The following is a 144179-nucleotide window of genomic DNA, read 5'->3' as shown; positions in this document are numbered from 1 at the left end:
CAATAGGAATCAAAGAGCTATATCCTAATTTTTAAGCTAGGGTTCACTATGAAAAAGAAGCTAAGAGAATCACAATCAAAACCAATTGATAATTGCAATTCCTAAATCAATTGTTCATGTCATTAACAATTACAATGCTATCTAGCATAATTCTCAAGGCCTAATTGAATTACACACATGCAAACCTTCATTAATCACTTTAATCTCAAAAATTAATCAACACAATTCCCAAATTAATCACAATTAATCGATCATACAAGTTTCACCCAATTCCTAGCCAAACAACTATTCAAGAATCATCATCTATCAACTAACAACTATGGAAATCAAGAATCAACAAAATATCAAGAACAATTACACTAATCAAGCATCAAACATCAAAATTAAACCAAACAAACATGAAATTAAACAAAGCAATAAGGTGAGATAGATTTAATAATGCTCATTGATAATAGAGAAGATCTTGAACACAATTGTCACCCTTGTATCTTCAATCTCTCAATCACCATTGAAATCCTTCAATTTCTCTTTCTAAAACTACTCCTAATCTAGCCTAATATAGAGAGTTAAGCTCTCAACCTAAGAGAGAAAACTATTCTAAGAGTAAGAATTATGTGAATGAATGATAATGAAAACCCCCAAAAACAATATATAAACAAAAGGAGAAAAGAAACTTAAAATCGTAAAAGACCCAGAAGTCCGCGCCCTCGGAGAAATCGGCCGCACCCGCGGACACCCTGGAAGCCACGCCCGTGGGGCCAAGGCCCGCGCCCGCGGGGAGCCCGCGGCCAGCCCGTGGAGAGTTACTGCCCATAATCGGCAGAAATGGGTTGCGGCAGATTTACAGGGAAAAATTTGGAAGGCTGTAACTTACGATCTAAGAATCGATTGAAGGCGTGCGACCTATCATTGGAATGCTCCTCAAGTCTAGTATCTAACCCAACTTGAAGCACCTCAATCCAATCTGTAGAACACGAGATATGGCCGAAACAATGCACAAAGGTCCTTTTTGATACTTTGTAAGCCTTCATTTTCCTTTGTTTCTTGGATTGGCTTGACTTGCGTGCTTGGCTTCCCTAACTTGGCTCCGTTAAATTCCTTGAATGCACTTGAGCTCCCTCCTTGATGATTAAATCCTGGGAAGCTCGACACGCCTACAAAACAAGTCAAACAAACGGAGAAGCGAGGGAAAAAGCCGAGTAATGAATAAAATAATAAGAAAACCACTAAAAGCACGCATTTCTCTAAACTAACACACAAACAAGCAAATCAGCATTATTCCCTAAAAACACGACATAAAAGACTAAATACGAGCATAGAAATATAAATAAAACATAGCCTAAAGGTGCCATAAATGACACGTATCAAATTCTTGTAGATGATTTTAAAACAGGGAGATACGACCCCTAGTTATAGAAAAAATAGCATGGGATCGACGAAAAATCATATTTGGAATAAAATACGTCCTGTCTCAAACGATAGGAGTCAGCGCCAGAAGACAGGCTCGTCGCCACGCGACGAAGGTCGGTGCCTGGTGACAACTCTATCATCTCCCGTTGGTCCAAAAATCAACGCGCTATTCCACGCGTAATTACCTTTAACACCTGTTGCAGGTAATTATGCATTCGAGAAGTTTTTAAACTCAGATTTGATATATTTTATTCTAAATAAAACATCCATTAAAATATAATTAATAGGCCCTCCTCTTGATCATTAGGCTACCTTAAAAATCATTTGGCCTAATTTAATTTAATCCATAACTTCCACATAATTCATCTGAATTGTGTTATAATATATCATCGGAAAGCTATTTTCGAGCCCAATCCAACTACACTATTATTGGACCCTTGTTATGGACCAAACCAAATTGGAGTGGCTTTTTTCATAAATTGGAGTAAAAAAAGAAATATTTTTGAAAACAGAAAGAGAAATATTGTTATAAAAACATCATTATCATTAGAGTTTTAACACTTTCACTTTGTTCGATAATCAAGCGACTTGAAAGGTATTCATCATTTGGTTTGGTTTTAGGGAGAAACATTTGGGTGTCTACAAAAGCCCCCACTTTGACTAAGTTTGGAGAAACTTATGTTTCGAAAACAAAATTCAAAGTAACGATAGGAACGGAGAATATTTCAGAACGTTATGTGATCCCAAATCATTCTAGCAACCCGATTCCTACAAACTAGCGTTAGTTAAAAATCATAAAAGAGTTAAGAAAAGTGTATCTAGCACCGTCGAGCACACGTCTTTGGAGTAACTGACGTGTTTGACAATTTCCTCAAGCTAGGGGATACCGCATGATGACCGCTACGTCTTGTAACTGCCTCCAATTTCCGCAGTGATAATCCTCCGCAAGCTAGGGAACACAATCAAAGATTGCTTCGCATGAAACTACCTTCTACTTCCTTGTGACCATCTTCCGGAAGCTAGGGAACACGGTCGAAGATAACTTCGCTTGAAATCACCTTCTGCTTTTGACAACCTTCAACATCCTGTTGGGGTTTGGTGAATCCGACTCACCGCGGAAACAAACCTAAAAATAAAACGATTACCTTTGGAGCTTGCTTCGCCCGACTGCTTGGGCTCTTACTTGAAAGATAGCTTCCAAATTACGAAGCCTCCGACGTTGATCCACCCACAGTCAACAAATACAGACAAGGTCCAATATTTTAGGGTTAGCAAGACACGACCATTAAAACCAGAGAAACTGAGTTCAAAGGCTTTTACTAAATGTGATACCATTTCCAACTCTTGAGTTTAAGGGTTTTCACTTATGATCCCCTTTCCAACTCTTACTAAAGCATCATTTCCAATGCCCTTACATGGGAATTTATTGGAAATGATGAGAGTGTGATTGTCTCTCCCACCAATGTGGGATAGTGAGATTTTCACATTTTATTTTAAAGGTAAAATAAAATTATTTAAGTAAGCTAGTAAGAAATCAACAAGTGTCAACTATTCATGAGAGAGAAAGTCAGGACCACTTGGAGGGGGGGGGGGGAACTTTCTCCCCACTCTATTCCTCTTCATGTGCACCTGTCCTCCCTTTCACTAATCTCCCACTTACTCCTCCCTTGAACACGACTTAGCTACCCGCCCCATGGCCTAGGTACCCACGCCACGCCCTAGCTACCTGCCCCATGGCCTAGATACCAACGCCATGCCCCAACCACCTGCACCATGGACATGCGGGCTGGTGCTGCTTGCGGCTAGCAAGCCACGCACTCCGAGTGCAGGCTGATGCTTCTCGCTGCTAGCATGTCGTGCACTCCGAGTGCGGGCTGTTGTAGCTTAATGCCCTTATATGCCAAGGATGGTCCTTGGCTAATAGCAATGGTACGCTAGCACACACCAGCCAGTGTAGGCTCGGATTTGTGCGCATACTAGCCACCATGTTATGCATTATGCCCCTATCACTGGGATTGCTCGGGGCACTCTGGTGCTAGGGGTATTTTGGGAATTATGTTGATTTATTAATATTTGCACGTCTCGTCTTTCATTATTTTCAAATCAACTTCGGACGCTAGGTTTCGACGCTCTAAGCTAGAATTTTCGACGTCTAAATAAATATTACTCGATGTGGGCGTTGTTTAAAGTGCGCCTACGTTAAAGCATGTGTGGATATGCTTGGCACTCATAGGAAGTGAGAATTGACATAATACGATTAGGGACATGGAAAGTAGGGAGCCGCTAACAAGTTTTTAAGGAACTTGTAAACCGTTGACGGATCATAAAAGGGAACCATGATAAAGGGACAACGAAGGCAAAAACGATTGACCCGTGAAGGTTACACCCCATTCATAATCCATGATATTACTAACTCCATATGGTTCGGAATCACGAAAGGAGGATCGGGGATGTTGGTACGAAGTGATTCATGGAGTCACATTCGCCCGTATTGGCCTCTACTCAATTCTTAGAGTGAAAAGTGATTCATGCGATCTCAAAGGCATACAAATAAAATATTCAATTTGCTCCAAACTATTATAAGGCTAAATTGGTTTAATATTAATGCAACACATTATTCTAAAATATTCGTGATCACTTGAATTAAGCAACAAGATTAAAAAGGAACCTAAACCGGTCGTCCAAATTATCTTATTAGGCTTGATTTTCAATTACATATTCCCTATAAACATGCAATATAGTGATCATAATAACAATAGAACAAACATTAATATTGGAAGCAATTTAACAATCATTCCAACAATATAAAATCGTTAGAAAAATAATAGAAATAAAAGGAACATAATTCTTACTTTGATTCTATTTGCTTGCAACTACAAAATAATAAACGAGTTAGTAACTTCAAGGAAATAATAATAAAACAATAACTAAATTAAATTAAATAAAGTAGAGTTTATTTAGGGCCAAACCCTCAAAAAGTTATACCTTTCACGCCTTGGCTTAAGTGCAGAACCACGAGTAAAGTACGGACTCCTTGGAGTGCTTGAAGAAGGAATTTTGAAAGAATAAGGGTAGGCTAGTGTTTAGGCTAGAGCATAGAAGAAAGAAAAATAGAGAATTAATTGATGCCTTGTACATCAGAAATAAGGGGGGTATTTATAGAAAAAATGTGCTGAGGGAACACACAGAACCCTAAAATGATAAAAACCCTAAAAAAGTATCCCGCGACACGGCACTGTTTACCGTGACACGGGAATTTCCACCGTTAGATGGGAAAAATTTCCGTGACGCGGTGAACAGTTGTGTGACGCGGGAAATATTTTAGGGTACAGGAAATAAAATGCGTGAAGGGTTTACGCGGAACGGATACAGAAACTCCCGTGTCACAGCAGGTTTCCCGTGTCACGGGACATCCCACCGTTAGATGGGACTGTTTCCCGTGACACGGTGGACTATTGCCGTGACACGTGAATATTTAGTCCTTTTTTCCGTCTAAATGCATTTTTAACCCTTATTTCGTTCAGTATTTTAAGTGTCGATTGATAATTTCAGGCCATTTCTATTTTTATTATTATTTGGGCTAAAATAAGAAAATAAGTAAATAAAATAAATAAAATGTTTGGTCCAAAATAAATAATAAAATAATAAAACAAAAAAGGTTTGGGCTAAAATTAAATAATAATATAGTAAGATAAGTTTGGGATGAAATTAAAACTATGCTTTGACCAAACATTAAGACTGATCCATGGACTATTCAAAAATACGATTTTAATTAAATACGATTTTAAGCACTCTCGGGATTAAATACTGAACCCGACCAATAGTGGCGGTGAAAGGTTGTTCATCATCGGGTTTGGTTTTGGGGAGACATTTTTAGGTGTCTACACTCGGTCAACTCATTAATTTTCCGAATTAATTCGTCTCTTCGGCTCGTTGATTGCTTTGGTGTGACCCGAAGGGATCAATTAAGATTAAGCTGTAATATTAATAATCCATTAATATTACTTATCGGAAGCGGCCTCCACCCAGGCATTCCGATCACTTGACCTTACTGAATATATAAGCTTTCTAATAATTCTGAACCTACTATCAGAATAATACACTTCTTTGAAGGACACTATTCCTTTCAATCTCCCACTTGTCCTTCCGGACAAGTGTGCTTTTAGTATATTGCCCTTTTCCTATGTCTCTTAATGCCTCTTCATGAACTATAAGGTAAGATTCTTTTGTCATCCTTATTTCGTCCAGAAGTGTTTCTCGATTCTGAATCCGACTGTCAATAAAAAATTGATTTCTAAAATCTATCCGAGCATGGCCATGCATTTTTACAATCTCTCTCTACAAGAGGCCTTGTAAACAACAAAGACATTTTCCCTACTTTTAGTAGGGGGACCTTTCCAGTCTTGTAATGTAGCTTCTCTTACTAAGAGGACCTAGCCGCCCGAGTGATGCCGTTATAATCCCCTATTACGGCAAACGTTTGACAATCATCAAAGAGAACTATTTCTCAAACAAGAAAGCTCACGATCACTACAAGAAAATAACCTTTTTGTAGCGATTATTTTAACCTTTAATATCGATTGTAATTGCAACAAAAAGCTTTCCCAACGAATGGTCATTCGATACACTATCCGCTGTTGCCTTAGCCTTTTGTAGTGGTTTTCAATATCGCTGGGGTTGGCCTCAGTAATCGATACGAAAAACTACATCAAATCGTGGTAATTATTGTAGCCATAACAATCGATATAAATGTTTAACTCATTTTCTTCAAAAAAAAAACATGCATATGATCTTTAAAAGATTCGAACCTGCAACCTCAAACTCTTATATCAAATGTTTCACCAATAAAGTATGGCATAGTTTATGTATTCTTTGTCAAACAATATTTATATATCTAGTGTTGAAAATGCTTTTCGTATCAATTTTAGGATTTAGTGGCGATTGTAAATGATAAGATTTCTCAAAATTATATAAATGTGTAAAAATAGCGTGGATATGTATTATTATGTTTTCTATATCTATTTTATATGGGAAAACCATGGCGATTGTAAAATAATACGACTTCCTTAATTATTTCACAAACATACTTGCATATTGTAGTGAATGTACAATTGCTACGAAATAATCACTACAAAAAGACATTTTTCTTGTAGTGGATACTCATGGTCGAGGAAAAAGGTTTCGATTACAATAATGAGAAGTATACTTATGAAAATTTTTGATCTCTTAAAGTATTCTCATAGGTCGGTCCGGTATGGTTCTAAACCAATATCTGTGCAAATGATTCATGATAATCATGTCCTTATAGCAAAAGAAACAGTGTTATATATCAAAATACACACTAATCACAATTGGTCATTAATCGTCCATCTTTTAAATGACCTCTATTAGGGATTATTGTTAGATTATAATTTTCAACATTCACTTAATAGGTGTTTCCTTACCAAGACTGGTCTTGATACCCTATTTTGAATATTCCAAAAATCGAATGGACTCATTATTTGATTCTAAACCACAATTAAATAGTCAACAGAGGGATTTAAATTGCATGAAAAATATTAATTACTCCAAAAACTAAATGGTTCATCATAGTGATTTACATTAAAATTGTCCACGATTAATTAAAACACTAAAATAAGGAAATTAAAGCCAATCTCCAATGAGCCTGATTCCCATTGCCTCAACGTGCTTGTTGTGCTTCACTTAAGGCAAAGGTTTAGTTAGTGGATCGACTACATTGTCATCCGTTCCAACTTTACAAATTCTGATATCACCTTCTGATTTCCATTCTCGAATCATGTGGCTTTACATGTTTCATCTTTTGATGTTCCCTTGGCTCTCTGGCCTGAGCAATAGCTCCATTGTTATCACAATAGAGGTTTATTGCTCCCTCGATGGAGGGTACAATACCAAGTTCACCAATGAACTTGCGAATCCAAACTGCCTCCTTAGCTGCTTTAGATGCTGCCAAGTATTCGGCTTCAGTTGTAGAATCCGCAGTTGTGATTTGCTTAGTATTCTTCCAACTAAACGCTCCTCCGTTGAGACAAAATATATACCCAGCTTGTGACTTGAATCGTCTTTGTCTGGATGGAAGCTTCCGACGGTATAACCATCAACCACTAATTCATCTCTGCCACCATAGACTAGGAATTTACACTTGTTCCTTTTCAGGTACTCTAGGATATTGTTGGCCACAATCCAATGCGTCTCTCATGGATCTGATTGGTATCGGCTCGTAGCACTCAAGGCATACGACACATCTAGCCTAGTACATAATCTGGCATACATGATTGATCCAATAAGCGAAGCGTAAGGAATCTGATTCATCCCTTCTTGCTTATAATGTGTCTTTGGACACTACTTCTTGCTTAGGGTTATGCCATGCAACATGGGTAGGTGGCCTCTCTTGGCTCCTCTATGCCGAATCGAGTTAGTACCTTATAAATATAAGTACTTTGACTCAATCTTATCATCCTTTTTGATCTATCCCTATTGATCTTGATGCCTAGTATGTAGTGAGCCTCTCCCAAGTCTTTCATTGAAAAATATTTTCCAAGCCAAGCCTTTAAAGACTCTAACAATAGAATGTTGTTTCCAATGAGCAAAATTTCATCGACATATAAGACTATGAAGGCGATGTCATTCCAACTGACCTTCATGTAAACCAAACTCACTAACGGCTTCATCAAATCTCATATTCCAACTTCTGCTTGCTTGCTTTAATCCATAAATGGATTTTGAAAGCTTGCATACCTATCCTGCATTGTTTTAGTCGACAAAACCTTCAAGCTATGTCATATACACAGTTCCTTCAAAAATACCATTTAGGAAGACAGTTTTAACGTCCACATGCCCTATTTCATAATTGTAATACGCAACAATCGCTAAGAGGATCCGAGCGGATTTAAGCATTGTGACTGGAGAAAAGGTTTCATCGTAATCAATACCATGAACTTGTCTATAACCCTTTTCTACCAATCTAGCTTTGTAAATGAATACATTTCTATCTTTGTTGGTTTTCAACTTGAAAATCCACTTACATTCGATAGGTGTGTATCCTTCTGGTACGTCAACCACGTCCTAGACTTGATTTTCAAACATGGAATCCATTTCAGATCTCATGGCCTCTTGCCATTTAGAAGAGTCGGCGCTTGCCATCTCTTGCTTGTAGGTTGTTGGTTCATCTCCATCCATGATTAGGATGTCTTGATTCTCTGTTAAAAACAATCTGTAAGGAAGGGGTTCCCATCGTAAGGGGTCCTCTCCTTAAATGCCCATGACCCTTTAAAAGCCTAGGACTTTACACTTATTAAGGTGTTGTAGGATTTGAATTCCTGACTGTTTAAGGGACCTTGAATTAGGATTGATTCTATCATTACGGTTTTTTGTAAGAAACAAGTAGGGAGTCGCCAATATGTTTTAGGAAAATTCATAAACCTCGTTCATGCCTTTCTTCCATGTGGAGTTCATGGAATAGTTGGCACAAATCATAAGTTTACCCATGCCCAATTTGGTCTATAAACCATAAATGAGTTTGGGAGCGAGGGTACTAAAATAACGTTCCCTTTAGAGGGGAATCGTTATCCTAGCCCTAGTGCGACATCTACTAGCTCTTCCTTTTTTTACAATTTCATCACTAAACAATATATGCAACGCGATACCTAAAACTATGTTAGTTGATTTTATTTACACATACCAATTCACGTAGGAATTACATCGTAATTTCGTTATTCTTTATTTAATCAAATTTGTTAAAAGGACAAGAAAATAAACAATATTTGCATTGGCTTAAGTGATCAACCAACAATTATTTAATTCAATTATAATTTTTATTTAATGCAAGATACTATGTGGAATTGATTAATTTATTATTATTTTATAGGTTATCTAACAACACTAATTAATTAATTAATTAGGGTTCTTTTAAACAAGAAAATAAATCTGATTTAACTAAGTGCTCGGGAATTTACCACTTCTCTTTGCTAGATCTCCATTTAGAATACTTACGGACTCCTTCTTTTTGGGGAACCTCCACCGTGGTAGAAAAATATCAAAAGGGGTGAGAGTTTAGGACATGAGGGGCTAGGTTGCACAAGTTCACAAGTATTTCACCATAGTTGTAGGTTATTTTTTTGTCTGTTTAAGCTCTTATTTATAGGGAATGATTATGTTTAGGGTTACGAGTATTCTGCCGCAGCAAGTGTACGCGCACAACAGGATGACTAGCGTGCAGCATCCCAGCGCAAGTGATTAGGTTGCGCTGCTCTGGGCAGCGCAACTAATTGTCTTGCGCGCGGCTTTAGGGTAAGATTTAATTTAATATTTTTCGTATAATTCTGAATATTCCGCGGCGCAACTCTGGAAGTTGCCCTAGGTGTCGCGTGCAATTGAATTAGTTGCGCGCAGCAGATAAGCGTGATTGTTTAAGATGCGCGCGGATTTTTCTGCGGCATCATTAAAATTTAACCTAGGCGCTCCTAAATCCGTCATTATTGGGTTTTAAGCACGATCTTAGCCGAATTATGATTGGGTTTAGTTAGTTGGTCCTTTGTTTTGGCTTTTATCTTTAACTCAGGCCAGTCTTCTGTGTTTTGTGGCTTAACCATTTCTCCATAAGTATTCTTCACTTTGATCCGACACGAAGATTGTTTTATTTATCGTCATTGCACTTCCTGCCGGGACAGGATGCCAAAAGTAGATGTCCATAGTTTTGATCGAGTCTAGAATAGACGATGATCAAAATAGTCAAGGAAATAAATCCGATACTCATTTTGTGAAGTTCTCTAAGGATAGGGAATCTTTAAGTTTTGTTTAAGGATGTCGAAAAAATCCTTGGTTCGCTAAGTGTTTAAAACAGGTAGCTATTAAGGCTAGAAAAAGTTTTTCCTAGTCTTAACACGCTAAAGAATCTCAATTGATCCTTAGCAATTGTTGAACTCTTTTACAAGTAAAGGTGTTCTAGGTGATGTCAAGTCATGAAAAGAGATCGGTTTTAAAAGGATAAAAGGGGAAGATTTCCTCTCAATCGTGTCGTTGTTGGTCTAAAGTCTCTCGATAAGTCATTGAAACTTTAGCCTGACTTTAACAAAGTGAAAAGGATGAAAAGGGATTTTCGGTATTCGAGCCAAAATGGTCCGCTATTCGAGCCAGATGTCCACAAGATAGAAATACATGTCTTAGGGCTGAAGGCATATATCCAAATCCAGTGAGAGGGAAGAAAGTCAATAAGTCTCTCAGCAGTTTTGTCCAAAAGATGAGTACACGTGTCTTAGGGCAGGGGGCACCTGACTACATAGGCGCGACATCGTCTCATTGCTTCTTTATACAGGGGGTGGTCGGACACCCTAAGTGTCCGGTAAGTTAGTAAGCGCACTAACTACCGTATTTACTCCCATTTAAGAAGTGCCTATTCTTGATGGTTCGGCGCGCTTGTCGACTAGTGAGCTAACGCCTATAGTAATTCTCTACCTTTTAGTTCCGAGAGGTAGATCTCGCAAAGCTTGGGCTGAAGTGAAATTTTACGCAACACCTACGCCGTACGATACACCATTTGCATTTTTACGCTGCATGAAAACACCTTCGTTTTGCCTTCGGACGTGAAAAAAGAAGAAAACCGGACATTTGTAACGTCAGTATAGTAAAATGACAAACCTGTCTATGGGTGCTTTTACGTAAAGCACCACCACGGAACCTCTTAAGGCACTCTTACGAAAAACGTTCAAAACGTATGTTTAGGGAAGGCACAAAGCACGGTGTGCATGCAAGAATGATACAAAAAACTAATAAAGAAGAAAACAAACTACAATATGCAAAGCAATTTAAAAAGATTTTGCGAGCCATAACGTCTAATAACGAGCAAAAACCACTAAAAAAAGATTAAACGGATCAAAATCAAGATTCCGATCATTTTAGTGACAAGTATCCGCGCGCAACTCAGTAAGTCGTGCTGCCCAGGCGCGCACATCTTTCTGAGTTGCGTTGGTCTGTCACGCGCAACTGATTCAATTGCGCGCGACACTTAGTTCAGTAAAAAGAAAATCACAAAACGCGATTTTTTATTTTGCTCTCTCTCTCCTTTCTTAATCTATTTTCGCCTCTTTCTCTCTCTAAAGAGCTCGATTTCTTGCAATTTTCGAAGCTAAAGGAAGAAAATTTTGTACATAATTTATATTTTCCGTAATCCAATGTAAGTTTTTTGCTAAAATGGTTCTTTTCCGGCTGAATTTAAACGGTTTTTTGAATCGTTAAACCCCAAATTTTGAATTTGGGGGTTTTTGATTCAATCATCATTTTTGAAATTGTTTGCTCTATATTGTTATGCTATGTTTAAGGAGTGTTTTGCAACAAATTTCACAAAAAATGGTTATGTATGGAACCTTATATGAGCATTTCTTTGTTCAAGTTCGTTCTTGCTCTTTTCCTTTCGAATTTTGCTTGATTTTATTTCTTTTTTCTTGCTCATTTTGGTTATAATTGCTAATTTTGAAGTAGATTATAGCGATGGAACCAATATTTCTTTCATAATTCATTTTCGTGAATTTTGAATTGTTGAAAAATGGCGCGAAACATACTCTTAGCTTATTTTTTCCATGTTCAAAGTTCAAAATTGTTTTGGTAGACGATAATCATGTTTATATTACTGTTATTCATCTAGAAGTAGTTGCTTTTTTGAGATTTTGAAGTACAATCCCTTGAATACTTAGTTGAAGCTGGTATGGGATAGATTTTGTGGGTGTTAGAAGCCCCCATTTACTAAGTTTAACTGCAGGTATCGTAGCCCCCAAGTATGGGTGGCATTCGATTTTCGTGTTTGCCCTATCGGCAGCTATTATGGTGCTGAAATGGGTCTAGAATATGTATATTAGTTTAGTTTAGGAAATAAAGTAAACTTATTAAAGAAACTTTATCCATCATAGCATGGACTCGCCTCCATTTATCGATGCTGAGGAGATTCTAGGTGGTCCTGACGAGGCGGTTCGCCCTCGAAAGAGGGTGACCCATTCTTGAGAGGAGGTTCGAGAGCGACACGTCGCAGTCGATCGACGTCACCAGGAGGATGTTGTTTGGGGGGCTCCTCCCAAGTGGGACACTAAGGTCCTTAAGTGGGACCCAGACCATCTTATCTCGATCAGAGGGTGGCGCGACATCGTGAGTTCTTTGCGCTTTTGTCTCGTTCTTTTTTCCTTTATTCTTTCTCCTTTATAAACCATAACCTTTTTTTTATTCTTTTATTTTCCTTAGAGTGAGCCTAGCATGCGTTTATACGGCTTTGGTGACCTACAAGCCCGTTTTAAGAGTTTGTCCGAGGTGGCAAAGGAGATTGTGGCACTTTTCGGGATTGACTCCTAGCTGGCGGCTCTTCGGGATTTACCGAGTCAGCCAGCATTGTCAGCTTTCCTCCGTGGATTGCTGGAGTTTTGGTGGGATTCCACCAACACTTTCCACTTTCCATGGGGAGAGATGAGGGTTAGCCTTTTCGATTTCTCTATGATTACGGGTTTTCCTTTTGGAGGCGACCCCGTATTCATAGAGTTCGGTAAGGGGTCAGATGAGAGACTACACGACCTTGTGGGGGATCGTCTTGCGTCGGCCCTTCACGTGTACGCGCAGTCTTGTCCGTACTCGGTTCTTGGCGACCAGTTGTCGGCTGACGAGCTTGATCGGCTATGTACACCTGAGCAGCTGGCTCGGATATACATTGCTCACGTTCTTTCCGTCACTACCTTGAGTGATCGAGGAGAGCGTTTTCCCATTAGGTTACTTATTTGCCTCAGTGATTTAGGGCAAGTTGGTTACTAGAGTTTGGCGGAGGTGTCGTATGCCCGTATGGTTAGAGCTATGAGAAAGGCGACCCGGGTGATGGATTCCGCGGCAGCTACTGAGGTGCCTTGGATCTCCCTTACGTGGCATGGTCGTATTTTAAGCTTCTTTCTGTTATTACTTTTGCGTTTCTCCTTTAGGCTTATCTTTTCTCGATTTCAGGCTTTGGGATACTCGTACCTGCATGTCTTAGCCCCCAGGATGCTTGGGACTGCTCGTTTTCCTATCGGCCATCGATTGGTCATGATTAAGAAGAGACGAGCCACTTCTGCTGGCGACTTTCACTAGAGGATCCTTTCAGCGACTCGTGCATCGGTGAGTATTCCAACTACATGTGCATTTTTTTATTTTATTTATTTTCTGACGATTTTTCATGTGGTTGTGTTTTATAGATCGATCTCCGTCCTTGGAGTTTGATTGTCGGAGTCCAAAAGGTTATCCAGTCTGGCATGGTTCGTTTTCGTTTCCAGGCCCTCTATCCGGGACTCTCGGTAGTCCATAATACATACGCTTGGTTTTTAAGCGATTGTGTTCTCTTGCATCTTTCGTTCGAGGAGCCTTTGGTTCTGGCGGATCCTCCGATCCGGATGTTACGTCTGGACTTTCTGTCTACCGAGGATTAAGCTCTGGCGATCCTTGGTTATCCAGCGGAGCAGCTGGTGCTGCCAGAGGTTTCTTATCCGGCTTTTATTGCATCCAGGCTGACTCATTTTCCAGCTTTTGTTCCGGTTAGTACTCTAACTCTTTATTTTCCTTGTTTCTATTTATTTTTCGAAACTTTGACCATTTTATCATTTTTCGTCATATATATATATATATATATATATATATATATATATATATATATATATATATATATATATATATATATGCATACATATACATACACATATATATATACATACACATATATATACACATACACATATATATATACACATACATATATTTATATACATACATATATATATATACATATATATATATATACATGTTTTAGCGAGTTGAGCTAGGTGGTTTGGTGCCTCCTACATAAAAGATCACGTATACCGATGCTGCTGGATCTATAATTTGTGAGACCCTTCCAGCATCGAAGGAAGATGAGGGGATACCGTTTGTACCTGAATCGGTATGTCTTTTGTATATATGTACTTAAACATTTCTATTTTTTTTTTATTTTATATATATATGTTTACTAACTGTCCTTGTATTCTTGGAACAGGTTTCGCGGGAAACCGTGAACGACATGGTGAGGACTTTACGTGCTTTCTGAGCTTCTTATCGGAGAATCCTCGTGACTTTATCATGTCGTGATCATCAGATTATCGCGGCAAGTTTTATTTCTTTTCATTTCAACGAAGTTATTACATTTCATGTATTAATCTTCGTTTTGTATTTTGTAGGAAATGCAGCACCAGCCTTGTAGTCGCTCAGCACCCTGATTCTTTTTGTACACATAATATTATTTATTTTAGAAAAAAGTTATATATATATATATATATATTTCATTGTTGTACATATGACACTTTTGTATATATGTCATCATTATTATTTATTTTTTTTGTTTACATGTGTATATTATTATTATTTTTATTTTTTTTTAAAGCAAAAAAATTTCGAGGGAGGGAAAGGGTTCCCGACTTACCTCCCCCGAAAAAATAACAAAAACTCGAAAAGGGAAGGCGAAAAGAAAGCATAAAAGAAGAAAAAAGAGAGAAAAAAAAACAGAAAATAAGGAAGTAGGAAAATAATAAAAAAGAAAATAAGAAAGTAGGAAAATAAAAAAAAATAAGAAAGTTCGAATGAAAAGGGACACAAACGGTTAAAAGACAAGCTAAGCGTATGATTTGTCTTAATATTTCATAAAGATTCCGTCACTATGTTAACCAAGATACAGAATTGAATCTTATTCTCATGCCGCGGTCAACCATTGGGACTCTAACCACTATCTTTTCTTGTTTAAAGGGTACGAAATTGTCCCCTACCCGGTGAGTTTGAGGCCTTGCTAGGTTTCCCTAAAAATACTCTGTCTGTGACTTATTCGCCTACCTTGTCAGATCCCAAACCTATATTCCAAAGATTTTTCGGCTTGTCCGACAATGATATGACCAATATTGGAACTAAAGAAGTCGTGAACTTGATTCAATTTATTGAACATTTCGTCGACCCTCCCGACAACATGACTAAACAACGCTTTAAAATTCGTGCGTTATGTTATTGTCTTGTTGTTAATTGTTTACTTAGGACAGGCAAAGAATACAGATATTATTCCATGGTGTCCATAGTAGGGCAAATAGAGGGATGTCATTCACCCGCTCCATTGGCTTTGGCGGAAATTGTTCTATGTTTGAATCGCCTTAGAGGAGACCTTAACGAAAACGGTTTCACGGGAAGTCCACTCCTATTACACGTACGTTTTTTTTTATTTTTTTTCGTCGTTTATCAGCGCAAGTTACGAAGTTGCGCTAGCATGACCAGCACAATCTTCTGCGCTGCGCGCGATTGGCGGGCGCAACTAGTTTTGATGCGCGCGCAAAAATTGCATACTGATGTTTTTTTCTCTGTTTTTTTTATTTTTTTGTGTAGATTTGGCTTATGGAGCGTTTGCGAATTGGATCAGCCACAAAACCTTGAGGCTAATGGAGTAAGGACATCCCTTGGATGTCGAATCCTTTATAAACATATGAATGAAGAGGAATGGACGTCGTTTTTCGGTCATGGGGTTCCTAACATAAATTTTGTGATTCCTTGGTGGAACATAAATATTATGGTTGGGAATAGCCTCAATTGCCGTTACATTAGGCTTTTAGGCCTATTTAGTACTACTTATATTTTTCCATGCAGGGTAATGAGACGATACGGGATGAAACAAATTATTCCCCCGCAAGATTGTGATGCCCCTAAAGATGTGATTTTTAAACCCTGGCGAATTTTTCGTTGGATGGAGTATTGGTCAAATCTTCCTAGATGGGTAGTACAAAATCCTACTGCGAGTATTGCATTATCTTCCTTTTACAATTCTTGGATGAATGCGGCGGATAAGGGCGAATTAAACAAGGCTCGATCTCAGTATCAAGCCATCACGGCTTGCAATCAACCTAAGCCCTTGATGCATTCGGCCACCACTACTTCTCCTAGTGGCCAAAACAAATGGGTGAGAAGAAAATTAGACTTCTCATCTCCTAAGGCGCGTTTGAAGGAAATAAAAAGGAAATCTCCCTCCAAATCCGCACAACCAAGTGTGATAATCAAGGAACCTTCGCAACAAACTTGAAAAAAGGCTCTAATGAAAGCTTCAGAAAAGGGAAAAAAAGTTGAAAAAACCCCAATTCCCAAATTGTAGAACAATGTATGGGTTAAGAAGAAGAGCGTAGGAGAAAGATCTAAGGCTTCTAAAAATACTGCGATGGAAACTACTCCTCCATTGTCCGTGACAATTGAGGACATAGTAAAACCTTAGAGTATTACACAGTTTCTCCATTAGCTTTAAATAGAATAAAGTGTAATCACTACTATGTTTGTTTTTTTTTGTTTACAATCTAGTTCAAGAATGTCTCTCTTTTCTTTGAAATTTGAATGAAATAAAATGAGCTTTATATTTTTATATTTTGATTGCCTACGTATTCGCATTACAAAATCAGGTCTTTGCGTAGTTCTAATGTTTTTTTATTATGTATTTTTTATTTTTCTTTAATCTCTTAGGTAGATTTTAAATGAAAAATTGATCAAACCTTGTTTAAAAAGAATTAAATCAAAGTTTAATTTTAATATCCGAGTATATGTTATATTTAAGAAACACCCTCTTTTTGCCACAAGTAGAAGTCGCAACTTCATTCAAACGTAAATATTTGGATTCGTAGTTCGTCATCAGGTGGCACGCATAACATCTGTAGTTGCGCGAGCCTATCGCGCGCAACGAAATCTGTTGCGCGTGACATTGGCGCGCAACTATTCCAGTTGCGCGCGACACTTGTGCAACGAATGTCTCAATTTTTTTTTTTAAATTCTGTATAATTACCCCACCAAGTGTGAAGATATTTTCTTGATGTTTGAAAAAATCTGAACAGTTAGAACGGTTTATTATTTCTAAATTACCCGCCCAAGTGTTACGTATTTTACCGTGTTATTCGATAAAATGCATAACACTTAGAATCTTTTAATTAAATGCTAATTAAAATTGGTTGTATGAGTGAACGAGTTTATCCGGATTTCATATGTAATATTTCTTAAGTCGATCAATGTTTATTAATTGGCGAATTTGATCTCCTCCAATATCCATTAATTTGAAGGCTCCTCCTGATAGGATTTCAATTACGCGGTAGGGACCTATCCAATTAGGTTTTAATTTCCCTCTTGAATCGGTTGGTGGACCCCTAACCTCCTTTAGTACAAAGTCACCTTCTTTTATATTTCTATGTTTGAATCTTTTATTGAAATGACGCGGAATGCGCCTTTGGTAGACTTGTACATGATGTAAAGATCTTAATCGTCGTTCATCGAGGAATAAAAGCACTTCATACCTCGCTCTTACCCATTCAGCTTTCGGTAGCTTACTTTCAAGTACGATGCGTAGGGATGGTATTTCTAGTTCGACTGGTTGAACTGCATCCATTTCGAAAACTAAGGAGTATGGTGTTACTCCTATTGATGTTTGTATAGACGTTCTATAACCCCATGATACGAAGTGAAGTTTATTCGGCCAGTCTTTACAATTTTCTGCCATTCTCTTAATGATGACTGTTATATTTTTATTTGCCGACTCTATAGCTCCATTCATTTGAGGTATGTATGGGGATGAGTGATGATGTTTTACTTTATAATGAGTTAAGAGGGTCTCGACTGCAGCTTTAAATTGAGATCCCTGATCACTAATAAGTTCATGTGGAACTTTATATCTACAAAATATGTTTTGTTCGAGAAACTTTACGACATGTTTAGAAGTGATATTCACGTAAGAAATAGCCTCAATTTACTTAGTGAAGTAGTCGATGGCTACTAATACGTACTCGTACCCTCCTGCTCCTGTTGGAGAGATTTTTCCAATTATGTCAATTACCCAAGTTGAAAAAGGCTAAGGGGAAGCGAGATTGTATAGTTGTGATGGTGGAAGGTGTTGTAAATTAGCGAACATTTGGCACTCTGGACATTTTTTAACATATTGTATGAAATCATGTTCCGTAGTGGACCAATAGTACCCTTGTCATGAAATTATTTTTGAAAGCATTTTACCATTCATGTGTGGTCCAAAGACACCTTAGTGAGTATTTTCCATAAGGCGTGTGGCTTCAGGTTAGTCTATACACAGTAAACTTTGACCATTAGGTCCTTTTTTGCATAATTAACCATTTAATAGACCATATTGGGCCGCAAGTGTTCGTAAGGCTCGTTGGCCTTTCGATGAAGTATTTTTCGGGATATGTGTCATGGTAATATATTGGAGGATATGATCATACCAATGACTGTGTCCTTCGATGTCATGTATTTCCTCTATTGTGTTGCACTATGCTGGTTCTTCTCTTCCATCAACGTATAATTGATTGAAGTGATCTAGAACGTTGATCTTTGAGGCTAATTTTGCTAGCGCATCGACAAATTGATTGCCATCCCTTAGGAGATATTTAAAATCAATATGTTCAAAATGCTCGACAAGTTGCTCTAGGTGTGCTTGGTATAATATCATTGTGGAGTTCTTTATTTTCCATTTTTTTAGTATATGATATATAATCAAACTAGAATCCCCATATACCTCTAATTTTTGCACACCTATGCTAGCTTAATATTATGCGGCATTATTCTGCGGCATTATTGGTAACCTCAAAGTCTAGTTTAATAGAGATTAGACTTATGAGTATGTGCTCCCTCTAGACTTAATGAAGTATGTGCTCCCTCTAGACTTATGAGTAACACTCTTACGCCACATTATTTCTGATTGGATGAACCATCGAAGTACATTACCCATTTGTCATCTTATGTCATGAGAATATCTTCATCCGGAAGATGAGTAATTTCTGCACGACTTGTTTGAATTGGATATTGTGCCAGAAAGTTGGAAATTACTTTTCCTTTCACTGATTTTTCAGGAATATATTTTAATTCAAATTTGGCCAACATCACCAACCACTTAGATATCCTTCCTTGTATAGGTGGTTGTTCAAACAAATACTTTATCGGGTTTTGTTGAGAAATCACATTAGTAGTGTGTGGTAGCATATAATGTCATAATTTTTAGTTGCCCACACTTATGCTAGGCTTGTCTTTTCCAAGGTGCTATATTACGTTTCATATTGAATGAATTTTTTACTTATGTAATATATTGCACGCTCGAATTTTTCTACCTCTTGTGCTAACATGGCACCTGTGGTCGTGTCTGTAACTGTAATGTATAGTCAAAGAGGTAGTTTGGGTATTGGTGGTGCTAAAATTAATGGACTTTTGAGATAATCTTTGATTTTCTCAAAGGCCTTTTGGCATTGGTCGTCCCATTCATGTTTCTCCTCTTTTTTCAAATTTTTAAATATTGGCTCACAAGTCATAGTCAATTTGTTGATAAATCAACTAATGTATTGTAGTTTGCAAATGAATCCCCTAATTTCTTTTTCTGCTTGAGGGGGAGCCATGTAAACAATTTCCTTTATTTTAGAGGGATCGATCTTGATGCCACTTATGCTTACTACGTATCCGAGTAACTTGCCAGAAGTTACTCCGTAGGCGCAATTTTGTGGACTCAATCACATTTTGTATTCTTTTATGTGAGTGAAAAATTTGCGTAAATCTTTTATATGTCCCATTCTATCATTGGACTTCACGATCATATCATCCACATACACTTCTATTTCTTTATGCATCATATCATGCAAGAGAGTCGTATCCGTTCTTTGGTACGTAGCTCTTGCATTTTTTAAACCAAATGGCATGACTGTGTAGCAATACGTACCCGAAGGGGTAATAAATCATGTCTTTTCTTCATCTTCTTTTGCCATTAAAATTTGGTTGTAACTTGCATATCCATCCATATTGGATAACATCGCATGTTCAGCCGTGTTATCTACTAATATATCAATATGTGGTAGAGGAAAATCGTCTTTAGGGCTAGCTTTATTAAGGTCCCTAAAGTCGACACACATGCAAACTCGTCCATCCTTTTTAGGGACTAGGACGATCTTCGCTACCCATTCTAGGTAATTACATACGCGAATAAATCCTGCGTCCAACTAATTTTGTACTTCTTTTATTTTTAATGCGACATCAGGTTTCATTTGTCGAAGTTTTTATTTTACAAATTCAGAGGTAGGGTTCAAGGGAATGGTATGTTCCGCAATTTCCCTATCTATTTCGGGCTTGTCCTTGTATGACCAAGAAAACACGTCTTCGAATACTTTGAGCGTCGATATGAGGGTCGATCGCTCTTTCGGATTTAGAGTTAAGCCAATTTTGACATCTCTTCTAATTTCGTTAGTTCCTATATTAACTATTTCAGTTTCTTCAACGATAGGGTTCTTTTGTTCTCGCTAATTCATAAGTTCAAACAATTTATTAATGTAATCATCATCATTAGATTGATTGTTATAGCATTCGAAAGATTCAAGATAAGGCATATACTCGGAAATAGAGCTCATATTATTCAAATCAAAAGATAATACATCAAGAGAAGAATCCTTTTTGGAATCTTCGTCCTTAGAACTAGAAAATAAAGCTTCCCTAGAGTCTATAATAGATTCATCATCCGATTCTTCAAACATCTTCCCTTCGTCTATGACGATTTCCAGATTATCGCATTTGTGATTGGTCCATTTGAAAGATTTCCTCCATCCACGCTCAAAAGTTTCATTTGAAGGGGTGATCAACGTGGTAGGGTCAAAAGCTTCATCGTGAATGGCGTTTTGATTGGTCATTGTAGCGGCATGATTTTACTCTAGTCCAAATAGCATGTTAAATGCTTGCCCATCATAGCACCCTGGAGTTGGGTGTTTTGATTTAACAATACTAAGATCGTCATCCAAAAAGTAGCAATCATGAAATATTTCAAATCCAGGCTTCTTGATTCCTTCCAGAACTAAGGGTTATGGAAAGTCGTAGCATGGGTAATTTTTTCCTTCCCTAATGAATTACCCATTAAGGGTTTGTTGATAGGAGGGGAGTCAAGAGATTATCCCTTTCTTATTATTGTCTCTACGTGCTTTGTTTTTTGCATTGTGAGACTGAAATTTTTATTTGGTTGGTTTATATCTTAATCCAAAGGAGAAGCTTTTCTTTGGGATAGGATGTAAGAGATATTTCTTCATTCCTATTCCTAAAGGCATCCTAGGAAAGTAACTACTCTTGAAGAAGAAGTTTATTTACATCTGTAGACACCCATTTGTGTCTCCAAAAATCAAACCCAGTGATGAGTATCTTTCGCATCGAATCATAATCAAATGAAGTGAAAGTGTAGAAAATCTAGTGTTGTGGATAGTTTTAATTTCTTTTTTCTTCTCTCTGTTTTTGAAAACTTGTTTTAAGAAAATAGCCAATTTAATTTGGTTGGTCCATGATATGGGTCCAATTTAGTGTAGTTCGATGGGGCTTGACAAGAGCTTTCCAACGATATATTATAAGCCCAATTCCGATGAATATTGAGGAAGTTATGGCCAATTTACTGAATTGGGCCCGGTTTGAGGCTTATATGCAGCCCAATGATCTAGAGGAGGGCCCAATATGGATTTATCATTCCTAATGCAATTAGGAAAGGTTTTAGTCTTCTAGATTCTTCTAGAAGGTTCTTTTCATTCCTAATTTAATTAACATTGATAAATTGACTTTTGTTGACTTTTTAGAGTTTTAATTAGAATCAAAGAAAACTTTTGAGGAAAATACGATTTTATCCTCTTGTACGGAAATTTCTATCTGATTTTATGAAAACGCGTGAATTTTTGTATCAGCGCCAAATGCCAGCTGTAGCGCATGATGCTACGCGTGGCGCCTGGCGCTAGTATTGGCGCCTGACGCTAATGTAGGCGTCTGGCGCCAATAGCCAGCGTTGGCGCTAATCCAATTTTATTTGCGTCAGAACTCTGTTTTGATATTTGATCTTTTTGGCTGATTTTCTTTATAAATTATCTCGTAAAAACTCTGTTTTGATTCATCAATTTTCACCCAATTCTCACCAACTCTAATCAAGATTTTCTAGATTATTCTCTCGCTCTCTTTTCTAAACTATCCTTCTGTCAAATACAAAATTCCGCATTCGTATGACTTAGAAACACCTAGCCATATTCGAAGTTGCCTTCGCCCTGGACGTGAAAGGTTTAATTTCTGAGGGTTTGGTCCCAAATCTCTCTTTCAATTATTTAATTTAATTGTTTTGTTTATTATTTTTTTTTAAGTTACTAATGTGTGTATTTTGTTATTAGAAAGAGGTACGAGGCATCCAAGTAGGTACTTTAATGGTTTAATTGATATTATGATATAGAAATCATGCTTAGATTGTTATTTTGATTCCTAGTATCATGTTATAATGTTTTTCTTAATTTGATGTTTAGGGTGACAACAATAAATTCCTAGTATCATGTCTAGGGTAACTTTAATATCAAGTATGATTAAAATTATGATGCCTTTTATGTTCTTCCTAATATTTATGATTTTTAGTTGATAGAGGAATAAACTAGTCGTTTATAGCATATCCCAAAATCAAACACTGTTTATAAAATCCTAAACAAACCTAAAACAAGTATAGGTAAGTACAAGGTCGAACAAAAGGAGTTAGTTGGTGTTATCTTTAGCCTAAATCAAGCTATTTCGGAGATTGAAGAGAGAAAATGACTGGTGTTATGATAGCAAAATTAGACTAATCAAGTAATTTAAAAAGCTAAATGCTATGGATATTGGATCCACATGTTAATTCAATAATCATGCTAATCGACAATTTCTTCGATTGATTCAAGCATTGCAAAGGACAAACAATAGTAGCAATCAAGAGAGTTCATGAGCTATCTCCTAGAGGCTAAACTAGGGGTCACTATGAATGGCTAATCAAGGAAATTTACAATCAAACTCAATCAATTAAAGCAATTCTCAAATTGATTGGTCATGTCATTAAGAAATGCAATGCAATCTAGATTAATCTTATAGGTTGATCATTCGTAATCTAATTAATCACATGCAAAACTATGTCAACCAATTTAATTGCAACAATTTAATCAATCAAAGATCATCAACTAGCACAAATTATCAATCAAGCATGCTTCCCCTTCTCCCTAATAACTAATCTACTCACTTATCATGTTGTAACTCAAGAACAAATCACTAGACTTAGCATTGATCATCATTCTATATCAAAATCAAGAGAAAGCAATATCAACTATAATATCCAATCCAAATCCAAGCAATACAAAGAATCAAAGATGAAACTAAATCAATCAAGCAAGAGATGAACTAGATGGAGAAAATCTTACTAACATTAATAATTGAAAATGAAGAAATCCAAGCATAAATTATCCAATGTTGAAATACAAATCTATTACCAAGAACTTCTCTCTAATTTCACTATAACTTCTCGCTCTAAAATTAAGCTAATGAAAATTATCTAAAAGTTGTCTTCAAAAAAGGAATTACAAGTGTATTTATAGGCAAAGAAGAAAAACGGGATTCCCGCGCCCACTCCAATAAACCCCGCGCCCGCGGAAAAATTTGTACAGAACCCATTAAAAATTCCGCGGGCTTCCAAGGCAACACCCACGCCCGCAGCAAAAGCACCTGCGCCTGCGGCATAATCGCGGCCAATCCCCTGCTCCCAAAGGATGATAAAAGGGCCGCGGTCTCTCTGGTACGAGCGGGCTCTCCACCCTACCACGCCCGCGGCAAGCCCATGGCCAGACCGCGGAGAGTTCCTGGTCGAAATCTGCCACTTTTGTGTATATGAGCACGCGCCCCCGGCCTTAAGCACCCGCGCCCGCGTCAGACTGGCAGGGCTTGATGCCCTCTCCATGCCCTCTCTGACCCCTCTCCAAGGCGATTATTTCCTCCTTTCTTAGTCAATATAGCCCATCTTGATTCCCTTGCAAAGACAAATCCTAGGAACCTACAAAAACAAACAAAGAAAAGGAATAAAAGGGAAAAAGAACATAATAAAAGGAAATCACGAGGAAAACACGAAAAACACAAGGAAAGAAAGAAAGAAAGGGATTGAAGAGAAAAATGACCAAAAATAGGATAAGAAAGCATAAAAAAGAAGATGAAATCATCCTAAAAGACTACCCTATGAGTGCCATAAATGACACTCATCAAATTCCCTCAAGCTAAACTTTATGCTAAGCATAGGAACTAGTTGTCACACTCCACTTTCATCCCAAACGATCTTACCGCGTTCCTCATATCTCCCCTTAGTGAGCGTCTCATAGATTCCACGAAGGAACCGGAAAATGATCGAATTTTTGGCTTGCTCGACATCTTGACTTCGCATCCTCTTTCCTTAGGCTATAACCCATGATTCCCTCCACCGATGAATGACTCAACCCCCTGGTCAAAAGGTCTTCCCAAAGGTTGTAACGTAAGGCAAAAAGGGTTAAGGTAGGCTAAATTTAAAAATTAGAGGTTAACCTAAATTGTGAAGCAAAGATTGCGCATTTCTTTACACCATAACCAAGAAATCACCAAACAAAAATACCAACACCCCCAAGCTTTTTCAAAGCTAAGATCACAAACATATACACAAAAAGCGTGAGAACTCTTCCCCCCCAAGCTTAAATGAAGCATTGTCCTCAATGCTCAAAAAGGAAGAATACTCACATAAAAATATTTTTGCAATTTGCACTTTTATTTTTTTTTTTTCATATTTCATTATTAGTGCTTTGTCCTCGACTCTTTTAAATTTGGACGGCTTTTTCAAATTTGCACTTGCCTTGTCCATACTTTTTTTTTTTACTTTGGACGGCCTTTTCATTTATTCACTTTCCATTATTCACAAAATACACACAACACGAACTTGCTTTCAAGAGAACCAAATATCCAAACTCCTCCACCACAAATTCCAACAATAATGAACAATTGCTTCACAAAAACCAAGAATGGAAACGAAAATGAAACAAAAAGCTCAAGATCTAGAGATGTGGCTTGAAAAGAAGGGAAAAAGGCTCAAAGGGTTAGCAAGTAGGAAAATGTATCCCTAAACCCAAAAGTAAAAATAAGGAAACTATCCTAGAAAAAGGAAAAATAGCTCCCCGAAAAGATGCCTTTGTCTTCCCTAGGTGGTTCGGTCTCGGCCTCAGGAATCATACGTTAAGATTCAAGATTAAGTTTGCGAAAGTCAAGGATCCATGCCGCTCATGCAAGAATATGTTAAAAGCTTGAAAAAGTATGAATCTCACATGGTTGTAGCAAAAACTCACTAAAGTTGTCAAATCGAAGATAGGGAGCAACTACCAACATGCCACAAACAAGTAGAATTCAGCTTCATGATCCCCCTAGTTCTAGACAACTACCCTAGCATGCTTTATCCTAGAATCAACCAAACATATTCTCAAACCGTGCATACCATGACCACCTAGTAAGGTTATTATTCAAAAGCAAGAGTCCAATGTTTACAAGTCCAAGTCAAAAAAGAATGAAAGAGGGAAAAATAAAGCCTCAAAAAGCTAAGTACAAAACTAAGAACAAAAACAAGAGAAAAGAAAAGAAAAGAAAATAAAATATGGAAAAACAAGATAAAGGAAAAGTAGGAGAACAAAGAAAAGGAAAAAGATGCAATCATAACACGTATTTCCTAATCGACAAACAAGCGGTCAAATGGCCACATCGCCAAAGACCCCAAACACACTAGGTGTTATAATCATACATCCTCGAACCGTTCAACTGTCCTAAAACTAATCCTAATCTAAGCAACCAAGAAAAGTAAAAGAAGAAGAGTATAGAGATAAAACAAGAAAGACCTCACCAAGAGTCCAAGCTATGCTGCAATAATAAAGGAGCAAGAACGACCTCCTCTATGAAGCTCCGAAGACCAAAGCAGTGGCTATGAGCAAGGTGAGCAAAAGAAAAGAAAAGGACTATACACAAAATGAAATTGTTAGTAACTCCAAACAAAAGCAAACAAAAGTTAACTTACGTGAAAACTATGTATAAAGAACAGAAAAACCATCATCATCATCATCATCATCAATAGAAGGGACCACAGAACATCATCATAAAAACCAAAACAACAATATAGACAACATACCAACGAGAGTAAAGAGAGCGAAGCAAAGGAAATCCATTAAAGCCCTTTCAAACAAATCCCCAAGAGTCCAAGGCGCCTTCCCAAAAACCTACCCTAAAACATCCTATTTGATTCCCCCGTACAAAATAAAGGCATCGACCGCGATGCTTAAAAACATGCAAAGCTAAAAGGGGGAAACAAAAAGGGAATCAGACAACCTAGGGGGAAACTATTGGCAACTAGGGCCGGCACCACCATCACCCACATCCCAACCACTGGTATAACCGGGAGGGAACCCATAACGACCCTTAAAAAGGTCAAGTTGAGATGTGGATAATTGGTCAAAAGGCTCCGGTTGCATACAAAGCTCGGGGTGAGTGGGGTGAACATAGTAGTAGTCGGCGTCACCCCGATAATCACTCCCACCCCCGAGACCCGGTAGTCATAGTAACCGGAGTCTTCTGGGAATTAACGCCTTGGCTCATCAGGGTTCTCAACCCCGGGCCAATATGGGTACGTGGGGAGGTTGTCACCACCCCTAGATGGCACCGGCCCTTGTTGGGGCGGCACATAATGGTAGTTTACCGGTTGGGTGTCCTCCCCCCTACGCACATTAGGGCCGTATAGGGCGCTAGTTTGAAAAGACAAAGTTTGATGTTTCGAATACATACCTTGCATGCTGAATTGCATGCGCTCCATATGCTCACGCATAGCCTCCATCTCACGGAGATATGCATCTCCTTGGTAGTTTTGTTGGTGATGTTGTTGTCTTCTTCTTCCTCTTTGTTGCGGCTGTTGTTGTTGTTGTTTCTCTTCTTCATCTTCTTCATCTTCACCACCTTCTCCTTCTCCACCCTCACCATCATGCTCATCATCATCATCATCGTCCTCATCACCATCATCCTCCTCCATAACATTCTCAACCCTCCCATTATCCTCGGGAATCCACCAAACAATCCTAGCCTCTCGAGTGATTGAGGTGGCAGCTGGGTTTGGAAGCATATAATGGTGCACATTTCGCACTAGCCAAGAGTACCCACCGTTTCCCTTAGTCTTAGAAATGAAGCGCAAGGTGTTAAGTTGCTTCATATCTAAATACATGTCTTCACTCCTTCCTATCGGAGTGCAAGACCTCAAGAAACGCTCTTGCTTAAAATAATACACCAATCTAATAACCATACCACCACAATGAATCTCACCCATCTTCTTCCCAGTGGCGATCAACTTACAACAATTCATGAAAAGGTACCAAAAATTCAACCTTGGCCCCAAATCCGGCCTTGTAGCCATCCAAAGCACCAAGATCTCCTCCCTCAAAAGCATCCCGGATCCGGCCTTGTAGCCATCCAAAGCACCAAGATCTCTTCCCTCAAAAGCTTCCCAAGATCTTGCTTACTAAACACTGTATACCCAAGAATCCGATGGAGAATACGAAGAGTCGGGTGAATGATCTCGCTAGCAAGCGATTCCTTAGAGTCAAACGACCTCATCCTAGATATGGCTCTCCACCAAGCAACCTCATTGTATTCGGTCCTTTGAAGGGCAACCAAGGGCTCAAAGATGTTGGTATTTGGGTTGAAACCAAGGGGTTTTTTAAATTCCGCAAGGTTCACGGTATGCTTGGAATTGAAAAGTTGAAAAGAGATGATAAAGTCGGTATCCCTTGTCATATTAAACTCAAAGGTGGAGAAAAATTCAATGCATGGTTCCAAATAAGTTCGGGGGGACGACTTTACAAACTCATCCAAACCAAGATTACGAAGCAAAATGTTAAGATCGGCATCAATACCCAATTTTACCATATCCTCGGGAAAATAGTTGCGGGACGGTCTAAATTTCTGGGATTTCATTTTATTATAGATAGGGGCGTATTTATCCCGGTTATGAAATTTCAGAGCGGGTAAAGGAGGAGGTGGGGCATTATCTTGAGTAGTTTGGTTTTGAGGGGGTTCGGTGTTTGAAGGTTGGCCACGAGAGGATTCCCGGGGGGATTGGTTTGAACTTCTCTTGGTACTCTTAACTCTCCTCAACATATCCATAGTTCACAAGTCCAACCCACACAATGTTCAACACTACCACCAACGTGAACAAACCTCCGTTCACAAGACCACCCAAAACCACCACAAACTACAAAGTACCTGTTACAAGCAACAAATGACCAAAAATCCAACAACAACCAACAATATCAACAATCTATCACAAAAAGAAGCACAAAAACATCAAAAATAATCCCAAAACCACCATACAAACAACCAAAAACAACATTCTCGAGCTTAATCAAGGCCACTCACAACTAATGCATAAAAATCAATTGAAATTGAAAAAAATAAAACAAAGGTGAGAAGTATACCAAGATTGAAGACTTAAAGCAAGCACAAAATCGAGTAGACTCGAAATTCCCGAAGAAAACCACGAGAAAGAAGAGCAAACTTGATGAAAATGGAGTATGAAGGAAGTTTGGATGGAAATTGAAGAGAAAATAAGGGTGAATTTGAGTAGAATTGAGTGAAAGAGATGATTTGAGGGTTAGGGTTTGAGAGGAGGAAGAGAAAGAATGGGGAAAATTAAGTGTGAAAGGGAAAATAAGAGAGGAGAGAAAAAGAGAGAGGAACCGGGTTAATGAAAACCCAAATCCCCGCGCCCTCTCTCAACAAAGCCGCGCCCGCTCCAAACCTTCCGCGCCAGCGGAGAGACCGCAGAAAGTTTCAGGAAAAATTGAAGAAATCTTACCTGACCTTGGGCCGCGCCCTCTCTAAATCGCCCGCGGCCGCTCCAAAATTACCGTGCCCGGGGAGAGGGTGCGGAATGTTCCATATCCAATTTTTAGAAATTGAGCCGCGCCCTCTCAAATTTGCCCGCGGACGCTCCAAAATTGCCGCGCCCGCGGAGAGGCCGCGGAGAGTTCCTGATCCGTTTCCCACAATTGAAAGCAAGGGCACCCAAGGCCTCTCCAAGCCCGTGGGGTGCCCTCTCCCCTGCACTCTAAAACCTCTTATCACCCTCACAAATACATTTAGTCCATAAATGATTAATGAAGGCTCCCTACAAAACAAACCAAAAACACAAGAAAGGGGTAAGAGCAAAAATTAACAAAAAACCAAAAATAAAAGAAAGAATGGAAAAGAGAGTAAAGGTGAGAATCCGGGTTGCCTCCCATAAGCGCTTTTGTTTAACGTCGTTAGCTCGACGTTACCACCCCACTCAAGGTGGTTTGAAAAGAAACATTTTATGAATAAGGCCAACAAAGACTCCATCAAAATATTTCTTAAGCCGATGACCGTTAACCTTGAAAGAAGATGAGGAATCCAAAGGAGAAATCTCCACGGTGCCATTAGCAAAAACATCTATCACCAAGAAAGGACCACTCCATTTTGACATGAGCTTTCCGGGAAATAACTTCATTCTCGAGTGGTAGAAGAGGACTTTATCACCCACACAAACCTCCTTCTTTTCAATAAGCTTATCATGAGCTTCTTTTGAACGAGCTTTGTAGGTGCTTGCACAGTCATAAGCATCAAGTCTAAGCTCCTCTAGCTCATGAAGGTCCAACCATCTTTTCTCCCCCGCACTTTCTAAATCAAAGTTTATCTTTTAGATTGCCAATAAAGCACGGTGTTCAAGCTCTACCGGGAGATGGAAAGACTTGCCATAGATAAGACGATATGGAGTGGTACCAATAGGCGTCTTGAAAGCCGTCCTATAAGCCCAAAGAGCATCATCTAACTTGTCCGACCAATCCTTTCTATTCCTTGCAACCGTCTTCTCAAGAATGAGCTTTATTTGACGATTGGAGACCTCGACTTGGCTACTCGATTGAGGATGATATGGAAGGCCAAACCGTTGATGCACTCCATGTTTCCTCAACATCTTTTGGAAGGCGTTGTGAACAAAACGAGATCCGTTATCGCTTATCACAGCCTTAGGTACGCCAAACCTTGGGAAGATGATTTTGTTGATCAACTTCAACACTACTTTGTGGTCATTAGTAGGGGAGGCAATGGCCTCAACCCATTTAGATACATAGTCCACAACCACAACTATGAATTGATTACCATATGAAGATGGGAATGGTCCCACGAAGTCAATCCCCCAAACATCGAACACCTTAACTCAAGAATGGGCTATTGAGGCATCTCATTCCTCTTGGAGATATTCCCAACCCTTTGACATCGGTCGCATGACTTCACAAAGCCCAATGAATCTTTGAAGAGATGAGGCCACCACAAACCACATTGAAGAACCTTAGTGGAGGTTTTTGAAATGCCCATATGACCCCCAATTGGATCCAAATGGCACATCTTTAGAACACTTGGCACCCCTTCATTCGGGACACAACGCCGAAGCAAGCCATCCACCCCGCGTTTATACAAGATTGGTTCATCCCACAAGTAATGTCTTGCCTCCCTCTTGAGCTTCTTCTTTTGGTTCTTAGAGAAAGAAGGTGGAAACTCCCCACATGCTAGAAAGTTCACCAAGTCGGCATACCATGGGAGATTTTTAACCTTAATGGAATACAAGACATCATCAAGCATTCTATCTTCAATTGGTAGACCATCATCATGAATTTGATCACCCTCAAGGCGAGAAAGATTGTCCGCCACAACATTTTCCGCACCTTTCTTATCCCTAATCTCTATTTCAAAAGTTTATAATTCAAGCACCCAACGAATCAACCTTGGATTGCACTCTTTCTTGGCAAAGAGATACTTGAGAGCCGCATGATCCGTGAAGACAATGGTCTTGGAACCCAACAAATAACACCGGAATTTCTCGAAAGAGTGAACAATGGCCAAGAATTCTTTTTCCGTTGTTGTGTAATTATTTTGAGCCCCATTTAGTGTCTTGGACATATATTAAATGACATAAAGCTTCTTGTCCACACGTTGTCCCAAAACACCTCCAATCGCCCATTCACTAGCATCACACATCGATTCAAAGGGTAGATCCCATCTTGGGGCTTGAACAATGGGGGTAGAGATTAGGGCCTTCTTCAATCTATTAAATGCTTCCAAGCATTTATCATCAAAAACGAACTCAACATCTTTTTGAAGAAGATCATTAAGGGGCTTGGCAATGAGTGAGAAATCCTTGATGAATCTTCTATAAAAACCCGCATGACCTAAAAATGATCTCACCCCCTTGACATTCACCGGAGGTGGGAGCTTCTCAATAACCTCAATTTGGGTCTTATCCACCTCTATTCCTTTATGAGAGATCTTATCCCCAAGCAATATCCCTTCCTCCACCATGAAATGGCATTTATCCCAATTCAAGACAAAATTAACCTTTACACACCGAGCTAAACATTTCTCAAGATTAACTAGGCACTCTTCAAATGAAACCCCACCTACGGAGAAATCATCCATAAACACCTCCATTTCTTCCTCCAACATGTCTTCAAAAATGCTCATCATGCATCTTTAGAAAGTTGTCGGGGCATTACAAAGCCCAAAGGGCATTCTCCTATAGGCAAAAGTCCCATAGGGGCATGTAAATGTTGTCTTCTCTTGATCTTCGGGGTGGATTGGAATTTGGAAAAATCCCAAATAGCCATCAAGGAAGCAATAGAACTTGTGTCTTGTTAGTCATTCTAACATTTGATCAATGAATGGAAGGGGAAAGTGATCCTTTTTGGTGGATGTATTTAGACGTCTATAGCCTATACCCATCCTCTAACCGGTGATCGTCCTAGTTGGAATGAGCTCACCACTCTCATTCTTGACTACGGTCATACCCCCTTTCTTAGGAACGACATGAACGGGAGAAACCCACCTAGAGCTTGAGATGGGGAATATGATTCCCGCATCCAAGAGCTTAGTGATCTCTTTTTTCACCACCTCTCCCATTTGAGGGTGTATCTTTCTTTGTCGTTCAATAGAACGAAGGGTGCCTTCCTCAATCATTATGTGGTGCGTACACAAAGCGGGGCTTATACCTTTAAGATCATCGATAGTATAGCCCAAAGCACCTTGGTGCTTTCTCAAGACACAACATAACGCTTGAGCTTGGCTCTCGCTCAAGGATGCACTAACAATTACGGGGTAAGTGGAATTCGGGCCTAAGAATTCATATCTAAGGTGTGATGGTAGAGGTTTGAACTCTACCATAGGCACACCTTTACCTTCTTTTGTTGAAGCCTCTTGCAAAGCTTCATGGCTTGAGATCTTTAAGCACAATTGTTCATCCACTTCCTCCACCCTTCCATTAAGCAATTCCTCATACAATGCTACTGACGAGCGCTAAATCGGTCGCACAATTCAGGCTCATTCAAACACATTTATAACAAACACCTCACTCAAACAAGTACAATGGCAAGAAAAGGTTCGGTCCACGGAGAACGGGAATCAAATGCTAAATAATCTTAATGCTCAAGCTAAATCAAAATCAAGGTATAAGTGGTGATTAACTAACAAACTAGAACTAAAGGTTGAATTCAAGGGATTAAAACACTAGGGGAATGGGATTCACTCAACCAATAGCAATTAGGCAAATAGAGAGGAATGAGGGTAATGGAATAGCAAAGACCACATGTAAGATAAACATCAAACGATATGAAAACAACTCAGATTACTAAGCTTAGATCCCTCATTAACTTAGCAACAAAAGATACATAATCATATTGCAATAGGGAATGAAACATTCAACTCACATTTCCATGTCGAACCAAACATTTCATGCCATCAAGTTCAATAATCTAGGTTAATTACTCCTATCATGAAGAACTAACAAGCAATCCCATATAATCAAGTTTAGTCGCAATCCATCATCAAAATCACTCCCAAACTCACATAATCACCAATAGGTTGAGTTTCACCCAACCCCTAGCCAAGAGGACTACTCACAATTCATTGTGAGTACATGCAAATTCCAAGTTTGGATTATAAGCGATTCTAAGATTTGGAAAAACAAGTGATTATTTATGGACAAAGCTAACATGCAACAACAATATATCAAGATTGAGAGAAAATCAAGTGGCTTACAAAACAAAAAATAAAATCAGAAAATAATGAAGGACAAATGAAAGAAGTTACTATTGAAGCTTCAAAAATGTTGGATAATTGCTGAAATTCTTGAGATAAATCTTGAAATTTGCTTTTACAATGATTAGATTTGAGAGTTTCTAAAACTAAATCAACTAATTTAATGAAGTTGCTAACTAAGAGAGAGTATCTTTTTTGCTGAAAACTATTCTACTGTTTTTTTCTTCTCAGAGGCTTTCTCTTCTTCATGCTCAAAATCACTCTCAAGGGGAGGCTCACTCATGTTCACTTTCTCATTGTTTTCCTTAGGGACACTCTTTTCCAACACTTTCCCACTCCTAGTTGATATAGCATTCACCGGTTTCTTGGGGTCAAGTCCTTGGGGTGGAAGTTTAGAAGTGCTAGCTCCCTCTTTTAAAGCATTGGCCAATTGAGAAATTTGTGTTTCAAGCATTTTGTTATGGGTCATTATTTCATTAAACTTCTTATCACTAGTGGCCATGAAAGTGTTGAACAATTTGGCTTGGCTTTCCATCATCTCTTCTAGGCTAGACTTTTGTGGAGGTGGTTGAGTGTAACAATTGTCTTGTTGTGCTCTAGGACCTCTCACATTGGAATTAGCATTTTGGTTGTTAAAGCCTCTATTACCATTATTATTCCAATTGTTCCGGTTATTAGAACTCCCCCCTTGGTGGTATTGGCCTTGATTTCCATAGTTTCCTTGATTGTTATGATTATGGTTACCATAACCACTTTGTTGGTTGTAATTACCTTGGGGATTTTGGTCCCTTTGGTTTCTACCACCCCATTGGTTGTGGTTGTGGTAATCATAATCATTTCCTCTTTGATTGAAATTATTCCCTTGCCCTCTTTGATTGGGTGGTAAGTATCGTTGGTTGTCATTCCTAGGTCTATTATCATAAGACAAGGCATTGACATGTTAATTTTCATACTCATTACCATCATCATTAAGGGGTTGGGATTGGGAATCAAAATTACAAGAAGATGTATCATGGTCATAAGACCCACAATTATCACAAAATAAGCATCCACTGGGCATGTTATTAGATGTAGAAGTAGAAGGGTTAGAACTCATACCTCTCCCCTTAGATTGGGAGGAAAAGTCTTGGCGCGAAGTGGAGGACTCAAGCTTAGCTTTGATCGATGTCATCTCCTTTCCAAGATTTGTAATTTGGGATGTCAAGTTGTTTATAGCATTGAGGTGATCTACCGAAAAAGCCGCCCCCCCACTCTTGCTTGTGGATTCTCTTTCATTTTCTTGCCAATCCATGTGGTGCCTTACCACATCTTCAATGATCTCAATCACTTGATCTTCGGTTTTATTCATGATTGGCCCACCGGCTCCCGCATCCAAGCTTGTTTTGCCTTGAGAACTCAAGCCTCCATAGAAGATTTGTAAAACTTGGTATGTTGGGATTCCATGGTGAGGGCACTCTCTTTGGTACTCCTTGTACCTCTCCCAAGCTTCATAGATAGTCTCACTACCCCTTTGCCGAAAGCCTTGAATTAGAGCTCTTGCCTCGACCGTCTTCTTTTGAGAGTAGAATCTCCCTAAGAAAGCCGTGGTGACCTCATCCCAAGTCCTCAAAGAATTGGGTCTCACCTCCTTCTCAAGCCATTCGAGAGCCCTTCCTATTAAGGAGAAAGGAAATAGTTTTAGTCTCACAAACTCTTGAGTGACCCCATTCACCTTGATCGTGTTGCAATATTTCTCAAACTCGTTCAAATGTGCAAGAGGGCTCTCGTGTTTTGCTCCACTAAATTGTCTCCTCTCAATCAAATTTATCGTTGCGGGCCTAATCTCGAAGTCATTGGCCGGGGTGTTTGGGGGAGCAATCCCACTTGAAGCTCTATAAGCTCCCGGAGTTCCTATCTCCTTCAAAGGTCTTGGAGGTGGTGGTGGTGGGTTGTCACCCATTGGATTTCTTTGTGGTTCCGGGTTGGATTCTCTTCTTGGGGAAGTGGAGGACCGCGAACGAGATCTCCTTCTTCTTCTAAGGGTTTGCTCAATCTCGGGATCGTAAGGCACCAACTCACGATGTTGAGTCCTACGCATACGCACTCAACAAACACAATTAGTAGCAAGGCTACAAGCGTAGCCAAAAAGGAAAACAACTCTTTTTGTGTGTTTTTTTTAAAGGTGAATTAGACTCAAGCAATTAAATAGCAATAAAAAACACCGCTCCCCGGCAACGGCGCCATTTTGACGAGCGCTAAATCGGTCGCACAATTTAGGCTCATTCAAACACATTTATAACAAACACCTCACTCAAACAAGTACAATGGCAAGCAAAGGTTCGGTCCACGGAGAACGAGAATAAAATTCTAAATAATCTTAATGCTCAAGCTAAATCGAAATCAAGGTATAAGTGGTGATTAACAAACAAACTACAACTAAAGGTTGAATTCAAGGGATTAAAACACTAGGGGAATGGGATTCACTCAACCAATAGCAATTAGGCAAATAGGGAAGAATGAGGGTAATGGAATAGCAAAGACCACATGTAAGATCAACATCAAACGATATGAAAACAACTCAGATTACTAAGCTTAGATCCCTCATTAACTTAGCAACAAAAGATACATAATCATATTGCAATAGGTAATGAAACATTCAACTCACATTTCCATGTCGAACCAAACATTTCATGCCATCAAGTTCAATAATCTAGGTTAATTACTCCTATCATGAAGAACTAACAAGCAATCCCATATAATCAAGTTTAGTCGCAATCCATCATCAAAATCACTCCCAAACTCACATAATCACCAATAGGTTGAGTTTCACCCAACCCCTAGCCAAGAGGACTACTCACAATTCATTGTGAGTACATGAAAATTCCAAGTTTAGATTATAAGAGATTCTAAGATTTGGAAAAACAAGTGATTATCTATGGACAAAGCTAACATGCAACAACAATATATCAAGATTGAGAGAAAATCAAGTGGCTTACAAAACAAAAAATAAAATCAGAAAATAATGAAGGACAAATGAAAGAAGTTACTATTGAAGCTTCAAAAATGTTGGATAATTGCTGAAATTCTTGAGATAAATCTTGAAATTTGCTTCTACAATGATTAGATTTGAGAGTTTCTAAAACTAAATCAACTAATTTAATGAAGTTGCTAACTAAGAGAGAGAATCTTTTTTGCTGAAAACTATTTTTCGATGTTTTTTTCTTCTCTCCCCCCGAAAAACGATCTCAAAAGGACCTTAAATATTCCGTACAAAATTGGAAGAGATCGGGAAAAGGTCCGACCGAACTCTGGGTAGGTTCGGTCGGACTCAGGGTAGGTTCGGTCGAACTCTGTGTAGGTTCGGTCGAACCTCCCTGATCCTTGTTTGGTCGAACTTTTGAGGTTCGACCTCTCCTGCAAAATTGCTGAAAACTGGTTTGACACTGCCTTCACTGCACCCAGGAGGTTCGATCAAACTTTTCAAAAGTTTGACCACACCTAGGTTCGACCGGACCTTTCAGAGGTTCGGCCACACCTCCTCTTGCACTTCCTTTTCTTGCTTCCTCTCCTTCCCTTTTGCTCCTCTTGCCTTTGTCCATGGCTTCCATACTTGGCCAAGGGGCCTCCCACCGTGCATAGGACCGTCATGGAACCTGCAGAAGATACCAAAGTTCACGAGAGCATGGGGATGATAAAATAATGCATAAAGATTATCAAAATAAGCGCAAATAAGCATTACTTTTCATCAATACATAAAGAAGCCATAAGAGGATAAATGAGGTGGAAAAAAAACTAAGAAAAATAAGAGGAAAAAGACCTAAATGCTACCCCGAAGAGTGACATAAATGTCACTCATCAGCTACCTCCTTGCATGGTACACCTAGCTTGTCTTTGTTCAACAAAACATTCTCAAGAGCATCGTTAGAGGTGAGCAAGTGCTCATGCATGGAAGACACAACATGATCAAGAGAGTCAATCATCATGCAATTTTTAAGAGAAGAACTTGGATATTTCATGCTTTCATTCAAATCGAATTCTATGACCTCATTTCCTACCTTAAGGGAAATCTTTGCACACTTTACATCTATCATAGCACCCGAGGTAGCAAGAAAGGGTCTACCTAGAATAGTTGGAATGGTAGCATCTTCATCCATTTCTAAAACAACAAAATCCACCGGGAAAACAAACTTCCCAACCCTCAATGGAACATCTTCCACTTTACCTTTTGGAAAATTGATTGACCTATCGGCTAGTTGTAAGGTAATGTTAGAAGGTAAGAGTTCCCCTAGATCAAGTCTTTGATAAACCGAATATGGAATTAAGCTTACACTAGCTCCTAAGTCACATAAGGCATTATCAAATTGCATCTTGTTAATAGCACAAGGGATAGAAAAGTTTCCGGGGTCTTTCAACTTGGGTGGCATTTTGTTCATGATGATCGCACTACAATTTTCAGTCAAATTGATTGTCTCCACAACATCACAAGTCTTCTTTCCGCTAAAAATATCTTTGAGGAATTCGGCATAAATAGGCATTTGGTTGATCACATCGGTGAAAGGTAGAGAAAGGTGAAGTTGTTTGAGCATATTAATAAACCTCCCAAATTGCTCACCCAATTTGTGTCTAATGAATTTTTGGGTATAAGGGAGCTTGGGTTTCACAATCTCTTTCTCTACTCTCACCTCTCTTGGTGTCTCAACCACAACCTCATCTAAAGATGCTCTACTTCCATCATTCTCAACCAAAACTTCCTTGAGGACCTCCTTGTTATCACTCCTCCTAGGCATTTTCTCCTCACGAACCTTACCACTCCTTGTAACAATAGCATTCGCGGGTTTCTTGGGATCTAGGCCTTGGGAGGGTAAAGAAGAAGGGCTTGCTTGGTATTTCAAAGCACTAGCAAGTTGAGAAATTTGGTTTTCAAGCATTTTGTTGTGGGTCATCATTTTATTGAACTTTTTGTCACTAACGACCATATATGTGTTCAACAACTTGGTTTGATTTTCAAATATTTCCTCCAAATTGGTCCTAGAAGAAGATTGTGAATAGGAATTTTCACTTTGAGTCTTTGGAAAAAATCCGGGTTGGGGATCCCTTTGAGAATTATTTTGGAAATTGCCCATACCTTGATTGTTCCAATTACCCCTATTTTGATTTGGACCATAACCTTGATTATGGTTTCCACTACCTTGATTATGATTTCCATAACTTTGGTTTTGATTACCATAATTTTGGTATTGATTTTGACTACTATAACCTTGATTGTTATAGTTGCCACGAGAACTTTGGTTCCCTTGGTTCCTATAACCACCACCTTGGTTATAGTTGTAAAAATTACCTTGATTTTGGTAATTCCTATTCCATGGACCTCTTTGATTATCAAACCTTTGCACATTATTAGTTGACACATAATTCACATGCTCATTCTCACTATTATCAAAATCATCACCACATTCCGGAGAAGCATGAGGGCTATTACAAGAGTCATGATCATAAGATCCACATGCATTACAAAACAAGCAACCACTAGGCATATTATTTGAAGAGGGAGGGGGTTGAGAGTTAGAAAAGGTACCTCTCCCCTTAAATTGGGATGGAGAATTTGAAGCTTGAGAAGAAAAGGAACTTTCCAACTTGGCCTTGATTGCGGTCATTTCATTCCCCAAGTCTGTCATTTGTGAGGATAAATTGTTGATCGCATTTAGATGGTCTATAGAGTACACCGAAGAACCACTCTTGGTAGTTGAATCCCTCTCACCATCTTGCCAATCTCTATAGTACTTAACCACGTCCACTATAATGTCCACCACTTCCTCTTCTGTCCAATTCATTATGGGACCTCCGGCACCCCCATCAAGGCATGATTTGCCTTGAGGACTTAGGCCACCATAGAAAATTTGAATGACTTGATAGGTAGGAATTCCGTGGTTTTCTTTTGTGGGTAGAATCGGGACAATAATTCCTTGGTGACTTCGTCCCATGTTCGAAGGGAATTTGGCTTTACCTCCTTATCCAACCACTCCAAGGCTCGGCCTATGAGAGAAATTGGAAACAACTTTAGCCGGATGAAATCTTGAGAAACTCCGTTCACTTTGATAGTGTTGCAATACTTTTCGAACTCCTTGAGATGGTTCAACGGACTCTCATTCTTAGCTCCGTTATATTGTCTCCTTTCAATCAAAGCGATCATAGTCGGCCTAATTTCGAAGTCATTCGCCGGTGTTGTAGGTGGAGCAATTCCAATCTCAAACTTGTACGCACCGGGAATTCCCAATTCTTTCAAAGCAACTCTTGGTTGATCTCCCATGCTTAGTTCCTCTTCAAATCCTTCTTCGCTTGAAGAAATTAATTCAAAGGATCGACTAGCAACTCTTGTCCTCGAAAGAGTCCTTTTGATTTTCGGGTCAAATGGCACAATGGATCAATTACGAGCTATAAGCATGCAAAACTCAATGAAAATGTTAGTAGCACGGCTACAAATGTAGCCTTAAGACACAAAATCTTTTTGTATTTTTTTTCAATTAAAATGAAATAGACTCAACAACTAAAGCTAAGCACCAATTTCACTCCCCGGCAACGGCGCCATTTTGATAGAGGAATAAACTAGTCGTTAATAGCCTATCCTAAAATAAAACACTATTTATAAAATCCTAAACAAACCTAAAACAAGTAGAGGTAAGTATAGGGTCGAACCCAAAGGAGTTAGTTGGTGTTATCTTTAGCCTAAATCAAGCTATTTCGGAGATTGAAGAGAGAAAATTATTGGTGTTATGATAGCAAAATTAGACTAATCAAGTAATTCAAAAAGCTAAATGCTAGGGATATTGGTTCCACATGCTAATTCAATAATCATGCTAATCGACAATTTCTTCGATTGATTCAAGCATTGCAAAGGACAAACAATAGTAGCAAGAGAGCTATCTCCTAGAGTCCAAACTAGGGGTCACTGTGACTGGCTAATCAAGGAAATTTACAATTAACCTCAATCAATTAAAGCAATTCTCAAATTGATTGGTCATGTCATTAAGCAATGCAATGCAATCTAGATTAATCTTATAGGTTGATCATTCCTAATCTAATTAATCACATGCAAAACTATGTCAACCAATTTAATTGCACCAATTTAATCAATAAAAGATCATCAACTAGCACAAATTATCAATCAAGCATGCTTCCCCTTCTCCCTAACAACTAATCTACTCACTAATAATGGTGAAACTCAAGAACAAATAACTAGACTTAGCATTGATCATCATTCTAAATCAAAATCAAGAGAAAGAAATATCACTACAGTATCCAATCCAAATCCAAGCAATACAAACAAACAAAGATGAAACTAAATCAATCAAGCAAGAGATTAACTAGAAGGAGAAAATCTTACTAACATTAATGATTGAAAATGAAGAAATCCAAGCACAAATGATCCAATGTTGAAATACAAATCCAATACCAAGAACTTCTTTCTCTAACATTAAGCTTAAGAAAATTATCTAAAAGTTGTCTTCAAAAAAGGAATTACAAGTGTATTTATAGGCAAAGAAGAAAAATGGGATTCCCGCGCCCTCTTCAATAAACCCCGCGCCCGTGGAAAAATGGGTACGGAACCCATTAAAAATTTCGTGGGCTTCCAGGGCAACACCCGCGCCTGCGGGTCTTCTAGCCCGCACCCGCGCCCGCGGCATAAGTGCGGTGAATCCCCTGCTCCCAAAGGATGATTAGAGGGTCGCGGTCTCTCTGGTACGAGCGGGCTCTCCAATCTACCCGCGCCTACGGCAAGCCCGCGGCCAGACCACGGAGAGTTCCTGGTGTATATGAGCCACTTTTGTGTATATGAGCCCGCACCCGCGGCAGACTGGTAGGGCTTGATGCCCTCTCCATGCCCTCTCTAAGCCCTCTCCAAGCCGATTATTTCCTCCTTGCTTAGTCAATATAGCCCATCTTGATTCTCTTGCAAAGACAAGTCCTAGGAACCTACAAAAACAAACAACGAAAAGGAATAAAAGGAAAACACGAAAAACACAAGGAAAGAAATAAAGAAAGGGATTAAAGGGAAAAATGACCAAAAATAGGATAAGAAAGCATAAAAGAAGGAAGATGAAATCATCCTAAAAGACTATTCTATAAGTGCCATAAATGACACTCATCATTAGTATCATGTAAGGGTTAAAGCTTTGATCTTTATTGTTTAGTGACATGCTAGGGTTTGTTATTAATCTTGTTAGTATCATGCCTAGGATCTTGCTATTATTATGCTTTAACATTAGTATGATTATTTTTATTATTATGATTATTATTATGTTGCTTGATTTTTATTATTTATTGCTTGATCACGCCTTTTATGCATGTTTAAAGGGAAATGGTACTTGTAATCACGCTTAATAAGATAATTAAAAATCTTGTCTAGGGTTAATTTGATTATAATTCAAGTGATCGCCAATAATAGTTTATTCGTGCATTAAATTCAACCAACATATATAAACAGGTTTAGGGTAAACCTATTGATTGCATGTTATTAGGGCAGGTTCAATCTCTTTTAGGTTAGATTTGTACCTTCATCCCCGAACCCTATTTGGTTCAAGACCTTATGGAGTTGACGATCTCTTGGATCGTTAAGGGGTGTAACCTTCACCTCGTGAACGGTTTACAAGTTCCTAAAAACCTTCTTTGCGACTCTTTTGCTCTATAATCTTTCCCTTTGGACGCCACCGTACTTTAGTGTATGATTGCAGTGGGGTTCAAGCTAGGGATTAACGCTTGAAATATTCCCTACAGTTTTTTGGCGACTCCACTGGGGAGGATTTCTATTTTAATTTCTGAATTTGTTTCGGCAATGATTTAGAATGAGTGGATGAGACTCGAAAAGTTCTAAGTATTTCATGTTCGTAATTTTGATTAATATTATTGTCATATGCATAAAAAAAGATCTCATTGGAAAGACCATCCGTAATGAGTTAAAAACATAAGATTTTACACGTAGGAAATTTGAGAAATATCTTTCACAACTAGGACCGAAATAACACTACACGAAACCGGGAAATTTTATCGAGCACAGAAAGCTGCTGAGGCATGTAGGAATTAGCGTCAGCGAACTGAAGCTGGCGCTAGACATTTAACTGTAGCGCCAGACGACAGCTCTGTCGTCAGGCGCTATAGCTAAATCCTAGCGCCAACCTCTATTTGCTGGCGCCAAATTCTTCCAATATCGAGCCATAAATATGCATTCTAATTTCGACCAGTTTTTCGCATTGTTTGCTCGATCCTACTTCCTGATTGAGTTTTCCTCACTTTTCTGAAACCCATATGTGTTCTACATATGGACATAACCCTCTGGGAATTCATGCTCCATCTACCTGATTGCACGCTCTAAGAAACAAAGGGTACATCCGAGAATATTGAATTCACCAAACCATGGAAGCGAGTTCTTCTAAACTTGCGGTGTCCCATCCACTCGCGCCAACCCTCCACGGTAAGGCTTCCGCGCGGTGCATCTGGACAATTAACCATGGACCCTCTATTTACTAAACCATATCCCGAACTTTAGAGAACTAGAGCCATGGTTAGGTTGCAAACTCATTGTATCATGTTGTGCCTACTTGACTAATTGTGCATTATTTGTTGTGCATATATATGATTTCTTAACCGTTTCTTTGACTTGTGTCAAAATTTAATAAATTAATGACTGAAAGAACTTTTCCTAATTAATTAATTAATTTGAGTAAATAAAGTCTAATATTTTAATCGGAATTGACCTAGTACGACTTTAGGCATACCCCTGTTGATTAATACCACCGAAAAAAGTCTCATATTGAAGTTCTAGAATTGGCGCCAAAATATGAGCTGTTTCTGTAGAGTGTGGCACCTGGCGACAGTTCTGTCGTCTGGCGCTACACTACACAGTGTGACACTAGTCCTGTTGTTTTGCCAACAGTTCGGATTATTGATTGAATCATCACCTAGTGTCTAATTAACCAGTTTGCTAATAAAGTCAGTTAAACTTCGCTGTCAATAACACTTTGTTAAGTCATTAATTGAGTCTAGTCACATATTCTAGCCACATGGTCATGACACGAGTCTTAACATATCACCTACACTCACTAGTCTTAGCACACACTTTGAGTATATGTCACCATGACCTTGTCTTAGGTTCATGCATGAGTCGGTTTTTTCCGTCATTTAAGTTGGGGGTTCATCCTATTCCTAATTCTTCATATCCCTCCACCTCCATCATTTTTCTTCACATTCTATTCCAATCTTTCTTCACTTCCTCCATCCATTACATGTTGAATAAAGTTTGAGTCAAATTAATTAACGATAAATATCCCCAAATTCCTTTTCCACAGTACTTGGTCGAGGAGAGAAGGGCGATTAATCAAGGACAACCTCTTTATTCAAGTTTCACTTTTTGATAAACCAATTCATCAAAAGAGGAACGCTAAAAAGATAATGGCAAGACAAGAAGAGGTCAATGAACTTAGGATTCAATTGAATGACGTGACTAAGGTGTTAAAGGCTTTAACCCTCAAAATTGATGACCCTGCGAAGCAACAACAAATGAACCTCATACAAGAAAGCTTGAGCAAGCTATCTAGTGACTGTAAATTTCAGGGCATTAGTTCACAAGGGGTCTCGCTGGACAAGGAAATTCTTCCACATAAGTTCAACGCCACTGACATCCCTAAATTCAAGGCAACAGATAACCCTTACTTTCATCTAAGAGCTTTTGAAACCATAATGAGTATTAAGGGTATTGATGAGAAAGTGTCCCCCTCTATATTTTCTCTATCTCTTGAGACCGTTTGCCAGCAATGGCTCTTTTCCCTTGACAAAGAGAAAACCTCTTCTTGGGAGTCGATAACAAACGCTTTTATAGATAGATATAAGTGAAACATCCAAGATGAGACGGACCATAGACAACTTGAGATGTTAAAACAAAAAGAAAAAACAAAGTGTTCACATCTTTCTTCAATAAATGGAGGGAAACTTCTGCTAACATGGTCAAGGCTCCTACCGAAAAAGAATCTGTGAGGATGTTTATCAAGAATCTCCAAGGGAAGTATTCAAGACACTTAAAGTACTAACACAACTTGAATACTTTCAAGGATGTCTATAATATAGGCATTGACATTGAAGATAACCTTATGAAAGATAATAGTGCGAGAGGAAAGAAGAACGACCATCCTTCTTCTTCCTCTCCCATTAATGAGGTAAATGCCACGAACGCCTCTAAATCACGAATCCAAAGGTCAAAAAGAGTGTTCACTCCACTTGGTAAAAGTTATGAAGTAGCTTTCGAGAAGCTGCACCATAAAGGACTAGTCATGTCCATAGGGCTTATCAAAGATCCAGTTCCAGAAGCCAGGCCACCTAAGTGAAACTCTAATAATCACTGCAAATATCACCAAGGAAAGGGTCACGACACTGAGGAGTGTTTTGGAAACTCAAAGAAGCTACTCAAGATCTGATCGATAACAATGAAACTTCCGAAATTGTAGCCGTTGAAGAAGATCAAACACCCTTCAACCCATCACTTCTTATCACACCTGTAGGATAGCCTATGATCGAGACAGCTTATATAACCTCTCTCGATGAAGTGGCCATGATTGAGGAGGATGAAAGTCTTTTCTTAGATAATACCAGGGAAGACTCGTCGAGTCTAAAAGAGGACGTTCGAAAACTGCAAGATGTCGTTGCCATGCTCTTGAATGTGGTGGAAGGAATAGCAAATCGTGTGATGGTCATCGAACAAAATTCTCGCCAAGGGTTTAATGAAGAACTCAATGCTCCTAAGCCACGGGAAAAACGGACCATTGAAGAACACACACCAATAGGAATGAATTACAATGAAGCTTTTGACTGTCTTCATGATCAAGGTCATATTCACTCCATTGGTCCCAGTCAAGACCCTCCATCTGAAAAACGCTTTCCCCATTGGGATCCAAATTCCTATTGTCGATACCATAAAGGTCGCGGTCACACTACTGAAAAGTTTCTCGCCCTCAAGGATCGTATTCAAGACTTCATTAATTCAAATCTCCTTCATGTTCCTCCGCGCGACAATAAGGCCAAGATTAGTAACGATAGTAATAGTGGCTGTAAAGGGAAGAAGAACGACTATCCTTCTTCTTCCAAAAACACCTACTCTAGCAATAGTGTTGGTACTTTCGACCTTAGTGAGATCCTAGCCATGGATAATCAAGGATTTAGAAAGCAACTGAAAAGGGATTTTACCCTTATTGGAATTAGCTACGATGACGCTTTCGATCGACTCCATGCCAAGGGACTCATTACTCCTATTGGACCTGTTCAAGATCCCCGGCTTGAGAAGAGGTTGCCTAGTTGGAATCCAAATATGCGCTGCAAGTACCATCAAGGTAGGGGTCATGCCACTAAGATCTTTTGGAAGCTAAAGATGTCTATCCAACATTTGATTGATAAAAACAAGCTTCCCATGCCTCCAGTTAACAAGAAGAAAGAGTGATTATAAAGAAAACAACACAAGACAAGAGGCGAGCTTCAACGACGAGATTTCATGACATCTTTTTTCTTTTCCTTTATTTACCCTTTCCCCAATAATTCTATTATAGGCACCTTTCTTTTCCCTTAGATTAATTTTGTAGATTCTTTCTTTTCCCCTTTTTAATAAAATGAGCATTTATACTCTTACATATGATCATTTTATTATATTGCATTAAAAAAAATATAAAAAAAAAAAACCGTCGAGTTAAGCATAAGGTATATTAATGATTTAAGGCACCCCTTGTAACCACATCATATTGTCTTTCACCCTTCTAATTTATAATCATTTTTTCATAAACCACTTTGAGCCTCGTCTAACGATAGACCCTTCATTTTTTCAACCCATATCTACCTAACTTTGGGATGGGATTGTGTGCAACTTATGCAATTTAAAAAAAAAAAAATAAAGCTTGAGTGACTTCAAAAGATTAAAATAGCAAAAAATAAATAAAATAAGAAAAAAATAAATAAAAAGTGTACAAAAAGGGCAAGTGTTCCAATGTCTTTGACATGAACATGTCTTTGATATGAACACATCTCAGATTGCGTCTCTTATCGAGTGCTCGGTACCGTGCTTGAGAAACATGAATGCCAAGTGAGTGATAGACCGCATGATAGAGATTGCCCAAACTTATAAAAATAAAATAATTATAACAAAAAGAGAGCTAAAAAAAGAGAAGCAAGCCTCACGCATAAAAATATAAAGATCCAAAAGCAAAGTTGTTCATCTTGGAGGCTTATCTAGGGTCTTGAGCCTTTATCCCCTTCTTCTTCAAACCTTTAGCCTAACCACGTTACAACCCATCAAAAGACCTTTTTGAGGTATACACACACTTGTGCGAGGTTCGGCTATAGCTACGTTCGACCTGAATCCTAACGGATACGTAGACAACCTCACATCGAGGTGCGGTCGTAATAAAAATGCATTCACAATCACACACTTACATCATGATCATATCAAGGGATCTCCTATGCTTATCCCTATTCATGTAGAGCTAGACTTGGGGGCTTGATCCCTACATCATTAGCTTACTTAGCCTAAGAGTCACCATTATTTGACTCTTTTCAATATATCTTTTTTCACACACTTAGCCCTTACGTCCTAACTTTAGAATCACTTTCACACATATCACAGATACATGACAAAATATACCTTCCCATAGGAACCCTTGTTCATGGGATCTTAACACAACGCTGAAGCATTCCTTGTAATGTCAAAATTCCCAACATCACTCATAATCATCATTGCATATCGAAGTATGAAGTGCTTAGCCTCTATGCATAAGTTACCTAAATACTTTCATTATTGAGTCAACTAGGATAGTCTAAGATGTTATAATCCTTGTACTGTGAAAAACAACATTTGACTAAGCTCATTCAACATGCACCTTCAAAACCTTCGATTCTTATTTTTCGCGTCTTTCTTTTTCGGGAGAAAGTCGGTACCCTCCACAAAAATGACGGAAAAATTTTGTTTTTTTGTATTTTTGAGTCACATTGAATCAACACTATGCACACACGGGTAATGAGTCACATGTGTCATTTCACTTCGAGTTAACCTCGAGTCAATCACAGCGAGTCAAGTTTATACCTTGAGTCGTGTCAAGTCAATGTCAAGCGACGTTAAACCTTAGGTCAACCCTAAGATAATTAAAGAGATTATCAAAGTTCTATAGTAAAAAATAAATACAGGTGCAGCAGAATAGGAAAGACCCTACTCTAGCGCCAGATGACAACATCTAGCGTCTGGCAGCAGGTTTTAGCGCTTGGCGCTAGATCTCAGCGTCTGGCGATAGAGTCAATTCTTGGCGCCAGAGATATTTCAGCAGCGACAGACCTTGAAGCCTCTCAGAAAGGTGATTTTGACCTCATACAGCAATTTCGGGTTCCTTGGTGCGCTAGTTAGCCCCTATAAGCAATTTGATATGATTAAGTAGTTGGTTTGATTACAATCGCAATAGGTGATCGACCTGACGAAAGATCGCCTCACTTAGCTTAAAGCGCCTAAGCGTTGGCTTATCACAGACATAATGGTTCACAAGCAGCAAACCGCCGACGTACTGGCATAACAGAAGCAAAGTTCAAGCAAGCTTTAGAGATCGGCCAGTGTTGGTCTTCGGAAATTTTTCTTCGGAATATTATTCAAAATCTCTTTTGTTTAGAGACACGTGGACATTTCTTTCAAGCTCTTTTTCTCAGAGACGCGTGGGCATCCTATTTTCAAGCTCTTTTGTTCAGAGACGCGTGGACATTTCATTCAAATCTCCTTTGTCCAAAGACGCATGGACATATCATTCAATGCTCGTTTGTTCAGAGACGCGTGGACATATCATTCAAAGCTCGTTTGTTCAGAGATGCGTGGACATATCATTCAAGCTCTTTTGTTCAGAGACGCGTGAAAATTTCCATCAAGCTCTTTTGCTCTAGAGACGCGTGGGCATATCATCAAAGCTCTTTTGTTCAAAGACGAGTGGACATTCCTTTCAAGCTCTTTGCTCAGAGACGCGTGGGCATCCTATTATCAAGCTCTTTGTTCAGAGGCGCGTGAACATATCCAAAAAAAAGAAGCTCTTTGTTCAGAGACGAGTGAACATCGAAATAGCAAGATGGCATTCCCTAGATTATGGAGAGTTGTCAAAAAGCAACTAAGGATAATTTCAAGCGATGTGGTCTTCTATCATATTCCCTTAGACGTGGAAGATGGTCACAAAGCGGAATAGGATTGTTTCAAGCGGAGCAATCTTCGATAGTGTTCCCTTGGAGGTGGAGTATTATCAAAGCGAAAGAAGGTCGTTTCAAGCGAAGCAATCTTCAATATTGGAGGCAATTACAAGCGTAGCGGTTTTCAAGCGGGATGGCATTCTCTTGGCAGAAGGTCATCACAATAGTAAAGCGGCAACGAATTGGTTACTTTCAGAGACGTGTGCTCGACGGTGCAAGATACGCGTTTCTTAACTCTTTTTTCTGTTTGGCTAACGCTAGTTTGCAGGTATCGGCGTTACAAGAATTATTTAGGATAGCAGAACATTCTGAATCATTCTCCGTCCCAATCGATAATATGACTTTCGTTTTCAAAACTTATGTTTCTCCAAACTCAGTCAAAGTGGGGGCTTCTGTAGACACCCATTTGTGTCTCCCCAAAACCAAACCCAGTGATAAGTACCTTTCGCGTCAAATCATAAACGAATGAAGTGAAAGTGTGGAAAGTCTAGTGTTGCGGATAGTTATAATTTCTTTTTTCTTCTCTCTGATTTTGAAAACTTATTTTAAGAAAACAGCCAATCTATTCTGGTTGGTCCATGATATGGGTCCAATTGTAGTGTAGTTGGATGGGGCTTGACAAGAGCTTTCCAACGATATATTATAAGCCTAATTCCGATGAATATTGAGGAAGTTATGGCCAATTTCCTGAACTGGGCCTGGTTTAAGCCTTATTTGCGGCCCAATGATCTAGAGGAGGGTCCAATATGGATTTATCATTCCTAATGCAATTGGAAATTGTTTTAGTCTTCTAGATTCTTCTAGAAGGTTCTTTTCAATCCTAATTCAATTAGCATTGATAAATTGACTTTTGTTGACTTTTTAGAGTTTTAATTAGAATTAAAGAACATTTTTTGAGGAAAATACGATTCTATCCTCCTGTACGGCAATTTCTATCTGATTTTAAGAAAACGCATGAATTTCTAAATCAGCGCCAAATGCCAACTGTAGCACCTGGCGCTACGCTTGGCGCCTGGCGCTAGCATTTTATTTGCGTCAGAACTCTGTTTTGATATTTTCCCTTTTTGGTTGATTTTCTTTATAAATAGTCTCGTAAAAACTCCGTTTGAATTCATCAATTTTCACCCAATTCTCACCAACTCTCATAAAGATTTTCTTGATTATTCTCTCTCTCTCTTTTCTAAACTATCCTTCTCTCAAATACGAAATTCCGTATTCGCAAGACTTAGAAACACCTAGCCATATTCGAAGTTGCCTTCGCCCTAGACGTGAAAGGTTTAATTTCTGAGGGTTTGGTCCCAAATCTCTCTTTCAATTATTTAATTTAATTTTTTTGTTTATTATTTTCCTTGAAGTTACTAATGTGTGTATTTTGTTATTAGAAAGAGGTACGAGGCATCCAAGTAGGTACTTTTATGGTTTAATTGATATTATGATATAGAAATCATGCTTAGATTGTTATTTTGATTCCTAGTATCATGTTATAATGTTTTTCTTAATTTGATGTTTAGGGTGACAACAATAAATTCCTAGTATCATGTCTAGGGTAACTTTAATATCAAGTATGATTAAAATTATGATGCCTTTTATGTTCTTCCTAATATTTATGATTGTTAGTTGATAGAGGAATAAACTAATCGTTTATAGCCTATCCCAAAATCAAACACTATTTATAAAAAATCATAAACAAACCTAAAACAAGTATAGGTAAATATAGGGTCGAACCCAAAGGAGTTAGTTGGTGGTATCATTAGCCTAAATCAAGCTATTTTAGAGATTGAAGAGAGAAAATGATTGGTGTTATGATAGCAAAATTAGACTAATCAAGTAATTAAAAAAGCTAAATGCTAGGGATATTGGTTCCACATGCTAATTCAATAATCATGCTAATCGACAATTTCTTCGATTGATTCAAGCATTGTAGAGGACAAACAATAGTAGCAATCAAGAGAGTTCAAGAGCTATCTCCTGGAGGCCAAACTAGGGGTCACTATGAATGGCTAATCAAGGAAATTTACAATCAAACTCAATCAATTAAAGCGATTCTCAAATTGATTGGTCATGTCATTAAGAAAGTCAATGCAATCTAGATTAATCTAATAGGTTGATCATTCCTAATCTAATTAATCACATGCAAAACTATGTCAACCAATTTAATTGCAACAATTTAATCAATAAAAGATCATCAACTAGCACAAATTATCAATCAAGCGTGCTTCCCCTTCTTCCTAACAACTAATCTACTCACTAATCATGGTGTAACTCAAGAACAAATCACTAGACTTAGCATTGATCATGTCTAGGGTATCTTTAATATCAAATATGATTACAAGTATGATGCCTTTGATGTTCTTCCTAATATTTATGATTGTTAGTATCATGTTAGGGTTAAAGCTTTGATCTTAATTGTTTAAAGACATGCCAGGGTTTGTTATTAATCTTCTTAGTATCATGCCTAGGATCTTGCTATTATTATGCTTTAACATTATTATGATTATTTTTATGATTATTTTTATTATTATGATTATTATTATGTTGCTTGATTTTTATTATTTATTGCTTGATCACGTCTTTTATGCATGTTTAAAGGGAATTGTTACTTGTAATCATGCTTAATAAAATAATTAATAATCTTGTTTAGGGTTAATTTGATTATAATTCAAGTGATCGCTAATAATAGTTTATTTGTGCATTAAATTCAACCAACAGAGAAAAACAGGTTTAGGGTAAACCTATTGATTGCATGTTAGTCAGAAAGCGCAAATGAATACGATCAGAATAAAGTAGAGGCCTATTATTAGGGCAGGTTCAATCTCTTTTAGGTTGGATTTGTGCCTTCATCCCCGAACCCTATTTGGTTCCAGACTTTATGGAGTTGACGATCTCTTGGATCGTTAAGGGGTGTAACCTTCACCTCGTGAATGGTTTACAAGTTCCTATGAAACCTGTTGGCGACTCTTTTGCTGTATCTTCTTTCCCTTTGGACGCCACCGTAATTTAGTGTATGATCACAGTGGGGTTCAAGCTAGGGGTTAACGCTTGAAATATTCCCTACACTATCCGAGTGGAATATAGATCAAGCTTGAATGGTCCTTCAAAGTCTTCTTCCATTTCAATTGTGCAGATTTGCTCTGCGGCGAATCCCCTCATGCCCTCTTGATCAATATCATGGTTTATTTCTAAGAGTGATTGATCATTTACTTCTTATTTGAGTGGCGATGCATGTATAGTCATAGGAAGTCGTTGATAGTAAAACCTAATCATTTAAAGAAGTAAGGATGGTATTGCACCAAGCTCAGACGTCAAAGTAAAAGGTTGAATGTAGGTTTTATTTCCATAACATGGAATTCAACCATCTTTTGAATTAGGCATGTGGTAATTGGTAGCTTAACAGTTCCACACACTGATCTTCTCGAATTGTCATAGGCCCTCCTTTGTGTTGTTGATTGCAAATCTTTTTCTGCATTAAGGCCTAAGTATTTTGCAGTTCGCCATGGGCATACGTTTACAGCTGACCCATTGTCTACCGAAGTTAGAGGGATATTGTACCCTTTCACCCCACGGTTAAGTATAATGCATTGTTTTGGGTAGTGACTTTTGAAGGTAAATCATCATTAGTGAAAATGATTGATTTGTCGGATTTCTAACGAGATCCTGAGGGGTTGTGTCTGCGCTTACAGACAAAGTCGTTAGAGCGTTCATGAGAGAATTCCTATGTTCTTCAAAAGTACTAGGAGTTCCCAAATTCTAACATTCGTCTTGGATTGGAAAAGTTGTTTGACCAATGGATCTTCCACCTCAAGTGGAGGTGGTGTTGGATTTTGTAACTAACCTTGAGTTTGATTTTGTATGGTCGAAGATCCATTTGGTTGTGGTGCTTGGTAGACTCGCCTAGAACGAGTTAAATGATCTATCTCGTTTGGGTTAGTTGTGGGACTCACAAACCAACTTTCTTCTAGAGGCTTTGGATGTGGCTTCATTTCAAGATGTTCCATGTGTTGTGCTTGATGCCATTGTTCATCTAAGGAGAGATTCAAAAAATCTTGCAACTTCCCCAAGAAATGATCCCAATCAAGTGCTCCATTTGTTTCATCTTGTAAACAAGATGGAGGTGGGACGGCGGCATACTTAGAGACATATAAGTCTTGAAAGTCGTCGTCCCATAGTCCACATACTTCATTAGTTTCCCCTATGAGTATTGTGGATAGAGGTTCTCCTTTAGGTGTGATATAGTCCAAAGGATTGAACATATCACTTCCCATATGTTCCTCATCGATGTGAAACACCCCTAAGGGGGATACATTATTGTTAGGTTTAGGCCTGGGAATTCTCCCATCGTCTACTAAATCTTGTATTTTGCGTTTTAAGACATAACAATGTTCAATATCATGTCCAACACCTCTATGATAAGCACAATAATCATTACTATCCCATTGAGGAAATCTTCTTTCTGATAGAGTGGGTGGTGTCGGCCCTGTTGGCGCAAGTAAGCCGTTTTCATTAAATTTTTCTTACAATTCTTTATAGCTTAAAGAAAATGGAGTAAATTTTCTTTATTTTGTCCATCTTTTTCTAGGTCATCATATCGGTTTGTGTTATTGTATTGCGTGGTGGTCGCAAATACGTCAATAAAGGATGATGCATTATCATTCCCTTTCTTGTAGTTATTTTTAGGTTGATGAAGATGGTGAGGTTTGTTTGCTTTTTCTTTAGGAAGATCATCTTCAATCCTAGTAGCCACAGAATAGACCTTTTGAAAAGTGTCTAAACCAAGGTAACATAGTGTTTGTTGTACTTTTCATGACAGTTGTCAATAAAATTTTGTACTAACTCGAGTTCAGGCGGCCTTTGGGCAAGGTGGGCCTCCTTTGCTCGCCATCTACCATAGAAAGCAAGGAAATTTTCATTGTTGCCTTGCTTAAGCATCACAAGTTCACGTAAAGTTGACTTAAACTCTACGTTACTATCATATTGGGTAATGAAAGCTGAAACTACATCTTCCTATGTTGCCTTGAATTTTTTATCTAGCCCATAGTATTACTCTCTCGCGGTTGGGTCTAGGGATAAAGGGAAAGTCAAAGCATAAAGCTTAGGATCAACTCCCTTTAATGTCATAGTGCCTGTAAATCACATTAAATGATTTTGTGGATTATTGGTCACCTTAAAAATTGGAAAGTCCGTAGCTATGAACTTTTCCGGTAAAGCAATTCATGTGGGAGGAGCAAACTTTTCTGCGTCAAAGTACTTGTTCCCCACTGTAAAACGAAGAACTAGCTTCTTCAACGACTTTTCTTTAATTGATAATTGTTCCACCTTTTCTTGCAAGACTAAGGTTTTAACATTTTTTTTTCATCCTTTCCCATTTTATTAAATTTTCTCTCCTCGGCCTCTTAAGCCTTATCCTCTCTCGAACGAAGAATCTCTTTTTAAATTTCTTTGATGGTTGGCATTGTTGTTGGACTAGGATTAGTTGTCGAAGAAAAGTGGTTTGAAAGGGGTTGATCTTTGGGTGGTAAACGTAGAATGCGAGTGCCCGGGAGTCTTCTTTCCCAAGCTTGGAAACCGGCCCTAAAAGAGTACGAAAGGATAAGTAAATCGATACACTTGTTGAAAAAGGGAGGAAAAAAAAAAGAAAAGCCGCAAAATATATTCAAATAGATAACATTACCCTTAACAATTCTTCAATGAAGATATTGTTCAGACGAGTCAATTTGTTTTTTGAGAAATCAAAATTGACTCGTTCAGTGGGCGCGCGCAAGTGACTCAGTTAAGCGCGGATATCTCGTGCAACGAAATCTCTTGCGCTGGGAGGGGTCGTGCAACTCACTGAGTATGACTCAAAATCTCAATTTTTTTTTTTTTTTTTTTTTTGCTATCCTTTGAATATGACTCAAAATCACGAAGAGACAACTTCTTTATTGGGAACCTAGACCAAACTAAAAACAAAAAAAAGAAAACTATCCTAACACGTTGCATATAGTCACATAATCACATAAGCATGCCATAAGTCAAGATTCACACAGTGCCATTCTAATGTCAAAAAAGGCTTGGGTGTCCAAAGGTACCATTTCTTAAGAAACGACGCACAAATCAATCACTCAACGTGTTGATTCATGGCATCGCCCTTCCAACATTTTGTTGGCGATATGGGTGGGATGATTGTTGTTGATTTCGAGATAGAAGCCTAGTGTTGGCGACTCCCAGTCAATGAGCCAATCCCCAATTGTTTAAGTGTGCTATGCTTATTCATGATGCAATGTTGCTTGTTTGGTTTTTACTTTTGTGCAAAAGAAAGATATTATGCGTGAAAGTCTCTCTCTCTAACTAGAGATTATCCAAGTTAATTCTCGTTACAACCCATAGGCAACCTAGAATTGGAAACCTTGGATCATAACTACGAACTAATCATGTAACCTCTAAGTTCCCAGTGGAGTCACAACTGTAAGGAGGGGGTTCCCATCGTAAGGGGTCCTCTCCTTAAATACACATGGCCTTTTAAAAGCCTAGGACTTTACACTTGTTAAGGTGTAGTAGGATTTGAATTCATGACTGTTTCGGGGACCTTGAATTAGAATTGATTATATCATTACTTTTTTATGTAAGAAACAAATAGGGTGTCGCCAATGAGTTTTAGAAAAACTCATAAACCTCGTTCATACCTTTCATACATGTGGAGTTCATGGATTAATTGGCACAAATCATAAGTTTACCCATGCCCAAATTTGTCTATAAACCAGAAATGAGTTCGGGAGCAAGGGTACTAACATAACGTTCCCTTTAGAGGGGAATCGTTATCCTAGCCCTAATGCGACCTCTACTAGCTCTTCCTTTTTTACAATTTCATCACCAAACAATATATGCAACGCGATACCTAAAACTATGTTAGTTGATTTTATTTACACATATAAATTCACGTAGGAATTACATCGTAATTTTGTTATTCTTTATTTAATCAAATTCGTGAAAAGGACAAGAAAATAATTAATATTTGCCTTGGCCTAAGTGATCAACCAACAATTATTAAATTCAATTCAAATCATTATTTAACGCAAGATACTATGTGGAATTGATTAATTAATTATTTTAAAGGTGATCAAACAACACTAATTAATTAATTAGGGTTCTTTTAAACATGAAAATAAATGTGATTTAACTAAGTTCTCGGGAATATACCACTTCTCTTTGCTAGATCTCCATTTAGAATACTTATGGACTCCTTCTTGTTGGGAGACCTCCACCGTAGTAACAAAATATCAAAAGCGGTGAGTGTTTAGGACAAGAAGGGCTAGGTGGCACCAGTTCACAAGTCTTTCGCAAGAGTTTTAAGTTATTTTTTTGTCTTTCACAAGCAGGTGTCGCGCGCAACAGGATAAGTTGCGCGCGGCATCCCAGCGCAAGTGGTTAGGTTGTGCTGCTATGGGCAGCGCAACTAATTGTCTTGCGCGCGGCTTTATGGTAAGATTTGATTATATATTTTTGGTATAATTCTAAATCTTTCATAGCGCAACTATTGAGGTTGCGCTCAGTGTCGCGCGAAAAAGAATTAGTTGCGCGCGGTAGCCCAGCGCGACTGTTTGAGATGCGCGCCACTTTTTTTGCGGCGGCATTAAAATTTAACCTAGGCGTTCTAAATCCGTCATTATTGGGTTTTAAGTACGGGCTTAAGCCTAATTATGATCGGGTTTAGTTAATTGGATCTTTGTTTTGGCTTTTATCTTTAATTCGGGCTAGTCTTTTGTGTTTTGTGGCTTAACCAGTTCTCCATAAGTATTCTTCACTTTGATCCAACACGAAGATGGTTTTATTTATCGTCATTGCACTTCCTCTCAGGACCAGAGGCCAAAAGTAGATGTCTACACAATCCGAGATATATATCAGGTTGAGAACTCGGCCTCTGAGAACTAGGTAGGGTAATGGTCTAAGCATTTGCATTGTCGATTTGACTTTGCAAATTTTGACCTTCGTCAACAGATGCTGCTTGAGTACTTTGACTGTCAGTTTGATTTTGTTGCTCATCCTCACAAATTTCGTCGAGTTCGATTTTCCTCCCACTTGTCATTTTGGAAAGGTGCTCCTTCTCTACAAAGACACCATCTCGAGCAACAAATACTTTTTTCTCCGATTTGTTGTAGAAGTAATACCCTTTGGTTTCTTTTGGGTTCCCCACAGTGTAAACCTTATAAGATTTGGGATGAAGTTTATCCGAAATCAATTTTTTTGACATATGTTTCACATCCTCATATCTTTAGAAAAGTCAACCTAGGAGGTTTGTTCGTCCATAACTCGTATGAAGTCTTGTCTACAGCTTTCGATGGAGCACGGTTAAGAGTTAGTGTTGTAGTTAAAAGTGCATGTCCCTAGAAAGTGATAGGTTGATCACTAAGACCTTTGGTTGATCGTACCATGTCTAACAAGGTTCGATTTCTCCGTTCGGATACTCCGTTCCATTATGGAGATCCTGGAGGTGACAGTTCTGAAAGTATACCATGATCTTTCAGATGGTCATCGAATTCATGGCTCAAGTATTCACCACCTCGATCCTATCGAAGGGCTTTGATTTTCTGGCCAAGCTGATTTTCCACTTCACTCTAAAATTCTTTGAACTTTTAAAACGATTCATATTTGTGCAACATTAGGTAGACATAGCCATATCTAATATAGTCGTATGTGAAAGTGATAAAATATCGATGTCCGTTTCTTGTGGTGGAGCTCATTAGTCCACATACATCGGTATGTATTAGACCTTATAATTCACCTACTCTTTCTCCCAACTTGGAGAATGGCTGCTTTATCATCTTTTCTAATAAACATCCTTCGCAATTCTTAAAAGATTCTAAATTGAAAGAGTTAAGAACGCCTTCGTGAAGAAGCTTCTTGATGTGTTTGATGTTAATGTGGCCAAGACGACAATGCCATAAGTAAGTTTGATTTGACTCCATGGTCTTAGCTCTTTTAGTAGTATTATTCACATTATAAACTTGTTTATCTGAAGAAAGCACATAAAGACCATTTTCAGAATGTGAGCTACCATTTAAAAAATTATCAAGATAAAATGAACATTCATTGTCTTTTACTCGAAATTCAAAACCTTTGGCGTCCAACGCCAAAATTGAAATGATGTTTTTGGTAATGTTGGGAACATAGTAACAACTATCAAGTTCCAAAACAAGCCTAGAGGAAAAAAACAAATTGAGAGTTCCAACGGATACAACCGTAATTCTGGCTCCATTGCCGATCCGGAGTTCAACCTCTCCCTTCTCTAGCTTCCTAACGTTCCTTAGTCCTTGAGAATTGGAACAAAGGTGTGTGCCACATCCGGTATCTAATACCTATGATGTTCAGCTAGTGAAGTTTATGTCTATAACGAATATACATGATTCAGAAGCGACGGTTTCGTTCTTCAAATCTTCCTTGAATTTGAGGCAATATCTCTTCTAATGTCCCTTATTCTTACAATAGAAGCATCCGGAAAAAGATTTAGAAGATGCTACCTTCTTCTCCTTGTTTTCCTTGATAGCTTTTGTCTTAGGCGGAAAGTTCTTCTTACCTTTCCCCTTAAAGCCTTTCTTCTACTTGCCCATGCGCTTGAATGGATTTCCCTTTTTCACCATGAGCATATAATGTTTTCCCTCATCCTTGAGCGTTTGCTCGGCTTGCTTCAACATACCATGAAGCTTAGTGAGGGGTTTCTCCATGTTGTGCATATTATAATTCATCTTAAACTGATCATAGCCTTTGTGCAGCGAGTGGAGAATGATGTCAATTTCCATCTCGGTTAAATACCCCGCATCAAGCCTTCCCATGTTCTCAAATAATCCTATCATTTTGAGTAAATGTGGGCTGACTAACTCTCCTTTCTTAAGCTTTCTCTCAAGGATCTGTATGTGGGTTTCAAATCTTTCCATTTAAGCCTGCTCTTAGAACATATTCTCCAGTTCAGAAATGATCTCAAAAGTTGTCTTCTTTTCAAAGAAAGTCTTTTGAAGCTTAGGAGACATTGTATCCAACATGATGCATTTGACATCCCGATTGGAAATTTGCTATCAGTTTAGGGCAGCTTGAGTCACTTCCTCATTAGGAGCATCAGGCATTTCCTCATCAAGGACATATTCCTTTTTCTCTTGCATGAGAACAATTCGCAAATTTCTTTGTCAATCAAGAAAATTTGGCCCACTCAGCTTCGCCTTGTCGAGAATTAGGCGTAATGAAAACTGGTTTTTTAAGTTACTTGAGGACATGATTCTACAATTGAAAGAACCTTAATGAAAAACCATTCATAATACCCAATTAAATAAGATTGAGTTTAATTCATGCATATTTCAAACTTATTTAGCGTCTTATTCACACTTAAAATTATCCCCTTTTGGTGAAAATAAGTCGATTCCAAGAACCAAGGAAACAAAGAGTGGCTAAGCATACTTTGGCTTGTCTTAGCACTCTATCTCCCAAGGTAAGAAACGCTTTGCTAATGGCTCCAAGCAACTCTTGGTTGAATAAATCGCCGCATCTAATGCTCTCTCAACAATTTATCCACTTTTCCACGACATGTTAGGACTCCATCACTCATATAATTGAGTACAACCAAAACAAACTTGCATACCTGGTATGTCTTATGAGTCCAGGGTGTAGTAGTGATGTCTCGCTTTGGCGTAGCCCATCACTGCTCTCAATAGGTCGATAAGTGTTGCTTTGGAATGGAAATTTTACTCAATATTTAGGGACTTATGGTTTCTATGTTGGTTGATTTAAGTGAACTTAATTAATCATCACCACATTCGAAATCCTAAATGTGCATCTAACATATAAATCATATATAAATAATCATGAATATTGGCAACTAGCATGACCCCTTGAATTCTTAAATCTTCAAAATGTCTTCTTTTGCAACTTCATGGCTTTGTCTTCCAAGAACCTCCATCGTCATGACTTGACCAAAATTATGCAATACTAGTATCTACGATTCGGACTAATCTAAATATAAAGGTACAAAAATAATCAACGGTACGCAAACCGTATTTAGATTTACAAAAATACATCATGGATCGCAGTCCATATTTTCTATCCTAATCGGGCCCCATTAGTTGCCATTTTTATAAAACCTGTGAGAGAATATACATTCCATTCATCCATTCACTATTTGTGAATGACCCATGCATTTTAAAACGATAAACAAGTAACAATGCATAAAATCGCAATAACTAGTAACTAATCCAGGTGGTTAATCCAATTAACACGCCTAATTAAAATTAGCCAAAGTTGTTTTAACCGATTATGTTAATAAGCGCAATAAATATTTGAAGTTCCCGCAAAATTCCGTATCCATCTTAATTAATCCAATTAATTAAGCCGGAAAAACCCAATTATTTGCCAAAATAAAATTTTGTATATGGTGCACTTTAAAACCGAGGCCTAGCCTAAAAAATTTATTAAAGTAATTAAAACAAAATTAGGTTAACAAAATAATTAAACGGAAAAATAAGCAAACACGAAGCCAACCGTACTCAAGTGGTTCACCCACTACATAAGTGTCATATGAAAGTCAAGGTTGTCTAACAACTCCTCACTATATAGCTTGGCGCACGTGCCTTCACCACCCCACGTAGCACTCGCTAGGTATACCCTAGTAACGTTTTCTACGGGTTACAAGGTGCTAGACACAAGGCCACGGTTGCTTGCCCTTTTACACCAAAAAACCAAGCACATACACGCACTAAAATGCTCGCACACCAGCGCACCATAGCAGCCATGGGCTGTGCTACGGCAGCAGCACGCATGCCACACACATGGCTGGTGCTGGTGCGTTGCTGTTGTGGCTGGGCGGGCATTCCACGCACATGGCCGCACACATCGAGCAACCCCTTTCTTGCAACATGCATGCTGCTATGCAGCCTGGCTCGCAAAGGGAGGCTTTGCCTTGATTTGCGTACCATACCCTCGGGATTTGAATCCTAAATTTGCGTGACAATTTATTATTTCTAAATTAAATTTAGAACTAATTTTCATGAGAAAAATTGAAAATTTAAACAAGTCTAACTTAAATATAAAGTCATCCAAGTGCATGTAACCAAAATTATTTCCTAGAACCATTCTTTAATAAAATTGGTTTAACTTGGTGCAACAAAAAATGAATGGGAAATTACTCACTATCAATTTAATTAATTTAAATTAATCTTGAATTTTTGACAAAATAAAAAGGAGTTGGAAAAATGAACATAAGTTCAATAAAGATTCCAACTTTAATACTTGTGAATCCTTGAAAAATTATATCTTCCAATATGAAGATAAACAAATTTCTATCACAAGTTACAAACTTCATGATTCCAATCAACTAAAAAATGATTAAATCAACAAAGTTTAACAAAAATTCATGGAATTTAGTAACTCAAAGTTTCAATCACTTAACATAATTAAAGATTAAATATTTAGTACTTAGAAGCCTCAAAGAAAAACAATTTCACCCTTTTGCAATTAATTTGCAATTATGTGAAAAATAAAACCAAGCTTTCAAACACAAATTACCACCAAGTGATCATGCCTAATAAGGTTTAAAATTTCATATAAAATATGTATCGAACCAATTACATAACCACCATAAATATACAATTAATTTTCAAGGATAGAAAGACATAAAAATTTTCTTAAAAACGAAAAACCCCTCAATTAGTGCATTTCTGGTCGTTTTTTGGCTAAAAAACCGAGTTTACTATGGTAAAACCATCTCCAGAACGCCTTTTCCACCAAAATTCACTATTTATGGGTCGCAATCTGGGTTCGGGAGCTTAATTCAGCTCTAAAACAAGGTTAAAATAGATAAAACGGGCTACCAATCTAATTAGCAGCTTAAATCCTGAAAAATTATGCCATAAAAGCACTTTGAAAAATATTAGGGAAATTCTCTCTGGTAATCATGTATTTTTTTTTTTGATTGATGTTTGTAAAGTGTGAATTTTTTTATTATCAATGGTAATCACGAATTTATATTACTAAGCAAATGGTAAAATTAATAATAAAAAAATATTTTTAAATGATTAACCAAGGTTAATCTTGGTTAATTAACAATAAATTTACATTAGTACCCTTCAAATTATTTAAAAACAAAAAAAATCCAAACCCCTCCCCAACCACACAGCCAAAGCCAACCGCCAGCCCTTTCCCCGTCCCGGAGATGGCGTCTCAGCCACATCCCCCGCCGGAGACATCCACCTCCAACCACCGTAGCCTTGTGCTGTTGCACACCGAAGAAATAAGGGGGAGAGAAAGAGGGGAAATAGGGGAACCTAATTCCCAATTACGGCCACACCAATACGAGTAATTAGAAAACCTCCATTAACGTAATTATTGAATTTAAATTAATTACACAATTTTTTAACATTATTCAATTTCGGCCACCACTCATCACCAATTCGCAAACAATCAAGCAACCCCGATTCCGCAATTTCGATCCTTTTTGGATCAATGTCGTCGCCTGCTCGAGAATGGAAGGATAAGATTTGCAGAGATCAAAGAATTACTTTAGTTGCTGAACTTTCGTATCATCCAGTGTTATCTTTTCGAGTTTTAAGATTAAGATCTCAATAAATTAATAAATCAAACAAAAATTTGGGTTTTGCAGAAAAATGAACAGGAAGGTTGAAGATGATTTCGTCCTACTATTCTCCTTGTTGATCAAATTTTCCGGTCAAAGTCATCGTCGTGTTCAGCGGCGGTTTCCTTTGGTTAGCCTTAGGTGTGAGGGTTCCTCCGATCTTGCGTTTACTTCTGTTGATTATGGTCGGTCTTCTGTTGATTGATGTTGGAAGGAGGAAAGAGAAAGGAAGAAAATTTCGGGAAGGAAGATGTGGTTGTTTTTGGGGATAGTTGTGTCTTTGTGCAATCTTGTAGCTAAACCATGGTTAAAGAATTAATAAATATTTAACTTAAGTTACCATTTGCTTAATAATATTAAATCGTGATTACCATTGATAAATAAAAGTTTCAGACTTTACCACTAAGAAAAGATAAAAATTCGTGGTTACCAAAGAGAATTTCCCAAAATATTATGATTTTAAAAATAAACGAGCGAGGGTCCGATACCGCTCTTGGGGTTTGGTGAGTCCGACTCACCGCGAAAACAAACCCAAAAAAATACCGAACTCGGAATAAATAAAACCATAAACATAATTAAATAATTCACAAAATTGAGATAAAACGATAACCTTTGGAGCGTGCTTCGCCCGACCGCTTAGGCTCTTAGCTTCAAAATTACAAAGCCTCCGACTTTAAGCCACCCACAATCAATGAATACCGATAAGGTCCAATGTCTTGGGGTTAGCAAGACCCGACCGGTAAAACCCGAGTAATTGAGTTCAAAAGCTTTCACTAAATGTGATACCTTTTCCAACTCTTGAGTTCAAGGGTTTTTACTTACTTAAGATCCCCTTTCCAACTCTTACTCAAGCATCATTTCCAATGTACTTGGGTATTTATAGGAAATGATGAGAGTATGATTGTCTCTCCCTCCAATGTGGGATAGTGAGATTTTCATATTTTATTTTAAAGGTAAAATAAAATTATTTAAGCAAGCTAGTAATAAATCAACAAGTGTCCACTATTCATGAGAGAGCAAGTGAGGACCAAGAGGGGGGACCAAACTTGCTCCCCACTCTCTTCCTCTCCATGTGCCACATGTCCTCCCTTTCATAAAGCTCCCACTTACTCCTCCCTTGCACACGGCCAAGCTACTTGCCCCACGGCCCAGGTACCCGCGCCATGCCCCAAGTACCCGCACCACGGAGATGCGGGCTACTACTGCTTGCGGCTAGCAAGCCGCGCACTCCAACTGTGGGCTACTGCTGCCCGCTGCTACCATGTGGTGCACTCTAAGTGCGAGCTGCTATAGCTTACTGCACTTATATGCCGAGGCTGGTCCTTGGCTTCTAGCAATAGTGTGCTAGCACGCACCAGCTATCCTATGCTCAGCTTGGTGCGCATGCTAGCCACCATGTGATGCATTATGCCCCTATCACTCAGGGATCTCTGGTGCTAGGGGTATATTTGAAGTTATGTTGATTTATTATTATTTGCACGTCTCGTCTTTCATTATTTTTGACTTGACTTCCGACGCTCGGTTTCGACGCTCTAAGCTCGAATTTTCGACGTCTAAATAAATATTACTCGGTATACTCATTAATTCCTTCCGGATTAATTCATCGCTTCAGCTCGTTGATTCCTTTGGTGTGACCCGAAGGGTTCAGTGAAGATTAAGCTGTAATAATTATAATGCATTAATATTACTGATCGGATGCGGCCTTGACCTTATTGAATATATTAGCTTTTAATAATTTTGGACCACTATAAGAATAATGCACTTGTTCGAAAGACATTATTCCTTTCATTTCCTACGGAATGTCGTCGAAGATCACATCGCTTGAAGTCATCTGCCGCTATTGACAACCTTCCACATCCCAGGGAACGTCGTCGGAGATCACTTCGCTTGAAGTCATCTCCAGCTTTTGACAACCTTCCACATCCTAGGGAACGCCGTCGGAGATCACTTCGCTTGAAGCCATCTTCACTTTTATGATAATATTCCGAAGAAAATTACCGAAGACAAACGCTTGTCGATCCTCAAAGCTCCCTTGAAATTTGCTGCCGTGATATTCGCTGAAATTTCCGCGATGTCAGTATGTTAGCTCTTTTTCTACTTGTTAATCATTATGTCGGTGCCTTCTGCTGCTTGTAAAACATTATGTCAGTGCCTTTGCGATAAGCCAATGTTTTGGCACTTTAAGCTAAGTGAGACGATCTTTTATCAGGTCGATCACCTAATGCGATCTTAATCAAGCCAATTACTTAATCATGTAAAATTTTGTATAGGGGCTAACTGGCGCACCAAGGAGCCCAAAATTGCTGCATAAGGTCCACATAATCATTTATTACGACCACGTATTCTGTTGCCACACTATCGCACGCTGGAAAGCATTGACGTCGCTTCTTCGCTTTGTCACCTGGTGTAGGCGTCGTTCGAAGTGCGCCTACGTTAAAAGCATGTTGTGAATATGCTTGGCACTCTTAGGAAGTGGGAATTGACATATACGATTAGGGACAACGATTAGGGACAAATAAAGTAGGGAGCCGCCAACAAGTTTTTAAGGAACTTGTAAACCGTTCACGGATCATAAAAGGCAACCACGATTAAGGGACAACGAAGGAAACAACGATTGACCCGTGAAGGTCACACCCCATTCTTAATCCATGAGATTACTAACTCCATATGGTTTGGAACCACAAAAGGAGGATCGGGGATGATGGTACGAAGTGAGTCATGGAGTCACATTTGCCCGTATTGGCCTCTACTCGATTCTTATAGTGAAAAATGATTCTTGCGATCTCAAAGGCATACAAACAAAATATTTAATTTTCTCCAAACTATTATTATGCTAAATTTGTTTAATATTAATGCAACGTATAATTCTAAAATATTGTGATCACTAGATTACACAACAAGATTGAAAAGGAGCCTAAACCAGTTGTCCAAATTATCTTATTAGGCGTGATTTTCTATTACATATTCCCTTTAAACATGCAATATGGTGATCAATAACAATAATAGAACAAACATTAATATTGGAAGCAATTTAACAATAATAACGTGAGTCAAATCAAATATAAAATAACCTAATCATGATACTAGCAATAAGAAAATAAAATAAGAGTAATTAAAATAATTAATTACTCACATTCCGCGCGTTCCTTTAAATTGCTACATCATGAATAAACTGTTAGTAACTTCAATAAAAATATAAATCAAATCAAATTAAATTAAATAAAAAGTAGAGTTGATTTGGTCCAAACCCTAAGTTATTTGTACCTTTCACGCCTTGGTTTAAGGAACCTCGGGTTAAGTATAGACTCCTTAGAGTCCTTAGGGGAATTATTATGGAAGAATAAGGAGGCTAGAAATTAGGTTAAAGAGGGAGAAGAAAATGATTTTTGGTGTAAGGTGAGAGAGAATAATTATTGGTGCCCCGAACTGCAGAAAGGGGGGTCCTATTTATAGGGAAAATAAGCAGAGGGAACACGCGGAACCCTAAAAAGATAAAAACCCTAAAAAATAATACCGTGTCACGGAAAAGAGCACCGTGACACGGTGGCACGCACCTTCATACGGGGGAAGATCCCATGACACGGGAAAAAACTGAGTGACCCGGGAAATAATTAGGTTAAGGGAAGTGAAAACGTGTTTAGGGATTACGCGGAGAAAACACGGAGCAATCCCGTGGCACGGGATGTGCACCGTGACACGGGAAGAAATGTCGTGATATGGCATTGTCCACCGTGGCACAGTGCAGTATGTCGTGTCACGGTGTAAAAAGTACGCGGAAATTACACGGAATATCCCCGTGTCACGGAATGGGCACCGTGGCACGGGAAATTGCACCATGACACAGTGCAAAATCTCGTGACACGTGAGAAAATTGGCTGAATCACAAAAATGGGCACCGTGTCACGGGAATAAGTCCCGTGACACGTCAGCTCTTGCCGCGTCACGACATTTTTGCTGTTGCGCGGTAATTTCAGTTTTTTACCCGTTTTTAAAATAATCATAACTTTTGATCCGTAATAAGGCATATAATATATCATTGGAAATATTTTCAAGTCTACTTTAAAAACCAATTGGAATCAAGTCAAAATGATATGTAGATTTTAATATATGGTCGTTTTAGTGGAAGGGTGTCGGTTTTAGGCCGAGTTTAGTGTTTTGCTCATATCTTTTTTCGTTATAGCTCGGAATTGGGCTTATGATATATGGTTGGAAAGATTATTTAAAGGCCTATCCAAAAAAATAATAATTGGATAAAAATTTTATAGCCATAAAATCAGTTTCTCTCAGTTTTGCGATGTGGACACGAATTGTGGAAAATAGGTTATGGTTTAGGGGAATGAGCTAGAGATTGGATTGGTTCATGAAATATATTGGATATAACATGGATTTAATCACTCCAAAGATTAAATACTCAACTCCACCAGTAATGGCGGTGAAAGGTGTTCATCAACGGGTTTGGTTTTTGGGAGACATTTTTAGGTGTCTACACCTGGCGACGAAAACCGGTGCCTTACGAGGAATTCGTCGTCTGGCTATCGAGTCGGGTTTTCATAATAATACCCCTTTCTTTCACATTTGTCGATGCTATTGCTGCCGCATATCCGCGTTTGCTCGAGACTTTAATTTGGTCGTTCTTGCTCGTTTGTCCACCAAATTCTCTCAAATTTGATGCAAATCAAAGCTTATGTCATCTATTTTCCAGATCCATGTAAGTTTTCCTCAAACTTAACTCAATTTTTTCTGAATTCGGAGATGTTTGTGCGCGGGTATTCAAAAAAAATGAACCCACTTATCCTTAATTCTCTTTGTTTATCAAATTTTATGCCTTGAAATTGTTGGATTATGTATATATATTATGTTTAGAGCATTTTGAGACTTTTTTACTCAATTTGGTGAAGAAATGAGCAATTTGCCATTGTTGATCCCCTTGAGTTTGTGAGAACAATGTGGCTTGTTGTTCGTGTTTTTGCTAGCCATTTTTGTCAAATTCGTCACAATATTTATTCAAGAAATTGTTTGACCACTGAAATTTTCAATTTATGCTTGGATTGAAATTGTGCTCTTTTTAGTACTATTTACTCTATTTTTGCGAACATAGTATCTTGCGGCTAGGCGAACCTTAGATACTATAGAACCTTAATTTTCTTGTATTTTGCATAATATAGCATGGCTAGATAACGAGGCTTGAGTTCTTGTTCTCGTTCTAGGGAGACTCATCGGAAAGACAATCTAGTGGGCACCTCCTCTTCTTTAGGAAGATTTCTAGAGTGGGAAGAGCACACTCTGTATTTCTCACTAGAGTTCCACATTTTAGAACGAGTTGGTCGAGGGATTCTCAGCGGGAAGGTCCGTAGCCATGGTTCTGGCAGCACGACCATTGGTTCTTTGTACGATACTTACCTTCGCGACCACGTCGGTCTGCGCCTTCTGTGGGATTCATGTGGCTTGACTCCTTTACAGCGAGCCACTCATGCTATGTACACTTTCGGACGGAGCCACAACGTAGTCCGAGCTTTGGTGGATTTCTTTTGGGACACCACCAACACTTTTCACTTTCCTTGGGGCGAGATGATTGTTACTCCCGCTGACTTCACTCTCATTACGGATTGGAGTTCACTTCGGTCCCGCTTCTTTAAAATAGCAAGATCATTGTCTTTTCACCAGAGGTGCTGGAGCTATTAGGCCCTATTACTATTCAGGCTCGTGCCGAGGCTAACCCGACACAACTTAGCACTAGATGCATTCGCCGGAGTATGCTTGCGGCGGCATTTTAGGATCCTGTGACCACCCCTGAGCAGCGGGTGCGCGTTTTTTCTCTTATCCTATTGTCAGGGACCTTTTCTCCTGACAGAGGTAGTCGAGTGCTACTCCACTTTTTTCATGTTGTTCGCGACCTTGCTTCACTCGGGTCGTATAATTTGGCCAGCTTGGCCTATGCGGAATTCCTTGTCGGACTGCGACTTTCTAGTCGTCATAGCTCCTTCGAGGGAGATATTGCACTTTTCAGCTTTGGGAGAGTCGTAGAGGTACACTTTATTCCATCTAAAGTTAGCTCTAGACCTATTTTAACATCTATTGACATTTGTTTTTTTTTTCTTAGATCTGGTTCTACGAATAATTTGCACCTCTTGTGCCGGCGAGACCTTCACCTTGCAAGCCCTTGTTGCTGCCAATTGGGTAGGTCATCACAGTGCAGATGTCACTTTTGGGCGCATTCGAGAGTTGATCCTCTCGATATGTGTTTTAGCTACTCGCTTTTTATTCCTTTTAGTAGGATTTTGTCTTATTAGTATGCATTTTTAGGAGCCGGTCACAGAGTTTCGTCCATGGGCTGATTTAGACGTTGCTACGCTTGTTGCGCAATACACTGCTCAGCGTCGCTATTTCCAAGGGACGAATGATGCTTGGTGTATCTTAGTAAGAGAGTGTCTATTCAGCACTCCTCGGAGGCCTTTGTTGTTCCGGCCCGCCCACCTCGGCATATATTCGATAAGGCGAGGTTGAAGATTTTAGCAAGTATGGCGTCAAAGGGCACGCCTTGGCGGACGAACTCTTGTCTAGAGCTGTGCTATTCAGAGGCCTTGCTTCCGCTTCTAGCTCCACCATCGGTTTCGCTAAAGGGAGGAGAGGTGGTATTTTTTATTCTTGCGCATTTGTCTCTTGTATAGCACCCAAAGTAGATAATAATTACTTAGTCCATCACTTATCATGGGGTGTATTGCCCTATTGAGGAGATGATTCCTCTAGCTCCTTCGGATCATCGTTTTATCGAGCAGTTGATACCACGTCGTCAGATTTGGGTGAGTTATTTATTCGCCTTTTTACTTTCACGTATATTTTTATTGCTATTTACTTGTCTTTTGATAGTTCTTCCGTGAGGTGTGACGATGATGACAAGAGGCTTGGACGCCTTTTTTTACTAGCTGGTTAGATAAAGAGATCGAGCTTCTTGTCGTCCTGACGACACTTCAGAGGTATCTCTCTTATCCTTATTTCATCTTATGATTCAATTTACTCATTTGACAATCTAACATGTTTTACTTTTGCAGAAACAGCTTATTCCTCCTCATACCCGGCCCAGACCTGAGGCTAGAAGAGAGAGGTCAGAATTAAGGCATCGTCGTACCTCCTCTAGGGTGATGGTGGTCGATCGGAGATGGCTTCTCCTGAGAGACCGGTTCGTTTGGGCTCTTCTTATGAGGGTGCACAAGCTAGGCCAGCAGTCCAAGGACGTATGCCATCGACTCCTTTAGGGGGTGGTGGGACGTACGAGGTATTGAGCTTCATAGTGAGCTTGGATGGGCAGCCCTACTCTGTTGATCCCGTCTGTTGGCCATGCTAGGGCCGGTGAGGGGCATACTCCACGATCTACTTTGTTCTTTTACACTTTGGGAGTGCCTCTTCATTTGCGTCCTCCGGCACCATAGCTATACTTGTGCTTATTTTATTTGACTTATAGATCTTTGCTAATTTGTATTAGATGACTTCTACATTAGACATATTGTATATACAACTTTATTATGCTTTTTTTATTTTTGCATTTTATTTTTTATGTGCATGTGAGTGTGTGCAAAAAATCGTGACTAATTTTTGCACAAAAAATTTCTGTCATTTTATAATTTTAATGGAGGGTATTCGACTTTATCCCCGAAAAAGAAAAAGTAAAAAAATAAAATTTTTACTAGCATAAGACTAAAATTAATTAAGCATAAATTAATCAAAAATAGAGTATAAAAGAAGTCAAGACATAGAGTCAATGCACAAAAATCGAGTTGTAATTGAAGAAATCATATGGTTTGCATAGCGCGAATAAGCTGTCGTTGAACCGACTATCTTTCGCCAAGCGCTGGCGTTGTCATCAAATGCTGGTTTTGTCGCTAGGTGACAAGCCTCGTCGCCAGGCGTTGTTCCTGTCGTCTAGCGACACACTCTTTTTCTCCGAATCCTTTTGGAAAACAAACTGCACCCGTTTTGTCGCTAAATATCCCTCAAATCTTTCGAATTTTATATATTTCGAACATATTAAAATAATAGTTGTAGCTTTAATTCTCTTTAAGCAATCATTTCTAAGAGTTTTAGTGATTTTACTTGTGACTGGTGCCGTTCTTTGACTGCTAGGGAGAGAGAAGAGCTTGATTTCTTTAATACAGCAGCAGGTATTTATGGTATTAAGGGGGTAAATATAGATATAGATTTTATTTATACCGCCCTAGAATATTGATATCCAGAGACACATTGCTTTAGACTAGGCTCTAATGAAATTAGTCCTTTACTGGAAGAATTTGGTGCCAGTCTAGGCTTTCCCTCCATGGATCTTGCGGTAATTCTTAATATTAGTGAATATCATTATAAAGATTTTGAGCTCTACTTTAATCTGAAAGACAGTGATATATGTTGATGTACTATAGTTAATCTGAAAGAATTTGCACGCCACTACTTTGATAAACCATATTCTGAGTCTTTTCATGTTTATAGAAGAAGAGCTTTTCGCTTTTGCGTGCTTAGCAAATATCTCTTCACTAGTGGTAATAAACGTGAGGGTCAAGCAATTTTAGTGTCTTTGATGGAACAAATTTAATCAGGGAGGAATCCAATGTCATTAATTGTTGGAGAAATAATGCTTAGTTTGGATCAATTAAAGAAAAATCCAAAAGCACCTTTTCGAGGCTCTCCAATTTTATTAGAGGTAACAAAATAACATTTTTAATTACAGAAATAAAAAAAATATATTCTTGCATGGTAATTTTAATTATTTGCATTGAATTTTTTCACAGATTTGGCTAATGGAGAAACTAGGATTAATTAGTCCTCCTGACAACATTGAAAAATACATTCCAAACTACTTTGTGAGGTGAAAGAAGCGCATTCCATAAAGATGGGTCACTGGGAGTGGAGTAAAATATTTGCCTCTCGTGATTTTGCTATCAAATGGATCATCCCATGGTGGAAAATTGAGAATATGGTTGGTTTCAACAAGAAACCCTTCTCCCGTCTTCCAAGCTTATCCAAGATGACTTTTTATTACCCCTGCAGGGTAAAAAGACAGTCTAGGTTTACTCAAACAATTCCTTTTGGAGATCTTCGTCGTCCTTATGAGTTCCCTATTATACAAGAAGTAGAGAAGTTTAACACTTATTGGAGTGCTAGGGCTTTATGGGAAGTGGTTACCCAAAAGGTTCCTCCTTCTTTGTCAAAGGATGTGAAGCATTGGCTTCTTAATAAGCCTAAAAAGGACAAAAAGAAAGATCAAAGTAGAACTAATGTGATGAATCGTCTGGGTGACAGGATAGCTCTTGTTAAAGAACGCTTAGCTGAAAGAGCTGAGTTCAAAACACCTATGATTCCTAAGAAGAAGGACACTACTAAAGGCAAAGAGAAAAGGAAAGCTAACCCTATAGAACAAAAGATTTGGGTAGAGAAGAAACATGGTTTACTAGCTTAAAGCATTGCTTAACTTTTAATTTATTAGACAAATTTAATTTTTTTTAAGACAATTTATTTTATTAAGCTTTTTTTTTAAATTCCTTCAATAATGTATTTTTACTTTATTTTATTAATGCAATTTTCAGCTATTTTAAAATTAAATCAACATTTACATTACACTATTTATTAAAGCAATGAAAACATTTAATTATTTTTCTGAAAATATTCGAGTACGAAAGTCGAAAATTTCCAAAATACACCAAAATTTTCTAAGTTTAATGCAAAAAAATTGGCGTCGAAATTGATGTTTATCGCCAGACGTTGATCTCCGTCGTCTGGCGTTGTCCTCGTCGCCACACGATTTTATTCGTTGCCTAGCGCTGTCTTCGTCGCCAAACGACAACTTTTCTGGGGTTAGCTTGTAAATTTTTGCGCTTATATCTCCGAGTTGATTTGATGGAATACGAGTTTTATAAAAATTAAAGTGGCCGCACCTTATAAGGGTTGCCTACGTATCCTATCCTAAGGTATCAGGCCAAATGTAGCTCTCTTGAGTATTGTACTCAAGTAATTATCTGTAGTACTTCTTAAGTTGGTCAAGATTTGTCATGTTTGAGAACTCATTGCCATCCATATCAGTTAGTTTTGCAGCTCCTCCTGATAGGATAGTTTTGATAATATACAGCCTAGACCAATTGGGTCTAAACTTGCCTCTTGGGTCTAAAATATTTTTCCTTAATGCTTTTAGGACCAAGTCTCTTAGTTTTATATGCCTTGTTTGGAATTTGTTGTTGAAGTGCCTAGCCATACAGGTTTGATAACATTGAGTATGGTGTAGAGCCTCTAGTCATTTTTCATCAAGCAAAATTAGCTCATCATATCTCACTCTAGTTCATTCTACTTCATCGAGTTTACTTTCTAACGTGATGCGCAAAGAAGGTATTTCTAGCTCTACAGGTACAACATCCATTCCATAGACTAAAGAAAATGACGTATTTCCTATTGATGAGCGAATTGACGTGCAATGTCCCCATAGGGCAAAGTGGAGTTTTTCAGGCTAATCATTATAATTTTCTGTCATCTTCTCGATGATTGTCTTTAAATTTTTATTAGCTGCCTCAACGGCACCATTTACCTGAGGTCTATAGGGAGAAGAATGATGGTTTTTAATGCCATAATTTTGTAACAATTCTTCTAATTCTTCTTGAAAGTGAGTTCCATTGTCACTTATCATTTCATGTGGGACTCCATATCAACAAATGATGTTTCTTTCGATAAAGGGGGCTACATGTTTTGTAGCGAGTTTAGCATATGATTTTGCTTCAACCCATTTAGTGAAATAATCGATTGCTACTAATATATATTCATGGCCTCCTGTTCCTGTCGGAGTAATTCTTCCAATGATGTCTATTACCCATGTTGAGAATGGCCATGGTGATGTGTAGGTGTAGAGGAGAGATGGGGGAACATGTTTCTAGTTGGCATATATTAGGCATTTAGGGCATATTTTGACATATTGATGACAATCCCTATTCATGGTAGTACAATAATATCTTTCACGCATTATCTTTTGGACTAGCATTTTGCCATTTACGTGTGTTCCACATATCCCTTCGTGGACTATTCTCATAGCCCTTTGGGCTTTCTTTTTGCCTAAACATAAAAGATTTCGAACATTACGTACCCTTTTGTGTAACTCGTCGTTAATGAGCACTTATTGAGAAGCCAAAAGTCTTATGGCTCGTTTTTTCCCTTTTGTCCGCATGGGGTGGATATTCTCCCTTCGTGTCATAGTTTAGGATGTCTTTATAGTAAGGTTCTTCCTCTTATTCTTATTCCTCTTAGGATACTTTATCATCTTCTATTGCTTCGATATAAGCTAGTTTGTGCCTCTTTTCTATTGGTAAAGGAATTTGCTCAATTTTCGTAGGAATCCTAACCAACGTTCAGGGACAATCGAACCATCATCATTTTTAGTTATCATCTCCCAAGTGAAGACGATTCACGATGCAAGGTTCTCGATACATAGAGACTTGTAATCTTATTAGACAAGTTTTTTCCTCAAGCATGGAAAATTGTTAGTCGTTGCCACTTCTCAAGGCTAAGAAGTCAACGATTATATCATATATTGACTTTCCTCAAGCATGGAAAGTATTATCCAGAGGATTTCTTTAAGCATAGAAAGCCTCCAAATTCATATGTCGACTTTCCTCAAGCATGGAAAGTATCATCCGATAGATTTCTTCAAGCATTGAAAATTACCAAACTCATCTTTTAACTTTCCTCAGGCATGGAAAGTATCTCAAAAAAACGTCATCCGGTGGATTCCTTCAAGCATAGGAAGCTACCAAACTCATTCCTCACCGATGCACTGGTGTTAGATAAGCATTCTATCCCTTACTCTTTTATCTGTAGAACAAACATTTTTCTACAGGTATCGGCATATATGGTGAAGGATAATTAGGTCGTTGGACTAACTACCCTCAACCAAACAATATTTATAAACCTACACCTACACTAAACAAGTTTAGTGGTAAGTAGAGGGTCGAACCACGGAGACGACATAAACACTATCAACACCACCACCAATTAAGCTAGGTCAAAGAGATAGGATGGATAGAACAATAAACAAAATGAGATTAATATTAAGTTAAACTAACACCAAGGGAGAGGGTCAAACATGACAATGATCTTCAATAAAGTTAGGCAATGGAAATGAGTTTACATGCAAACCAAATATCTCATATAAGGCAATACCAACAATACCATCTAACCACCTATCGGGGTCAAAGGCTTTCCCAACTTAACACATGCTCATACTATCGTCATAAGCTATGAAAGTTAAGGTTTTTGCATAGAATCGATCACCTAATGGATATCCCTAAGTTACACTATCGTCATAACTTAGTTCAATCCACCCAATTACAACACATGATTGGCCATTCACATGGAGTAATTAGTAAAACATGGTTACAAGGTATATTAAATCACATATAACCAACATTTGTCTAGCCTAATACATTCAAGATTCACCACATGCTATCACCAATCCCTTAGTAAAGGGAATTACTCACTAATCATGAAAAACTAACACAAAACCCAACAAGAAGAACAAAGAGAAGCAATTAAACTAAACAACTACTCTAATCAAGCAAGAAATTAAGAAAGAACAATAAATGAGATAGAGTTTAGAATGCTCATTGAAGTATTGAAAAGGAATCCAAAACAATGTCACTTTGAATCTTCATCTTCTTCAATCCACCATTGAAGCTCTTCACTTTCTCTCTCTAAAATACCCTAAATTACTCTTAATCTACATTACAAAGTATAAAAACAAAGATTAAATCTAAATCTAAGCCTAATTTATGTGAAGATTGATGGAGAGATGTTAGGGTTTAACCCCTCAAAGAGGAGAGAGAAAACCCCAAAGAAACCCACCATCAAAACTTATAAAAAGAGGAGAGGAAGAAGCGTTTAAAAGACCCGTAGCTGCTCGTGCGCGCCCGCGATATTTGCCTGCGCGCCCGCGCACTGGGATTGGCTTGACAGCGACATTCATTTTCAAACGGCCATAACTTCTGTTCTAGGAGTCTTCTATGGGCGTGCAACCTACCGTTGGAAAGCTCTTTAAGTCTAGTTTCTAATGCAACTTGAATCACCTCAATCCAATTTGTAGATCAAAAGTTATGGCTAAAAGAGTGAACAAAGGTTAGTTTCGGAGTTCAGGCCCTTGAGCGCCCGCGCCTATCTTAGGAGCGCCCGCGCCTAAGCCGCGCCCAAATCGCGCCTACATTCTGCCTCCTTCAATATTTTCAACCCCAATGTTAGGCACGCCCGCGCTTGGCTTGGCGCGCCCGCGCCATTCTGAAAGCGCGACCTGCGTTGTCCGCATGGCCTTGCTTGCTTGCTCCTTAACTTCCTTTGTAGCTCTTCAAATGAACTCCAATTCTCCAAGCTCTTCATTCTCTCAAAATCAACTCCAAAAGCCTACAAAACACGAGGAAAAGCACAAAAACATAATAAAGAGAGAAACAGAGCAAAAGGGGTACAAACAAGGGACAAACGTAGAAAAATACGGCGATTAGAGGATCTAAATAGTGGCATAAATGCCACTTATCAATATACAAGGTGATTTATGATCACATATCGTCTTAAATCATTCTTCGTCCCTATCGAATACTTTGACTATCGTTTTCAAAACTACGTTTCTACATACTCAAACAAAGTGGGGGCTTCTGTAGACACCTAAAAATGTCTCCCCAAAACAAAACTCCATGATGAACAAACTTCCACCGCCATTATTGGTCGGGTTGAGTATTTAATCTTGGAGTGCTTAAATCTATATTTTCATTTCATAAACCAATCCAATTCCTAGCCAATAGCTTATTTTTCCTTTTTTCGTGCCTTTAAACCGAAAATAATTCATTTCCTGTCCATTAACATCATTCATTTCGTGTCCTTTTTTTTAAAACATTTATTCCACTTTATTTTGGTCCATAATCTTTGTCCAATGATTTTATAGTTGGACGGGGCTTTATAAGAGCTTTCCAACGATATATTATACGCCAAAATACTAAACTGAATCCAAACCGAACCTAATCCCACCTTACCTACGACCCAATGATCATGTGGAGGGTCCAAAAGCTTTAATCCCATCCCTAAAAAAATTAGGATGAATTAGAATTTTATATAGGTTACTAAAAGATATTAATTATCCTTTATAAAAAGATTAGATTAAAGAGTTTGAAATTGAATAAAACTTTTCTTTTTGAAAGTCCAAGTTGTATTCGAATTGAAAGATGTTCAAAGATATTTTTCGTGCCTCATAGTTTTTATCCAAATATTATATGTTTGGATAGCCCTTGAAATTATCTTTACAATGACATATATTATCAATTTCGAGCAATAAAAGAAAAGATATGAATGAAATATCAAACTCTATCCAAAACTTACACCGTCTCACTATTTCAGCCATATCTTTTATTCTACATAATATTTTAATATGATTTTAATCGAGTTAGAAATTAGAATTAAACATATTTCCAACCCCATATTATTTATCTTCTTCCGATTGTTTGATCAAAAGATAAGATAAAAACAAAAACTGTAAAAACTGTTGTCTATCGCAAGAGTATTATTCTAATTCGAATTCTTATCTTTTCTTAATTCTTCGACCCTTCTTTTCCCTTATAAGTAGATGTCATATCACCCCTTTTTCAATCATCAACAAGATTGATCATAAATTGATTCTCTTCTCCCTCTTTAACCTAGACACTAGCCTCCCCATTCTTTCACTATTCCTTCCTTTAAGCACTCCAAGGAGTCCATACAATACTCAAAGTTATATGCTTAAATTAAGGCGTGAAAGGTATAACTAACTGAGGGTTTGGACCAAATTAAATCTACTTTTAATTTAATTTCTATTTGATTTATATTTTTATTGAAGGTACTAACAATTTATTCATGATGTAGCAATTCAAGGAAGCGCGGAAAGTGAGTAATTAATCACTTAATTACTCTGATTTTTATTCTTGTTACTATTATCATGATTAGGTAAATATATATTTGATTTAACTAACAATACTATTGTTAAATTGCTTCAAATATTGATGTTTATTCTATTATTATTATTTATTGATCACCATATTGCATGTTTAAAGGAAATATGTAATTGAAAATCTCGCCTAATAAGATAATTTGGACAACCGGTTTAGGATCCTTTTTATTGTTGTTATTTAATAAAGTGATTACTAATATTTTAGAATTATATGTTGCATTAATATTAAACAAATTTAGCATAATAATATTTTGGAGAAAATTGAATATTTTGTTTGTATGCCTTTGAGATCGAATGAATGCTTTTCACAATAATAATCGTGTAGAGGCCAATACTTGCGAATGTGACTCCATGACTCACTTCGTACCATTATCCCCAATCCTCCTTTCGTGGTTCCGAAATATATGGAGTTAGTAATCTCATGGATTATGAATGGGGTGTAACCTTCACTGGTCAATCGTTGTTGCCTATCGTTGTACCTTAATCATGGTTGTCTTTTTATTATCCATGAACGGTTTACAAGTTCCTTAAAAACTTGTTGGCGGCTCCCTACTTTCCTTGTCCCTAATCGTATATGTCAAATCTTATTTCCTATGAGTGCCAAACATATTCACAACATGCTTTATCGTAGGCGCACTTTGAACCACGCCTACAAACCTCGTATTATATTTTCTTAACATTTTAAAGAATTTTCTTAAGGCTACCAAATGCCCTGGTCGATCCTTTGATTTTATAATCATGTCATCTACATAGACTTCAACTTCCTTATGCATCATGTCATGGAGTAAATCAATTGCTGCTCGTTGGTAACTGCCACCTGCGTACTTCAACCCGAATGGCATCATCGTGTAGCAGTAAGTGCCCCAAGGTGTCTGATTGTACCCTGTCCATAAACGAGAGAAGTGCGTTATTCGCTGTATTATCTAATAAAATGTCAATATAAAGGGAAGTCGTCCTTTGGACTTGCCTTATTTGGATCTTGATAGTAGACACACATTCATACTCTTCCATCCTTCTTTGGAACTTGGACTACATTTGTAACCCCATTCGGGGTATTAAGATACCCTGATAAAACCTATTATTATTTATTTTTGTACTTCTTATTTTATTTTAAGAGCTACGTTGGGTTTCATTCGACGTAACTTTTGTTTTACAGGTTTCATTCCTGGAATTAGTGGAATTGTGTGTTGAGCTATTTCTCTATTAATGTCTGGCATATGTTCGTATGAACAAGCAAATACATCAATGAATTATTTTAATAGATTAATTAAATTGGTTCTTTCATCTTTTTTAAGTGTTAGTACGATTTTATCTTCTCTTTTAATGGTAAGATCTTTTGAGATTTTAAACGTTTCTGTATCCTCAATTACCGGTGTTTTATTTTCAAGTGTTTCCATTGCTTTAATTATTTCTTTGTCACTTTTATTGTTAGTTAAGCAATGCTCATCATCTTGAGTTGAAGAATGACACGAGGAGTAACCAGAAGAGGACATATTATTGAATTCTTACATCATTACATCAAATAAAGAGACGTCCATTGGGATTTGATTATCCTAGGGGAAGATATTAAAGAAGAAGGAGGGGGTGCTATGACTAAGGGGAAGACTCAAACTCAGACACTGACTCAGATGATTCATCGAACATTGGTCCTTGTCTGGTTGTTATAGAAATCTTTCTTCCGCTTGGAGTAGTCACTTTCACGATCTTTTGCCATCCTTGCACTAGACCCTCTGCTGGAGTGATAAGCTTGAAAGGATCAAAGTTATCACTCTCTAATACTGTTTGAATGAGCAAGGAGTTATCTTCAATACGCGTTGGCTCATTCTTCTCATACCCAAAGAGGAGTCTCATGACATTAAAGTCAAAGCACGGGGGTGCTTTTACCTAATGGATGGGAGTTGGGACATCGTCTATAAAGTTGCAATCAAGAAATATTTCGAACCCAGGTTGTCTTATCCCATTTTTGACAAAGGGTTCAGGCAATTCGTGGCATGGATAATCCTCTGCCTCTTTTATGAATTATTCATTTAGAGTAATAGGGTAACTATCCATTGGGATTGCTTTTTTTTTTTTGGTACGAGTATTTCTGCGTTCATTTGCTATTTTCTGGGATTTCTTATGATCTTCCGGAGTCGGTTCAAAACCAAGTCAAAAAGTGTGTAATTTAAGGAGGCCAGGTAGTCCCATTTGTTTTGCTATCCCTTTATTCTATCCAAAGGTCATTCTAGGAAAGTGTCCTTGTTTCTTAAGGATAGTGTTTACTGTCGTGTTAGAGTTAAGGTCATAGTGAAGAGGGGTCCTTTCATCTTTCTCGATCAAGGAGACCTCTTCGTTAAAGCCCTACAAGTCCTCGTCATCTTCATCGTGCTCCACGTTTATTATGGGATTCTCAATGGATTTGATCCTCATTGGTGAATCATTAATTGTGATAAGGATTCCTCTAACTATAGGCTTCACTTGGTGATGAAGGGACGTCCTTTAGGTCGTGAGGACAAGGATGACCCAAAAATAGGTTGAAGGAGGCTTTAATGTTTACCACTTGAAAACTAGTTGCATGTTCTATTACTCCTGTCGTTACGTTTATAGTGAAAGTCCCAAGATCTTGGCGGCGAGTGTTGTCATAAGCTCTTATTCCCTATTTAGATGGGGAAAAGTCATCATATTTTATCCCTAACATTCTCGCGGTTCGGAGTGGACAAACATGAATTGTTAATCCATTATCTACACGAGTCATTGGGACATTCATTTCCTTGCAGATTACCGTGAGATTTAATGCTTTATCATATTTATCACCCTCTAGAGGTAAATCCTTGTCAGAAAAGGTAATCAAATTTATAGGACTAGGAAGATCGCTCGTGAGAAAGTTAGCCAACCCCTCGGGAGTGGTTTCATAATCTATTCCTATCTTTTTCAAAGCATTCATTAATACTAATCTATGTTGATGGGATGTAGCCAAGAGTTTCCATACATTCATGTCAACTTTTGTCATGTTCAATTGCTTGACAACATCGTTGTCTTCTATGATAGGTATGGGAACTTTCTGAGTTATAGGGATAGGTTATTGCAAAGTAACGGGAGGTTGTATTCTCCCAGATCTTTTAAGGACATCTACAGGTGAATCTTCTTTGTCCCAAATGTCGTCTACAAGATATATTGTGGAGAGTGGGGTCTCATTAAAATCTTTAAGGTAGACATCTTCGTCGTCACTGTCCCAAACTCCATTAATGGTAGCATCTTGCGGATTTCGGACTATCTTTTTTTTTTATCAACAATCAGTTTCTGAATTAAATCTTTAAATTTTAGACAATATTCTATTGTTGTCCCCCTGATTGGTTATATGGACAGTAAAATCTATTTGTCCTCTTGAGTGATTCAAATGGTCACTGTTTGCGAGGTTTAATCTTGCCACCCTCGGAGAGCATTTTGAACATGTTTCCATAGGTGGTCCCAATTGGGGTGTAGGACTTATGTCTCCTTTAATATATTTCAACTACTTGAAGAGAGAATGGTTTCTTAGTAGTTGGTGCTACCTCTTTGTTGACATGTTTTTTTTGTTCTTGTGTTCAGTGCGTTCAAGAATCCTTCTACACATGCCTACGAATTTTTCTACTGAATAGACAAGGAGCAATATATCTTCATTAGTGGGCGGTTGTTGCATTAGGGACGGTTCACTCATGGCATCGAAGAATACTTCATCTTCTTCTTTAAGGGCATGAGTTTCTTCAATTGGTTTAATCAAGGAGGAGGGATCAATAGAATTTCCCTCATCAGAGAGGGCCAAGAAAACAGAAATTGGTGCACTGCTATTACTTGGCTTCTTACTTGTAGGAGGCACTGGGAGTTTATTATTGTCGATTAAGTCCTGGATAGCTTCCTTTAGCTTCCAGCAATTCTCAGTATGATGGCCCTTGCTGTAGGGAATATTTCAAGCATTACCCCGAACTTGAACCCTACTGTGATCATTCACTTAAGCATGGTGGCATCCAATGGGATGGAAGCTAGAGCAAAAGAGTCGCCAACAATTTTTAGGAACTTGTAAACCGTTCATAGGGTGAAAGTTGCACCCCTTAACAATCCAAGAGATCGTTAACTCCAACAAGTCTGGAACCAAGCTTGGAAGTTCGGGGACAAAGGTACAAATCTAATCTAAAAGGGAAAGAATCTACCCTAATAATAGGCCTCTACTTTATTCTTCTTGTATTCATGTGCGCTTTCTGACTAACATGCAATCAATAGGTTAACCCTAAACCTGTTTAATCTATGTTGGTTTAATATTAATTGCACAAATAAAACTATTATTGGCGATCACTTGAAATATAATAAAATTAACCTTGAACAAGATTATTAATTATATAATTAATCGTGATTACAAATACCAATTCCTTTAAACATGCATAAAAGGTGTGATCAAGCAATAACAATAAAAATCAAGCAACATAAGCATAAGCATAACAATAATAATCATAATTAACAATCATAATAATCATAATTAAAATAATCATGTTAAAGCATAATAATAGCAAGATCCTGGGCATGATACTAACAAGATTAATACAAATCCTAGCTTATCACTAAATAATAAAAATCAAAGCTTTAACCCTAACATGATACTAACATGATATTAGGAAAGAAAATAGGAAGCTTCATAGAAATCTTACTTAATATTAAATATTTTTGTATTACCCTTAACATGATACTAGGAATATCAAAACACCCTAACATGGTACTAGAAATCAATAAATAATCTAGGCATGATTTCTATCATAAAAATATCAATGAAGCAATAAATTCACTTACTTGGAGGCCTCGTATCTCTTTCTAATAACAAAATACACACGTTAGTAACTTCAAGGAAAATAATAATATCAAAGAATTAAATTAAATAATTAAAATAGAGATTTGGGACAAAACCCTAAGAAATATCAAACCTTTCACGCCTAGGGCAAAGGCAACTTCGAACTTGGCTAGGTGTGTCTAGATCTTGTGAATGCAAAATTGCGTTTGTAAAAGGGTTGGTTTAGAAAGAGATAGAGAATCAAGAAATTCTTGATGACAGATGATGAGAATTGGTTGTGGTCTAAAGACGCTATTTACAATGAAATAGCCCGGAATTGATAAAAAAAATTAGAGTTCGAAAAGGAATAAAACACTCCTTTGTCACCAAAAATAGCACCTTTCGCCGCACGACAGGTTTTGTTGCCAGGCGACAGAGTCTGTCGCTAGGCGAAAGCCATTCATTTGGCGACGCAGAAGGTTTTCCATGCGTTTCTACATTTTGATAAAATCAAGCCGTAAAAGTGCATACGAAGGGTAAAATCGTAATTTCACATAAAACACTTCTTTTATTTCAAATAAAACTAATAAAACATAATCATCACTCCTAATCCCATTAGGATTCAAAAGAACCTTATAGAAGATTCTAGAAGATTACAATCGATCCTAATTGCATTAGGAATGATAGTTCATAACAGGCCCTCCTCTACATCATTGGGCCGCATATAAGAACCAAACCGGGCCCAGTTTATTAATTTGGCCATAACTTCCTTATTATTCATCGGAATTGGACCTATAATATATCGTTAGAAATCTCTTTTTGAGCCTAATCCAACTACACTATTATTTGTCCCTTGTTATAGACCAAAATAAACTGGATTGGCTATTTTCATAAACTAGAGAAGATTTTCGAAAACAAAAGAGAGAACTAAAAAAAAAACTAACCGCAACATTAGACTTTCCACACTTTCACTTCATTTGATTATGATTCGACATGAATAGTATTCTTCACTGGGTTTGGTTTCGGGGAGACACAAACGGGTGTCTGATCGAGGGTGGAAGTAGGTCGTTGGTCTACTAACCCTAACCAAATTAGAAATTTATAATACCTAAACTTCCACTAAATTAGTTAGTGGAAAGTAAAGGGTTGAACAACGAAGACTAAGTGTTTCAATTTGTGCAAATTAGACTAGTAGGAAAGGTTGTGAGATAGAGATAGATTAAACCAAACTCTAATAAGAGAAAATAACTAAAGCTAGGGAAAGTGGATTCCAATTACATCAGTGCATTCAACAACATCATACAATAAGATGAAAATGACCTTGATTTGGAACATCAACACATTTAATTCACTCTCGCACAATTAATCATGTTAATTATCCTACAAAATTAATTCACTCTCATGCAACTAGCCTAGCAAAGGTGTGGAAGAATTTAGGGCTCTCAACCAACTCACTCTCGCATAATTGATTGAAAGCACAATTAAAAGCATAGAATCGATTAGCTAGAAAGATTCTAATCCATAAAAGCATCATCCATACACAATAATCAAGAAACAATTTCATACTAATTACAATCAATCATTCAATTCATAAATATAACCTTCATCCAATTCCCTAGAACAAGACCTAAGCTAACATAATGAAGATAGACATGGAAAACAAGGTAAAATAAGAGTAAAAAAAAGATCAAACAAACAAACTAATTAATCTACTCAAATCAACAAACAAAAATAAAAAACTAAGAATTAAGCAAAGCAATAAAGATGAGAGAATGTTAGAAAATGCTCATTGAAAAGATGAGAAGAAGTTCCACAAAGTTGCTTTTTCAACCTCTCAAAAACTCCACGGAAATCCTAATTTCTCTCTCTAAAACTACTCCTAAACTAGAGAGAGAAAATCCTAATCTAACCCTAAGAGAGAAAATAAAAAAGGATAAACCAATCTAATCTAGGTAAAATAAAATGTTGATTGAAAGTTAAAAGAAAATAACCCCAAAAGGGGTAATTATATTACAAGGCTTAAAATAAAATAAAAGAAATTAAAAAGAAATAAAACTAAATAAAACAATAAAAATAACTAAACTAAAAACAAAAAAACAAAAACTAAAATGAAAAGGAAAAAGAAAATAAAAGGGGAAAAACAAGAATAAACCCACCAAAAAACAATCAGACTAATTTTGCCCCTCTTCATTTCGTGGCTGCTCTAATTCAAACACCATCAGCACCATCACCACGCATCATCACAGAATCACCACCGTTAATCCTCATCGTCATCAATAAAGAATCAATAAAGGCCATTCAATTTTCATTAAACTCACGTGAGAAGCTCGTGATTGAACCCACATTTGCGCGCCCACGAAGACATCGCGCAGAGGTTGCGCAAATGCTACTGCCTCAACTCTGATTTAGGACTCCACTTGTGCGACTTCTAATAGTGTTGCACGGCCGCGAGTAGCTCCAATTGAATTGGGGCTAAATTGGGCTGTTTCGTATTGGGGGTTGCTCTGTATTGGAGGCTGCTGCTGTTTTGGTGATTGAGCACGATGGCGCGTCTGGTGGTTTGTGATGGTTGGTGGATGCGGTGAATTGGTGTCAGTTGGTGCTCAGTTTGAGTGGTTGAATGTGGTGCGTGAAGGTAGTTTTTGGTTTTTGGTTGATGCGAAAGTTGGTGGTTTAATTGGTGAGTGGTAGAGACTGGAATTGGGAGTTGGCTGGTTATTTGGGTTGCTGCGGCTGGCTCCAAATTGTTGGCGTGGTGGATGCGTGGGGGTGGTTTTTAGGTAGGTGGTGATTGATGACTGGAGTGAGTTTGGTTGGAGGTAGTTGCGAGTTGTTTGGTGGTGAAATAGGAGGCGTAGCAGGTGAGGTTGTGAGAATGCGTGGCTGCTGATTGGTGGTTTGGTTCGTTGCTGTTGCTGTTAGTGTTGTTGGTGTTGTGTTTTTAGCTGTTGTAGTTGGTGGTGTTGAGGAATGAAGGGAGCAGGGGAGATGAGTGCGTGACTGGTGTGGTGGAGGATAAGTGTCTATGGGGTGAAGGTTAAGGGGCAGCAACTACGATGCTTGGAAGCTTCTTGGATTGAAACCTTAGACTCGAAGCTCCGACCTCCAAACACGAATATGACTTTGAAACCCGGAACACCTATAACCAAAATCACGAGGGTATTACCACGAGATAAAATAAAATAAGATAAAGATAAAATAAATTAAAAAAACTTAAAAATAAAATCAAAAGAAATTAAATAAAATAAAATAAAGAAAACAAATATGAAAGTAAAATAAACTAAGAAAATGAGAGAAACTAGGAATTATCAACTAAAAATACGAAAATAAACTAAAAACTATTAAAAACTGCTAAAATACTCAAAATAAAGATAAAAGACGAGAAAAAGAAAATAAAAGAAATAAAGGACAAAATGGGCTAAATTATTGGAAAATAAGCTGGAAAGCAACTGAATAAACACCCTAAAAGTGACATAAAAGTCACTTATCAGTGTCTAAAGAATCCCCCACTTTGACTGAGTTTAGAGAAACGCAAGTTTCGAAAACAAAAGTCAAAGTATCGATAGGGACGTAGATTGATTCAAAACGTTCTGCAATCCTAAATCATTCTTGTAACGCCGATACTTGTAAACTAGAGTTATTTAATTTAAAACTAATAAAAGAGTTAAGAAACCCGTATCTTGCACCGTGGAGCTCAAGTCTCTGTAGGTAACTGATTTGTTGCATTGTTGTTGTGACAAACTTCCACAAGCTAGGGAACGCTATTTTGCTGCTTTTACAATCTTCCTCATGCTTGAGGATACCGCCTGAAGACTGCTACGCTTGTAATCGGCTCCATTTTCTGATGTGATAGTCATATTCAAGCTAGAGAATTCTATCGAAGACTACTTCGCTTGAAACGATCTTCTACATCCTTATGACCATCTTCCGCAAGCTAGGAAATATGATCGAAGATAATTCCTCTTGAAATCACCTCAAGTTATTAGTGACAGCCCTCAGCAAGCTAGGGAAAGCTCGGTTAAAACGCTTGTGACCTTTAAAGTTCGCTTGAACTTTGCTTTTGCTATGCTAGTGCGCCGACGTTTTTGCTGCTTGTGAACCATTATGTCGGTGCTTTTGTTGTGTATGAACCATTGTGTCGGTGCTTTTTAAGAACCATTATGTCGGTGTTCTTGTAACGAGCCAATGTTTAGGTGCTTTAATCTAAGTGAGACGATCATTTATCAGGTCGATCAATTAATGTGATTTTAACCGAGCTGATTACTAAATTATGTCAAGTTGCTTAGATGGGCTAACTAGCGTACCAAGGAACCCAAACCGCTGCATGAGGTCCAAATAATCATTTTACTAAGCCTCACGCTCTATCGCCGCTCTAGCGGCTGCCGGAAGTTACTGTCGCCGCTGCTGCTTTTGGGATTTTCTAATAAATCCCCTTTCTTTCTCATTTCGCCGCTGCTGTTGTTTTCTGCTCGCAAAATGCCTAAAGCTTAAATCTACTCGTTCTTGCTCATTTCTCAACAAAATTCACTCAAAATTTTTGCAAATCGAAGCTTAGTTCATCTATGTTTTCTTATCTATGTACATATTCTTCAAACTCACTCGAATTTTGCTGAATTTTTACATGTTAATTCACAAATTTTCTGAAAATTCAAAATTTATATTGCTTAATTTGCTTTGTTTGTCGAATTTTATGCCATAAAATTGCTTGATTATGTTTGTATATTTCCTTGGGAGTATTTTGAAACTTACTTGACTCAATTTGGTGGATAAATGAATAATTCACCATTGTTGAACCCCTTAAGGTCGTGAGAACAATGTGGGTTGTTCTTCACGTTTTTTCTAGCTATTGTTGTCCAATTTGTCACAATAATTATCATAATACTACAAGAAATTGTTTGATTGCTTGAAAATGCCATATATACTTGAATTGAAATCGTGCTCTGTTTTAGTACTACGTACTCTGTTTTTTGCGAACATAATATCATGCGGCTAGAAGAACCTTAGATACTATAGAGACTTAATTTTTGTTAATTTTACATTATGTAGTAGGGCTAGACAACGTTGATCTGGTTCTCGGTCTCGAGAAACTCGACGGGAGCACGAGCCTGTGGGTGAGGATGAGGAGTCGTCCACCTCTCTTGGTCCCTTCCCTGAGTGGGATAAGAGAACTTTGTTTTTTGCTCCAGAGCACCATATTTCAGAGCAGGTGCTCGCGGGATTATTAGCGGGAGGTCGAGTAGCCACGACTTGGGAAACGAGTCCATCGACAATCTATCCGACAAGTATTTCCGCAACGATGAAGAGTTGCGACGACTTTGGGAGTCTTGTGGGCTGATTACCCTATTTCGGGCTACTCAGGCCATGTACTCATTTGACGCGAGCCACCATGTGGTTCATGCTTTAGTAGAGTTCTTCTAGGACACCACCAACACTTTTCACTTTTCTTGGGGCGAGATGACTGTCACCCCTGCCGACTTCTGTCTCATCTCGCTCAACCATTCGACAGCACCATTTCTGTTCTTTTTCCGATAGTCGAGGAGCTGTTAGGTCCAATCACTATTCGGACCCTTGCCGAGGTGTAGCAAGCACGATTCAGCGCTCGATGCATTCACTGGTCGACTCTGGCGACGGATTTCGAGGATGATGCGACCACTAGAGAGCAGAGGGTGCGCATTATTGTTCGTAACTTGATGTTAGGAACCTTTTCCCCTGACAAAGGTAGTCGGGTACTTCTCTACTACCTTCCTGCTCTCCACGACCTACTACTGGTCGAGACCTATGACTTGGCCAGCTTAGCTTATGCTGATTTACAGCGAGGCTTGCGAGCTTCCTATCGTCATAGAGTTTCACAAGAAACATCACACTCTTCAGCTTCTGGAGAACTGTAGCGGTATATTTTATCTCTTTAAAAGTTAGCTCTAGATTCTTATTAGCATTTTCTAACATTCTTTTGTCTTTATAAATTTGGTTCTACGAGCACTTTCTGTCTCTAGCGCCGGCGAGACCATCTCCTCGCGAGCTCCCTGTTGGCGCCTGTTAGGGAGGTCGTAACAGCGATCGGGCGACCACTGCCCATGTCCGAGAGCTGATCCTCTCGGTATGTTCTTTTTGAATATTTGTCGGCTTTGTATTGCCTTTTAATAGAGTTTTACCTTAGAAACATATTTTGTAGGAGCCTTATGTGGTATATCGGCCTTGGGCCGGTCTGGTTATTCCTACGCTAGTTGTGCTGTACACCACTAAGCGTCGCTACTTTAAGGGGACGTACGAGGCGGCGGTGTACCTTGGTAAGAGAGTGGCTATTCAGCACTCTTTGGAGATTTTTGTCGTCCTAGCTCCTCCGCCTCGCCACATGTTCCATGATGCGATCCTGATCAAATTGGCGGAGAGGTTGCCTACTGGTAACCCTTGGCAATCTCATGCTAGCTCGGGGCGATGCTACAAGGAGGACTTACTGCCATTGCTAGCTCCGACCCCTCTTTTGTCTAAGGAGGCAGCGGTATGCTTGTTTATCTTTTAGTTCTTTGTTGATATCCCCTAAGTGGTCTTTAATCACTTAGGTTTGCTTTTTGACAGGCTGAGCCTACTGAGTTCGTTCCTCCTCGGATATCCATTAGCTATCAGGGGACGTACGACCTCGTTGAGGAGATGATTTCTCTGGCTCCTAAGGACCAGTGCTTTGTCGAGCGATCTATTCCTCGTCACCAGACTCGGGTAAGTTACTTGCATAACTTATAGCTTATTGTAGACACCTAAAAATGTCTCCCCAAAACAAAACCCGTTGATGAACAACATTTCACCGTCATTATTGGTCGGGTTGAGTATTTCATCTTGGAGTGCTTAAATTCATATTTCCATAACTTATTTTCCTCTTTTCATGCGTTTAAACCCAAAATAATTCATTTCGTTTTCTTTAAAATCATTCATTTGGTGTCCGTTTTATTAAAACGTTTAGTCTTGTTTATTTTGGTCAATTATCTAGGTTCAATGATTAAATAGTTGGATGGGGCTTTAAAAGAGCTTTCCAACGATATATTATAAGCCCAATTTCGAGTTATAATGAATAAGTTATGGCCAAAATAATAAGCCAAGCCCAATCTGAACCTAAGCCCACCTTACCTACGAGGCTACGACCCAATGATCATGTGGAGGGTCCAAATTATTTAAACCAATTATGATTAATTAGAAGCTTCTATAAGTTTCTAAAAGATCTTAATTATCCTTTTTTGAAAATATAAGATTAAAGAGTTTGAAATTGAATAAAACTTTTCTTTTTGAAAATCCTAATTCTATTTGAATTGAAAGACGTTCAAATATAGAAAGATATTATTTTTTTATCTCATAGTTTTTATTATAATATCAATTCCGGGCTATAACGGAAAAGATAGCCCTTGAAATTACCTTTCCAATGATATATTATAATATCAATTCCGAGCTATAACGGAAAAGATATGAATGAAATATCAAACTCTATCAAAAACTAACACCGTCTCACTATTCAGCCCTTATCTTTAAATCTACTTAAAATTTTAATCTGATTCTAATTGGGTTAGAAAGTAGACTTCAACAGCTTTCCAACAACATATTATTTATCTTATTCTGAACTCTAGATCAAAAGATATGATAAAAACAAAAACCGCAAAAACTACAGTCTATTGAGTATTATTCCGATTTAATTCGGATCTTATCTTGTTTTTTCGAGCCTTCTTTTTTCTCTATAAATAGAGGTCATATCTCCCCTTTTTCAATCATCAGCAAGCTTGATCACAAAATATTTTTCTTCTCCCTTGTTAGCCTAAACACTAGCCTCCCTATTATTTCATTCCTTCTCCTAAGCACTCCAAGGAGTCCATACAATACTTGAAGTTCTATACTTTAACCAAGGCAGGAAAGGTATAATTGACTGAGGGTTTGGACCAAATCAAATCTAATTTTATTTTTTTTTAATTTTTATTTGCCTTATATTTTTTATTGAAGTTACTAACAATTTATTCATGATGTAGCAATTTAAAGGAATGCGCAGAATGTGAGTAATTAATTAATTTAATTATCTTATTTTGTTTTAATATTGTTAGTATCATGATTAGGGTTATTTTATATTTGATTTGACTAACGCTATTATTGTTAAATTACTTCCAATATTAATGTTTACTATATTATTATTTATGATCACCATATTGCATGTTTAAAGGGAATATGTAATTGAAAATCACGCCTTATAAGACAACCGGTTTAGATTCCTTTTTAATCTTGTTGTTTAATCGAGTGATCACTAATATTTTAGAATTATGTGTTGCATTATTATTAAACCAATTTAGCATAATAATAGTTTGGATCAAATTAATTTTTTGTTTGAATGCCTTTGAGATCGCAGGAATCACTTTTCACTATAAGAATCGAGTACTGGCCAATACGGGCGAATATGACTCCGTGACTCATTTTGTACCATAATCCCCGATCCTCTTGTCGTGGTTCGGAACCATATGGAGTTAGTAATCTCATGGATTATAAATGGGGTGTAACCTTCACAGGTCAATCGTTGTTGCCTTTCGTTGTCCCTTAATCGTGGTTGCCTTAAATGATCTGTGAACGGTTTACAAGTTCCTTAAAAACTTGTTGGCGGCTCCCTAATTTCCTTGTCCCTAATCTTATTATGTCAATTCCCACTTCCTATGAGTTCCAAGCATATTCATCACATGCTTTAACGTAGGCGCACTTCGAGCGACGCCTACACATATTAATTTATACTTGTCTTGTATTGTTACTGACTTTATTTTCTGACAGTTCTCGCGCCAGGTGGTTACGGCAATGGCGAGGTGTATAGACTCCTTTTAGAGTCAGCTGGTGAGGATGGGGAACTTAGCTTCCTGTCGTCGTAACGACGTTTCTCAGGAGGTATCCCCTTTCCCTCTTCATTTTTGCATTGTTTATCCTTCTATTTTCTTTGTATCTGACTTTATTTAAATTTGTAGGGACAGCCTATTCCTTCACGTACTCGGACGAGACACGAGGTTAGGAGGGAGTCGTCTAGGTCTAGCTCAAGGTGTCACCGCACTACTTCTGGTAGTCGAGGTGGCCGATCTAACGCTTCTCGGACCGAGGGAGTGGAGGGCTCGGGTTCTTCCTCTGAGGGTGCACAGACTGGGTCGATAGGCCAAGGAGGCGCGACATCGGCTATTCCGGTAGGTGGTGGGACGTACGAGGTTGGCTCGTCATCACAGCAGCCTCAGCCTTTGTTTATTCAGCACTTAGGTGAGCCAAGGTGGACTAGCCCTGAGTTGAGGTTTTTGACTCCTGGTGAGTCTGGAGCTGGCGAGGAGCATACTCCTCGGTTTGCGATGTTCTTCGACATGATGAACATTCCTCATCATCTATGCCCTCCAGCACCGTAGTTGTACCTATGTTTTTTTTTTCACTTTTGTAGGACTTTGTTGACGGTATTATATGACTCATTTTTTAGACATATTTGTATATACAAACTACTATCTATTATGACTGCTTTACCTTTGCATTTTATTTTTCATTTTATGTGCATATGTGTGTGCAAAAAAATTGTGATTAATTTTGCGCAAAAATTTCCGTCATTTTTTTTTATTAATGGAGGGTATCCGACTTTCTCCCCTGAAAAAAAAAATGAAAAATAAATCAAACGTAAAACAATCTTAAAGTTAATAAATCCAAAAAAAAGGAAGGTAAATATATTAAATAATGTGTATGGGGTTATTGAACAAAGGGTAAAATTGTAAAATCAATGTACAAAATTCGAATCATAGTCGTAAAAACGCGGTTTGCATAGTACGCTGAGCTGGCATTGTAGCGTCACTTGTCGCCACGCGCTTCACGCTGTCGCCACGCACTGCTTCTGTCGCTAGATGACAGACTCTGTAGCCAGGCGACAGGTTCTCGTCTGGCGCTACAATGCGCTGCCTCCGAATCCTTTCAAGAGTCGAACTGCATCAATTTTGCACGTAAATAGCCCCCAATCTGCCGATTTTCTCTATAATTCGAATAGATTAATTATAATCCTAGCTTCTCAACAAACAATCATGTCTTTAATCACTAAGACTTTTAGCGATTTTACTCGTGAATGGTGTCGGTCTTTACCTACTAAAGAGAGAAAAGAAATCGACTTTTTCACATGGGAGGTATTTATGATATTAAGTGGGTAGATCTTGACATAGATTTTATTCATACCGCCTTAGAATATTGGGATACAAATACACATTTCTTTAGACTGGGTTGTGCTGAAATTAGCCCTTTATCGGATGAATTTGGTGCCGTCCTAGGCTTCCCTTTATTAGATCTTGCGGTAATCCATAGAGTGAATGAGTATTATTATAAAAATTTTGAGCATTTCTTTAATTTAAAAGACATGGATCTAACAAATATTGTAGATGGTATCTTAGTTAATTTAAAAGAATTTGCACGCCACTACTTTGATAGACCATATTCTGAGTTTTTTCATGTTTATAGAAGAAGGGCTTTTCTATTTTTTATGCTTAACCAATATCTTCTTACTAGTGGTAGAAATAATGAGGGTCAAGCAATCATATTATCTGCCTTAGAGCAAATTGAATCTGAAAGGAATCCAATGCCATTAATTGTTGGAGAGACTATGCTTAGTCTAGATGAATTAAAGAAAAATCAAAAAGCACCTTTTCGGGGCTCTCCAATTTTATTACAGGTAGAAAAATAATATTTTTATTTACAAAAATCAAAATCATATTTTTGTATAGTAATGTTAATTATTTGCATTGATTGTTTTTTTTTTTTTTTTTTTTTTTTGCAGATGTGGCTAATTGAGAGACTAGAATTAATTAGTCCTCCTGACAACATTTAAAAAGACACTCCAAATTGCTATGTAAGGTGAAAGAAGCGTTTCTCTAAGTTGAGTTGTGACAAGCGCACTTTAGGGAGCGCTTTAGAGCATATTTTAGGATGATTTTGGATGTATTTGGGGCCGCTTTTGCCGATTATTACCTTGTTATGCTTACGTTCCCCATATTACGTGCTTCACTGGTTTTCGGTTTGTTTTTGATGTGTTTTCAGGTAATATCAATCGAGTTTAATCGGATCCCGAGCCCTTGATGCGTAACCGAGCTAGCCTTGACCGGAGTTCGAGGAGTTAAGGAAGTTCAAGTGCCGTGCATTGATTACATAACACAGGCAGCACGACCGTGTTACCATAGGCACACCCGTGCTGGCCTATAAGCAAGCAACCCCAGGCAAGGCAGCACGGCCGTGCAAGCCAATAGCACGGCCGTGTCAGTATCCACGCACCCGCACGGCCGTGCAGGCCATTAGCACGGCCGTGCCAGATGTTGCACGTGCCCGTGTCAGCTTCAGTATGAGCCCCGTGCTAGAGCATATTCAGCACGGCTGTGCCATTTTTAGCACGGCCGTGCCAGGAAGCTGCACGGCCGTGCCATATATAGCACGGCCATGCCAATTTGAAGAAGAAATCCGGTTTACTTACTGACAAGCTAGCACGGCTGTGCCAAATACAGCACGGCCGTGCTGATCAGGGTTAACTGCGTGCTTGACTTCTCCGCATTAGAAGACGTATATAAGGCCCAACTTTAAGAGGATTCCTCAGACAGTTTTAGAGATAGTTTTGAGAGCCTTTGTAGAGAGTTATTGGAGAACGTTCTTAGTATTAGAGATTCATTAGTTTTCTTAGAGATATTTCTAGAGATTTTAGTTTTCTTGGACTGATTTGAAGCAAAATTTGCGAAGATTCTTTGTATTATTCATTGACGACGGATATCAAAGTTCTGAACTTTTCCATTGATTCGCATCAATACAATTGGTATTATTCATTCTTGTTTATTAATCAAGCGTTATTATTCCTTAATCAGAATTCATGTTTATATCTATTATGCTTTTGGAATTCATTATTGCTTTGATTATGAATATGTGTGAGTAGTCTCCTAGCTAGGGTTTCGGGATGAAACCCGGCCTAGGTAATCTATGTAATTGAGGATTGATTTTGATAAACGGATTGTGATTAAATTGATTATATGTGATTGCATGTTAATTCATTATAATAGGAGTAGCTAACCTAGAATCTTGAATTTGATTGCATGATATTCTTGATTTGAACAAGAGATTGTGAATTGAGTATTTCATTATTGAATGTGGTTTGATTATGTATCGAGTAATGTTAAGTGCATGAGAAATCCAAGCTTAGTATTGCCCGTTGTCTTCCTATCACATGATATTGATCAGACTTATAGTCTTTGCATATCCCGTTTGTCTCTGTGATTCCTTGTTGCTTAGTTACCAATGGTTAGGCGGATTCCCGTTCTCCCTAGTGTCTTAGTTTATTGATTTATTCTATCTTATTATTAGTATTTTAGAACACCATTTTTCCATTGATTTCGAACTAGCTTAGGTTTAAGATTGATTTGCAATTACTCACGTTCCTCGTGGACCGAACCTTTATTTGCCATTGTACTTGGTTATAGGGTGTTCGTATAAGTATTGTTTGATTGAGAGTTAGATTGTAGCGACCGATTTAACCCTTGTCAAAATGGCGCCGTTGCCGGGGAGCGGTGCTTGTTAATTGCTTTTTGATTTCTTGAGTCTAGTTCATCATAAAAAAATCACAAAAAGATTTTTCCCTTTTGGCTACACTTGTAGCCCTGCTATTTAATCAGTTTGGTTAGTGTGTATGCACAGGTCTAAACAGAGAGAATTAATACCCTTCGATCCAGAAATCGAAAGAAATTTGAAGAGGAATCGTAAATCTCGATTGACGTCATCAAACTCTCAAGGAAAGGAACACAACACACAACAGGTTCCAATGGCAGACATACCGCGCCAACCCAATCGGCAAGCACCACGACCCCTTAAGGAGTTGGGAACTCCTGGGGCGTATAAAGCTTCAAGTGGGATTGCTCCACCCACTACTGAGGCCAATGATTTCGAGATCCGGCCGGCTATGATCACCCTCATCGAGAGAAGGCAGTTTAGTGGTGCCAAGCATGAGAGCCCTTTGGCTCATTTGAACGAATTTGAGAAGTACTGCAATACCATCAAGGTTAATGGGGTGAATCAAGAGTTCGTGAGATTGAAGCTTTTCCCCTTTTCACTTATTGGGAGAGCTCTCGAATGGTTAGAGAAGGAGGTGAAGCCGAACTCTCTACACACTTGGGATGATGTCACGACAGCATTCTTGGGAAGATTTTATTCCCAAAAGAAGACGGCCGATGCTAGAGCTTTGATTCAGGGATCTCGGCAAAGGAGTGGGGAGTCAATCTACGAAGCATGGGAAAGGTACAAGGAGTATCAAAGAGAGTGCCCACACCACGGAATCCCAACATATCAAGTTTTACAGATTTTCTATGGAGGATTGAGTCCTCAAGGGAAGACCAGTTTGGATGCGGGAGCAGGTGGCCCCATTATGAACAAAACCGAAGAAGAAGTCATTGATATCATAGAAGATGTGATACGACACCACATGGATTGGCAAGATGGAGAGCGAGAGGCCATGAGAAAGAGTAGAGGAGCGGTCTATTCGGTAGACCATCTTAATGCAATCAGGAATTTGACATCGCAAATTGTAAATCTAGGTAAGGAAATGTCAATTATCAAAGAGAAGCTCAACGCTCCACCGCATCAAAATCTTCCATCCTATTCTAAGGGAGCAGGTATGCACTCTAACTCTAATAATATGCCTTCTGGATGTATATTCTGTGAAAACTGTGGGTCTTATGACCATGATACCTCTGCCTGTAACGTAGATTCCCAATTTCAATCCAACTATAATGATGGTAATGAGTGTGATAATGAACAAGTCAATGCCTTGTCTTATGATAATAGACCTAGGAATGACAATAACAGATATTTACCACCTAATCAAAGAGGGAACAATTATAATCAACAGGGTAATAATTCTGACTACCAACAGCAAAACCAGTGGGGAAACAGGAACCAAAGGGACCAAAATCCCCAAGGGTCCTATAATCAACATGGTAATTTTGGTAATCAGAATAATTACCAACAAAATGCAGGTAATCAAGGGCAATACAATCAGAACATGAATGCCAATAACAGGGGAAATTGGAATAACAATGGTAACAGGAACAACTTCCAAAATCAAAATCCCCAACAGTCTAATGCGCGTGGCTCCCGAGCCTCTAATGACAACTACAATGCTCAAGGACCATTGCAAAGGACTAGTTTGGAGGAGATGATGGAAGCACAGACCAAAATGTTCAACACTTTCATGGCCACCAGTGACAAAAAGTTTAATGAAGTGATGACACATAATAAAATGCTTGAAACCCCGATTTCTCAGTTGGCTAGTGCTATAAAGGATGGGGTTGGAGTGTCAAAACTCCCACCTCAAGGTATTGACCCTAAAAACTCTGTAAATGCTATCACCACTAGGAGTGGAAAGACATTGAGGGGAAGCGATGAAGTAGTACCCCCTTAGGAGTCAATCTGTGACTACACCTACCACTGATACTATTATAGAGAGTGAGGAGGAGAGGACCGGAGAGAATGATAAAACTGTAGAGGTCTTAAATGAAAAGGAAGTAACACAAGTCAAAGAACCCAATCTATTGCAAAAACTTCCTTACCCCCATAAGTTTGTGAGACATAAGTTGGATGTTCAATTCGGTAACTTTTTAGATACTTTAAAGCAAATTCACCTTTCCATACCATTCACCGACGCTATAAAACAAATGCCTAACTATGCTAGGTTTTTGAAAGATATTTTGAGTGGCAGGAGGAATTGTGATGGGGTGGAAACTGTTAACCTCACCGCGAATTGTAGTGCAATCATCATGAACAAGATGCCTCCCAAATTGGGAGACCCAGGTAATTTCTCAATCCCTTGTGTTATTAATTTCTCAATCGCATCAATACAATTGGTATTATTCATTCTTGTTTATTAATCAAGCTTTCTTATTCCTTAATCAGAATTCATGTTTATATCTATTATGCTTTTGGAATTCATTATTGCTTTGATTATGAATATGTGTGAGTAGTCTCCTAGCTAGGGTTTCGGGATGAAACCCGGCCTAGGTAATCTATGTAATTGAGGATTGATTTTGATAAACGGATTGTGATTAAATTGATTATATGCGATTGCATGTTAATTCATTATAATAGGAGTAGCTAACCTAGAATCTTGAATTTGATTGCATGATATTCTTGATTTGAACAAGAGATTGTGAATTGAGTATTTCATTATTGAATGTGGTTTGATTATGTATCGAGTAATGTTAAGTGCATGAGAAATCCAAGCTTAGTATTGCCCGTTGTCTTCCTATCACATGATATTGATCAGACTTATAGTCTTTGCATATCTCGTTTGTCTCTGTGATTCCTTGTTGCTCAGTTACCAATGGTTAGGCGGATTCCCGTTCTCCCTAGTGTCTTAGTTTATTGATTTATTCCATCTTATTAGTAGTATTTTAGAACACCAGTTTTCCATTGATTTTGAACTAGCTTAGGTTTAAGATTGATTTGCAATTACTCTCGTTCCTCGTGGACCGAACCTTTATTTGCCATTGTACTTGGCTATAGGGTGTTCGTATAAGTATTGTTTGATTGAGAGTTAGATTGTAGCGACCAGTTTAACCCTTGTCAAGTTGCCATGAGTGGAGTAATATTTTTGCCTCTTGCAACTTTGCTATCAAGTGGGTCGTCCCATGGTGGAAAATGGAGAAGATGGTTGGTGTCAACAAGCAACCCTTATGCCGTCTTCCAAGCTTATCCAAGATGACTTTTTATTATCCCTGCAGGGTAAAAAGGCAGTACGGTCTACTTCAAACAATTCCTTTTGGGGAACTCCGTCGTCCCTATGAATTCCCTGTTTCACAAGAAGTAGAGAAGTTTGACACATATGTGCTAGGCCTTTTATGGGAAGTGATTACCCAAAAGGTTCTTCCTTCCTTACCCAATAATGTGGAGAATTAGCTTCTTAATAAGCCTACAAAGGACATGAAGAAAAATCAGAGTAGAACCAATGTGAAGAACCGTCTAGGTGACAAAGTAATTCTTGTTACGGAACGCTTGGGTGAAAAAGGTGAATTTAAAACACCTGTGATTCCTAAGAAGAAAGTCACTACTAAGGGTAAAGAGAAAACAAAAGCTGACACTTCAGAAAAGAAAGTTTGGGTAGAAAAGAAACATGAAGTCCTAGCTAAGGGAGAAACAACTTAATCTAAAATTTAATGTAGGTCCTCTACAGGATGCCTACTAGCTAAAGTCATGGATGATGAAGAGGATTTTTTAAAAAAAAAATTGGAAGAGGGCAAACAAAGTGAAGAAAGATTGAAGCATTGCTTAACTTCTAATTTATTAGACTAATTTAAATTTTAAGTTAATTTATTTTATTAAGCTTTTATTTAAATTCAACCAATAATGTAATTTTTACATTAATTTATTGATGCAATTTCAAATTATTTTAATTAAATCAACTTTTTTATTATTTATTTTATTAAAGCAATGAATACTACTTAAATTTTTTTTTTTTGAAATTTTCTCGAGTACGGAAGTAAAAAATTTTCCGAGATACACCGAAATTTGCCCAGATATTTGCTGAAAATTTGCGCCGCTATTTTACGTCTGCGTCCTGATGTTGCTTTTTTTGCTGGGCAACAGTCATTGTCGCCGGGCAACAGTCATTATCGCCTTGCCCTGCAGTATGTCGTCTGGCGACAGACTTCTTTTTGTGGCGCTGATATTGCGTCGAATATTTATTGATGCTCGGATGTGTGGTTTGCGAAAATTAAAGTGGCCATATCCTGTAAAGGGTTGCCTACGTATCATTTCCTAAGGAATCTGGCCTAACATAGCTCTCTTGAGTGTCCTACTCAAGTAATTAGGGGTAGTGTTTTTTAAGTTTGTCAAGGTTTGTCATATTTGAGAACTCATTGCCATCCATATCAGTTAGTTTTGCTGCACCTCCTAACATTACCATATATGGTCCAGACCAATTAGGACTAAATTTTCCTCTTGGATCCAAAATATTTTTCCTTAAAGCTTTCAACACCCAGTGTCCTACTTTGATGTTTCTTTTCTTGACCTTCTTATTAAAGTTCCTAGCCATACGGGTTTGATATCATTGGGTATGATGTAGAGCTTCTAGTCGCTTTTCATCGAGTAGAATTAGCTCTTCATATCTTGCCCTAGTCCATTTGATCTCATCGAGTTTACTTTCCAATGCAATGTGTAGAGACGGTATCTCTAGCTCTACGGGTTGAATGACATCCATTCCATAAACCAAGGAGAATAGCGTATTTCCTGTTAATTTATGAATTGATGAGCGATAACCCCGAAGTGCAAAATGGAATTTGTCAGGACAATCCTTGTAATTTTCTACCATTTTCTCGATAATATTTTTTATGTTTTTGTTAGCTGCCTCAACTGCTCCATTTGCTTGAGGTCTATAAGGAGAGGAGTTATGGTATTGAATACCATATTTTTGTAGCAATTCTTCACATTCTACTTGAAAGTGAGTTCCATTGTCACTTATCATCTCATGTGGGACTAGATATCGACAAATAATATTCTTTTCGATAAAGAGTGCTACATGTTTTGAAGTGAGTTTGGCATATGACTGTGCTTCAACCAACTTTGTGAAGTAATCGATTGCTACAAGAATGTATTCGTGACCTCCTGTGCTGGGAGGAGTAATTTTACCGATGATATCAATTCCCCTTGTAGGGAATGGCCATGGTGAAGTATAGGTGTAGAGTAGAGACGAAGGAACATGTTGCAAGTTAGCGTATATTTGGCATTTAGGGCATCTTTTTACATATTGATGACAATCCCTATTCATGGTAGTCCAATAATACCCTTCTCGCATAATCTTTTGGACTAGCATTTTGCAATTAACATGAGTCCCACAAATGCCTTTGTGGACTATCCTCATAGCTCTTTGGGCTTCCTTTTTCCCTACACATAAGAGAGTTTGACCCTTAGGTACCCTTTTGTGTAACTCGTTGTCTATGAGCACATATTGGGAAGCCAAGAGTCTTAATGCTCGTTTTGTTCTTTTTTCAACATGAGGAGGATATTCACCTTTGGTGACATAATTAAGTATATCTGTATACCATGGTTCTTCTCCTCTTCTTCTTCTTCTTCTTCTTCTTCTTCTTCTTCTTCTTCTTCTTCTTCTTCTTCTTCTTCTTCTTCTTCTTCTTCTTCTTCTTCTTCTTCTTCTTCTTCTTCTTCTTCTTCTTCATCATCTTGGAACACTTCATCATCTTCTATGGCTTGAATGTACCCGGTTTATGCCTTTTTTCTATGGTTAAGGGCATTTTCTCGATTTTTGTAGGAATCCTAACCATTGAGGCTAGTCTTGCCAAGGCATCAGCAAATTGGTTTTTTTCTCTAGGTAGATATGTGTATTCTACTTTTTCCAATTGGTTGGTAAGAGTTTCCAGATAAGTTTGGTAAGGGGCTAAATTTTCACTCCTTACTTTCCATCATCTAGATATTTAATTGAAAATCAAGGAAAAGTCTCCAAATATTCCCAATTTCTTCACTCCCAATGCCAAAGCTGTTTCGAGGCCTACCACTCATGCTTCGTATTCAGCAGCGTTGTTGGTAACGTCAAAATCTGACTTTATGAAGATTGGAATGTGCTTTTCTTTAGGTGATACTAATAATACTCCAACGCCACATCCCTTTAGGTTTGAGGCTCCATCGAAGTATTTAGTCCAAGTATCATCTTCTGTGACCATCAAGTCTTCATCTAGAAATTCGTTGTCACGTATTGGCGTCGAATCTTCTGTTGGGAAATCTCCTAACAAGTCCGAGACCACAGATCTTTTAAAAGCCTTTTAAGGCATGAATCTAACATCAAATTGAGCTAGATTGACTATCCATCTTGATATGCGCCCATTAAGCGTACATCTCTCAAATAATTACTTGAGTGGATCCATTCGAGAAACTACAAAGACCGTATGCACGAGCATTTAATGTCTTAAGTTGGTTGTGGCCCACACTAATGCGAGACAAAATTTCTCAAGAGGAGTATAGCGTACTTTGTACTCGAGCATTTTCTTGCTTAGGTAGTAGATTGCATTTTCTTTTCCTTTTACTTCTTGTGCAAGCATATTACTGGCGCATTCTTTTTGAGTTTCATGAATTTTGGTTCACATATCCTTGTTAGCTTCGATATGAACTTACTTATATATTGAAACCTGACAATATATCCTCAATTTGTTTCTCGATTTTGGGCCGTGGCATTAACATAATTTTCTTGATCTTTGTTGGGTCTATCTCTATTCCTCTAGAGCTTATGACATATCCCAAGAGTTTGCCTGTGGTGGCTCCAAAAGCACACTTGGATTAATTCAACCTCATGTTGTATTTTCTTATCCTTTCGAAGAATTTTCTTAAGGCTATTTGATGTCTTGGGCGATCCTTTGATTTAACGATCATATCGTCACATATACTTTAACCTCTTTGTGCATCATATCATGGAGTAGGGCAGTTGCTGCTCGTTGGTAAGTAGCACACGCGTTTTTCAACCAAAATGGCATTACCGTGTAATAGTAAGTACCCCAAGGTGTTATAAATGTCATTTTCTCCATGTCTTTTTCCGTCATGAGAATCTATTTGTACCCTGCGTATCCATCCATAAACTAGAGAAGCGCGTGATTTGCTGTATTATCTACAAAGATGTAGATGTGTGGTAAAGGGAAGTCGTCCTTTGGACTTGCCGTATTTAAATCTAAATAATCGACACACATTCTTACCCTTCCATCCTTCTTTGGAATTGGGACCACATTTGCTACCCACTCGGGGTATTTGGATACCCTGATAAAACCTGCACTTATTTGCTTTTGAACTTCTTCTATTTTTTTTAAGAGCTACGTCGGGTTTCATTCGACGCAGCTTTTGGTTTACAGGTTTCATTCCATGATTTAGTGCTATGGTGTGTTAATCTATTTCTTTATTAATGCCTGGCATATCTTCGTATAACCAAGCAAATAAATCGATAAATTCTTTAAGTAGATAAATTCTTTATTAAGCGTTAGTCCGATTTTAGCTTCTCTTTTAATGGTTGGATCATTTGAGATATCAACCATTTCAGTATCCTCAATTACCGGTGTTTTCTTTTCAAGTGTTTCCATTGCTTTAATAATTTCTTTGTAAGTTTCATTGTTAGTTAAGCAATGCTCGTCATCTTAGGCTAGAGAATAACACGAGGAGTAAGAGGAAGAAGACATATTCTTAAACTCGGAAATCATTACATCGAATAAAGAGATGTCCTCATGGACTTGATCGCTAAATATCCTAGGAGTAGATGCTAAAATAGAAGAATTAGAAATAGGGGGTGCTATAGCTATGGACTGGGAAGACACAATAGGAAAAGACTCTGACTCTAACGACTCTTTAAACATTGGTCCTTGTCCTGTTGTTATTGATATCTTTCTTCCACTCGGAGTTGTAACACTAGTAGAAAAATAAAAAAAGGCAACCCCTAAATGGCACCGGTTCAGACCAAACCGGTGCAAAAAACCGCCCTAAAAATTGGCGGGATTTCAGACCAAGAGTAATGGCACCGGTTCAGCTCAAACCGGTTCCACTGAACCGTCCAACATTGTAAAAAAAAAACGGGTCATTTTTATACCCTAATAGCTTTCCTCTCTCCGACTCCATTCCCCATTTCCACTCCTCTCCTTCTCTCTCCTCTCCCTCTCTCTCCTCTCCCTTCTCTATCCTCTCTCTATCCACGTTCTTCTTTCAGATCACCATTTTCGATCTCCTCTCTCTCTCTCTCTCTCTCTCTCTCTTAGTTCTTCTTTCATCTCCCTTCGATCTCCACTCCCCTTAGATCCCCAGCGACCAAAGCCGGAACCACAATAACAGCCGCCACAACAACACCCGCCACAACCACCAAAAAGTTCGAGCACCGCCTCCATTCCAACCGGCATCAACATTCACAACAATTGCTGGGTTTTTTGTTTTCAACTTCTGTTTTTTTAATTGTTTTTTTCGATTTTGGTTTTTTTTTTCGGATTTGGTTTTTTTTCGATTTTGGTTATTTTTTTTCCGATTTCTGGGATTTTTTTTTTGTTTTTTGATTTTAATTGTTTTTTTTTTCGATTCAAATTTTTCACGTTTGGTTTTTTTTTTTTCCGGATTTGTTTTTTTTTTTTTGGTTTTTATTTTGGTTTTTGGTTTTTTTACAATTTTTGGGTTTTTTTAATTTTAGGTGTTTTTTTTCGATTCAAATTTTTCGATTTTGGTTTTTTTTTTTCAGATTTGTTTTTTTTTTCGATTTTTTTTTTCGATTTTAGTTTTTTTTTCGATTTCTGGGATTTTTTTTTCGATTATGGTTTCCTGGGTTTCAATTTTATTTTTTTTTTCAATTTCTGGGATTTTGTTTTTGATTTTGGTTTTTTGTGTTCATTTTTTTTTATTTTGGTCTTTGTTTTTTATTTCTTGGATTTTGGTTTTGATTTTGGTTTTTTGGGTTTTCTGGTATTTTGTTTTCGATTTGGTTTTTTTTTCGATTTCAATTTTTGTTTTATTTTTCGATTTTGATTTTTTTAATTTCGATTTTAATTTCTGTCTTTTTTTCCTTTGTTTGCATTAATGCTTTTTTTCTGGGTTTAAATTGGTTGGATTGAATTTCTGGGTTTTTTATTTTTTCTTAAGCTTATTTTTACAAAAAAAATTTCTGTTTTACTTGGTGCAGGTACAGATGCAAGAATATTGATATGTTCATATTGTAATTTTCTTTTTTATTTACGAGTATATTGTAATTTTTTATGATTTATAATGTAATTTTTTAAATTTATTTATATGTTAGTTGTAATTAATCTATATTTTAATTTTGTATTTGATTATATATTGTAAATTTTGGATTATATTGAAACCAATTCGATTTATATTGTGATGTTATTTTTTTTTAGTTGATTTAATTGTTAAGTGAAAAAAAACAAAGAAAAAAAAATTTGGACATTTTTGGCACCGGTTAACCGGTGCCAAAAGGAGGGATAAAGTTTTTTTGAGTATTTTGGCACCGGTTAACCGGTGCCATAACGTGTTTATGGCACCGATTTTGAACCGGTGCCAAAAAGGGGGTTAATTGGCACCCCCCACATTGGCACCGGTTAAAACCGGTGCCTTAGGCCGGGTTTGAACCGGTGCCATTTTCATTTTTCCACGTGGTGTAACCTTTACCCTCTTGTGACATCCTTTCACTAATCCCTCTGCTAGAGTGATGAGCTTCGAAGGGTCAAAATTTCGCTTTAATCGTTTGAATGAGAGAGACGTTGTCCTCTGTATACTTTGGCTCATCCTTCTCGCGCCCAAAGAGGTGTCCCATGAAATTAAAGTCAAAGCATGAGGGTGCTTTCTCCTTGTAAATAGGATTTGGGATCTCATCTAGAAAGTAGCAATCCATAATGATTTCAAACCCAGGTTGTCGTATGCTATTTACAACGAATGGTTCGGGAAATTCGTAGCATGGATAGTTCTCTCCTTCTCTTATAAATTGTCCATTGAGAGTAAGAGGATATTGGTCCATTGGGATTGCTTTTTGTTGGGTGCGAGCGTTCCTACGCGCCTTAGAATTTACCTGGGCTAGCTTTCGATCTTCTAGAATCGGTTCAAAACCAAGTCCGAAAGTATCTAACTTAGGGAGGCCAGGTAATTCCATTTGTTTTGGTATCTCCTTTTTCTTTCCTAGAGTCATTCCGGGAAAATGTCCTTGTTTCATGAGAATAGCATTTACCGTCATATTATAGTGGGGGTCATGGTAAATAGGGGTCCTTTAATCAACCTTGATTAAGGAGACCTCTTCATTAAAGCCCCATAAATCTTCATCATTCTCATCGTGCTCCACATTAATAATCGGATTTTCAACAGCCTTAATCCTCATAGGTGAAGCATCGATTGTAATAGGGATCCCCCCAACTATAGCCTTTACTTGTTGATGAAGGGAGGGCCTTAAGGTCATGAAGCCAAGGGCGTCCCAACAACAAGTTAAAAGAAGCTTTAATATCCATTACTTGGAAGGTAGTGACATGTTCTATTGCTCCCGCCGCTATATTCATGGTAATTTTTCCAAGAGTTTGGCGACGAGTGTTGTCGTAGGCTCTTATTCCTTGTATCGACGAGGTTAAATCTTCATCCCTTATTCCGAACATTCTCGCAGTTCTAAGTGGACAAACATTGATTACCGATCCATTACCTACAAGAGTCATTGGGACATTCATTCTCTTGCATGCAGACTAATGTGAGATTTAGAGCCTTGTAATGCTTCTCACCTTCTTGAGGTAAATCCTTTTTAGAAAAGGTGATCAGATTGATAGGACTAGGGAGATCACCTTGTCCAAGGCGTTCATTACCGCCAGCCTATGTTCTCGGGATATAGCTAGAAGTTTCCATACATTCATTTCAACCTTAGTCTTCTTGAATATTTTGACAACATCATTGTCCTCTATAAACAGTATGGTAGGAATAGGTTGTGTGGAGATGGGAGGTTGCATTCTCCTGGATCTTGTGAGGACGTCTATCGGTGAATCCTCTTCATCCAAAAAATCGCTTATTGGTTATATAACTGAAAGTGGAGGTTCTTCGATATCCTTAAGATAGACATCTTCATCATCGCTATCCCAAACCCCATTGATACTATGATCTTGTTCTTGTTGAATTTGGACTAGCTTCTTGTTATAAATAAGCTTTTGAATTAAATCTTTAAATTTAAAACAATTCTCGATAGTATGTCCCTCTGATTGATGATATGGACAGTAGAACCTATTCTTGACATGCTTTCTTTGAACCACCTTTTCTTGTTTCTTTGCGAATTCAATACCTTCATGCAACAAGTCTATTCCCTCCCACATTGATTGTATGAGAATTCATACTTCTTCCTTAGTTGCAGGTTCTTGTCCAGGAGGGAAATTACTCATGGCATCGAAAAAGGTTTCCTCCTCTTCTTCGATAGCATGAATTTCTTCAACTAGTTTGATGATGGATGAACAATCAACATGGTTTTCCAAATCAGAGATAGCCAAACAGTTAGAGAGGGGTGCACTGTTGATGCTTGGCTTCTTGCTTGCAGGGGGCAATAGAAGTTTATTGCTGTCAATCATGTCTTTAATTGTTTCCTTAAGCTTCCAACATTTCTTAGTGAGATTGCCCCTGCCTAAGTGATACTTGCAATATGCGTTGGGATTCAAGTTAACTGTCCTCTTTTCAGCAGGTGGATCCCCAAATGGTCCAATAGGAGTTATAAGACCTTTTGTATTCAGACGGTCGAATGCGGTGTCATAACTCATACCAATAGGAGTAAAGTTCCTCCTAAATGGTTTCTTTTGTCCTTGGTTGTTCATAGAAAGGACCTCACTCAAATTAAAGGTGCTAAGATTATTTGAGTGGGTGGTTTTGGAAGAAGAAGGATTGTCGTTCTTCTTTCCTTTCAAGCCACTATTAGAATTACTATTATTAACAACTTTTTGTTTATCCTGGTCGTCTTCACTGTTAATTCCAATGTCGTAGACGGCCTTGAAAGTATGCAGATTGTTTTGGTACTTAAGATGCTTGGAGTACTTTTCTTGGAGGTTCTTAATGAACATCCTCACATATTCTTTTTTGCTTTGTACTTCAATCATCCTAGCAGAAGTTTCTCTCAATTTATTAAAGACAGAAGTGAAACCTTCATTCTCTTTTTGTTTAAGCATTTAAGGTTCTCTATGATCAGTTTCAACTTGAATATTGCATGTATATCTATCAATGAAAGCGTTTACGATAGATTCCGAAGTAGAGGTTATCTCTTTGTCAAGGGAAAAGAACCATTGTTGATAAACAGTTTCAAGGGATAAAGAAAATAAAGAATGAAAGACCTTCCTATCAATCCCCTTATCAGTTGCCTTGAACTTTGGGATGTCGTTGGCATTGAACTTCTGTAGAAGAAGCTCCTTGTTCACCCGGACCCCTTGCTAGTTAATGCCTTTGAACCTGTAGTAATTTGATATCTTGCTCAAGCTCTCTTGCAAGAGCTCCATTTGTTGTTGCTTCGCAGGGTCATTGATTTGGATGGTTAAGGTCCTTAGCACCTTAGTAACAATAGCCATTTTCTTCTTGAGTTCATTGACTTCTTCTTGATTTGCCATTATCTTCTTAGTTTTTCTTTTCCGACTGACTGGTTTATTAAAAAGTTGTACTTGAACGAAAAGGTTATCTCTAATTAAACGCCCTTCCTTTCTTGACCACGTGCTGTAAATTAAACCATTTCATTTGTTTTAATAACCGACTTAATTCAAATTGACTTTAACTTTATGGGTTTATAATGAAAAAGAAAAAAGACGCAAAAATAGGGGGCATATTTTTGGGAATCATGTACATGGGTTCAAACAAGTGTGGTTAAATTGGAGGATTGATATTCGACTTGTCGCCTAAAAAAATGACGGAAAACACGCGCATACAAGACTCTCTAGACATGGTCAAATTGTACATACATGTTAGTGTGTGCTTTATTTGTGAGTGCAAGTGACATTCTTTGACTCTTGTGTAAGACCATGGGACTAAATGCTTAGAATCAATTAAGGACTAAATGAGGTTACTGCCATTAACAAAATAACCAAACTGATTAATCAACTGGTTAATTATACTCGTCGTGATGACTCGAGCAAAAATCTAAACTGCCGACAAAGTAAAAAGACTGTCGCCAAAGCAACAGGATTGTCACTGCTCATGGCAGTGCAGCGCCAGAAGACAGAGTTGTCACACAGCGTTGCACAGTAGCGTTCGGCGTTGCAGCCCAGATTTTTCCGCCATTACTGGAACATTAATATGGGACTATTTTTAGTATTTTTACTCTACAGGACAGGCCTAAAGTCGTACTAAGTCAGTTTTGATTAATTTATTTAACTTTAATTACTTAAATTATTTATTTAATTAATTAATTAGGCAAAGTCCTTTTAGTCATTAAGCAATTTGTTTAGGATTAAACAAAAGTCAAACAAAAGGTTAGGAAAAAAACACATTGAGTATGTACAAGTAGTCAAGTAGGCACAATATGATGCAATAAGTTTGCAACCTAACCATGGCTCTAGTTATCAAGTTCGGGATATGGGTTAGTCAAAGAGGGTCCATGGTTATGAGTCCGGATGCACCGTGTGGAAGCCTTACCTTTGGAAGGGTTAGCACGTGTGGATGGGACTCCGCGAGTTAAACTCGCTTCCATGGTTTGGTGAGTTCAACATTCTCGGATGTACTTTTTATTGCTCAGAGCATTCAATCAGGTAGATGGAGCATGAATTCCCAGAGGGTTATGTCCATAGGTAGAACACATATGGGTTTCAGAAAAGTGTGAAAAACTCAATATGGATGTAGATCGAGTCAATAGTGCTAGAACTGGTCAAAACATGAAGGCAGATTTTTGCCTCAGTATTGGAAGTACACAGTTCCAGACAACAGAGTCTGTCCCTAGGGTATAAGCCCTGTCACCGGACGACATAATTGTCGCCTAGAGACAGAGCCCTATCTTCGACAACTGGCTCTATTTTCTAGATGCTAGTTCCTACATGCCTGAGCAACTCTCTGCGTTCTTAGAATTTTCTAGTTTTATAGTATTATTTCGATTCTAGTTGTTAAATATATTCCTCAAATTTCTTACGTGTAAAAATCCTATGTTTTTTACTCATTACGTATGGTCTTTCGAATGAGATATTTTATTTATTCATATGACAGTTATTTTAATCAAAATTACGCACAGGAAATACTTAAAACTTTTCGAGTCTCGTCACTCTATCTAAATCATTGCCGAAACAAATTTCAGGAATTAAAATAGAAATCCTCCACAGTGGAGTCGCCAAAAAACTGTAGGGAATATTTCAAGCATTACCCCAAACTTGAACCCCACGGTGATCATACACTTAAGCATGGTGACGTTTAAAGGGAAGGAAGCTAGAGCAAAAGAGTCACCAATAAGTTTTAGGAACTTGTAAACCATTCACAAAGTGAAGGTTACACCCCTTAACGATCCAAGAGAACGTTAACTCCAATAGGTTTGGAACCAAGACTGGAAGTTCAGGAATGAAGGTACAAATCCAATCTAAAAGAGAAAGAACCTGCCCTAATAATAGGCTTTTACTTTATTCTTCTCGTATTCATGTGTGCTTTCTGACTAACATGTAATCAATAGGTTAACCCTAAACCTGTTTAATCTATGTTGGTTGATTATTAATGCACAAATAAAACTATTATTCGCGATCACTTGAATTATAATCAAATTAATCCTGAACAAGATTATTAATTATTTTATAAAGTGTGATTACAAGTATCAATTCCCTTTAAACATGCATAAAAGGTGTGATCAAGCAGTAACAATATAAATCATGCAACGTAAGCATAAGCATAACAACTATACTCATTATCATAATTAAAAATCATAATAATCACAATTAAAATAATTATTTTAAAGCATAATAATAGCAAGATCCTAGGCATGATACTAACAAGATTAATAACAAATCCAAGCATGTCACTAAACAATAAAAATCAAAGCTTTAAACCTAATATGATAATAACATGATATTAGGAAAGAAAATAGGAAGCATCATAGAAATCATACTTGATATTAGATATTTTAGTTATTACTCTACACATGATACTAGGAAGATCAAAACACCCTAACATGATACTAAGAATCAAAAAAGTAATCTAAGCATGATTTCTATAATCAAAATATTAATGAAACCATTAATTCACTTACTTGGATGCCTCGTATCTCAATCTAATAACAAAATACACACGTTAGTAACTTAAAGGAAAATTATAAAATCAAAGAATTAATTAAATAATTGAAATAAAGATTTGGGACCAAACCCTCAGAAATATCAAACCTTTCACGTCTAGGGCGAAGGAAATTTCGAACTTTGGTAAGTGTGTCGAGATCTTGTGAATGCGAAATTGTGTTTGTAAAAGGGTTATTTTAGAAAGAGAGAGAGAATCAAGAAATTCTTGATGAGAATTGGTGGAGGTCTAAAGGCGCTATTTATAATAAAATAGTCCGAAATTGATAAAAAGAATCAGAGTTCGAAAAGGTATAAAACACGTCTCTGTCGCCAACCGCAACACCTGTTGCCAACCGACGGCATATCGTTAGGCGACGCAAAAGATTTTCCATGATTTTTCTACTTTTTGATAAAATCAAGTCTTAAAAGTCCGTACGAAGGGTAAAAATGTAATTTCACATAAAACACTTCTTTTATTCCAAATAAAACTCATAAAACATAATCATCAATCCTAATCCCATTAGGATTCAAAAGAACCTTTTAGAAGACTATAATAATTTCTAATTGCATTAGGAATGATAACTCATAATAGGCCCTCCTCTAGATCATTGGGCCGCATATAAGAACCAAACCGGGCCCAGTTTAGTAATTTGGCCATAACTTCCTCATTATTCATCGGAATTGGGCTTATAATATATCGTCGGAAAGCTCTTTTAGAGTCCAATTCAACTAAACTATTATTGGACCCTTGTTATGGACCAAACTAAACAGGATTGTCAATTTTCATAAAAAAGAGCAGATTTTCAAAAACAAAAATAAATAATTTTAATAAAAACCAACCGCAACATTAGACTTTTCACACTTTCATTTCATTCGATAATGATTCGACATGAAAAGTATTCATCTTTGGGTTTATTTTGGGGAGACACAAATGGGTGTCTACATCTGCCTTGATGGTATTTACATTGTGCATTGGGGTTTTAATTTGTTGATCACTTTTCGACTGGTGGATCCCCAAATTGTCCAATAAGAGTTATAAGACCTTTTGCATGAAGACGATCAAATGCGGTGTCATAACTCATACCAATAGGAGTAAAGTTCCTCCTAAATGGTTTCTTTTTTCCTTGATTGCTCATAGCTAGGACTTCATTTAAATTAAAGGTGCTAACATTCTTTATGAACAATTTAACACACTCTTTTTCAGTAGGTACCTCAATCATCTTTGCGTAGGTTTCCCTCCACTTATTAAAGAAAGAAGTGAACCCTTCATTCTCTTTTTGTTTAAGTATCTCAAGTTCCCTATGATCTGTTTCAACTTAAATATTGCACTTGTATCTATTAATAAAAGCATTTACAATGGCCTCCCAAGTAAAAGTTTTCTCTTTATCAAGGGAAAAGAACCACTGTTGACATACAGTTTCTAGTGATAAAGAAAACAATGTATGAAAAATATTCTTTTCTATCCCTTTAATATTCATTATTGTATCGAATGCTCTTAAGTGGAAATAGGGATTGTCTATTGCCTTGAACTTAGGGATGTCAGTGGCAGTGAATTTCTGTGGAAGAAGTTCCTTGTCCACCAAGAACCCTGTTGAGCTAATACCTTAAAACCTGTAATCATTGGATATCTTGCTCAAGCTTTCTCGCATGAGCTCCCTTTGTTGTTGCCATACAGGATCATTAACTTGAAGAGCTATGTTCTTCATGAAGTCAGTTTGGTTGGCTACATCCTTCTTGAGTTTATTAACTTCTTCTTGAGTGCACATGATTTTCTTAGATTTCCTCTGAGTAATGGGTTTGTCAAAAAGGAGTATCTGAACGAAAGTGTTATCTTTGATTAGCAACCCTTATTTTCTTGACCAAGCGTTGTAAATTAAACCATTTATTTATTTTAATTACTTGACTCGAATTTGGCTTGACTTTATTGATTTTAAAAACAAAAAAGCAACAATGGGGTATATTTTTGAAGACCAAGTAAGGGTTTTAACAAGTATGGTTTTATTATATTGGAGGATTCATATCTGACTTACCCCCTAAAAAGAAGGAAATACGCCCATAGAAGACTCTCTTAGACATGGTTAATATGAGACATATTATGTGTGTGCTTGAATAGTGAATGTGAGTGACATACTTTGACTCTTTTGTGAGACCATGAGACTATGTGCCTAGACTCGATTAAGGACTAAATATAATTACTGCCATTACTAAACTGAATAAGTCGTATTAGCAAATTGATTAAAGTAACACATCGTGAAGACTCGAGCAAAATTTTAGGGTGTCGTCAGACGACAGAACTGTCGCCAAACGCTGGCAGCCAACGCCAGATGACGAGATCATCGCCTGGCGCCGGACACTAGCGTGTGACACCACAGTCCAGATCTTTAAGCCATTATGGAACATTTATTTGGGACTGTTTCTAGAATTTTGCTCTACAGGGATTTGCCCAAAAGTCGTACTAAGTCCAGTTTGATCAATATATTATACCTAAATCATTTATTAATTAGTTATTTAATTATATTAGAAAAGTACTTTTAGTCATTATTTTTATTTTATTTAACTCAGACACAAGTCAAGCAAACGGTTAGGAAAAACAAATAGAGTATGCACAACAAATAATGCACAAGTAGTCATATAGTCACGATATGATGCAATGAGTTTTCAACCTAACCATTCCTCTATAGACACCTACTTTTGGCCTCCTGTCCCGAAAGGAAGTGCGATGATGATACAAAAGTCCGTTCTTAATGCTAGATCAAAGTTTAAGTGTTTATGGACTATAAAAAGAATTATGAAAGTAAGTTAAAACCCATATTTGAGACCAATTTATTTTATAGCCTTGTCTGATTACCAATTAGCACTAAGACATGTTCTTACATGTTAAAACTATATTAATAACGGACCCAAATGCGTCAAATGCAATGATTGGATTCAATGGAAACTAAATTGTTGAAAAACCAAGCCAAACAGATGAACCAAATATCAAAATCTCATTCAAGGACTGTCTAGATGGATATCCCTTTCAAAGAGCTTTCCAATGGTATATTATAAGCCCAGTTCTGAGCTAAAACGAAAAAGTTCTGATCAAAACATTAAACTAGGCCTTAAAACCGACACCCTTGCACTCTAATGGCCATATCTTTTGATCCATAACATATTTTAATCTAATTTAACGGCATTAGAAAGTAGACATCTATAGATTTCCAATAATATCTCACATGCCTAAATTTTACTTTTCAATCAAAATTTATGGAAGTTTTACAAACGCGTTTTTGTATATAGCAAACTAGCGCAACTCAATAAGTTGCGCGCGCCTGGCGCGCGCAGCACCTAGCGTGACTCAAAGAGTTGCGCGCGCAACCTGACGACGCGACTCTAAAACCCTTAATCTACATCCCTAGGCCGTTAAATAGCGGTCTTTGTTCAGCTCTAAACGTACAGAAAAATCAGAATACAAAACCCTAAATTCTTAAAACCCTAATCCCTCTCAAACCTTCTTACTATCATACTACCTTTCCCTCTTTCTTCCCAACTACTCTTCAACCCTAATTCATCCATTAAATCTCTTGAAGGTACGAAGAGGAAAGAAAGTTTATAAACGCATAAGACGTAGATTTAGCATAAAAAAAGAACGGTTAGTTTCTTGAGCACTTAGATAAATCACTTTTATTTTGTTGTTTAAATAACTTTAATTGATTAATTAGTGTTGTTTGATCACTTTAAATAAACTTTTAATTAATTGATTCACATACTACACTTTTTTTAATCAAGAGTAGAACTTAAACAATTAATTGTTGTTTTATCACTTAAGACAAGGTGAATATAGTTTATTTATTGTTCTTTCACAAATATTGATTAAATAAGAATAACAACTTTTGCAATGTAATTCCTACATGGTTAATGTGTGTAACTAAAATAAACTAACTTAGAGCTTGTTTGGCATCGTTTTTTCTTTTTAGTTTTCTGTTTTTTTGAAAATAAAAAACCAAAAACAGGAAAGACGAAAAAGGTGTTTTCACTTTTCTGTTCTCAGGTTTCATAATTGTCATGGTTTTAATAAATTTGACTAATTTTTTATTCATTATATAACATATATCATATGATTTTTAAAAACAAAAAACCAAAAAACAGAAAACCACAGTGATGCCAAACGAACCATTAGTTTTAGGTATCGCATTGCATTTGTTGTTTGGTGATGAAATTTTGAAAAAGAAAGAGTTAGTAGAGGCCGCACTAGGGCTAGAATAGCGATTCCTCCCTAATAGGAACGTTATTTTAGTACCCTCTCTCCTAAACTTATTCTGGTTTATGTAGACCAATTTGGGCATGGGTAAACTTACATGGGAGAAAGGCATGAACGAGGATTATGAGTTTTCCTAAAACGCATTAACGACTCCCTACTTGTTCCTTATAAAAAAACGTGATGACAAGATCAATTATAATTAATGGTCCCCTAAACAGGCAGGAATTCAAATCCTAATACACCCTAACAAGTGTAAACTCCTAGGATTCTAAAGGGCCAATGGGCATCAAAGGAGAAGATCCTCTACGATGGGAACACCCTCCTTACAGTGGCCACTCTGTTGGGGACTTAGAGGTTACAAGATTAGTTCTTATATATGGTTCAAGGTTTCCAACACCAGGTTACCTATGGGTTGTAACGATGGCTAACTTAGATAATCTCTCGTTAAAGAGCTAGACTTGAACACAGAATATCTTCCTTTTTCACAAAAGTAAAAACCAAACAAGCAACATTGCATCATGCATAATCATAGCACAGTTTAACCATTGGGGATTGGCTCATTGACTAGGGGTTGCTAACACTAGGCTTCTATCCTAAAATCAATAACAATCATCCAACCCATATCGCCAACAATATGTTAGGAGGGCTATGTCATGGTGTAGGCGTCGTTTGAAGTGCACCTACGTAAAAGCAAGTTGTGAATATGCTTGGCACTCTTAGGAAGGGAGAATTGACATAATACAATTAGGGACAAGGAAAGTAGGGAGCCTCCAACTAGTTTTTAAGAAACTTGTAAACCGTTCACGGATCATAAAAGGTAACCACGATTAGGGACAACGAAGACAACAATGATTGACCCGTGAAGGTTACACCCCATTCATAACCCCCCATGAGATCACTAACTCCATATGGTTTGGAACCACGAAAGGAGGATAGGGGATGATGGTACGAAGTGAGTCATGGAGTCACATTCGCCCGTACTGGCCTCTACTCGATTCTTATAGTGAAAAGCATTCCTACGATCTCAAAGGCATACAAACAAAATATTCAATTTGCTCCAAACTATTATTATGTTAAATTGGTTGAATATTAATGCAACATATAATTCTAAAATATTAGTGATCACTTGATTAAAAATACAAGATAAAAAAGGAACCTAAACCGGTTGTCCAAATTATCTTATTAGGTGTGATTTTCAATTACATATTCCCTTTAAACATGAAACATGGTGATTAATAAATAATAATAGAATAAACATTAATATTGGAAGAAATTTAACAATAAATCCAACAATATAAAATCATTAGAAAAATAATAGAAATAAAAGGAACATAATTCTTACTTTGATTCTGTTTCCTTGCAACTATAAAATAATAAATGAGTTAGTAAATTCAAGGAAAAATAATAAAGCGATAATTAAATTAAATAGAGTTGATTTGTGACCAAACCCTCAAACAGTTCTACCTTTCACGCCTTGTCTTAAGGACAAAACCACGAGTAAAGTATGGACTCCTTGGAATGCTTGAAGAAGGAATTATGAAAGAAGAAGGGTAGGCTAATGTTTAGGCAAGAGCATATAAGAGAGGAAAAGAGAGTTAATTAATGCCCCGTACATCAGAAATGAGGGGGTATTTATAGAAATAATGAGTAGAGAGAACACACAAAACCCCAAAAAGATAAAAACCGTAAAAAATAACATCGTGACACGACAGAGGACACCACAACACGGTGACAGGTACTGTTAGACGGGGAAAATCTTGTGACACGGAGGAAAATAGTGTGACGTGGGAAATAATTAGGTTACAGGAAATAAAACGCGTGAATGTTTTACGCGGAAAGGACATGGAGTTGCCCCGTGTCACGGGGAATCCCACCGTGGCGCGGAATTAAGCCTCGTGACACGGTGCTTGTTGCCGTGGTGCAGATTTTTGCCCTAATTTCGTTTAGCCTTTTTAAGTGCCGATTTATAATTTCGGGCCATTTTTAATTTATTATTTATTAATTGGGCCAAAAGAATAAAATAAAATAAAAAGGTTTGGGACAAAATAATAAATAAAATAAAAAAGGTTTGGGCTAAAAATAAACTATGCTTGACTAAACATCAAGACTGATCCTTGGACTATTAAAAACTAAATTTAATTAAATATGATTTTTTAAGCACTCTTAGGATTAAATACTGAACCTGAAAAATAACGGAGGTGAAAGATTGTTCATTGTCGGGTTTGTTTTCGGGGAGACATTTTTAGGTGTCTACAGAAGCCCCCACTTTAACTGAGTTTGTAGAAACGTCAGTTTCGAAAACGATAGTCAAAGTAGTCGATAGGGACAGAGAATGATAGACATTTTGCGATCCTAAATCACTTTGTATACGCCGATACCTGCTGAAAAATATTATTTCCACATATAAAAGAGTAAAGGGATATAATATGTATCTGAAACCAGTGTATCGATGACAGATGAGTTTGGTAGCTTCCTATGCTTGAAAGAATCCATCGGATGACGTTTCGCTGAAACACTTTCCATGCCTGAGGAAAGTCGACTGATGAGCTAGGTAGCTTCCTATGCTTAGAGAAATCTACCAGATGATACATTCCATGCCTGAGGAAAGTCGACATATGATTTTGGCATTTTTCTATGCTTGAAGAAATCCACCGATAATGCTTTCCATGCTTGAGGAAAGCCGACTTGGCGGTTTTCTATACTTGAAGAAAAATCCACCGATAATGCTTTAGATGGTTGAAGGAAGCCAACTTGGCGGTTTTCTATACTTGAAGAAAAATCCACCGATAAGTTTTTTTTTCATGCTTGAGGAAAACCGACAACAGATATAATCGTTGGCTCTTTTTACTTTGAGAGGTGACAATGGCCGACAATTTTCCATGCTTGAGGAAAAAACTTTTCGAATGAAATTTGCAGGTGTATGATGGTTCGATTATCCCTGAACGTGGGTCGTAGATGGTTTACCTTCAAGTCAACTATCCGACTATATTAGGGGTTTAAAGTGTAGAAAATGCAACCCTAATGCTTGTTAGGGGTAAATCGGTAATTTTGGTACCCTTTAAATACAAAATAAAAATTTTCGCGTAATTTTGGTGAGAAGATAAGTGACAAAAAGTTGCGGAAAATCGTTCCAACTTGGTCAAAGATGCCAAAATATTTTCCCAGAGGTTTAAGGAGCGACCAAGACACACAAAAAGGCACCGCGCCACGGGGAATAATCCCACGACACGGTGGACAGGCCCCGCCTGACGGTAGACAACCCCATGATGCGGGAATTCTTTTTGCTAAAATTTTCAACACGCCACGATTACTTTAACGTGACAGGCGCAGAATTACCGTTACGAGGTAACATGAATCGTTGAACGGGAACGAAGCCGCGTAACGATCACTTTTTTGTCTTTAAATTGGAGATGTTGCTTTCAATTTTCTTACTTCTCCTTCGCCATTATCATTATTAATCTCCTTCTGTTCTCTCTCCTTTTTTTCATTTTTAATATCACCGGTTATTGTGCAAAGTCTCCCAGCATCGGCGCACAGAAATGTCCACCGTGTCACGGCGTTCGCACCTGAGCACGGCCATTTTTTCGCCGTTTCTTGCCGCTGCTGCTGTTAGAGATTCGTCGCTGCCGTCTGAGGTTGCCACAGTTTTGTCGCCGCTACTGTTTGAGATGCACTTCTGTCCAAGATTCACCGCGACACAGACTTTGGTCACCGTGTCACGGCTACTGTTTACTATGCCGCGGTGGTTGCGCTGCTGCCTTCACGGTTTTTCGAGCTTTTGGAGCTAAAATCTTCATCAATCTTCATTTTCAATTCCTCACAAGGATCCATGTAGGTTTCCTTTGCTTTTTGTCTCAAATCATGTTGTAAATTTCATATTTGCTTGTAACCCTACAAAATCAAATTAGGGGTTTTTTATTTTGAGCTTCTATATCGAAAATCATGCCATGAATTAACTTGTATATGTATGTATGTTTGTTTTTGAGTAATTTGAGATCAAGTTTGTGTAATTTTGTGAAGAATTGAGCAAATCACCATTTTTTTGTACTACTTGTGTGGAATGGTGTTCTTGTTGTTCATGTTATTTTTTTGCACTTGAAATGGTGATATATTAGTTGTAGATCTTGTAATATATGCCATGATGTGTCGATCTATTGTTCTTGTGAAATTTTGAAACATGCTCTATTTTATGTATGCATTATATTGTCATGGAGAACATAGTATCATGCAATTAGGAAAGCTAAAGTATTACTTCGTCAAGGAGAAACTAAATACTAGAAATAATTCTATTATTTTGCTAACTGTAAGCATTGAGGTAAAAATTTTGTGTATATAGAAAATGCAACTTAAGGTAGTTGTTAAGCCGCTTCTAAATAAAAAACTAAATAACTTAGGAAATGATGGTAAGCATTTTGTTTTTTATTTTTGTAATAGCATGCCTAGACAATAGGATCGCGATCTTTCTACTCGTGGCCTGCGTCAGGCTTTTCGAGAGGACATACTCACAGTTCCTGAGGGCATGGACAGCGATGCCTTAAAGATCGAGCCTCTCCCTTCTTCGAGTAGGGGTAGGTGGAATCCACCTCCGTGGACGCCTGATGAGTTGGTTTTTTGTCGTGAGAACCACATTTCTCACCGTCCACTTGCCAGCATAGTCGATGGCACGCTTATCCATCATTGATCCGGAGCTGGGATTTAGTTCCCCTGCTATACGGGATTATCACGAGGGATCCTGTCACTAACGCCTTGTGGGAGTCTGCTGGTTTAGGAGATTTCTTTTCAGCGGTCGTAGGATTTCGCAGCCCTTAGGGTAGTGGTTCGACAGTTGTTCGTGCATTGTTGGAGTATTTTTTGGATACTACCAACAATTTTCACTTTTCTTAGGGGAAGATGAAAGTGACCCCCCTGGATTTTAGCAAGATCAGCGGCTTACGCGTCACCGAGCGGGCCGTACGGCAAATTCTTGACTTCACTTGGGGGGCGACAGAGGTATCAGATTTGTTAGGTCCGGTCGTACACATATTAGGACTTAGCCGGTGCCTCGAGGTGGTCCTAAGAGCGGGCGATCAGATTTGGCTTCTGCTCTTGCCGATGGCTTTGACATGGATGAGACGTCACCTGAGCAGTGACTGTAGATCTTTATTTTGATTCTCATTTCCGTGACTCTTTCCCCTGATAGGATTTCACGTGCTTTCGTTTGTTACCTTCCTTCTTTGGTCAAGATTGGTAAGATAGGATCCTATAGTTAGGCCAGCCTTGGATTGCTGATCTACTCTCGTTGCTGCGCCATGGCTGCAGGCAGCTAAATGACCAGGCCCCTGTCACTGTCTACGATTTATGGAGAGTCGTAGAGGTGCGTAACAAGGTAAAGTCGTATCCCCTTATCAAAAATAATTCCTAAGTCCTCTAACTAAAGAAGATATGGAAGTAGGGTCGATCTCCACAGGGAAACAAGTCTTTCTATTCCTAATTAACTAAAATAATCTAGATTATGAAGTAACCAATATTTATGATAGAATAATAAACTAAACTACGGAGATTGAGAATAGGGGGAAAACAATATATAAAAGGATTTAGGGCATAGGTTCACCAATAAATAATATTCTAGGGTAGAATATAATAATCATTCATCAATGCATACATCAATCATATTATAAAGGGCTTTCGCTACGTATTATAATCAGACAATTAATTTACCGGTATTAAATCTCATCTTTCGAATCACGACTTAACCATTTATAAATTAACATGCCTATTGAAACTAGACCTAAACATTAATTCTCATCTGTCGAATCTTAAATTAATATTGCCAAACTTATGCATAAAAGATCAGGCCTAATCTAGTCACAGAGCATTAATTCAATCAATAGGAAATTAATCTAGCATTGATAATTAACAACAACAAATTACCCCTTCATATTATTTATGGATCCCCATAAACCCTAGAAATAAAACTACTCACACATGGTAAAAACTAAACTAATCAAAGCAACAAAATAAGACATGATTAAAGGAATAAAATGAACAACTAAGATTACGAGAAGAGAAATCGTTACCAAAATAAATCTGGAATTAAGAGTAGATTAATAACAAAGGTTTTACGGAAAGAAATCTAAGAGAACAATAAGGAAGGTAAGGAGAGAGTAAAAAGAGAGAAGAAGAGATCCTAAAATCGTATTACGGAGGAGTATTTATACTTCGTACAAAATCCTAAACTAAAACAAATTAAAACGACGCTAATCGTCTCCTAAGAAATACACGCGCCCGATCAGGCGATGGCGCGCCTTTTTATCCTTACTACTAATCTCGCGCCCGTCCGGGCGCGTCACCAGGCGCCAGCTTAAGCTTCTCCCGCCCGGCCGGGCGCACCTCTGGGCGCTAGCCTCTTTGGCCGGGCGGCTCATTTGGGCCACTAATTGGACTACGATTGGGCTCCAATTCTTCGGGCAATCCGGGTTTCCTCTTTCGGTCTTGAATACTCGGTCCAAATGCCCCGGTATCACCTATACCGAGCCCTTAATCACCGGTTCGATGGCTCTAACCAGCCCTGGGCTATAGAATCTGGTCGTGCTTCTCCAATGTTCATGATTGCTCCAAAATATCTCGGGAAAATACTCCAAAAGCATAAATCCCTGCAAAAGTCAACCAAATCTACGAAAACGCTAGATAACACAAATTAGTAATAAAAGTGGCTCTAAAGAGCCAAAAACACTACTAATTATGACCAAGGGACGGGGGTAAAATACTGTATAAAATAGACACATCAAACTTCCCCAAGGTAAACCTTTGCTTGTCCCTAAGCAAAGATCTCATGAATGAATTAATAAATATGCTTCACCCCAAAAAGTAAAAATCAAGCACAAACGATCCAGGGTAAATCAAATAAACATGCTTCAAAGTCAACCAATCAAATCCATCTAATTACCTTTCTTCCCTAACAATTGTAAAATAGAGCAAACCACAAGAGCATATAGAATTCAAGACTAGTGCTCACACACTCAACTCTCATTTATGTAGCGAGTAAAAGATGTACTCGATCGGTCTCCATCCAACCCCTTTATGTGAACATTGCCCTCCCAACTCACACTCTCGTGTGTATAAAACAATGAACGCTCAATCCTACTAGTCGACTCGAAATACGCCAAATCATAACTTGCATTGATAAACAACACTTCCACATTCATACAATTCTATGCACAAAGGTCGGAAGGTCTTTAAAGCTTGTAATGTAAGGCTAGGGTAAAGGGTAGAATAAATTTGGGAATAAGTGAGAGAAAAGCTATTCTTAAAGGAGCCATATCCTAATAAAACCCATGATCAAAATAAATAATGATCATACATCTTCTACATAATCAACTCTAACATCAACCAAATATACTCCAATCAAATCATAATAAATGAACCCAACTCTCACAATTTCACTCATAAGATATAATAATGAAGAAGTAGAGTGAATAAGCAAACTTTATTTTTCAAACTTGAATTTTTCATAGAGGCGCAAAATTATTTTCCTTTGATCAACCTCCAACTAGAACATTTGAACATTTTTTTTTCTTTTGAAGTTCACTTATTTTTTTTCACATTTTTTTTTGAACTTCTCTTTTTTTTCATAATATCATGCTTTATTTTTTCAAGAAAATATAACTCTCAAACTCATCAAAAATAAACATGATAAAAAACAAAACAACTTCTCAAATCCCACCCAAATTGTGCAGATAATAAGCACACTACAAACTCCCTCACCTCACTCACTAATAGCTACCCCAAGCCAAGCTCGGGACTAGTAACCGATGGGGCAAAATAGGCTTGTAATGCGGCTAATAAACAACAAAAAGTCAAGGCAACAACATGGATAGCAAGAAGGGAACAAATGTATCTAAAATATCTGGAGGCTACCTAAAAGAACAAATGCCTTCGTCCTCCACAATCTGCATAATAATGAATCATATAAATATTACTAATAGTTGCAAACCAATACTCAAATTCATTGACATACCAGGAACTATGGAACTATCACACATTCCTTACCAAATCAACTAGTCAAGCACTACATTCACAAGTAATTGGACAAAATTGACGCACGTAATGGTTTCAAGGCAACCAAACATCAAATAATAGAAAAGAGAAAAAGAAATATACCAAATCAAAATCTCCCCCAAGCCAGAATCAGACAATGTCCTCATTAGCTCGGGAACTAGCCCAACATAGCTAGTCCTGATCATCCTCATCCATCGAGCCGAAACCCGCACCTTCACTGCCACCTGCACCACCTTCGCCAGAAGAGCTACCACCAAAATAATCAGCGTGAAAACTCCCCCCCCCCCCGCCGGTCCCCCGAAAGGAATGTCCTGGCCGTACCCGAAGACAGAAGAATAGTCAGTGTAAATACCACGGGCAGTGGGATCCCTATCGTATCCTTGGGGTGGAGGCTGAAACGAGTCAGGGTGAATAGCGTCATCGGGAATGTTGCCCCGACGAGCATAATCATCGTACATAGGGTAGAGAGCTTTACCCTGGTTCCTCTCTAGGTACCCTAATCTATGGTCAATGGAGCCTACCATCCTCCTAAGGTCAGTATGGGAATGCTCGATACGTCCTAAGGCCTGACCTATACTCTAAAGATCCCAAATTGGGTTAGAGTCAACATGAGGGACGGAGTGGGACATACGAGGTGGAGAGAAAGCCACCTCGGGCTGAGGCTAGGGTGGTGGAACTGGTGGTGGTGGTGCTTGACCCCTAGAGTTGGCAACTTAAACATCATAAGTGTAAGAAGGTTGCCCTGAGGGAAAGGCGGTCAAGTCAGGACTGGGTAGGGGAAAAATGGGCAAAGGTTGCTCGCTCCTAGTCCGAATACACCAAAAGGGTGTCTGCTCGCTATCCGGTCTAACCCACCCCATATCCTTAAAATACCTAGCAGTCATATAGGTATCTGGTCCACAGTTGGTCAGCTGGTGGGGCCTACTACAAAACCGGCCTTTTTCACTGCTATTCGAGTGATAAGGCCCCCTAAACGGATAGAGGTCTTGGAATTGGTGCTGGCCGTGGCATGCCTACTCAAATGGTGAACTATAAACCTACCTATGTTCAATTTCCCATACCCATATACATAGTGTCCTATGACAGCTAGTTTGTTATATTGAGCATTATGGGGCTCGGCCCTAAATAAAAAATACAAACCCGCAAATCTTTGCCAAATTTTTGGGACAGGGTGGTGAATAGGTTTGGTACTAGCATGTTAGGGGTCAGGGGTAGGCAAACCAGTCAAAGCATAATATATGTCACCCATTTTATAGTCCGCATGCCATTGGTGAGATAATTCAGAATTTAATTCAAAAATTTTACAAAATTCTACAAAAGTTAAACTAATATTTCTATTGTTTAACCTGAAAAATAAATTTGGCCCATTTCTACTACTAAAAACATGGAAAGTGGACAGGAATTCACAAGTAAGTTCTCGATATGTAGGATAGTGCATATCAACAAATTTTCTCATGCCAATGTCATTCAAAAATCGTTTTACAAAATCATACAAACCAAATGGTTCTAGGGTAGGGCGGTGTAACCACCGAGAAGGAATTACCTCACGACCGATTAAGTGCTCTAGCCGCTCCTTTTGCTCTCGGCTAGCAATCCGGATCGTCGGCCAATACGGAAGTTGCAAGTCTGGGTCGTATTTCTCCCTCGAACTGGAGCTCCTCCAGAAAATGGACCTAGTCCTCTTTAAAGCCATGTTAGGAAATGGGTTTGAAAATTTATTAAATTAAATCTGAAATTTTTTTGCATAAAAGTGTAGAGGATGAAGAGAGGATCACAAATATGTAAAGAGTTTTGAATTAGGGTAAGAAATGGAGAAGAAATCTTAGAGAGAAGGTAGAGAGAATTTGAGTTTTAGAGAGAGAAAGTAATAGAGGAAAGAAGAAATGGAGGAAGAAAGAAGAAAAGAAAGAAGAAGAAGGGGGCAGACACGCTCGCGCCCGGTCGGGCGATATGGGGTATTTTTGTATGCGGGTTCTCGCGCCCGGTCGGGTGGCCTTGCCCGGTCGGGCGATCTAATTTACCCAAAATTCGTATCCTTTCGCGCCTGGTCGGGCGCCTTTCGCCCGGTCGGGCGATCTAGAGATCCGATTTTTTTTCAACTCTCGCGCCTGATCGGGCGATCTGTAGCTCCAAAATTTCGCCCTTCTCGCGCTCGGTCGGGCGAGGCTTTCCCAATCGGGCAGACAATTTAGTCCGTATACGACGAATTTTGCGTCCGGTCGGGCAAAATTACTTATTTTTAGACCCTTGCTCTCGCGCCTGGTCGGGCGAGCTTCGCCCGATCGGGCCCGAGGCTAAATCGAGCAATTGCTATTTTCCTCTTTTCTCCAAAATTTGGCTAACTCTTTTCCTTCAAACCTGTATAAACACTCATAAAACTCGTTAAATTCCCTCATCTCTCCTCTCATAAGAAAAAGAAACGAAAAACTAGTCTAAAAAGCATTAAAAATATGGGTTGCCTCCCGCAAAGCGCTGGTTTATCTAGTTCCCGCACGACCTTCTTACCAAGTAAAATATCTAGGACCCTTGGCCTAACGCTTGATCGGGTGGTTTCTCACCCGGTCTAGCGGTGTTCAGGCTGCGATGCGGCTTCTTGACATACCCTGTGGTACGCCAAATCACCTTATCTGGTGGATCTTCCTTTACTTGGACTGGGGGATCTTCAATGCTACGCACTAAAAATCCTACTTCGGTCGAAGGTTGCTTCAAATTGTCATTGCGTGCAACACTTGCAACTCGATCTAGCAGAACACTTATCGTAGGCTCGATTCGCACAACTTGCTCGATCGGTTCCACCTGTTCATTCTCGAAACCAAGACCAATAGTGTAAAGCGCTCTTTCTATTGCATCGACTTCCTCCTGCCATTTGTCTATCTCATCTGAAAGGGATGCAACACAAGATACCGCCTCCAAGGGATCTTTTTCAAGAGCTTGGGGCTTGTTAGAATAATTTTCAACCACATTAACACTGAAACATTTCTCCTCAGTCATGGAGCTTTTAGGGGCATTATTCAGATTAAAATGAACTTTATCATCCCCTACTGATAATGTTAACTTACCACTTCGTACATCTATGACTGCTCCTGTAGTGCTAAGGAATGGTCTACCCAAAATAATTTACCATATCAAGAACAACAAAATCTACAGGTATATAAAATTTACCTACTCTAACGGGGACATCCTCTAAAACACCTAAGGGGTATTTGAAAGAACGTTCGGCCATTTGTACAGTTATATTGGTAGCTTTTAGTTTACCCATATTCAACTTAGAATACACAGATAATGGCATGACGCTAACACTTGCGACCAACTCACATAATGCATTATCAATCAAGAGATTACCAATATGACAATGGATAGAAAAACTACCCAAATCTTTTAATTTAGGTGGAGACTTATTTTGAAGTACGACGCTACACTCTGCAGTGAAAGCTACCATCTCTACCTCACTAATAGACCTTTTTCTCATCAATATTTATTTCATAAATATTTCATACGAGGGGATTTGTGTGATCAATTAAGTAAAGGGAACTGTTACCTTCAAATCTTTTACCACCTCCAGGAACTTACGAAACTGCTTATCCAATTGTCTTCAATTGACGATTGGGGAATGGAAGTTTCATGATTGAATTTGGAGCATTATTACTCTTGTCTGGAGTAGCCACCTTCTCTAGAGTCGTACCCTGCAATGTAGAATTAGATATGTTAGTTTTATCCTTAAGCCTTGCAGGGCAATAAACTACATTGTTTGGTTTAACGGAATCAAGATTAGCATTATTTAATAAAACAGGTTCATCAACTCCGGGCATAGAGGGCCCTTCATATTTTGAACCACTCCTTAGAGTAATTGCAAATGCTTGATCCGTAGGCCTAGTCGGTTGTGCCGGCAGAGCTCCCTGTTGGCGGGCTTGTAGAGTAGCGGAGAGTTGCGCAATTTGATTATCTACGATTTTATTATGCGCTAGAATTTGATCAATCATCGCATCTCTGCTCTCCATGTGCTTTTGCATATTAACCAATATTTCTCTAATTTCCACCAAAGAAGGGTTAGAAGATGAGGAGGGTTGTTGTGGTTGGTTCTTCTGGCTAGCATTGGGATGATAATATTTCTGCTGCTGTTGCTGTGGCGCCTGTGGTTCTTGTGGTGGTGGATTTTAAACATTAGTGCTCCGGTAGGAAAGGTAGGGGTGATTCCGATACTCAGGATTGTAGGTTTTGGAGTATGGGTTATTCTGCCTATAAGCTTGAAAGGCAGTAACTTGCTCCACGGAACTCCTGCAATCTTGCTCCCAATGACCTACAATACCACAATTTTCACAGAAAGCCTCATTAGAATTATTATTAATCGCAGAAACATTAGTTACATTAGCAGTGCTTAGATTATCTAGTTTTTGGCAAATAGAGGTTAGTTGAGCTTGCAAAAAGGATACAGAGTCGACACCATGCTTCCCCTTGTTAGCAAATCCTCTAGGGTTCCCATATTAGGAATTGTGTATCGCTATGTGATGAGTGATGTTTATGTCACTCCTAGGGTAGTTCTTGCTAGTAGTTTTAGCAATATTTCGATTCATCCTAGTGTGCTTTTGTTATGTTTTGCCTAATTTAAGAAGACTACCTATGTGTTGCGTAATGTGTTTTTATTTGGTTTAGGTAGGCTTTGCTCCCCTCCCTCTTCGTTGTATTACGCTTCGCCTTCCTATTTTGTAATTGCAGATTGATTGCGGTTCGAATTGACAAGGAGCCAGAGCAAGGATCGAAGCATTGAACCAGCAGTTTGGAGCGGGCACGCAAATATAGGCGCGGGCGCGCCACCTTGGGCGCGGGCGCGCGACTTCCTTACGCGGGCGTGCGCTGAGCTGGCCTAATCCTGTGACACCCATTTTTGAGCGGACGCGCTTCTTGAGGAGCGGTCGCGTCATCATCTAGCGCGCGGGCGCGCCGTTGTGCAGCGCGGGCGCGCCTATCTGCTGCGGTCCGTAACCTGAAATCAGATTTAAAAAGCAGAGAAGAGGAGAGAGAAGGCAGCATTCATTATTCACATATTGAAACTTTCAGCATACTCTTTATAGGAACATTCTTAGCATAGATTTTAGCTTTCTTGTATTGGAAATTCTTCCATAGATCTTAGTGTAGATCTTCAATTTATCAATTTTAGCTACTTTGGGTATTTTGAGGAAGCATTTTGGAACTTTATTGGTGTTTGTCATCTCACTTGGTATTGAATGAAACTATTGGTATTCTTCTTTTTATTCTTTTGTTATATGCTTAAAGTTCCCATCTTTGTTGGTTTAATTGGTGAAATTATCATCTCTCTCATTAATTTCTTAATTACTTTGTTGATTAGTGTAATGGTAGTTAGGGTTATGGATTGTGAGTAGTTTTCTTATTGCTAGGGGTTTGGTGGAGACATGCTTTGAATTTGATGTATGATAGTCTAGGCTAGTTTGGAATACTTGCAATTAAATCTTCCTTGCGCCTATACTTTTTGGCTACTCCATGTTTATGGCCATATGCGTGTTGTGGTTGAGTGACTTGAATTAAATCATGACGATAGTGTGATTTAGGAATAGTCATTGGGTGATTGATTATTGTCTAACCTTAGTATTGCATGCCTTATGACGATAGTGTAAGTGCATGTTAACTAGGAAAGCTCTTAATCCCGATAGGTGATTAGAGACTACTCTTGACTTTGCCTTGTATGAGTTGCTTGGTTTGCATGTAAACCTACTTCCCTAAGCCTAGCTCCTTTGACTTCATAGCATGTTCGACCCCTACTCCTAGCTTTTCGTTTAACTAATTTTACATACTCTTTAGTCATTAATTCATCCACTATTTTCCTTGACCGAACTAGATTAACTTTAGGAGATAGATAGCAGTGCTTAATCGTTTCCCTATGTTCGACCCTTGACTTGCCTCTATACTCGTTTAGTTTCATGTTTAGGACCACAAATATCATTTGATAGAGGTGTCTTAGTAACGACCTAAAATACCCTTTGTTAGGAAATTACTCACTAATCATGCTAATAACAAGATTAATTAACAAATAATCAAGAATGAACATGATTAACTAGAAATACCAACAACTAAAATAATAATCAAAATAAAGAAAATAAAAATAAAGGAGAGAGAGTTAGAGATTCTCATTGATTGAATGTGAAAATCTACAAGCAAGATGATCAATCTGATGCCCATCATCTAGGGGCTGAAATTGGAGGAAAAAGTCAGTAAGGTGCGCGGTTTGTGTGCGAATGAAGAGAGATCGCGCATCAGAAGGTGGCGCGGGCGCGCTGATTACGTAGCGGGCGCGCCATATCTGATGCCCAAATCTTTAGAAAAGCCAGTAAGGGGCGCGATTTGAGCGCGGAAGAGGAGCGGGCGCGCCGTCCGATCTGAAAAAGTTATTCAAAAATCCCTCAGCTTAGGCGCGGGCGCGTGTCGTTCAGGAGCGGGCGCGTCTCTATCCGGAGCGGGCGCGTCTCTATCGGGAGCGGGCGCGCCTGTTGCGATTTCAGAAAAAAAAAACGAGTGAAGGACTCCTCAACACCGAAACCCCCTTACTTCTCCATTCACTCTCAAAAACAGAAAACACTCTTCTCACTCACTCTCTCTCTCTAAAACTCACAAACCTTAACTTTCCCATCCTTCAAATCCACTTACTCCATCTTCACACAAGCTTCAAGGTCATTTTCCTCCATCATCACCACCGCGGCGCTTCTCACCATCACACTCAAGTTCATCTTCTTCCCTTCAACAATTCGACACCAAACAGCAATTCACTCGCATAAGGGTAAAGGTATTCAATTTCCTTTGTTAATTATTCTCCTTTGATTTATTTTTAAGCAAGGAATTTGATTATCTTACATTAATTTTGAGATTCAATTTATTATTGTTGAAATTATTGCTGGATATTCTTGTCTATTCAGTGAAAATTGGTGTCAAAATTGTGGACATACTTGGTTGTTGTTGAATTACTATTATTATAGAACAGGTACATTGTAGTTTGTGGGGGTGTGGTTGGAATTAGCCGGAGTTGGCTTGTGTTTGAAAAAAAAAGAAAGAGTAGTCATGAGTTCGTTAAGGATTGGGAAAAAGAGGAAAACTGCTAACTCGGGACAATCGTCCCAAAACTCTAACCCTAATAAAACAAACACTCTTCCTACTTTGAAATTCATTAACAAAAACCATGCCTCCGTCTATAATGATATGAAAAAAAGAAAATTAAGACCCTCAAGGCATTACCATAGAGAGGACATGGAGAAATTGGGAATAAATGACGACTTGTGGTTTCTGTTTGAGAATTTGAGGATGGGATCTTTTGTTAACTCCTCATTCACGACTTACCTAGAACCCTACTTGGAATTCTTCTCCTCCTTCTCTGTGGACACCTTGGATCTTGATAATGATGTATATAAGATCAAAATCCAACTCTTTAACACCCAGCATGAGCTAACCTTAAGGCAATGAGCAGATATCTACCGCCCTCTTTACGAAAACTTTAGAGAATACAACGAGACTAGTTGGTGGCGTCACATTTCTGGCAGAGATGAATTCACCACGAGGAAATCTATAGCTAGTGAGATGTTCCACCCAGCCCTTAGGGTCCTGCACCGTTTGTTAGGATATTCTGTTATTAGCAAGCAAGACCTAGGGAATTTGACTAAAGAGGAAGTGTGTATTCTGTGGATCGCTTCTAGGAGAGAGCAGCCTCGTAAGCTTAACTTAGGTTTTCTCTTCATGACCACCTGTGTAGCTATCGCAAAGGGTAAGAGGTCTGGAGACATACACTGCGGAGCAATGGTCACTAGGTTGGCCATTAAGTTGGGGCACACTGATATGTTACCTCTCTGCACACCCGTGGGGAGTAAAGGTGACATTTACCTTGACCTAGAACAGCTTCGTAGGTCTGACTTTACCTTGCCGACCGCTAACCCTGCCTACTACAGCTGGCTTGTGAGAGGGAGACACCATTGCTTTCTTCCCAAACCCCACCTTACCTCTATCACCCGTGCCACCGATTATGTATGGAGAGTTTTTAGAGATAACGGGCAAGTGCCCGAGCTTGATGGGGATGATAAGGGAGGGGTAGGTGATGAGGAGGAGGTAGAGGAGGAGGTTCAGCAGCAGCAGCAGCAGGCGGGCGCACAGTAGCCCACAGGTACATTCCAGCTATCTGACATAGCTAGGCAATTGCAGGCAATCTATGAGTCACAACAGGGCCACCATCTGCAGCAGCATACCCTCTATGACTCAGCTGTGGACAGAGGAGAGATTGCTCCCCCCGTGAACTACCCTAATTGGCCGCCTCAGCATGACCCTGTTCCTTCTTGGGGGGATAACAATCTCCCCACTTACCTCTACTAGCAAGGTCCTTCCGAGCCTAGTAGGGAGCTCCGCAACTTCCCAGAGGACGGGCAGTACGATTATCGTGTGCCCGGCGGGTGTGACTTTAGAGGGGACCCTTCTTACCCCTATGTGCATCCTGATCACCCCGCCCCTCTGTATTCCCAGTCTAAGGACACTCCCTCCGATCCTTTGCCCAGCTGGCAAGAGGATCTTTTCAGGGGTCACTACGGTTGGCCACCAGGCTTTGACAATGGCTGGGGCCTTTTCGGCCCACCTAGTGGCTTAAGCTATGACGAGCCGCCACCTCAGCATGACTCACCTAGTGAGCCTAGCTCTAGTGGCCAGTAGGCTACGTTCCTAGAGTATATCTCTCCCCTGTTTTGCATGATTATTTTGATGAGAAGGAGATATACTCTTGGTAGGGAGTGACTTGGCTAAGATTCTTACCTGCGTGCTTGTCGGTCTTTCATTGTTTTACTCGTACCTTGATGCTGCTGATTCTGCTGGATTGTATGACTGTTTGTTTGGTTGTTTTTTGCCCCTGTTCACTGCTATGGTCGTTGAGTTTTTGATGTGTCTATGATGATGACGATGATTACTGATATTCGCCGACATGGCGATTGACCGGTGTGTGTATATATGGTTCGATGATTGATAAGGTAATGTTGAATTGGGAGTAGTGAAGCAAAAATAAAACTATATTCTACCCAAAAAAAAGTAAAAAATAAAAAATAAATAAAAAAAAAGCCGAATGGGAGTTGCATTTTATTTCTTTCTCGTCCATCCGGACTAACCCTTTTGTGTATATAGTTTGTTTTCCTTCTATTTGGATTCTCACCACTTTTAGGGCGCATGCTTTCCCTTTGGATATGCTCACTTGGGCGTTATTTCGGTGAGATCTTTCTAACTTTTCTTTCTTTTCTTTCATTTTATTTTTCTTTGGTTTGCTTTAGGATAGATTTAGTTTAGATTGGAGTTGAATGGTTCGAGGATGTATGCTCTTGATTCTTCGGAATCTGGTGATCGTTGGTATTGATGTCTAACGATCTTTGTTTGACGATTGGGATTTATTTGCTTGCATGCCTTTTACCTTTATGCTCTTTTGTTTTGTTTAGGATTTTTCTTTTGCTCAAAACAAACCATAGGGTTGTTGTATATTTTGTCTATTGTTGAGCAATAATTGATAGATTTGCATTCTTGAATGTCTTTCTTCCTAAGGTTTAAGAGTTTTCGCGCTCTTGGATTGCCATTGGTTGACTCTAGGATATTTCTATGCTAAGATAGTTGTGCTAGTACTCGTAAGGCCCATCGAACCCAAATTCACTTGTTTGTGGTAAGAAGGTGTTGCCCTCATTAGGGGATTTGAAGCCCTAAAGGTCGTTTTTGTAACCCGATGTGAGTTTTATTGTTCAGGCCTCCAGCACTTCTTGTATGAGCGGCATAGGATCCCTACCAAGGCATGCTTAAATCGAGAACTTGATTTCTAGCTACCCGAGATCGCGACCTAACTAATCTAGGGAGGACAAAGGCATTTTCTTCGGTGACTATTTTGCTTTTCTAGGCTTCTCTCTTCTTTTGTTGCTTTCTTGTAATTTTATTTGCATTTGCCCCTTGCTAGCCATGTTGAGCCCCATCTTCCTTGTTTATAGCACATTAAAAACCCCATGGTCAATCTATTTCTTTTCTTAACCTTAGACTTGTGATGTTTGAGCCATGAGAGTTTATTGTGCTTTTGGTTTGAAAAGATGGAAGGTAATGGTTAAAAATGGAAAGCACGTGTGTATTCAAGAAAAAAAAAATCGTAAATAGTAAAAAAAAAAAATAAATAAATAAAAAATAAATAAATAAATAAATAAATAAATAAATAAATAAATAAATAAATAAATAAATAAATAAATAAATAAATAAATAAATAAATAAATAAATAAATAAATAAATAAATAAAGTGATGTCATTTACCCCATTCGTCTAAGCATTGAGGACAATGCTCCACTCAAGCTTGGGGGAGAGGCTCTACGCGTCTTGTATATAGTATGGTGAGTTTGTGTTGAATAAGCTTGGGGGAGATGTAATTTTGTTTGGAAATTTGGAGATATTCTACGTTGTTTTGAGAATTAGCCTCATTCTTTTCTTCACAATTAGGATTAACTACCAAATTTTTCAAATTTTCCCTCACCTTTACCTCCCAGCCTGCGTTACAACCCTTTTTGAAGTCCTTTTGACTTAGAATTGGTTGAGTCACTAGTCGGTGGAGGGAGCTAGATTTCAAGCATATGGAGAGAGCATGTCTTGGTAAGATGTCGGGTTCCCCTTGATTTCATTGTCTTATCTTTGTTCCGGCTCCTTCGTGGAGTCATGAGGTGCTACCTAGTAGGATGAATTTGAACCTAGATGAGGAAACGCGGTAAGAATGTATGGAATGCGGGTGGAGCGGAGCATGTTAGAGTTCTCTATGCTTAGCATAACTTATCTTTCAATCAACCATTGGCATCCAAAAACGTGCTTACTCTTATTGCTTAGAAAGATTGACATCCATCTATATTTTTTTTCTTTTCAATATGCTCTTCATCTCCATGTTTTGTTCCGTGTTTATAGTTAAGTTTCCTCTTTATTTGCTCCCTTTTTTAGTAATTATTTTGAGCATGTTGCCAAGAGTTGCGGGTTAAACTCTTTGGAAACCCTCACGAGAGCATACTCGTCCTCATCGGCGACTTTGGGGTTTAAATGGCTTGTTGTTTATGCTAAAAACAACCGTGATTCCTACGAAAGTGAGTTAGTGTATTCCCCTTCCCCTTCTTTCCTACTTTCTCATGTTTGAATGATTGTGTCTTATTCTTCTTTGTCTTTAGCTTTGCTCGAGGACAAGCAAAGGTTTAGCTTGGGGGAATTTGATGAGTGATGTTTATGTCACTCATAGGGTAGTTCTTTCTAGTAGTTTTAGCAATAATTCGGTTCACCCTAGTGTGCTTTTGTTGTGTTTTGCCTAATTTAAGCAGTCTACCTATGTGTTGCGTAATGTGTTTTTATTTGGTTTAGGTAGGCTTTTCTCCTTTCCCTCTTCGTTGTATTACGCTTCGCCTTCCTATTTTGTAATTGCAGATTGATTGCGGTTCGAATTGACAAGGAGCCAGAGCAAGGATCGAAGCATTGAACCAGCAGTTTGGAGCGGGCGCGCAACTATAGGCGCGGGCGCGCCACCTTGGGTGCGGGCGCGCCACCTAAGGCGCGGGCACGCGACTTCCTGGCGCGGCCGCGCGCTAAGCTGGCCCAGTCCTGTGACACCCATTTTTGAGCGGGCGCGCTTCTTGAGGAGCGGCCGCGTCACCATCTAGCGCGCGGGCGCGCCGTTGTGCAGCGCGGGCGCGCCTATCTGCTGCGGTTTGTAACCTGAAATCAGATTTAAAAAGCAGAGAAGAGGAGAGAGAAGGCTGCATTCATTATTCACATATTGAAACATTCAGCATACTCTTTAGAGGAACATTCTTAGCATAGATTTTAGCTTTCTTGTATTGGAAATTCTTTCATAGATCTTAGTGTAGATCTTCAATTTATCAATTTTAGCTACTTTGGGTATTTTGAGGAAGCATTTTGGAACTTTATTGGTGTTTGTCATCTCACTTGGTATTGAATGAAACTATTGGTATTCTTCTTTTTATTCTTTTGTTATATGCTTAAAGTTCCCATCTTCGTTGGTTTAATTGGTGAAAATATCATCTCTCTCATTAATTTCTTAATTACTTTGTTGATTAGTGTAATTGTAGTTAGGGTTATGGATTGTGAGTAGTTTTCTTATTGCTAGGGGTTTGGTGGAGACATGCTTTGAATTTGATGTATGATAGGCTAGGCTAGTTTGGAATACTTGCAATTAAATCTTCCTTGCGCCTATACTTTTTGGCTACTCCATGTTTATGGCCATATGCATGTTGTGGTTGAGTGACTTGAATTAAGTCATGACGATAGTGTGATTTAGGAATAGTCATTGGGTGATTGATTATTGTCTAACCTTAGTATTGCATGCCTTATGACGATAGTGTAAGTGCATGTTAACTAGGAAAGCTCTTAATCCCGATAGGTGATTAGAGACTACTCTTGACTTTGCCTTGTATGAGTTGCTTGGTTTGCATGTAAACCTACTTCCCTAAGCCTAGCTCCTTTGACTTCATAGCATGTTCGACCCCTACTCCTAGCATTTATTTTAACTAATTTTACATTCTCTTTAGTCATTAATTCATCCACTATTTTCCTTGACCGAACTAGATTAACTTTAGGAGATAGATAGCAGTGCTTAATTTGGTTCCCTGTGTTCGACCCTTGACTTGCCTCTATACTCGTTTAGTTGCATGTTTAAGACCACAAATATCATTTGATAGAGGTGTCTTAGTAACGACCTAAAATACCCTTTGTTAGGAAATTACTCACTAATCATGCTAATAACAAGATTAATTAACAAATAATCAAGAATGAACATGATTAACTAGAAATACCAACAACTAAAATAATAATCAAAATAAAGAAAATAAAAATAAAGGAGAGAGAGTTAGAGATTCTCATTGATTGAATGTGAAAATCTACAAGCAAGATGATCAATCTTCCTCTTCAATATCCAAGCTCAACAATGGTGAAACCCTTACATTATCTCTCTAAACTACTCTAATCCTAACCTTAACCTAGAGAGAAGCTCTCTTAAAAACTAATTAGAGAATATAATAATTGGTAATTGTTTTTCCTCCTCTCTAATTACCCCAAAAAATGGGTATATATACCAAGCTAATAAAATACTAAGTCAATAAAAGAAAAGAAAAGAAAAGAAAGTAAATTGGAAAAATAAAATAAGAAACTAATTATAAAAATAAAAGAAAGAAATAAGAAAAGGGAAAAGAAAAGAAAGAGATATAAATAAAAGAAAAAGAAAATAAAACCCCAAAAATCAATTCCCACAAAACTAACAGACTCCAATGTTCTTCTTCGACTTTTCTTGGCTGCTTTAACATCATCACCACTGCACACCATCATCACCGGACATCATCATCACAAATCGAAGATCAACGACCATCACCAAGCTTCAATTGTTTGATCTCATTAATTATCACGCTCGAAGCTCGTGAAATGGTTCGGTCAGATCATGGGTTAATGTGGCCGAACTACGGGGTTGGTTCGGTCGAACCATGGGTGTGTTCGACTACACCTCTTCAAATTACAAAACCTCAAAAGTTTCTGACTCGTACTTCGACCGAACTCTCAACAGTTTGCTCAATCTTGATTAATTTTCTATTTGCTCTGATTTGGGATGCAATGGTTGGCGATTTGTTACTGCAATAGAGCGGTGCAAAGGTCGATTAGAGGATGTAAATTGGTGCGGATGTGCTGAGGTTTAGGCTGGTGGAGATGTGGCGCTACTCTTTTGGTGGTGATTGAAGGCAAATAGTGGATGAATTAATGCGGTTAATTGGTGGGCTGATTTGGTTGTTGGTTGCGTGGGAGCTGGAGTGGAATTGGTGGGTGATGGTGGAGGTTGGTGCGGTTAATTGGTGGGCTGATTTGGTTGGTGGTTGCAGCAGGGGAGTTGGTGATTGGGTTGATTGGAGGTGGTTGCGTGGCTGGTGAGTGGTGTTTGCGGGATGGCTGTAAATTGGGTTGCAGGTGGTGCTATTGCAGATTGGTGGTGGGTTGCTGCCAGGTGCGTGGCTGTGACTGTTAATTGGGTTGGAGTTTGAGCTGGTGGTTGGTTTGTTGAGTGAAGGATCAGGGGAAAGGTTGGTGTGGTGGAGGTTAAGAAAGAGGTGGGGTGAAGGATAGGAGGCAACAACTTTTTATGCCCTTATCTTAAACCAGAAACTCACTCCATTTGGATATTGTAGCATATGCCTTGAACCTCGAACACACCTACAAATACGAGCAAGATAGAGGAGAGGATTGGGACAAAGAATAAAATAAATAAAATGGAATAAATAAAATAAAATAAAAAATAAAAGAATTAACACTAAACTAATATAAATTAAATAAAACTATACAAGTAAATAAAATCAAATAAATAACTAAATAAACATAAAACTAATAAAAACTATGAAAGTAATAAAGAAAAGGAACGAAATAAAATAAATCTAAAGCAAATAAAATATGAAAATAAACTAGAAACTAATTAAATAAAGAAATTAAATTAAAACATACTAAAACTAAGAAATAAACTAGAAACTATATTAAAAAGAAAACAAGAGAATTAAAAGGAAAATAAGAGAAAATAAACATGAAAATAACTCTGAAACTACTCCCTAAGAGTGACATAAATGTCACTTATTATGCCACATCAACATCCATCGCGCCCCGAGAATGTTTACCATGTCACAGTAGTTTTCACCGTGGCTCAGTGGATTTCTAGGAAAAAAAAAAGTAGACAATCCCCGCTTAATGGTATTTTTCAGAGTGACGCTGCAGATTTTTCCGTGGCGCGGCAAAACCGGACTTTGCAAATTCTTTTATTATTTTACAAATATTTGTTCAAAGATTGTTATTATTGTTCTATTGCGTTTGACTTTTTGACTCAGATAATAATAATAAAATAAAATAAAGTCATTGCAATTTTTATTTAAGGCAAAAATAAATATGCTATTATTATTGAAATAAATGTGACTACAATTATTGGCATCATGCGCCTTATTTAAAAAATTAAAAATTTAAATAATGTAAGCAAAGCAATATTAATCTAATCCTTCTTCACTTTAGGAACCTCCTTCTCTTTTTCAACTAGGTCGGCCTTAACCATCAATGTGTCTTTTGTAGCCCAAACCATCTTTTCCTGACCTTTTTCTTTCACATAATTCTTCTTTTTAGGCATTATAGGAGTCTTAAACTCAATTCTTTGTATTCTCGGACCTAAACGATCTTTAGGAGGCGCCTTCTAACTTCCAAGACGTCCATTTACATCAAAGTTGCACGATCCGACTCGATCCGTTCTACTTCTAGGATTGAACCATGCCTTGTATGCACTAGATAAGGGAGGAGGAGCTTGGTTACTCGCAGAAACGGACCACAAAGGTCTTCCAATCCAATAAGTTTTGTACATGTGAACATTACTTTCATGCAACGATACTTCACGAAGACTATCTTTATAGCGTGTGTAAACACCTAAAAATGTCTCCCCAAAACCAAACCCGATGATGAACAACCTTTCACCGCCATTAGTGGTCGGGTTGAGTATTTAATCTTTGAGTGATTAAATCCATATTTCCATTTCATAAAAAAAACCCAAATTCTATCCCATTTCCCAAAACCATAACTTACTTTCCACTTTTCGTGCCTTTAAACCCAAAATAATTCATTCCGTCTCCTTTAAAATGATTCATTTCGTGTCCTTTTTATAAAAACGTTTATTCTAGTTTATTTTGGTCCATTATCTGGGTTCAATTATTGAATAGTTTGATGGGTATTTAAAAGAGCTTTCCAACGATATATTATAAGCCCAAATCCGAGTTATAACGAATAAGTTATGGCCAAAATATTAAGCTGAGCCCAAACCGAACCTAGGCCCACCTTACCTACGACCTAATCATCATGTGGAGGGTCTAAATTATTTAATCCCATTACTAAACCAATTAGGATTAATAAAAAACTTCTATAAGTTTCTAAAAGATCTTAATTATCCTTTTTGAAAAGATAAGATTAAAGAGATTGAAATTGAATAATTACTTTTCTTTTTGAAAATCCTATTTCTATCCGAATTGAAAGACGTTCAAAGATAGTCAGATATTATTTTTGTGCCTCATATTTTTTTTATCCAAGTTTTCTATGTTTGGATATCCCTTAAAATTATCTTTCCAATGATATATTATAATATCAATTCTGAGCTATAACGCAAAAGATATGAATAAAATGTCAAACTCTATCCAAAACTTACATTGTCTCGCTATTTCGGCCATATCTTTTATTCTACAAAATATTTTTATCTGATTCTAATTGGGTTAGAAATTAGACTTCAATATCTTTCCATCTATATCTTATTTATCTTATTTTGATATCTGGATCAAAAGATATGGTAAAAACAACAACCGTAAAAACTGCAATCAATCGAGTTTTATTCCGATTTAATTAGGATCTTATCTTGTTTTTCCGACCGCTCTTTTTTCTCTATAAATAGAGGTCATATCTTCCCTTTTTGAAGGATTAATAAGCTTGATCATAAAATAATTCCCTTCTCCCTATTTAGCCTAAATTCTAGCCACCCTATTCTCTCACCATTCTTCCCTTAAGCACTCCGTGAAGTCCATACAAAACCCGAAGTTCTATACTTAAACCAAGGTCTGAAAGGTATAATTAACTGAGGGTTTGGACTGAATCCATTCTAATTTTTATTTCATTTAATTATTCAACTTGTTTTATATTTTTATTGAACTTACTAAGAGTTTATTCATGATGTAGTAATTTAAAGGAACGCGCGGAATGTGAGTAATTAATTAATTTAATTACTCTTCTTTTATTTTAATATTGCTAGTATCATGATTAGGTTATTTTATATTTGATTTGACTCGCATTATTGTTGTCAAATTACTTCCAATATTAATGATAATTCTATTATTATTTTTATTGATCACCATATTGCATGTTAAAGGTAATATGTAACTGAAAATCACGCCTAATAAGATAATTTGGACAACCAGTTTAGGTTCTTTTTAATCTTGTTTTCAAATCAAGTGATCACAATATTTTAGAATTATGTCTTGCATTAATATTCAAACAATTTAGCATAATAATAGTATGGAGCAAATTGAATTTTTGTTTGTATGCATTTGAGATCGCAGGAATCACTTTTCACTATAAGAATCGAGTAGAGGCCAATACGGGCGAATGTGACTCAATGACTAACTTCGTACCATCATCCCCGATCCTCCTTTTGTGGTTCCAAACCATATGGAGTTAGTAATCTCATGGATTATGAATGGGGTGTAACCATCACGGGTCAATCGTTGTTGTCTATCGTTGTCCCTTTATCGTGGTTGCCTTTTATGATCCATGAACGGTTTACAAGTTCCTTAAAAATTTATTGGCGGCTCCCTACTTTCCTTGTCCCTAATCGTATTATGTCAATTCCCACTTCCTATGAGTGCCAATCATATTCACAACATGCTTTAACGTAGGCGCACTTTGAGCAACGCCTATAATTTGGCGACTCCACTTGGGAGGATTCTTGGTTATTTATCGATTTGATTGATCGATATTTAATAAAGATGAGTGGATGAGACTTGAAAGATTCTTGAAAAATATTCCTGTGATTAATTTGGCATTTATGCATAAGCATAGACGTTTATACGTCGCGTTTTGGTTTGTCCCGTAGGAAAAATTGAATAACTTGATTGCGTACGAAGGAAAACGAGACACCAGTCAGATTTTCTGACTGTCGTTCCACGGCTGAATCTGCCACGTCACGGTGCAGTACATCGTCTGACAGTGTGCAACATCGTGGCACAGTTCTCTCTCCCGTGTGACGGCAGTCCTAAAATCAGTCCGGTGGCTTGTTTTCTCTTCTCACAGTGAACTTCCTTCGATTTTTCTAAAAAAACTGTGTGATCTACATGCGTCTTAACCCCGAGGGATTTGAGCTCTATCAACCCAAAAACGCTCATGGCAATAAGGGTTCATCCGAGTTATTAAATCAACCCAAACCATGGAGTCGAGTTCGATTTCATCACGAACTCGCGAAGCCGCCCGTTGGCATACACCCTCAAGGGAGGCTGCTTTGCTAACGCATCCAAACTCTTAACCATGGTATCCTTTGACACCCAAAAGCTTGACCATAGTCGAACATAGAACTTGACTTTAGGTTGCAAATTTCATTGCATCATGCGTGACAATATGCTTATATGTGCATTTTTTAATTGACTTTTTTTTAATTATTTTTATTTTTTTCTCTTATCAAACCCTTTTTATTTTTTAGAGTCGAGTTATAGATTTTAAAAAAATTTGAATCAAACGTGGATTTTTATAATCGTATCCTGCACAAGAGTCAACTTGTTATGGTCATAGCCGAGTTCTAGAAAGAATTACGTGTCTTGCAACCTATGGATCTGTATCCCCAAGTTTTATGTTTCATTTGGAGCTTGATTCGTCCTAATTTGAGTCACAGATCAAAAGTTATAACCGATATACTACAGCTTGTCCAGTTTAGGTGTCTTTTAAGCGTTACCTTTTATATTTATTTATTTTGTTTTAAAAAAAATTTCGTGTCAAGCTAGTCTTAGCCAAGTCCTTTAATCCGTGTCAACTCATATAACCTAGGATTATAGATTTTTATTTTTATTTATTTATTTATTTATTATACACTTGAGTCCTAACTCTTCTAGAATTCTAGTCCTCTTCCTAGTTTCTTGTGTTCAATTTTTGTGCTAACCTTAACATGTGTTCTTTGTCTTTGACTGTGGTTGATCTTATTTATGACTAATGATTGCCAATGGACCGTTTTCACCTAATAAATAGCATAAACATCAAAATTGGACAAAATTAATCAAGTTAGTTTGTCTTTTAGTCTTCCGAGCTATTTTGTCATTGGGTCCTTTGCTTTTCACAACGTCCTAATGTCTAGCCATGCGATCATACCATCTGTCTTAATATACTCACCTAATCACACATGTAGAGTCATTGGACACACTTTGTCTTCAAGTAGTGCACTATTTTGTTTATGATCGTATATTAGGACTACGCATGTGTTGTTTTCCGTCGTAATAGGAATGAGTGGAGTTTTTCCCATTAGATTTTAAAAATGTTTCATACACTCTTCCTTTCAAATTCGAGTATTGAGTGAATGCATTAAGTGAGTTTATCCTTACACAGTACTCGAGTTCAAGAATCACTAGTTAAGAGTTGGAAGAATAAGGGGAACGTCATTCCTTCCTTCTTTTCTTCCAATCAAAGCATCAGCAATAACAAAATTCTTGTTCCTCTGGCGGTAAGAAATAATTCTTAAGCAACCATGAATACGAAGCACAAGACAAGTCTCTATACAAGATTTCATTTATTTTCTTCTTTCGTTTCATCCCTTTTCCCCTATTAAGTTTAGCATAGGTTCTCCTTATCCTTATGTCTATTTTCCATGTTCCATCAATGAGCATTTCTTTCCTTTGCATTCTATCATGTCATGCGCAAAAAAAAAAAAAAAAAAAAAAAAAAAAAAAAAAAAAAAAACAATTGCCGAACTGAACACAAGGTACCAATGATTTGAGGAACCTTTGCAACCCATTCATTCTCCATTAACCATTCAATCACATATTTATCAGTCATTTTGAGCCTTGTGGAGCGTTTGGCCTTCATTTATTCAACCCACATTCACTTAACCCTGGGATGGGAAGGTGTGTAATTTGTAAGCAAGTTAAAAAAAAATGTCTAAAGGCAAGTGTTCCAATGTCTTCGATATGAACACATCTCAAGTTGTGTCTCTCATCGAGTGCTTGGTACCGTGCCAGAGAAATATGAATGCTAAGTGAGTGATGCACCACATGATCTGATATTGCCTACATTGATTCAAAAGAATGAAAAAAAAGAAAGGAAATTCAAAACAAAAAAAATATATATGAAAAATAAAACTTGCAAAGTCCAATACATAATTGCATATCTTAGGGGCTTTTCTCGGGTCTTGAGCCTTTTACCCCTTTCTTCCTTAAACCATCAACTTAACCATATTACAACCATTGAAAGACCTCTTAGAGGTGTACATACGCTTGTGCAAAGTTCGGCTAGAGCTATGTTAGGCCTGATTCCTAACGGATACATAGTCAACCTCACATCGAGGTGCGGCCACATTCATATGCATGACCGAGTCAAAGAATATCCAATGCTTATCCTTATGACCCTATCCATCGGGAGCTAGTCTTGGGGGGCTTGAACCTACATAATATAGCCTACCTAGCCTAAAGAGTCACCATCTCGACTCTTCTCACATCTATTTCCCTCACCATAGCCTTTGTAGCCTCACCTTAGTATCACTTTCACACACTTCTTTCACACAAACATAGCCATATCATCTTCCCCTTAGGAACCCTTTATCATGAAATATTGTTTCCCTACCGCGCATGCTTCATCATCTTTCAAGAAAATATTCATTAGAAGAAACGTTGTATACTTGCTTAGCTTCCTGACCTAATCAATTTTCATTGTTTCATGCATCGCATAATGTGCTGAGCAACATTTATATATCAATGATTTGTAATCATACAAAGCATATTGTCTTGATTTGTAATCATAAAAGCATATCGTGCCTAGCTCCTTGACCTAAGCAATTTTCATAATCACTTCATCTATATACGTGCTTAGCTTCCAGACCTAAGTGACGTTCAAGATCGCTTCTTTACACCATATATGAAGCTTAGCTCCATGACCTAAGTTCAATTCATTCACCTATCGTGTCACATGATGTAATTGTCCTTAGCCTCATGGCCTAAGAACATGCATCATGCATAAACTATTTTCAAGACAAGCAATTTAACCATGGGATTAATTTCGTCTTGTTCAACGAAGAAGTTCAAAACTTCTTCCCCTTTTTCATTATTTTCTTTTGGGGAAGTTCAAAAACTTCTTCAAATTTTTTATCGAGGGAAGTTCGAAAAAAAAACTTTTTTTCACGCCTTTCTTTTTCGGCAGAAAGTCAGTACCCTCCACTCATCCCATAAAAAATGACAGAATTTTTTGCTTTTGCAATTTCAATTGCTTGTGTCTGTGCACACACACTCAAACTATACACACACAATCACAAGTCATACTCATGTCATGTCATGTTGTGTCAAGTCAAACTTGGTCAAGTCAGTTGGTCAAGTCAATCATAGTCTATACGAGTCCCTTGGCAAATTTAATTTTGCAGGTCTCAATTACAGCCCAAGTCCGGGGACAAACGGACCATTTACAGCCCACGTCCGGGGGCAAGCGGCATATATACAGCCCACGTTCGGGGACAAGCGAACCATTTAAAGCCTATGTTCGGGGACAAGTGAACCATTTACAACCCACGTTCGAGGACAAGCGAACCATCTACAGCCCATGTTCGGGGACAAGCAGACCATCTATAGCCCACGTCCGGGGACAAGCGGACCATTTACAGCCCACGTTCGGGGACAAGTGAACCAATTACATCCCACGTTTGGAGACAATCGAACCACCATCATTTCATGACGCAAGGTTCTCGATACATAGAGACTTACAATCTCATCATTTGTCGACTTTCCTCGAGCATGAAAAGTATTATACGGTGGATTTCTTCAAGCATAGAAAGCTGCCAAAATCATATGTCGACTTTCCTCAAGCATGAAAAGTATTATTCGGTGGATTACTTCAAGCATAGAAAACCACCAAATTCATATGTCGACTTTCCTCAAGCATGAAAAGTGTCACCTGGTAGATTTCTTCAGGCTTAGAAAGCTACCAAACTCGTCATTCGGCTTTTCTCAGGCATGGAAAGCATTTCAACAAACGTCATTTGATGGATTCCTTCAAGCATAGAAAACTACCAAACCCATTTGTCACCGATACACTGGTGTCAGATAAGAGTTCTATCCCTTTACTCTTTTATATGTGGAATTAACATTTTTTGTAGGTTTCGGTGTATACAGAGTGATTTAGGATCGTAGAACGTCTTAAATCATTCTCCGTCCCCATATACTACTTTCACTATCATTTTCGAAATTGAGGTTTCTACAAACTCAGTCAAAGTGGGGGCTTCTGTAGACACCTACAAATGTCTCCCCAAAACCTAACCCGATGATGAACAACCTTTCACCGCCATTATTGGTCGAGTTGAGTATTTACTCTTTGAGTGCTTAAATCCATATTGCCATTTCATAAACCAACCCAACTTCTAGCCCATTTCCCCAAACCATAACTTATTTTCTTCTTTTCGTGTCTTTAAATCCAAAATAATTCATTTC

The sequence above is a fragment of the Chenopodium quinoa genome, unplaced genomic scaffold (assembly GCF_001683475.1).
Source record: "Chenopodium quinoa cultivar QQ74 unplaced genomic scaffold, ASM168347v1, whole genome shotgun sequence".
Lineage (NCBI taxonomy): Eukaryota > Viridiplantae > Streptophyta > Magnoliopsida > Caryophyllales > Amaranthaceae > Chenopodium > Chenopodium quinoa.
This window is presented reverse-complemented; position numbering follows the sequence as displayed.